Here is a 144,179-nt window from a genome sequence, read left to right on the forward strand (position 1 = left end):
ATCAGCAGGAGTAGTGGCTTATGTTGCCATTATAGTTTTAGGATTTCTCAGCTTATGCTTTCTTTAAAATTTCATATTTTAGTTGTTAGTTGAAGTTTATTTTCTATCATTTGCTTTTGTTATTTGAATTCCTAGATTTAGGCTAGTTAGGATTTCTAGCTTTCTATCTTTTATTTTGAGAAAATTGGTGTAAGTATATGTACTCAGTTCTTAATTATAATGAAACGGCTTTGACACATATACTTGTCTCCTAATTGTGAAATTTTTATTATTTTTTGTCTTTAAATTTTTTTATTTAAATCCTAATTCCCCACGTCATGGTTTGGTTGAGATTATAAGTTAAGGCAGAGCATCGCGCTCTGATACCAAGCTATAACACCCCACTTCCCGTAGACCCAACTTACCGTATAGGAATACCAGTGGTGTGAGTAAGACGCTTACCCGTCTTACGAACCTACCAGGATCTCTGATAGTAGCACCTTAATGATTCACAATCTCATGACATAAACCAACCAATAGCAGTGGAATCAGAGTATAAGAATGAAATCATGAAATCATAAATATAATGGGGAACATCTAGTGATAATATAAATATCCATAACCAAGTTATTCTATTACAATTATCCAAGACTTATAAATATTAAGTCCAAAGTATACCATCCACAGTTAGTATGGACCATGCGACACCGGTATGTCCATCGACCACAAAACCAGTCCATCTCCAAGTATAGTCGACCATGAAGTGTATCCATTTTCAAATGCAGTCCCAGAGTACACGATACTGGTAACACATCGGCCATAAAGTGTAACCCACAACTATAAATAACTCTAATGCACATAACCAATGCATAAATGTAATAAACATACGGTAATCACGGTACTGGTACCACCTTAGTCACATCAGATTCTGCCTCATGCATATAACAATCACGCGACAATCACAGTACCGGTACCACCTCGGCCACACCGGATCCCGCCACACACATCAATATACATCTCATGTCATTTTCGTCAAAATAATACATATGATAGAACATCATCATCATTTAAGCAATTTAAATAATCATGAAAGAATCTATACATGTGAGCAATTCTAAAAAAAAACTAAACATTCCCAAAAATAAACGTCAATCATCCCTCACCTTGTTTAAGTTTAAGTGGATCGGGTTCCAAGTTACAGCCACCGAGTGTTCAATTCAATTCCGATGTTGGGGTACATGCACTTCATTATCCTAAGCACAAAGGTAACCGTACGTCAATACATGTCGGGAACATCGAGAGGGGCCCATAAGGATCACCCCCAAAGGGTACAGATGAAGTCCCATAGTGACGGTACTGTTACCAAAAACAGGCACTGTCCATCATAAATATCAGACTTGTTTCCTATGGACATAACAGGGGTTCCTAGGATGAAAATGTTCACCAAAAATAGCCAGCAAAAACAAGCCCAGGCTATTTCTGGTGGTATATTTTCAGTGGCAATACAGAAACTGCCCGTGAGTTTTGGGGCTTTTCGGCTTGGGCCCGATTGCCGAGATTTGTTCCGTGGAGTTTGTGGGGGATGTTCCTAGCATCATTATAAGCCATTAAAATTGCAGTTTCACCAAGCTGTTTGGGAGATACATCGATCGAAAGATCAAAACCCTAGGTGGTCATTTAGTCAATCTTGTTGCTAGAGCTCACCAGACTTGGTTTGAGCTAGACAACAACACTGGGGAGGTGAAATATAAAATTTCTGAGCTCAAGAGGGTTTATGGGTTGAGATTCCTCTTATACCTAGCTTTCCCTAGCTTAAAATGAAAAGAGAGAGTGGTAGGAGAGGTAGCACTTACTTTCGACAGGGATTCCGGCAACTAGGCGGGCAGCCGGCAACAAGGTGAGTTCCCCTCCTCCATCTTCCTCTTTATCTTCATCCTTTCTCTTCTTCTTTCCCTCTCCCACTTTCTTTTACAAGTGAGAAATGAGGAAATGATTCCTCATTTCCACTTATATAGTAAGTTAGGCCTTAAGGCCTGTTTAGCTGACCTTAGTCTGGTCTAAGTAGGTTAATCCGACTTCCGAGGCACGTGGACCTAACTCCTTTGGTCCATAAGGTGCACATGTCATGAGGAATGTGGGGGAAAGTATTTGAGATCATCCAGGGTTGTCCAAGATGCGATTGGTGGGATCCACAGGCATCGGAACCTAACCAATAGCCTAATTGGTCAGTGAAAATAGACAGTGGAAACAGGCCCAGGCTGTTTCTGGTGTCATATTTTCGGTGGTCAAGACAGTAAATTGTCTTAATTGCTTGTTGTCCACTAGCTGGTCTCGCGTAGGTAGTTACCCTAGGCTGTGTTCATGGCCTTTCGATAATTTTGGTACATGTCGGGATTCAGGTGTGGGGTGTCGGGTCACTTACCATCTGGGATCGGAAGGTATGAATCCGCTCCAGTTGGATTGGCAAGCAATACATGAACATATAGGGTCTTCTCTCCCCCTTCTGCATTAGGCAGCTGTGAGCCAAAACCCGATGGTATTTCCCACCTCTGGTCTGAGATCTATCACAACAGTTCAAATTAGACCGGGTTAGGGCACGAGTGTAACAACCGGTACCGTGATTGCCGCATGATTGTTGTATATATGAGACAGAATCCGGTGTGGTCAAGGTGATACCGATACTATGATTTCCTAATGTATGTTGCATTCATGCATTGATTATGTGCATTAGAGTTAGTTGTAGTCACGGATTACACTTTGTGGCCGATGTGTTACCGGTATAGTGTACTCGAGGATTGCATTTGGAAATGAATACGCTTCGTGGCTATTGGGAATACTGATGTTGCATAGTTCATACTCAACTTCTTTGCATGTTAGATAGGTATATAGTCATGGGTTATACCTTGTGGCCAATATGCTCCCGGTATCGTGTACCCCGGGACTATACTTGGAAATGGACCCACTTCATGGCCAATGGTGATACCAGTGTCACGTGGTCCATACTAATTGTATCATTATGAAGGCATGTAGGATATTATGGTTAGGTGATATTCCCCATGCTACGTCCTCTTGCCAATAGGGGTAAGGTGTTGGATAACCCAATGGTGGTATATTCGATGAACCTTCCCGAAATGCCACACCTGTGGTATGAAATGATTGTTGTCGGAGGCAGGAACTTGTCCAGAGTGGCCGATGGACATACCAGTGCCATGACTGCCAGGAGGGGTTATTAGGTGTTTCCTTGGTGACCGATGGACGCATACCAGGATCGACATGCTCCTAATCATGGTTAGGGTTTGGATCGCTGTGTAGTCGATGGCTGTTACGAGACAAGGGATACAGCCTAATGTACCATAGTAGCATTTACCAGACTTAGTTATATTGCTAGGTAAATAATAAAATAAATGAATTCCATCATGAGCATCATGGACTATATGTTTAACTCTTGTTAGGGGTGTCAATTCCTAAATCGAACCGGTAAAACCGACCGTATCGAACCGATAACAACACGGACCGAACCGAATCGAAGCCTTATTGGTTTGATTTGGTTTGGAGTATTGCAACCCCAAAACCAAACCGAACCGCACCAAAAATCGGATGAACCCGAAACCAAATCGAAACCGGCTTAAAAACCGGACCGAAACTGAAACCAAACCGGTAAGAAACCGAAACAGTCCAAAATTCATTAAAAAAAATCAAAATTTGCATAGTTTTGTATACATTTGTATGGAAAGTCAAATCCAAACTGGATCAAAAACCAAAACCAACCCAGTTACAAATCGATTTAAGAAACCGAAGACAAACCGAAACCAAACCGTATCGAAACCGAAACCATACCAAAACCGGAATTTCCTTATTGGTTCGGTTTTGGTTTCAGCTTTCCCACACCGAAACCAACTCAACCCAGACCGAAACCGAGCCGGACCGACCGATTGACACCCCTAACTCCTGTAATCATGCATCATGAATTATTTATGCGATTGCTTTTGCTTGGTTGTGCATGAACCCCACCCCTTACTGAGCGAGTTGGAAAGCTCACCCCACTTATATGCCCCCTTTTAAATGATGATGCAAGTATGGTCGTGCCTATGGCTTGTGACTCTCTTTCCTCTGGAGCAACTGGTGGATACCAGAAGTAGGGGAGCATGACCAGGACTATGCTTGTGACTTCTATGCTTAAGCGGCACTCTGAGATGTGTGGCGTACCTTTCGCTATTTTGATACAGAACTGTGGATGGTATACTTTGGACTTATTACTTATAAGTCATGATTACTTGTAAACGGATAAACTTGGTTATGGATATTTACGTTTTCACTAGATAGATGTTCCCTATTTTACAATGATTCTGCTATTATACTCTGATTCTTCTGTTATTGGTTTGTTCGTGTGTGAGATTGTGAATCGCTAAGGTACTGCTATCAAAGATCTTGGTTGATTCGTAAGATGGGTAAGTGTCTTACTCACACCACTTGTATTCCTATACAGTAAGTTGGATCTATTGGGGGTGTGAAAAAACAGCCATCCGTGTTCACTTTTATCCAATTGTCCCAACAGAGCACACCAGAAAATTTCAAAGCTTCACGAGGCCGTCGATTTGTGATCTGAAGCCCAATCTCCTAGTGCATAGAAGGTCTGAGATAGATAAGTATGCCCCTAAAATGCAATAAGATTGAAAACTTATTTAATTCCAAATCTGCTCAAAGACTTGCTCAACTGATTGCTGGATCCCATCATGCAATCTTAAGTTTCTCTCCAACCAAACAAAAAAAGGAATTAGAATAAATCCTGACAGCCAAACCCTCTTGAAGGAAATTAATTTCCTATTCAACTTCCACTAAGACAACAAACGCTCCACATCCGAAAAACCAGGCAAATTCAAACCAAAGCAGTCGTAAAATTTCCTCCAAATAATAGAAGAGAAATGACATTGGAAAAAAATATGATGAAAAGTTTCCTCAGTTGCACCACATAAAGAGCATATGGAAGCAAGAGAAATACCATTCTTTTTAACCTTGTCATCAGTTGGAATTTTTTCTTTCATCAGTCTCCACCCAAAAAGAGCCTGGTGAGGCTGAATCTTCATCCTCCAAATAATCGAATGCCACCCAATAGAAGGGGAGGGCAAGTGAATCACCACCCAAGCCAACTTAATCGAGAAAATTCCTGAAGAAGACGAACACCAATGGCAAACATCATCATAATCTATAGGAAATATAGAATTTTTTGCCATAGCAAAACAATTTGAAAGGAATACAAAATCAACACTCAGAAAGTTCCATCTACCATTAGCAATAAAATCAACGACCCTTGAGGAAAACTCAAAAAATGAGTCCTCAACCATCCCCGATGACACCAATAGAGAGGAGTTTCCCAACCACTTATCGAACCAAAAATTGGTCTTCTTCCGATTTCCCACCGTCCATTGAATTTTATCAAAGATAATATTCCAAACTTTTTTTAGACCTGGCCAAATGGAGGACTTTTTATAACCACCCTTTAGAAATCCGTTCTTATTCAAAAAACGCCTTCTAAAAATTTTTGCCATTAAGGAATCATCAGTCCTGATTTGCCACACCAGCTTGCATAGGCATGCAACATTCACATCTCTTAATCTTCAAATCCCCAAACCACCCTCCTGCTTAGGTTTACACACATCCTCCCATTTAACAACAATTTAATTTTGTAGTTCCATGTCCCCTGACCAAATAAAATTACGGACCCACAATTCCACCAATTTCACAACTGATTCAAGCCACCAATATACTGCAAAGCTATGAACAGGAATACTAGAAATTACAGATTTCACCAACTCCACATGACCCGCCATAGATAAAAGCTTACCTTTCCACCCTGCCAGCCTATCCTTGATCTTATCAACCAAAGGGAGCATGTGAGACTTAGTAACCCGACCCGTAAAAATTTCCACCCCTAAGTATTTTTTTAGAAGAGAAGCAGCTTGAATACCCAGGCATTCACAGATAAATTGCTTCCTATGAGGGGCCACCTTCCCAAAGAAAACATTACTTTTGTCCAAGTTTATTTTTTTACTAGAGAAATCCTGATACTTAGAGAGGAAAGTATGTAGGTTTCTCACATATTGAGCTAATACATTCATGAAAATGAAAATATCATCAGCAAATAAGAGATGAGACAGGATAGAAATACCTCTTGGACTTGAGAGAGGTTTTAATTTTCTTTCAGACACAAGGCCCTTCAACCCCCTACAGAGCACTTCTTCAGCGACAATAAAAAGAAGAGGAGATATTGGGTCACCCTGCCTCAAACCTTGACTAGCACCAAAATATCCAATCGGACCACCATTAACCAGAACCGACATTCTGGAAGAGATTAGGAGCCGATGAATCTGCTATAGCCACTTAAAGGAGAAACCAAATGTATTGAGAGTCGTGAAAAGGAATTCCCATGGGAGAGAGTCATAAGCCTTCTGAATGTCCAACTTGACCCCCATACCACCTCCCCGCATAGCGTTAAACATCAAATTGGTGAGTTCAGAGGCCAAGCTGATGTTAGCAGAAATAATCTTCCCTCTCTGAAACACGCCTACTCTTCTGACACCAACCTAGGGAGAAAAATAGAAAGCTTGGATAGGACTTTACAAAAAAAATTTGCCATGCATATAGGCCGGAATTTATCCAGCGAGCAAGCCCCTGAAATTTTAGGAATCAAAGTAATGAAACAATTATTCACTGCATTAGGAATACAACCTTTTAAGAAAAAAATCTTGACTGCTCTGCAGAAATCCCATTCAATTATGTCCCAACACCGTCTGAAGAAACTCCCTGGGAAACAATAAGGACCAAGAGAGCTATCTGGGTCCAGCTCCCAAAATGCCCTCTTGATCTCCTCCATTGATGGAATTGCATTGAGAGTGGCATTATCCCTATCATCCAACACACTAGGAATATAGTCCAGCAACTCATTATGATCATAAACTGGCAAAGTACCATGGAAATTCTCATAGTACTCAGCAATATGGGCTGAAACTTCCTAAGGATCCGAAAGCCAAGAGCCATCCCCTCGCTTGATGGAGCTAATCTGATTTCTCACACGTCTCATCTTGATTGAGAGATGAGAAAATTTTGAGTTCCTATCTCCATTCTTCATCCATCGAATTTTTGCTTTCTCCACCCAAAGCTTCTCCTGCATCTAGGAAGCTTTTAAAAGAATTGTTTTTGCATCTGCTTCCTTATTAAAGAGGTCATCAGACATCCCCAAAGCCTTAATTTGAGATTGAATCATCCTCAAATTTTTAGAAGCTTTATCCACCTCTTCATTCAAATTTGGGAAAACTTCCTTTGCCCAGGCAGGTAACGCAGTCTTTAAAAACTTAAGCTTTTGAGATAAAATAAAAATAGGAGAGCCCCAAATGCCCTTACTCTAGGCCTTCTCTACCATAAAAATAAAACCTTTGTCCTCTATCCAAAAAGAATGAAATCGAAATGGAATATTTCTAGGATTTGGAATAGAATCCGACATCACCAACAATGGGGAATGATTAGAAGCAAAGCATAATAAATTTCTCTGCAAAATATTATGAAATAAATCCAGCCACTTCTCATTGCAAAAGCCTTATCCAGTGCCATAACCTCAGAGAAAGAGAGTGTAACATGTCCCCCTGAGATCTCCGTCACCAGCATACTATCCCACCACTATATCAACTAGGCATGTGGTTTGAGTAGAAACAACACCACGATGGCCACCTCTCATGCCCCTACCAATTTCTGCAGCGCCACCTATCTACGAGGACGTAGAGTGGAAGGCCTCCCCACATCAACATCGACCCCTTCATGCACACCTCCCTGGGCCAATCGACCCCTCTCAACCACGCTTAGCCCAACTTCCACATCATCCACAAGGTCGGGTCTGCCAGCTTCCATGTCCAACCCAATCAATCCATCCGACCCAGAAGATGACTCCACCTCAGAGTCCGCCTCATCCATAACTGTATTTCCCACCAAACTAGGAAACAATTCGACATGATTTGAATCCTTAGCATAGGAGGTGGAGTTTCCAATCTGAGCAGAATTGAGAGCAAAAGAGTCTAGTACAACCTCAATTTCTCCCTCCTTCTTAGTGCCTCGACTGGTTACCGTTGCCATATTTTTGGTAAGGGGATCATGAGGATTAGGTTCCATATTGGGCACCCTTCCTGGTTGTGAGTTGACTCACGGAGAGTCGACTCCGTCTTCCACATAGACAGCTCCTGGGATAGTAGCTGATCGATCCAGAGCAGATTGTTTCTCATCTGCCAATTTCTTTGATTTGCAATCACCCACTTTGTGATCCAGTTTCTTGTAATAACCGCACCGACTGATATCATCTTCATACAACACACGCTGCTTGAAACCGAAAACCCTCGAAGTGCCAGGTTCTAATCGTTCTACTTGAACCTCCTCCATTCGCGATGCCATTTCAGAGATGTCCATTTTAACAAGCACTCTGGTATAGTAGCCCATCAATCCTTGCTTGGTGTGTCAATCTAAAGAAACCAGTCTCCCGACCACTTTTGCAATTGAGAGAAGCACATTCTCGTGCCAGTACTCAAAGGGAAGATCAGGGAAACAAATCCTAATCAGTTTGGACCAGGTTTGCTTCACATGGATGTTAAAATTAGGTTTCCAGTGTTGGAAACGAATTAATTGAGAACCTATTTTCATAGGACTTCTTCTTCATACTGCTGCCTTATCCCCTTCACAGTGGAATTGGAAGATGACGTATCCCTTCCCCAGGGGGTGCGTAACAACACCTTGACTGAGGTTCCATTTTTCTGCAACTTCCTATAGCAGAGCATCCAAGGAAATCGATCTGAAATCAAATCTTCCAATTAGAGCCAAACGAAAGGTCTGCCTCTTGGATTCATAATCTTGTTGAGGGATTATAATCCTCCTAATATCGCCTGCCTGAATCGGTTCAGGGAGGGAATCGATTGCAGGCCATGAGTCGTTCCCAATAGCTTTTGCATAGGATCGTTTGGGTCTTTGCACACCCAAACCATCACCACCCACTACCTCAACAGCCTGCGGCATAGGCGCCCTGTCCATATCTTCCTGAGCCCTACCATCATCCTCTCCTTCATCACCGATCTCCCTACTTTCAGACAAAGCCTATGCACTAGCCATCGTTCACTCCCTCCCTCTCTACTATCCCCTCAGGTTCAATCCTCTTTGATGAATAGCTACTTTTTATCAACCCTACTTTGCCGTGTGAGACAATAATTTATTAACCTTTATACTATCAAGGTCAATTTTAATGGTTTGTCCTTTGACTCAGCAGGATTGGTAGGAATTGGTGGTGTTTTTCGTGATCACATTGGCTCCTTTATTTTTTGTTTTTCCGTGTATCAAATACTTTATATTATTCTGGAAAAATGATTATCACAACCTTATCATTGAAGGTGATTGTTATTTGATCATCATTTTTTAAGCATGTCGTTTCCATGAGATACCACAGTATATCAAACCTATAATTTGTCGATGCTTTCAGCTCACCTTGGGAATTTATAGAGTTGAGTTCATACATGCTTTAGGCAACAAAATCAATCTATTGATCTCTAGCTTCTTTTGGAGTGATAAGTTGTTTCTTTAACATTCGGGGATTCATGCCTCTACCTTTCTTATGCTATTATGTAAATGATGCTTATGACATTGCAATGCCACATACTATTTTTGTTAATCATCTTGTATCTTATTATGCTCCGGTTAATTAGAAAGAAAGGTAATAAGAAAAATATAGTTGGAAAAGTCGAAAAAAAACCACAATTGGGTTACACCAATTACATTTCAAAAATTCGTGAGTGAAGAATTGACCAAGTTAAAATTTTTGTACTCCAACTTTTAAGATTTCAAATATTTCAAATCTTAAGAAAAAAAAAAAAAAAACTATTTTGTTTTTATTTTTTGTGCGTGTTTTTCAAACTAATTAAAATACAATTGATATTGTTGCTAAATTATTGACAGATTTGTTCATCATTAGCCGATTGATCCAATATTTTTCATATACCTCCATTAAGGGGAGATTTTTTTTTTTTGGGGGGGGGGGGGGGGGGAGGGGGGTTAGATCTTTGTCTAGCAGCACTCTTATTTAAGGAAAAAAATCCCCCACCCACTCACCTCACCTCTTGTAACTATTTCTATGAAATTGTTACGAGAAAACAATTCATACGAAAAAACAAAAAATACTTACTCACACAACCCACAAAGGAAGGGTTTTTTGTACCATCAACCTAGTAATGAGTTACACATGAATTGACATCTTTGGATACATCATGCACAAAGTTTATAACCATTGCCTTACCAAAAAAAAAAAGAACTATATAACCATTGAAAGAGATATTGATAAATTGCTAAATTGAATTGTTAGCAAGCTTATCCACGATTGCTATACCTTTTTTATGCATGGTATAAAAAAATATGTATGACAATATTTTGCCTATTTTTGTGGATTGTTATTGGGGTCATACTTCTACTCAAAAAAAAAAAAAAAAATTCGGGGACATAACTGTTTTGACTTTCTACATCCATCCAGGCCATCAATTTTCAAGCCTTCCCTCATCAACACCACATATTTTCCCAAAACTATGAACATCATCATTTTCTCCTTTGATGGGTTTGGCTTTCCTGAAAATGACATTTAAGGACACCATATAACTGAAAAATCATTAACCTTAAACTAAAAAACTTTGAACCATGAATCTTAAACCCATGAAACCCTGAAGCGCTAAGCCATAAGAACTAGTTAGGCAAGAGAAAGAGATGCCAATTAGTTATATCCAATGTTGGGGATAACTAATTTGAAAGAACCCTCCTTTCTGTGTTCTTTCTTATTAGGTGCTGATACAAAGAAGGACAAATAATAAGCATGTGAACTAGATGGACATCAATTCAGGCCTTACTGAAATTTCCCTCCCAATTGGACCTGAGTATGCCCTCAAGTTCTGGTCACTTTCCCAATTCCTTGAGGTCAAGATGAACCATCAAAGCTTAGTTTCACTACTTTCTAGTGGTGTAGGAGACCATAAGTGTTCTCTAGCTACATTATTCTGTAAACAAATGCATACATTGATGGAACCTCCTTGAACAACTTGTTAGTCATCCCAATGAGCAACAACCCTTTGCCTTAATCCTTTCAAACAACATGATCTTCTGAAGAGTACACAATATTTCAAAACAATCAAGCATGAAGCATTCCTCCCATCCCAAAGGGTCCTCGACTAACTAGGAGAGTTGCCTTCCACATAGACCTTTTTTTTTAAGGAAAATATATTCCATAAAACTCCAAATTCTAACCTATATACCTAAAATAGATGTGAAGAAGCTTATTTGATATGATTAGTAAAATTTGGAATAATCTCAATCATGTATATAGGGTTAGGAAAGATATACTACCTAAAGTTATCTCAAATACATGGCATTTAAAGATTGAAGACTCATACCTGCCTTCTTGTAGTGAGAATTACTCCACTAGCTGAGGCAATATTGATGACAGAATTCATTCAATATTAAGATGGTAAACCTTGATGCAACGATAAGGTTGCTCCCTTGTGATCAAGTGGTCATGGGTTCAAGTCAGAAAACAAGCTCTCTACGAAGTAGGGGAGGGGTAAGGCTGAAAAAATCAGTTATAGCGTAAAGAAGAAAATCTATTTTTACAAAATACCCCACCATAATCTTACTAAAAGATGCATCATATCCAACCAAACACAAAAACCATATACTAAGGCCATTTATTCTTCCCATTCAATAAGGTAGAAGGCACCCAACCATTCCAGCCAAACTCCCTAGTCTACTCCACTCTGGAGGCATTGAAAAGGTAACACACAAAGAAAACATATCCTTCACAGCACACACATCACCTGCACAAAGAAACACTCATGGCATGATGGCCTTGTGTCCCTCTTAAGGTTGAGCTGAGGTGTGTAAAGTAAGAAATCTCCCCTTTGTTTTAAGGGCACTTTTGAAACTAAACCTTCCCTTTGTTTTAAGGGCACTTTTGAAACTCAATTACCTTCTAAGTCTCTTTCTTGCGTTCACTACTTCCTTGAACTGCCAAGAAAGAGGCCAAAGTAGCTTATAAAGACTTTCCGAATATTATATTAAAATAAATAAATAAATAAATAAATCGGGTTCCTTCCCATTCCCCCCTTCCCCTTCGCACGGCGGGAAACGGCTTATTTTGGGGAAAGCGTCCCTCCAAAAGCCCGTCTCTCTCTTCCTTGAAAACCCTAAGAAATAAAAACAAAAAATTTAATCGAAAACAAACACAAATCAAATCACAGATTCACCGATTGTTATTGATCTTTTGCTTTTGTTATGGTCTCCTTCTCTTCCATGGCGGTGCCGTTGCAGAAGTTCATGCATGAAGAAGAAGAGACCGAAACTGGAACTCCGATAAGGTACTTACCCCTCCACCACGTTTACTCTGCTACTTCTCCTTGCGTTAGCGCTAGTGGATCCTCGAACGTTATGTCGAAGAAGGTGAAAGCTCGAAAGCTTATCGATGAACCCCTCGGTGACCCTCCTGACGATTCAGGTAAAAAAGGATCGCAGTCGTACAAGCCACCTCTCATTCATGTCTACATCAGGAGGGCGAAGAGGCCCCGGCATTGCGCGGATAAGCTCCCATTCTTCGATTCTTTGATGAAACGTGTTAAATCAGAATCGAGGAGCTTTGATGGAATTGACCCGAGTGAAGATTTTGGAGGAAATCGGTTTGGGGGTAGCGATATTGACGACATTGGAGATGGTGATTTGGGGAAGAGTCGAGCTGGTGAATCGGATATTGGGTTCAACTCGGTCAGGAACAAGAAAATCGTTAAGCGTAATAGGAAAGTGGGCAAGTATGAGCTGCTCAAATTGGGTGTAGATTCGAATGTTTTTGGGGGTCTTAATGGGCATTGGTCTTTTGAGAAGAGAGATTCTAATGGTACAAGGAGACTCAGGATGTCAAAGGGAATGCAGAAACCTGATACGCAGAAGGGATCTGCTGGTTCATCTCGCTCAAAGAGATGGGTTGAGTAAGTTTCGTTTATTTATTTTTTTAATTTTGATAATTGATGCAAGCATTATTCTCTTTCCAACTGAAATTGAAAATTTCCACTCCACATGGTTAGCCTAATTTATAAGTAGTGCTATATCGTGAAAGTAATACTTTTAGTTAATGTTGCAGGCTAAGTTTTGGAGATGTTGAACCAAACATATTCATCGGCTTAGAATGCAAGGCAAGTAGTTGTGCTGGCCATATATGCTGTGCTTTGTTTATTTTTAGCTCCATGATGTGAGTGTAATATAGTAAACGGAATAAATTATAGTCTATATGATCTTACTTTCTAACTTACAAGTTGGTTGAATACAGGTCTACTGGCCATTGGACGATGAATGGTATTCCGGTTGCATTGTTGGGTACAATTCTGACATGAATCAGCATCGAGTATGGTTCTCACCTTCAACATTTAAATTTGGTCATCATATTGTTGTTCGGATTTTTTTTTTTTTTGACACTTTGATGTGCAAAAAGTTTGAATTTGGTTGTGAAGTCTTGGTCAACAGTTGTCAAGGTGTTGCCTATGTGACAAGGTAGGGCCCAGACATGTCTAAGGCAACTGGGAGCCCTATCTATCTAGGCACCCAGACCTGTTTTAGTCTAAAAATAGGGAAATAAGGGATGAAAGGGAGAGGTGGGAGGGGAAAAAGAGGAAGAAGAAGGAAAAAAAAAAGAAAGGAAGACAAGTAAAAAAGGATAGAATAAGAAATCACATCTTAGAACAAGAATCAGCACATGGAATGCGGAAAATTTTCCTCAAAAAAGGTGCTCGCCTTGGTGCCCTGGTCTCATCTGACTGTCACCTAGGCACCTAGCAACTGCCATGGTTCACCTTGGTGCCATGAAAGCTATAGTCTTGGTTAGAACTCCTAAGTTCTGTTATCATTGAACTATGCTGTGTCTATATTGTTCCAATTCTGATCCATGATGAACAAAGTGCAGGTTCAATATGTAGATGATGATGCCGAAAGTCTAATTCTCTCAGAAGAGAAGGTCAAATTTTATCTCTCTCGCGAGGAAATGCGGCGGTTGAATTTGAGATATAGTGTTAAGACTGTGGATATTAATGGCCTGGATTATGGTGAGATGGTTGTGCTTGCTGCTGGTTTTGAGGACTGTCAAGAGCTTGAACCTGGGGATATCATATGGGCAAAACTTACAGGTTTGTTAGCTATTCTTCCTTTCCTTTTTTGGGGTAAATTGCTTTATATAATTTGAGGAGTGTTATGCTCCCAATTTACATCTCGGGCCGGCTAAAAGTTGATTGTCGTTGATTCCTGAGTACAGTGTACTTTAAAAGGTAAAACTGTATAGAAGATTTCCACTGTGCTTTGTGGTTCCTATCACACAGTTTTTTCCCATATTCACGTTGGTGTGGCTAAAAGTTGATTGTCATAGTTTCCCTAGTAAACTGTATCTTAAAAGTTTAAACTGCATGTCAGAATTCCTTTATGATGTTGTTCTTCCTACCACATAATTTTTGGTGGCTAACATTTTTAATTTGAAGTGCAGTATCCTCAAAATCAAAATTATATTGGCTCATTTGATTTTCTTTTCGATACATGAGCTCATATGAATTTGTGAGGGATGGGAAAACCTTATAGGAGATTTCCTTATTCTTACATTACATATTATTTCAATTTAATTTCACATTTCATTAAGATAGAATGGTATACTTTTTCGCAATTGTTAGCTTCATATTATATGTAGGTCAATGCATTTTTTGAATGGATAGTGATAAGACAGTTATTAGAACATCATGTCAAATGGTATAAGTAGTGAAATGGTAATGTAAGAGTATTGATTGAACATAAACCCTCAAGAATAATACCAGAACTCCAATCAAATAAGTCCACCACAAGTAGGGGAAATCTGGAAACCAGATTTAGAACAAAACCCAAACAGGGCAGAAATAAGTGAAACCTGCAGTTGGCTGTAGAAAGCTCTGATGGGGCTCCAACTTGGATCGATTGAAGATCCTATTGAGGAGAACAAAACCCTGAAATTTCTTCAGATTCTGCTGATTGGTTTGAAAGATATGGAACGTCTTGATTTCAGGTCTCAAAATAAGGAAACTAGAACAGCACCTAGGAACTTTAGATGGCCCTGAAAACCTGGTCGAGTTCCCTCCTTGGTGTCCCCTACAAACCCCTAAAAGGGCTCCGAAAAGTGACTTCTAGGTTGAGAGTCCTTGGGGAAGTTGATTAGGGTCAAAACTCTGAATCTGGGAGAGATTGATTGGCTGTTTTGTGTTGGTCTGGTCTTCTATCAGTAGTTGATCTTCAAGTTGTTGGTAATTCTGACTCAAAACACTCACCACCAAAGGTAAAGTAGGAAAATAAAAAAGCTTAGAGGGTGAGAAGTGATTGGAGAAGAAAGGGGTTAGGGGAATGGCTATCTCAGCCTGCATCTCTCACTCTCAGCTCTCACAGCTGATGAATACTACCTGTCAGGAAAATCTTTGCAAAACAGCACGAGAAAATATCATTTAATCTATTGTATCTTGTGTTACAGCAATGCCTCTTCTATAGAAGAGGTTAAAGACTTCAAAACATAATAGAAAATAAATAAGGAAACCTACTTAACCTAGGTAATGTAGGACTAGATTGGACACCCAACTAGACCTAAAACTGCAGGAACTTTTAGATCAATGAACAACCAAACCCAGCAGCAAATATATAGCAGAAAATCAGACTTCAACAACAAACCAAAATTGACAATCAATCTCAATGAACAGTAACACAGAATCGAAATAAATCAGCAGCAGTCTTAGGACTAAACCAGGAATATTAATAGCAATATAACACCTCCAATAGGTTCAGATCAACAGATGCTAACAGTCCAGAAATTCATAGCAACACAGAACAGAAATCAGAACTCAAATCATGACAGCAGGTTCTGAAATCTGGTAATCGATCCTAACACTTCAGGAATTTCAACAGAGCAGTATTAAGGAACTTATAAACACCCCTAATTAATGAGTATAATTCCAGCCCATTGGAGAACAAAGGCAGTAGTCAATCTTCAACACAGATTTAAAAAACAGAAATCAAATTCTGGACAGAGAACCTCTCGGCCAGAATTGTAAAAACCTAGAAAAAAGACCAGAAAATGGTCTGATCAGCACCAAACCGGGATCGAGTTCCCTTCTAGTTCAGCCTAACACTTGATCAAAATCTTAGGACCATCAGGTGGTCAAAACTTCCCAAACAGAAGTGGCCGACAGTGAAGAACAAAGAATGCAACCTAGAATTTCTGCAGAATGTTTAGAGCACTTACCTGAACTGCTGGAGAAGAGAATCCAATAAGAAAACCAGATAACAAAGAGACCCACCCGGACTTCTCGCCGCAGAGTGTCGATCGGATCACACACCAATCCCTAACTCTTGATCAAACACAAAGGTACAACCATGGAGAAAACCCAGCGGCAGCAACACGAAGCCTTTTTTTTTAATTGTCAAAATCGTGGGCTACAGTAGCAGCCCTACTTTATTTATAATGATGGGGTGTTAGATTACAAAGAGTAGAAGGTCAAAGCTTCTAAATATTGACTGACTAAACTACTAACATGTAGTTACTAAAATTAGAAAATTGTAATATAAAGAAATTAGAAACTAGCTTAAACAGAAATTAGAAACTACCAATGACTTGAAATTAGAAACCAATTTAGGACTGAAAAATAGAAACTAAATAACTAATTAGTAACTCCATCAGCAGCCCAAATCGTGGGCTGACTTGGACCAGATCTTGGGTCGACCTTGGTCTACCCAGTCAGCCACTTGGGTCGACCTTGGTCTTGGTTCTTCTCTTGTAGACCCTTGTCGGTACTGCATCATTAGGATGTTAACTTTGTTCACTAACTAAAAACAAACATAATTGGGCTCTTATTTTGAATTTCTAAAAGACAACGTACGACTCCAACATGGAGTTGAGTTAAATAAAGCAACAGATCATATCAAGAGTAGGATTCTAACTAAACTAATGAAGTAAATCTCGTTTTCCTACTTTCTACCCATATTTAAGGCCCATTAAAGTGGCCTATTACAATCCCATGGGATCAAAGGCCCAACATCTACATAACCCAACCCAAGGCTTATTTCTAATAAAATAAACCCTTTAAGTGACTTATCTTCATCAAATGGGCCCCTTGAAAAGAAAATATAAAAAAAAAGTCAGGATTACATTGTATCTATACGAGGATACCCTTGTTACAGGGCTCTTTTGTTTATAGTGTCAGTTGGAGGATTTCAATCTCCATTTGTTGAGCTGGTCTGACTGCAGCCAAAATCTTATCCTCCTGATATGATAGTCTATATGCGTAGATAATTGATTGCTTCTAAGCTGCCTTCAATCAGCATACTTTAAGAATCATGAGAAATAGCTATATGTGCATGTTAGAGATTATGACTGATTCTGGAATTGCGGTTACAAACACATGCAATCAGTATTAAACTACTCATAATATATATTGCTTTGTAATTGTTTCTAGTTAGAGTTTTAGGCCAGATTCTTGAGCAGTGAAGAACTGGTTTAAATGATTCAAGGGATTTTTGTATTAATCGTGTACTGTGTACTTATTGCTTAGTTGAGTGTGGCAGAACCACGCCTTTAACCCAAGTCAATTCATGAGATTTTTTAAATCCACCAGTGAAATACACACAAATATGTGCAGGATCATCATTAGAACCATCGTGCTGCAAAACCTGAAGAAATAGACTGAGGAATGACCGGGTTAGAGCTGATTTGAGAGTTACCCTGGTTCAAGAAAAGCTCTGTGAATGTTGCTGAAGGTGGTTTGGACATGTCCAAAGGAGGCCTTTGGATGCTCCAGTACGAAGGAGTGATTAGATCCAAATGGATGGAGTTAAAAGGGCTTGGTGCAGGTCGAAAATGACCATTGATGAATTGGTATGGAAAGACATGCAGAAGCTTGGTCTTGACCCTAGTATGACATAAAAAAAACTGTTTGGAGGGCAAAGATCCGTATTGCCGATCATTCGTAGGTGGGATGTCCCAGAGGTGTTGATTTGCTTTGTTCCTTTTCTCTCTTCTCTTTTTCCTCTTCTTTTTCTTTTTCCTCTTGTAGATGACATGCAGAAGCTAGGTCTTGACCCTAGTATGACATAAAACAAAACTGTTTGGAGGGAAAAGATCTGTATTGCCAATCGTTCGTAGGTGGGATGTCCCAGAGGTGTTGATTTGCTTTGTTTCTTTTCTCTCTTTCTTCTCTTTTTCCTCTTCTTTTTCTTTTTCCTCTAGCAGATTCCTGTAGCCGACCCCATTAAGTGGATAAGGCTGAGCTGTGTTGTTGTTGTTGAGTCTACTGCTGTACTTGATAGAATGATGGGTCACCTATACCTGATTTGGGAAGAGAAATGGTTGATCTGTACTGAACCATGGACCGTGGGGGAATAGTTGTGTATTGTGATGTTGGTTTCAATCTTATTTTTTCTTGTGTTGACCATTGAGTGAATGCAAACATGCATTACTGGATAACTGATTAATTGTCCCAACACTCTGGGGCTTGGGGCGATACTTTGCTGCAACTATATTTGCTGGACAACAGGTATCTCTTGTGGTATATGTGTGTGTATGTGATGCATCTTTGTCTTTGTCATGCATGGTTTGGAATTTCGGTTGAAATGACTGAAATTTCACGGAATATTTATGTTTCAAGAAGCCTCGAAATGAAACAAGGGTCGACCCTACAGGCCTACCAGATTTCGATAATTTTTGGTCATTTCGGTGAAATTTCGACTCACTACGGCAGAATTTTGAGCTTTTGCCCCTTTTTGCCTGAGAACTCAACTTCTAGAAAACCTCATTTTTTTAAGCAGGGTCCTTCATTTTGCTACTGAATCAAGACTTGGTATTTGTATAGCTGATTTAGAAAGTTTTTTCCATGCCTTGAATACAACATCATCATCTGATGAGGTAAGCTAGCCTGAAGTAACAAACACTAGCAAACCTATGAGAAGCCATAATCAAAGTGAAACAGAAAATTGAGAATATGGCAGAAACTCAAAAGGACTAGAACTAGCAAACCATAAATATGATGGGGCTGAAACTAATATATAATAGAGGCCCTAATTGGGTGGGTATGTGGTTAAAATACCAAAGCCAATTGACTGTTAGATTAATATATATGAGCATGGACTGAAAATTGAAACTGAGAAAAATCAGAAAATAGCAAGTAAGGAGAACTTGAATAACTTTCGATCCATCTGTATGATGGTGCTCAAGTTTTGGTCGAATGGAGTCGAAGGGGAAGGGAATAACATATCCAAAATCCAGCCTAAGTCAATGGTTAGATGTTCTGAAATCACAGGCAAAGACTTCAGACTCATAGGTTAAGTAACCCTATTGCAGATATGAAACAGCACTTAAAATCAACAGAAGATAAAGAGAACTTGGAGAGCAATATTAAAGGATTAGGTAAACACAAAAGGACAAAAATCACCTAGTAGAAGGCCACAGTGGAGTGAGAAAGTTGCTGGAAAACCTGCAGAACACTGGAAAAAAAAGAGAGAAGAAAAGCAAAAAAGAATAGGAATAGATGTGGCTTGGCTTCACCACCAAAGTCTGCGGTTGGGCTTCATCTCCTTGGCTGTGACTGATTCACAACAGTGTACTCACTCACATAGAGCTAGTTTTCTAAAACATCCAAATTGTTGGGCTAGTGTGCCCATCTCCTTTATTTGTAATATCCAGTGGCCAGATTAACAATAATAGTAACTCTCCTTGCTACTTTGCTGCCAAGTAAATTCTAGTGTAGAAACTAGGATGGAATCCTTCTAGTTCTAGAGGATCGGTTGCTATTACGTGCAAATCAGAAAATAAAAAAATTAGAAACTTCTACTTAATATCTATCTTAACCACTAAGTGACTCATTACATGGAATTAGCAACAAAATATTTAGTTAACTACTAAGAGATACTTTGCAGTTCCAGATCTCCAACCCATACAAGCTGGCTTAATGGGACCCATGCCTGTCCTTGTAAACAGTACCATGTGAACATTACCACCAAACCTTCTTCTTCCTTGAGCTGCAGCAAAAGAGAAACAAATAACCAGTAGACATCAAGCTTGAAGAAGAGAGGGAGAGAAGAAAGAGAGAGAACCATTGGAAGAAGAAAGAACAACTGAAGCCCAGTAGATTCAGTGATGCAGTTGGTCATTGGGTTTAGGGATATCTTTTGATTTGATTCGTTTCTTTCTTTCCTTTTTAGAGTTAGAACTTAGTTTGGTGGTATTCTTATTCGAGTGAGATTTTATTTCTATTTTTAGACTTAGATGCAAGTTTAATTCCATTTCAGATTAGGAAGGTCAGTTTTTGAGTCTTTATATACGGTTGTGTAGTCCATTGTTGACAGATTTTTGGAACAGAATATTGATTTGATTGAATATTTCTTTGTTTGGAAACCATGGCCATGAGTGCGTACCTCTTACTTCCCTGCTCTTCTTCTCTTCTTTCCTGTATGTCTTCCTTGCTTTCCTGTTTTCTGTCTTCCCTGTTACTGTTCCAGGCGGTACTTGCAGCCACTGAAGGTGGTTCGATCTGCTTTGATTCTGCTGCTTCCAGTCTGAAATTTTGGGCATAAGCTTTCCTCCCTGGGGCGATTTAAACCCTAAGTTCCATCCCAAGCTCCTGTGAGTCAGTGGACAGCATATCTGAAACCAGAACTCAGATTTGAGTTTTCCACCAGGTTCTGGTCACAGGACTCTTCCCGAGATTGTTGTTGTGTCTTCTTCTGATCTGATATTGGATACAATCAAGAGTGATTTGATGATCGATCTCTCTTCCAATATTTTGGTTCGATTGAATTCCTTCTGGGTGAGTTCTATTAGTCGAAACCAGCAAGGTTCCGCCATAGCTGGATTCGTGAGGTTGATGGTAACCAAGTATTGAACCCCATTTAGTCCTCGTTTGATTCTTGTTTTACCCCTAAGCCCCTGTCCCTTGTTTTACAGTAAAACCCTTGCATTTAAAACTTTATTTCAGTTAACCCCATCACCATATTAATTTCCCGAACTAAAATTTTCTTTTGGGATTAATTCCAGCTCTATCCCCATTTAGTTATTTCACTTTAAGAGGGTTTTAAATTATACCAGAAGTTACAAGATTGCCACTGGTTTGCTTAGGTTGAATTGTTTGTTCTTTTGTGGGACCATAAGTGAGATTCCGACTTTGGAATCTGGATCCGCATCATTCAGTACGTTACTATCATGGTCCACCCCCAGTACTTATAATATTAGGTCATGTACTCTTAGTAGGAAACCTTAAGTCTAATTACAAGGAATGAAAATAATTAAAGACAAAACAACTCTGACTTGACGTAAACCATGACAGGGACAGTCCCCTTATTGTGATAAAAAACAACTAAACAGAGTACCGCAGGGTCTGCCAATAATACCCCTGCAGTACATATCTCAAAAATCATCATTGAAATTCATTATTTATCAAAAAAGAAGAACTGATTTCTACTACCACTCGTTAGGGGTGTCAAAATCCAACCCAAATCGGTTGGACTGACCGACCGAATGGCCCAACTGAAACCGGAAGCTGAACCCGGAAGCAAACTGATAGGAAACAGAAAAAAGGAAAAAATTATGTTGTATTACTGTTTTTTGAAATACTTGTATGTAGCACCGAAACTGGTATTGGATTGATAATAATTCGAGAAGAGGAAAAACCGATAAAAACCTAGACCAAAATTGACTGAAATCAAACTTCAGCTTAATGGTTTGGTTTCGGTTTGGCTCAGTACTATACCGAAATTGGGTCGGCGGCTTCAGCCCAACTGAAACCAGTCTGAACCGACCGATTGATACCCTTACTAGTTACTTTTGTAAAGTACATGTCCATCACTCTTATTGTTTGTGTTGTAGAAGCACCTCAATGTTTGCCATTTTTGTGCAGGTCATGCTATGTGGCCAGCAATAGTTATGAATGAGGCAGATATTAGTGCTCGTAAAGGTTTAAAGCCAACTTCAGCAGAGAGATCAATTCCGGTGCAATTTTTTGGAACCCATGATTTTGCCAGGTTTGTAGGTACTTTGATGTATGAAGAGATTTTTAGAATTTGACTGTGTCCTTGCAATTATGCGGTGTAAAACTTCTTTATGCTTCGTGCTGATATTGAGGATGCAAATGGTGGGCTTTGGTTTTTACTCAATTGTTCTAAATAGACCACACTTTTTTGGTTTGCCCTTGTGGTGATTGCCAGGATCAATATGAAGCACGTCATCTCATTTCTCAAAGGCCTTCTTTCTTCTTTCCATCTGAAGTGCAAGCAGACAAGCTTCCGTCGAAGCTTAGAAGAGGCCAAAATGTAAGGCTATTTATGAGAATCAATTTCCTTTTAGTAGCTTATGTCACCATATTTTTACTGCAGGGTCATGTATTCAGGAAGAAGGCCCTTAGTTATTTGCTGAAATATTTTGACGTGATATAATGAAGAGATTTCCCTATTTCGGGTGTTTTTATTGCATCGTTTTAGCATAGCCAGAGATTACATTTGCATCCATCGGAGTATGTGACACTGTGACTGTACGATGCCTTTGCTGTCTACACAGTTGATAATATCTGCCAGTCTCCAAGGATTTCCTTCTCATCCATCTTTCCAATAGCATCTGTCAGGGTCTCTTTCCACCTCCAGGTTAATGAATACTTATCTTTTTAAGGGCTTGGGGAACAAATTTGGTATATGCTTATCTAGATTAATCTGGACGAAGTGCAACTAAAATCACCTTCTCCTTTTGATCAATTTCGGAACACCCTCTTCCCACACCCCCCCCACCCCCCAAAAAAAAAAAAAAAAAAAAAAAATTCTGGCTTGCCTTGTATATCAAATAGTATGATCATTGAAGTCAGTTTTTCACCAATCTGTCCTCTGGTTCTCAATGTCTCATCTGTGAACAATCCAAGGCTCAGATTCTGAGCTGTAAGAAAATCCTACTGAGGTTAGGACATTCAAGTACAGTGCCATAGAATTGGAAATCAGTCTCAGAGAACAACCAGAACAGATGTTTTAAAGAGATATATATGCTGGAATATCAGTAACAGCAGCATAAACAAGTAATTGAAATCAGAATTCAAAGAATTAAAGTTAGAAATCAAAGACATGAAACAATATCAGAAACAGATAATCAGTAAACAAGAGAAAGTAGAACCAGATACATTGGGACAGAATACTCCACCGTGAGCCCTATATTATAATTATTTGACTTGAAAACAGTATATGGACAAGTATGCCTTTGACATAACCACATTACATATAAGGGTTAAATCACACAACAACAACAACAAAATAGAATAGAATAAACAGAACCTGTGAAGAAGAGAATTGAGAGAGAGAGAGGTGATATCCGACCTATCAACAGTTATATACTTTGAGTAGGATTCTAAATACATAATATGAGGACACTAAAGCCTAATAGGAAAGTCTAACTAACAAAAGATAACTGGTAACAACTACCATCCTATGTTATGGAGGTCTATGGACACCCATAGATCTCCAACCGACACATACTCTAATACTCCCCCTCGGTAACAGAAAGTTCCAGCTTGGACCAACAACAATTCCAACAAGAGCAGAGAGAACTCCAATCAATAATCATAAAACCAACAACAATATTAGCTCAAACACATCATACATCAGTAGGTAAAGAAAATGTCATGTCGAATAAACCAAGAAAAACCACCAGCAAGGAACAACAGCAACACCAAAGTCCTTCCCAAAGAAGGCACTCCAACAAAAGTGTAGCATCCAATAACTACATCACAAGTCCTTCCCAAAGAAGGCATTCCAACAAAAGAGTAGCATCCAACAGCTACATCAAAAGACCTTCACAAAGAAGGCACTCCAACAAAACTATAACAGCCAATAATTGCATCAAAATCACTCATGAGCCTCAAAAGAGGTGTCCCTAAACCAAGTAGCAGCATCAGGTGGCTGTACATACCAAACAGCATTAGGTTGCATAATATAACCATCTTCAAAAGATAAATAGTTGCTGAGGGCACGAACAAATAAACAGTTATAATCGTCATTGAAATAATCTTGGGCAGATATGAATCTCCACTGATGACTGATTTGATCAGATAATAACAATAATCTCCCCCCTTACGTGTAACATTATAAGTGGACAAATAATTCCAATAATCGGCATCTCAATGGATGAGCAGCATAAGTAATCCCATAATCATGAGCATAAAAATAATTTCCAATCTCCCTCGCACGGTATCAAATATGAATAAATAATCTCCAACCGCTACGTCAGGACAGATGAGCATCAAATAAAATGTCCAACCAAAAGCAATCGCGACCAATATCCTCCAATAATAGCAATTAGACCACCATTTCATGCAAGTACCCATTTTCCAAGAAAAAGCTATCAACCCCAATGATGCGATCTAGGGAAATATACAAACCAATGGTAATTCTATAAATTCTGGCAATACATGAGCATCCAAACAAATATACCAAACAATGCAATTTGGTGTTCCAAGATCTGATACCAATTGATGCGGATCCGGGGTTCCAAAACCCTACTCGAATCGCTTATGTGACCATAAGAATGGTAGATAGCGTAGATTAAGAGTTTGGGTGGCAAATCCGTAATATCCGAAGCAAAACATGCCTTAAAAGTAAGTAAATAGAAGCTGGGGTAGTTATGGAATTCAAACTTTAAAAGAATGAACTGTTCTGGAAATTAAAGGAGAATGGATGTAAATAGTAAAAGTAATCGGCCCCTTACTTGTAAATCCATGAAATCTTCCTTCTTCAACCTTAGACTAGAACTCTGAAACCAGGGACAACGAAAATCCTCAAATTGATCTAGTGCCTCATTATGGACTCCAAATCGCAAGAGGAAAACAATGGCAAGTTTGTATTCCCCAACTCTATTGAACGCTGATGGATGGATTCCAGATCTAAAAGGTTGAAGCAATCAAATTCTGCAAGTTGTTTCTGGCAATAGAAATTCTAGGGTTTGAGTTGCTTGGAGACCAACTTCCTTCGATCAAAAGCACGTGACCAACAGAACCCTATCGAAGGAGATCGAACCACCTTTGCTGGCTGCAAGTGTCGAGATGGATCGTAGCTTGCGATCTAAGTGGTAATAGGGGGCACGCAGCAATATAGGTTTTTTTCTTCCTTCGACAATCGTACAACGAAAATACTTCAGCGTGTAGGCGGAAATCAGGCAGAACCCCTTCTACCAGCGACATTAAATCAGAGGAACCCTACTACAGTCGAAGCACTTAAACTGAAGGTGAAGCACATAGCATCAAACAAAAAATCAATCAACACCAGCGGCAATTAGCAAAAGCTCCAGATTTGAAACCAAAACCAGCAACAATTTGTAAGAAACCCTTGTAGCAGAAGCAACTATAAACTTCGATCAGCATTAAAACATTAACCAACCAGCAGTACTGGCAAGGTGTCAAACATCCTTCAAATACTCCATAGGCAATGATAGCATCAACAGACGAACTTCCACAAACGAGGAACAGGAATAAGCAAATGATAATCGAATTTTTTTTACCAACAGTAGACAAACACAGAATACTTTTTCTTCTTCTTCTTCATGGCTCCAATACCATGTGAAGAAACTAAACTAGAACCTGTGAAGAAGAGGATTGAGAGAGAAAGAGATTGCTGGAGGAAGGCTTGTGCGATAGGTGATATCCGACCTATCACCAGCCAATCTCTTTATATTAAATCTGAAAACAATTACATACTCTGAGTAGGACTCTAAAGACATAATATCAGTAGGACTCTAAAGACTAATAGGAACATCTAACTAACAAAGATAACTTGTACCAAATACCATACCATGGTATGGAGGTCTATGGACACCCATAGACCTCCAATCAACACATACACTCTAACAAACATGAACTTAACAAAGTATGCTAGAACTAGGAAACGTATGAATTCAATGTAACGGTAAGAATCTGAAACAAAAAATTAAACAGAATCCTGCAGTGGCAGCAGAACTAGAACCTGATGGTAGAACTCAAGAACAGACCAGAACTTGAAGTTTAGCAGAGGTTGATCTTAGGTTGGAGTCCTGAAATCAAACCTGAAAACAGAATCTAGGACTGAAACTAAATTAAAATGGAGAATATTAATAAGGAGAAAAACAAAGAAAAGATTAGAAAAGATATGATCAGCAATCTCCACCTAATCTGTAGGCTGGAATCCCCACCAGTGCCCCAATCTTGGAATCACCACCGGGGAGCAAATTGAATCACCACGGTAGGGAGCATTACCACAGAACCAAAGGGCTGAAAGCCAAATTCATTATTCAAATTCGTGTGCAGGGTTGTAGCCACTTACAAACTTATATAAAAGACTCAAAAGAAATTAAACTAACCCTGAAACTCCTCCAGCCAATAGCTTATATTGTAGGTAGTCTACTGCTACTAAAACTTTTCCTAACATTATGGCAAGTAGCTTAAACAAGGCTAGACTCATAGAGACCTAATTAGACTAACTAGTAAAGTAAATCACGTTGTCATCTCTCCTACACATATTTTAAGTCCATTAATGTTCCCTCAATAATAACAACACAACTCAGCCTTATGCCAATTAAATGGGGTCAGGTACATGGATCTGATTTAGAACGAAGGAAAAGAAAAAGAAAGAAGAGTAGATAAAGGAGAAAAGAGAGAAAGAGAAAGAAAGGGGAGCGAATAAACGAAGTACCGCAACCCCTCTGGGACATCCCACTTACTCACCATCGGCAACTTGGATATTTTCCTTCCAAGCAGCTCTGTTAGATGCCATACTAGGGTCAAAACCTAGCTTTTGCATGTCTCTCCTTACCAACTAGCAAATTGTCATTTTTGGCTTGCCTCGAGCCCTTTTGGCTCCATCCATTTGGATCTGATCACTGCTCCGTGTTGGAGCATCCTCCTTTGAACATGTTCAAACCATCTTAATTGACATTCTCTGAGCTTATCCTGAATCGGGGCAACTCCCAAGTCAGCTCTTACCCTATCATTCCTCACCCTATCTCTCAAAGTTTTGCCACACATCCATCTCAACATCCTCATCTTTGACTCACCCAACTTATCTATGTTACGCTTCTTGAGTGCCCAGCATTTCGTGCCATACATCCTTGGCTATTACAATAAAAAACCATTGGACCAAAGGCCCAATATGTATAGAAACAAACCCAAAGGCTTATTTCCACTAAAATAAGCTCACTTCTGCTGATTTATTCGCATCAATTCTTCCTGGCTTAAACAAACTTGTGGATGAATTTTGAAGCAACGCCAAATCCAATCCGCACAATCATCTTTCAATATGAAGTTGAGTTTTGACTTTCCTCAAACATTCAGAAGGAAATCAGCAACCCTCTGTAGTCCTTCCATGGTTTCCGATTCAAAGTGGACCTCAGAGTTTTTCTCCTCATATTTCACTAAGATATTGAGCAAAATCCACAGAATCCATATTGTGTTACGTAGCTTCAGCAGTGAGAACATGAGAAAAATTGATGTGATAATTCTGCTAATTTGTGAACTTCTGTCTTCCATCTCAGAATCATTGGGGAGACACACTCAATGTCTCCCTCTAAGTCTAGAAAGACCCAAACACCTCCAAGAGAAAGCATCCACCATTCTATCTGAGATAAACTATGTTATATGATCCCTATCAAAATTCAAGGCTGTAAAGATCTTTAATGCCTTAGATGACAATGTTTTGTTGTTAAGATTCCAAAGGTCAAGGCTTTGAGTTTTAATTGTTACTCTGATTAATGTATGTACGCTAAGGGTGTCAAATCGGAACCAAATCGAAAACCGAATCCAATTCCGGACCGAATACCTTGAACCGAATCAAACCGATTACAATTTGGTTACATCCTGGATCTGAAATGAGTGTTTATGATTCGGTTCGGTTTGGACTTGGATCTATGTTAAGAACAAGCGGTTTCTAATTGAAACCGAACCGAATAACTTGATGTAACTTTTTCCTCTTCTTAAAAACTAAACATTTGACATAACTTAAGTAGAAACCTGAAGTAATTAATCACTTAAATTGTCTTATAGAGTTATAGTTATAGTCTAAGTTCAAAACACTCTTTTGTTGGGGAAGACCAACAATCTAGTGAATGAGCATTTGTTTTTTGTCTTCTACATAGCATCACCGAATTTAAAACTGGATACTGGAACCAAATAAGAACCGAATACAAAACCCTTTATGCTTCCTTTGTGGTCTGAGCCTGAAGACATTGACCACCTCTTCTTTGCTTGTCCTGTCTCCTCCTCTATATGGAAACTTGTTCTCTCCAAATGCTGGCCAGTTAACCGAAGAATTCTCCCCCTTCAAAGAGAGTGGACATGGATGGATATGACTTTTCAAGGAAAGACCATTTGTGACTATGTGGGCAAGCTTGCCTTCTGTGCAACGATCAATCAGATTTGGATGGAGAGAAATCATAGGAAATTGACCTCCAACTCTCAGCCGCTTGGCAAGATTTGGAATTCCATATTCTTTGATGTCAACACTAAGGCTTCTAAAGTCTCCTACACTTGTTCCCTTTCCCCCAGAAATTGTCACATTGTTACTTCCTGGGAGCTTCCAAGCTCTGTGCTCAGGAATTTTGTTCCCCTTGAGGGCTTGCTTTCTCTCTTCCCCCTCCCCTCTTTATAGGGGCTGTTTGTATCTTTTCCTTCCTCTTTGTTTATAAAATTTTCATTCACCCAAAAAAAGAACCGAATACAAAACCCAAATAGGAACCGGAACCGCACCAGAACCGGATAGGTTCGTACGAGTACTGATTTTCAAAACCGAGACTGGACCTGGTCCGGTTCTGGATCACACTAACAATCCTTGAAGCCGAGACCGGAACTGGGCCGAATGCTTGGTTCCGGACCGATTGACACCCTCAATGTATGCCTTGTGCCACAGAAAACTTGTTTCCTGTTTGTCCTTCATTTCTGGGTTTAAGTTCAACTAACAATTGTTTCCATGATTATTGAATTTGGCTAAATTATGAGTAGTTCAACAATTGCAGGATTCAGGAGCTAAAATTTATAGATAATGTTCCCTTCTGAAATTGTAAATGTTTATAGGTGTAGTCATTGCACAGAATCGGTTGATCAATTTCATTCAGCTTAGTATGTTTTCATTTGAAAGACTTCTCATCTGTGCACAAATTGTTGTAAAAATAAACTAAAATATTTTAGTTTTGACATGGCAGTAAGCCATTAGTTAAATTCATGGCTTAAAAAACTTGCTCAAATTTAAGAAATTTCGGTGATTTCAAAGGCCCGAGACGAAACGCCTGGCAAATTGAGGGATAAGCTGAAATTTCGAACTCATACATTGTTTCGGAAATACGTCTTTTGGGGGTATTATTTATACCCTGTTTCGAGCCTGTCTGATTGAAATTTTGACCAGACTCATCTGTTTCGCCTGTGGGAAGCAGAAAACCCACTTTTCTTGCTAATTTTTGCCACCTTACCTCTACACACTGGTGGAATACGGTGCTGGGGGGTTGCCACGTCACTCCAACGACATAATTTCCTGCATATTGGTGTAGAATAGGCAATATCACAGGACGTATGTAGGGTTTGGCATATATTGTCATCAAGAGTGCAAATTCAAACCAACTTTGTGCGACTTTTCTTGCAATATAGAAGTTTACAACTTTACATACGTTAATATAGGCTAAAATAAAGTTTCCCTGGAGTAACGGAGCTTAATATGGACGTTTGCTCCCCAAAATGGCCAACCGAGACATACTGGCAAAAATTGCACTGTTTCGGTGAAATTTCAGCCATTTTGGCATATTTCGGTCATTTCGGTCAGGCTGAAGCGAGACGGATATCCACGTTTTTAAATCTTGTTTAGGTTGACCACTTCATAGTATAGACTTTCAATCCTTCCTTTACTGGTACACTCATTGTTTAAGTGTTTGATTAGATTATTATCTCTGCCATATGCATCTTTGGAACTTAGATGGGATGAAGTTTTGTACCACAAACAACTCATTAGAAAAAAAAAGGGGGAAAAAGGTACTAAACATTCCAGAAATCCCAAGGGGGTGGTTCAGTTGGTAAAGACCAACTCTTCACAATAAAGAGGTCGAGAGTTCAACTCTCCTTGGGGCCTACCAAAGAAATTCAAGAAACAGTATTTATGTAGTGAACTTGGGCCTGAGGATTTGTTGAGTTGATTTGAGATTGGATCTTGATTTTATGAGAGCATTTTATTATCACTTGAACAATTAGCAAACATCAGAGTCTGAAATGATGTTCCATTAAATCATACTTGAGATGTCGCCAAGGATTAAAGTATCGGTATCGGTCGCCGTATCGGTCGGCCAAAATTAAGATACGTATCGGAGAGTATCGTATCGTATCGGAGATACACTAAGATACGCTTAAGATACACACATAAATGGATATGAAACATTTTTTTAAACACTTTTGCATAAAGAGTTATTAAAAAAAGCTATTGATAACATGTATTATGCATAAACACTAAATTGAGGGTATCGTACTAAGAATTCAAAGTTTGTAGTTGTCCCATAAATGTAAAATCCTTATTCCCAACTTTGATTTCCACTTTAGTTAGAGAGAAATATGGCTGACAGCAACTTTGGAACAAAAACTCTTCAAAAAATCGTGTTTTTCTGAAAAATTACCCATCTTGGCCATTATATAACCGATACGTACCGATATATATCGATACTCATCGATACGTGCCAATATATACCGATACGTACCGATCGATACATACCGCTCGATACATACCGATACTCACCGATACGTACCAATACATACCGAAACGTATATTTTACCTCAATTTTATAATTTTCATAGTCGTATCGAGGCATATCTATCGTATCGATGTGTATTGGTGGTGTATTGATGCATATCGGTATGTATTGTAGGATATATATCAATACGAAAGGATTTTAAAAATTTCATGTATCGTATCGATGTGTATCGTATCGGTCGGTTAAATTTAAGATACGTATCGGAGGGTATCGTATCGGTATCGGAGATACTTAAAACCATGGATGTCGCAAATCCCATTCTTCAGCCTTTTACCATATTATGATTCTCCCAATACCTATTTGATTGTGATTTCATAGTTCATAAGGTCAAGGGATTAGAGATGTACAGTGCAAATTCACTTTGAATTTTGTATTTATCTTACCACCACCCCTCTCCTTCCCTCCAAAAAATGAAGAAAAAGGAATACCCCTTATGCTGTGTATGAAAATATGATACTAGTTTTTAACATAATATAACTTCTAGCTTCATACAAAACTTCAAAGTTGCAATTTGGGCATGCACACTTTTATAGCAGCATTTTGTGGTGCTTCCTTCTACTTGGAGGTGTTTTATTAGTGCATCAGATTAGGCGTAGTTGTTTTTTGCCTTCTATATTGTAAAGAAATATGGATTTCCACAACTCCTTATCTACTTTTTTCCTTTTAATGAATAACTGAGTATTGAAAAGCAAGAGCACATGGTTTGATGAGTTCCATGTACAAATGAACATCGATCTTCTTATTAATGGTTGCCATGCAGTGTCTGAAAACAGTTTTTTTTTACCAGGTACCTGAGTGAACAAAAGCTCCCAAAAAGAATGTTGAGGCTGCGAAATAACATCAGCACTGATGATTGTCGGAATGCCAGTGCTGAGGAGGGAAGTAGCGATTCTGATGCTGTAGGAGATGAAGGGTCACATAAAACACTGGAAGACACACAAACTTGTCCACTTGAATTAGGGGATCTCCGTGTTATAAGCTTAGGTGATTTTTAATATTTTGGATTTTCCCATCTATTGATAAAGATTTTAATTTGCGCGATAGACCATTACACTGCAATACTGATGTTTCATGTGCATTACATTGAGTATCATGTCATCATCAATGAATAAGTAGTTAATTGCATTATCCTGATTGAAAATAATTGAGAGGGACTGGGGATTACTCATTCTTCTTTGTCTGCACATAATTATGTTGCAGGAAAGATTGTCAGGGACTCGGATCATTTTCAAAATGATCGGTACATCTGGCCTGAAGGTTATATAGCTCAGAGGAAGTTTACTTCCATGTCAGGTGAAGTATTTTATCTGATGCTAAATAAGTTTCACTTGTATTTTTTTTTTTGGGTAGCATTCCAGTGTGTTATTTCCTTGTTGCTTTCATTTGTTAGCTGTTTCATCATTTTAGGAGGTCTTTATTGTTTATATTATTTTTTTGTTTTTAATCAGATCCAAGTGTAAGTACCTTCTATAAGATGGAAGTGCTGAGAGACCCTGAATCAACATTTCGACCTCTGTTCAGAGTTACAGCAGATTCTGGAGAACAGGTTAGTTGTTTCATATGTATTTCCTTTTTCTTTCTTTTAGAGTTTGGCACTCTTTGCTGATGCCTGAAACATATTATTGCATTTCTTTTGTGATTTTAAGGGAAATGTGGTCTTGTTCTTAGAATTCCAATTTTCTGAAGTGGGGTTTCTTTATTCTATACATTATTCCTTCTTGCAGTTTCTATTTGACTGTATTCTATGTACTCCGACCTCATTAGAATCGTGATGGGAAAACTGGCAATCTTATGTCCATGGCTAGCACAGTTAGAATGTCAAGGAAACAACATATAGATGCCTCTTGGTTGCATAGGAGATAATGGGTCTGGGTAGACTTGCTGCCATTGCATAATGTTTTTGGTCAATTAGACTCTGAAACTTGTTATTGGGGAAATGGCCTAGATATACTAGATAAGATAATAAATTTCAAAAACAGTAGGGTTGACATTGTTTCACATATAGTTGTCATGGCGTCAAATCGATCCAAGGCGGTGGAGGGGTGGCTAATCGATTTGGCCATGAATTGCCCGTTATGGCGTTGCCATGGCGGTCAAATCGCCTATGTGTAATTTTTTATTTTCCCTATTTTCTAAAGTTATTTAGTATGCTATTTTTTTATTTCCCCTATTTTCTAAAGTTATTTAGCATGCTACAAGCCTACAATATATACCCTATAACATATAAAACCAACATTAAGCAACATTAAATCATCAAAAATCAACATAGCCCTATCAAAATCACCCTACATTTTACAAAAAGTTGACCGCCTAGTGAATCAAGCGTGACCTGGCGTCCATGGCGGTGCCATAGCGACGCCTATCAGCCAATGACGACCATCATTTGTGAGTCACGTAAATCGTACCACTGCCATGAACTTCTTTTTCTGCCAGGACGCCAAATCGCCGCCTTGGCGACGCCTAGGCGACACCATGACACTATGGTTTCACACCTACTTTTCTTGTAAACCTACTTGTTTTGTAATTATTGTTTTAATCTAGTAGATCTAGGAAATTTTCTCATTGTAATTTTTTCAGCTAGTATATTATTTGATGTAAAGGGGTGGCAGAACAGAACCCCCTTTGGAATGGTGTATAAATTCAACTTATGTGTTCTAATGGATAAGCATTCACATCTGTTTTTTGTTATTGTAAATATATATATTTTTTCAGCCTAACAAATGTTACATACTCAATTTTCTGTTCATTGCATGGATTTGAGTGTGTTAATAAATCATGTGAGATGTATGCCAGGGTCTAGACTTAGATCTCTGGCTTAACTGGGCTAATGGTGGGTGTGGGATCAACTCCTGCCATTGCTACAGGAATACTCTGTCGACGCCCAATAAGGATGCTGGATACAATGTTTAGCTTATGTATTATTGACATGTGTATCTCTGTCGGTATATTTTCACCGTCCTGATTTGGGTTGTTACTGAGTTTTCTTTGTGGTGTTGGCTATGTGAGATTCCAATTTGCTAATGGTGGCATTGTTCATGAGGTAGGGGTAGAAAATATGTCAGACGACGGGATCCACATTGCATTTGTTTATTTCTAGTGTCACAATTTCCTGATCTGATATAATTTCATTTTGATGAGTACATTTCTATTTGCAGTTCAAAGGAGCTACTCCATCTGCTTGCTGGAACAAAATTTACAGGAGGATAAGAAAGATACAGGACAATTTATCTAATGTTGTTAGTGCCAGAGATGGAGTGCAGATGGCTAAAAAATATGGTTCTTACATGTTTGGGTTCTCGAACCCTAAAGTTTTTGATCTTATACAGGTATTTATTTTTTATTTTTTAATTTATTGTTTCGTGTATAAGTGATATTAATGAACCACTATGGTGGTTTCTGTTTCATGATGTATTATCATCTGATCAACCTTTGCCATGGTATGATCTACTGTCTTTCATAAGTGGGCTAGATCCTCTTCTATAATTTTACCCGAGTTTGTTTTCATATTTGATCACCATAGCTTATTATTCTGAAGTTTATCTCCTGATTATATTTTGATTTGCTTATATTGATTGATTACGATTTTATAACATAAGATGCCTTCAACATGGATTGTGTTTAATTTGGGTTTAAGTTTATTCTTCTTCATGTATGTAGTTAGAAAATTGGAATTAAATACATTGAAAAGATTATTGCTCATGTAATGAGTGCTTTGAGCACAAAAGGTGGGTATTCCCTGGGTGGATCTTTGATAGATGGATAAATAAAATCATTAGAGCCATTCATTGAAGGCTTCCCCCGAGGGGGGGGGGTTTGTATATTCAGAAGATATGTTGGAGCTATTTTGGTTATCATATTCTGTGCCCGCATGGAAGAATTGAAAGCTGTTTTTGGGTTGCATTAATGGATATTGTCTGGGGTATTTGGGAATTGGGAAGAGTTATTCTAGAACTTTTTAAGGTTAATCTTTAAAAAAAAAAAAAAAAAAAAAAAAAGCTGAAAAAAAGATCTATATCAAAAACTTTTTATATGATTGATTTAATGAACTTATATGAAAGCTCTTTCTTGAATTCTTAGAAGGCATTTACTCCTGTCTCAATTTGACTGTCCTCTTTGAAAAATTCCAATCTTTTTGGGAATGGTGGTTGAAGCTAAAAATGCTAAATACCCATATTATTTCCAATATTTCATACTTCTTTATTTCCATGTAGAAATTCGTTTCCCTCTTATTTTTTAAATACTGAAATGTGTTGATAAATGAAAGGGTAGCATAGCGAACTTATGGGGGATCTATTATTTGTTTAATACAGTGAACAAACAGTTTGGGATAGGAGGGGAAAAAAAAGAAGAAAGGAAAAGAGTGCAGCATCTGTCAGACAAAGAGTTTCATTTTTACATGGTTCTGACTGATTTAAAATCGAGTGAACTACTGGCATTATTTGTACGTGGTGGAAGCTAGCATTTGGAAGCATTTTCACTCACTCACATAAACTATTCGAAGTGTCAGTCCTGATTTAAATTATTGACACCTGGCTATGAAAACATAATTGATTGTTTATGTCACCTTTGACTCTTGGCAAATATTTCCTGGTTAATCCTTCATATATTTTTTGGTGGGTAAATTCTTGCTGTTCTCTAGTTAATGATTGGGTAGTTTATTATCTTGTTCACTTGATGCAGATGCCTTGGCTTGGTTGGACTGAACTAACCCACTATGGAGGCCTAAGCCAAGACACAACCAACCCAAACCGATTTTCTGGTCTGGCAAGGGTTGATAGTTGATAATAGGGGAAGCAATCTTAGTTTATTTGATTTTCTAAATTGTTTTAGAAGTAGATAGGTAGGGTTTCCTTTGCATTTAGTCAGTTTCTATTTTTCAATTGCTTTCCAATTTTATGTAATGAGTTCTTCTTTAAATTGCTGTAACACGATCATGGAGAGGAGCTTTAGTAATTAAAAGAAAGTTTCGAGTGGAGTTCTACCCTGGTGGGTGTGGCTGGGCCTGCTGGCCTTGTGTGTCTCCCTTCTTCTTCTTCTTCTTCTTCTTATTATTCTTTTCTGATTTTCTTCTCGGTTTCCCAGTTAGTCAAGTGTAGCAGCCCAACGAGTTAGTTTGAGATTTGGATAGAGGTAACAAACCCTAAGTCGATTCAGGTGGTTGAATCTGAGGTCGAATTCTTTCCTGATTTTTGAGTTTCATAGGAGATTTTGGGTAGTTTCCTGCAGAAACTGACGAAACCTGCGAAAAGGAACTTTTGACCTTTTACGTTTGAAACCATGGTTTTATTACTAAAGCTGTAAAATAAGAGAGAGAGGGGCTGCCCACTTCTATTCTTTATAGAGAGCTCAAATCAGCTATTACAAGTATTACTGCAAGTAAAATATAAGTCCTACTAGGAATAGGAATCCAAAACATAAAAGGAGTCTGTGGCTTCGCACCACGCCTCCTCCCCTTTTCATCATGGACTTCTAACACTTCCCCGCAAGCTGGAGCATAGATGTTAATCATGCCAACTTGTTACAAATATAGTCCACTCTACCACTCCCCAAAGAAGTTACATATATAGGCCTCTCCCCAAAGATGTTACAATTATAGGCCACTCTAGTACTCTACCACTCCCCAATGACTTAGTGAAAACATCGACAAGTTGTTCTCTTGTGCAAACATGACTCGTAGAATTACTCAGACTTTGCACTAGACCTAGCCACCATAGCTTGCTTTTTGCTCTTCCAAGACACATGATTACCACCAAGAAAATACAATACCCAAAGTTGATCGCATATCAGTGTAAAGCAAACCACGACCTGGAGCCTTTTTGAGATATTGTAGAATACGAATAGCAGCATCATGAGATGTTCGTGGAGAAGAAAGAAATTGATTCACAACACTGACATGAAAGGCAATATCAGGCCTAGTCACCATCAAATAGTTCTGCTTTCTCACCAATCTTCGATATTTCTTAGGATCATCTAGCAAGTCACCACTTTCAATTGTAAGCTTCACATTTGGATCCATAGGAGAATCCAAAGGCTTAAACTCTAACATTCCAGTCTCTGTCAGCAAATCCAGAACATATTTCCTCTGAGAGAGGGAAATACATTTTTTTGACTGAGCAACCTCAATGCCCAAGAAATACTTCAACCGTCCTAGATCCTTGGCCTGAAACTTCTGTTGTAGATGTGTTTTCAGACTTTTGATCCCTTCAATATCGTCTCCAGTGATGACAATATCATCAGCATAAACAACAAAAAATATCCTTCTTGTGCCAGATCTCTGATAGAACGCTGAATGATCATTGTCACACCTTGATAGACCAAACTAACGAACCACATCAGTGAACCTGCCAAACTATGCTTGAGGAGACTGCTTCAAACCATACAGCGATTTCTTTAGTTTGCACACCATATCAGACTTCCCCTGAGCAACAAACTTGGTGGTTGCTCCATATAAACCTCTTCATGTAAATCACCATTAAGAAAAATATTCTTCACATTGAGCTGATCCCAAGTATGATTGTATCCAAAGCCAATAACTCCTCTTCCATAGCTGTTCTCCAGCCAGGACTAGACAATGCCTCTGCAACGGACTTAGGAATAGGATGATAAGATAAAGTGGAAAGACAAGTATGAAAAGAGTAAGACAGAACATAATAAGAAAAAAAATTAGAAATTGGATGTTGGGTACAGCTCTGAACACTCTTACGCTGTGCAATGGGAACATCAATATCAGAAATGGAAATTCTTGGATCAGGGACCATAGATGAAGATGACGAGGTAGGAATTGTAGAAACAGGGAGGTGCAGAATCTGTATAAGGACGAAGAGTGTAGATGATCGTACCGACGGGTGGTGGAGGCATAACTGTGGAAGGTGGTGGCACCACTGGTGGAGGTGGTGGTGGCACCACTGTATCTGCAGTATCCTGTGGAGAATAATTTGAATAACATATAAGGGAAGATCATCATCCATTCCACCAGTGGTGGCACCACTGTATCTGTAGTATCCTGTGGAGAATAATTTGAATAACATATAGGGGAAGATCATCATCCATGTTAGATACAACAACGGAGCCATCAGGATAAGAAACAGACTCAAAGAAGGATTCATCAGCAGTAACAAAATATTTTTGAAGTGTAGGGCAATAACAACGATAACCTTTTTGAGTGTGTGAGTAACCCAAAAAGATACACTTAAGAGCACGTGGATCCAACTTTGACAAACTGGGACGATGATCACGAATAAAACAAACACAAAAAAAAATACGAGGAGGAAGAATAAATAAAGGGTCAAAATGAAATAGCAGAGAATGGGGAATAGCACCCTGTAATAATGATGAGGGAATCCGATTTATAAGATAACAAGCTGTTAAGACTACATCTGACTAGAACAGTTTGGACACTTTCATCTCTAACAAAAGAGACCGAGCAGCCTCCATTAAATGCCTATTCTTCCGCTCAACAACATTATTTTATTGGGGTGTGTCTAAGGAGGAAGATTGGTGTATCATACCCCATTCACCTACAAACTGAGATAAGTATTCCTTGGCATTATCACTTTGTAAAACCTTGATAGTGATATTAAACTGATTCTGAATTTTGACAACGAAGGCACAAAAAATAGGAAATAACTCTGAACGATGCTTCATCAAGTAAACCCAGGTAACTTTAGAATAGTCATCAACAAAAATAACAAAATATCGAAGTCCTAATTTGGAAGTAATGGGACAAGGACCCCATACACCCAAATGAACCAAAGAAAAATGGTGTGCAGACCATTTATTGACTCTAGGTGGATAGCTAACACGGTGAAGCTTCCCAAACTGACACGACTCACTATCTAAAGTGGAAATAGAATGGAAATGAGGATCAAAGTTTTGTAAACTCTACAAAGACGGATGTGCTAGTCAACAATGGATTTGATGGGGGATGAGGATACTTGAACATGCAAATAGAATGCTAGTCAACAATGGATTTGATGGGGGATGAGGATACTTGAACATGCAAATAGAAGTAGAATTGTCTTCAAACAGATAAAGCCCCCAACTCTATGACCACTACCAATCGTATTCTTTGGCTTAAGATCCTAAAAAACACATGAATCAGGAGAAAAAGTTATGGAACAGTTATAAGCTCGAGTAAACTTACTCATAGTTAAAAGGTTAAACGGATTGGTAATAGAAGAATAAATGACAACGACAAAGAAGAGTTAAGACGAATATTTCTAGTGCCTTTAACTTTGACAACGATACCATTAGCCAATGTGACAGTAGCATAAGACTCTTGAAAGGAGGAAAATATACCTGACATACCAGACATATGATCTGATGCGCCTGAATCAATTATCCAGGGTCGAGAAGATGAAGAAAAACATGCAGTAGCATTACCTGTCTGGACAAAAGTAGCAGTGGAATGTTGATGAGACAGAGTTTGAAATTGAGTATACTATGCAAATTCTTCATCTGTCATCTTGACCATTTTTCCTTTAGATTTTCTAGGCTGAGAAGATCCAATAACTGCTGCTGAATGTAAATTGTTTCTGAGGAGGTTCACCATGAAGTTTTCAAAAAAAGTGCTACATATGTCCTGGTTTACCATAATGGTGGCATGTTCATGCTGCCCCTGAACCATATGAAGTGTTGGAAATATCAGAAGGTTGACCCTTATTACTTCCATTGCTAGTATTACGAACCCCACCTCGATTATTATTCGGAGACACAAGAGTGGAGCTCTCCACTATTGTAGGTGCAGGATCATGAGAATTCTGTCGAGCTACTCGTAAGATTCGAGAGAAAATATCTGCAAGAGAGGCCACTTTATCACCTCCAACCGGATAGCATTACACTCTGGTCCAAGTTCACCCAAGAAACCCATAACTGCGAGCTATTCCCGTTGGTTCTACATCTTCTTAACATCACTACTAATAGGAAGTAAATAGTTCAACTTATACATTCTCTTGAAATCAGTAAAGTATTGAGTCAGAGGTTGATCCTTCCAATCAACCCTATAAAAATCCTGAGAAAGCTTATAAATACGGGAAGGTTGTTCTGTCCAGAATACAAAACGTTCAGATAATCCAGTAACTCCTTCACAATATCGATGTGAGTAACAATATCAATGATATAGTTATCCATCGAGTTCAACAGTTGGCCCAAAATACTTGCATTAATAATGTCCCACATATCATCTTCAGCAGGTTTCCCCTTTGTAAGATGATCTTGCTGTTCACGGCCAGTTAACATCAATTGTACAATTTTCTTCCATTGTTGAAAATTGGCAGCTCCTACAAGTTTCTTCTTTGTAATTCTAGGAGTGGATGAGGATATCACCTCAGTAATAACAATTTATGGTTTAGTGTTAGCCATTAAAGCAAAAGAGAATTACCAGAGAACAGAGAATCAGAAAACAAATCACACAATCGATTGATCTTATGTAACTGATCAATCCTAATAGAAGAACAATTGAATTGTAGACAAAAATTCACAAAATCACCAAATCAGGAAGAATTAGCTCAAATTGCAAAACTCTATTTCAGGTGAATCTATGGATACCTATAGTTTGGGATGTAGGCTTTGATGGAACTAAAAAATGGATCGAGTGTTGCTGGGTAGGTGGGGAAGAAAACCTCCAAAGGGTTCTTCACTTTGAGCTTCGAGCAGAGAGATATGACCAAAATCGATTTTGGTATAGTGCCAAAACCCTGACAACTTTCATTGATTTTTCCACCTATTGAATACTTCAATCTTCAATCCATAAAACCAAACCAGCAATCACTGCAATTTCTTAGAGCTAATCCTTCACACTATATGATTGGTTGCAGCTTAATCAATTCCTTTATTCAAAAATCCAGCCAACTAGGGGATGAAACCACCCGCTCTAAAAATCGTGGAGCCTAGGGAGAACTAGTAACAACTTGTGATGGAGAGAGGTTGCTACTGATGGGAGAAGAAAGAGCTTTGATCGATTTTTGCTTGAGGATGAAGGCTCTGATAGCTTGTAAAATGGGAGAGTGCAAGTCCTGTGATTTGTGCAAAGGAGTACCAATAGTTAGATTGGAGCTGCCCACTTCTATTCTTTATATAGAGCTCAAATCAGCTATTGCAAGTCCTATTACAAGTAAGATAAAAGTCCTACTAGGAATAGGAGTCCAAAACATAGAAAACTAACATAGGCTTACTTGCTTCTAATTTAGACATCAGTCCTAGTTGAACTAGGACAATCCTAGTTGTACTAGGAAAGCACCAAGGGAGGAGCCTGCAGCTTGTGCAGGACTCCTCCTCTCCTTTTCATGATGGACTTTTAACAAAAGAAATGTAATGCTTTCACCGAAAAAAAATATTGGACCGCAATTTTGACTGAAATCTGGACATTTCCCTGTATTGCATAGCATTTCGTTGAAACTGAAATAATTTGTGAAATTTCACGAAATCTTGAACTATACCATCTGATGACAGTGTGTTCTTTGAAACTTTATAGTCCTTATATTGAACTTAGGCAATTTTCACATGCCTCAAAAGCACTACTTATGTCTATTAGCTTTCTACTTTTTCATATTTGATTTGCTCTACCTTCTATTACGGTGACAATCTCTTGGTGCTGTAGCAGGAGTTGTCAAATTCTAGAGTGTCCTCAAAGTACTCTGGATGTAAGTTTCCCTCTGAAGGTTATGGGGACCTTCCGGTTGGTTACAGACCCGTTCATATTGACTGGAAAGATCTTGATAAATGCAACGTCTGTCACATGGATGAGGTGACATTTTTCTTCCATTCCTTTGTTGACAAGCTTTCTCTTTTTCTATAGCTACTTTTGCTTATTTTCTTTGTAAACTGCCATTTATTTTGTTCGCTTGGCCTTTTTTCCTTTCAAATTTTATATTTAATTTTCTTTTAAGTTTTTAATTTCATATGGATGGAATTGGCTTATCATGAATTCTTTTTCCCCCAGGAATATGAAGACAACTTGTTTCTGCAGTGTGATAAATGCCGAATGATGGTATAACTTTCTCATGTGATCTTAGGTTTGCACACATTTAAATGGAATACTTGTATATTGAAAGCAAACATATTGTCTGTCTTGATTTTTCTGTTTTCCGGTTTCTAAGTTTTTTATTTTATTTTTTATGTATATATGTATAATGTGTGTGTGTGTGTGTGTGTGTGTGTGTGTGTGTGTCTGTGTATATATATATATCTATCTATGTATATATATTTATTATGTACTCAGAATCTCTTAAAATTTTCTGGAATAAGGAATTATCTTTAGGGAGGGGGTTCTCTGAGCTAATGGTAAGGAGAACCCACCAATCAGGGGCCGGGTTATGGTTCGTCAGGGCAGGAAGAGAAATACTTTTTCCTCATCTTCATATTTAATGATTGATCAGGTCCATGCAAGATGTTATGGTGAATTAGAACCTGTTGACGGGGTTGTATGGTTGTGCAACCTATGTCGACCAACGATGGCCAAACATCCTCCGCCTTGCTGTCTTTGTCCTGTCGTAGGTATATTAATGTTTGAAAGTTTTTTCAGTTGTACTTTATAAATTTTCCATCACTAAATCTGGTAATTGGATTTCTTTTAGGAGGTGCCATGAAGCCTACAACCGATGGACGCTGGGCTCATCTAGCTTGTGCTATATGGATACCTGGTTCGTCAGCTTGCATCAGAGAATCTGGTTGTTTGTTTAGAATTACAAGTCATATACTCTGCTTGTTTTCTGACTCACCCCAGTATTCTGCAGAGACTTGCCTATCAGATGTCAAGAGAATGGAGCCTATAGATGGGCTTAACAGAATCAATAAGGTAATTAGTTATTTATTTTCCGTGTCATGGCCACCATTTTGAGTCATGTCCATGTGGACAGTTAGTTTTGTTTAGCTGACTTGTGGATTAGCTACTTGCATAGTTGTCATGGTGACCCAAGGCATTGGCAGGCGCCTGGACATCAAGGCAACACCAACAAGGCGCCTTGACAACTATGGGTACAATATGTCAAAATTTTTATTTAAATTCAATTAAATACCATCCCATGTATGTCCATGAATCCTTGAGCTTTTCAACCGTTTTGTGTATGCTCATTCACCTTACCGTAGTACCTAGATTTTCAAAGCTTTATTTTTCCACTTGATAAACTTCATTTTTGCTGAAACTTGACATGTTGGCAGTAGACGTTGGGGTTTTCCCTTCCACAAAATTTGGGCCCCATCTGATTTTCCATGTGAAAGAAATTTGGACTGTTTTGGAAGGGCTTCCAATATGGGCCATGCTTGTGATCTGCCATATTTTTGGAATGTTGTCAACTTGTCCCCTTTAGAGGCACTCCAGTTCCTTTATTAAGTTTCAATACGTGAATTACAGGAGTCAATGATTTCTGATTGTTTTTGAGTGGTTTTAAAACCTTCATGTCCTGAAATTCACAGGATCGCTGGAAACTTTTATGCAGCATCTGTGGTGTTTCATATGGAGCTTGTATCCAGGTATGAATTAACCGTTTTAATCACTACAAAACTACGTACCGGAAACCTGCTTTTCATTGATGGTTTCATAGTATTGCCGTTGCCCGTTGGCGCTCTCAGTGATTTTAGTTTTTATTTATTTGCCTGTTCTGCACATATCCCACTACAGTAAATGTTGTCACTTGAGAGTTGAGACTTCTAATAGTATATATCTGGATTTCAAGACAACATGATTCACCAGTTCTTTTGGTGTGTTCTCCATTAAGCTTCTTGAATTTAATTCAAAGCTGGTTTTGAGGGGATGGTATGCTTCAAACTTATTCAACTGATTGATCTTGCCATCTCTGTTAAATCTTGAAGCTTGAGTATATCCATGACTTCTCATATGTTATTCATAACATGTGTAATCTGAGTTTGTTAAGATATTATCATTTGTAGTATCTAGCCAGTCCATATTATATTTTTTTTTACAATCTGGTTCACACATGAGACTGAATTGGCTTGAACATGTTTGGGAGGTTTTTTCTCATGGAAAAAAAGGAGGAAAACTTGATAGAAATAATCTCAGTTGAAGTGTTCTTCGGTTCTAAAGATTGATTTGCTAACTTCTTTGGGATCTAAGCCTTCCATTAGATCAAAGGAGAACTCTCTTCAAGATTAGTTGACCACAAATTTCCTATGCCCTGGTACATATGCCGTCTCTGGAGGTATCAAAGGAGTGGAAGCAGATGAAGCAAAAGCAAATTTGAGGAAAGTTGTTCAACGTTCGGATGACTATGACTTGCTGTTGCGGGGGCTTTCCACATTAGTCTCACTGAACTAGCCCTGTCAAGAAAGGAAGCCACACTGGGATCTATAGAAATCTAAACCTCAAATTTATTTTTAAATAGTGGCTTTAGGAAAACATTAGATGATTAAGGCACTAGCTTTCATTTGGAAATGAGGTGCTCGTTTCTAAATGTATTATAGATTCTCCAATGTCATTTCCTCCTTGTGTGCATATTGTGCTAATTGATTTGTACCTTGAATACACTAGTTAGAGGTATGATGTTATAGGAAATATGACTGGCCACTGGACAATTGTGGATTCTGATCCTCTAATTGTTACTACATCTTCCGATTAGCTGGGATGCCCACCTGCTCACATTATGAGCTTTTGGGGTTTGTTTAATAGAAAATTATCGCCTCTAATTTATTTATATTGATATGCAGTTTTACTATTTTATTATTTTCCCATTTTGTTATGAATTCCTTGTAACTGGCAAATTTTTGCAGTGTTCAAATAATATTTGTCGTGTAGCATACCATCCACTATGTGCACGTGCTGCTGGCCTTTGTGTAGAGGTACTTTGTTCTTTCATCATGTACTTCTTGTTTTTGTGATTTTCTTGCTCACATGTTTTGCTGTATTGCTGCTCATATTTTCCTGTAAATGTTTGGCATCTGAATTATGAATTATGTTATATGTTAATCTATATGTATTTAGCCTGAGGATGAGGACAGGCTGCATCTCATGTCTATGGATGAGGATGAAGATAATCAATGTATTCCTCTACTTTCGTTCTGCAAGAGGCATAGGCAGCCATCTAATGAGCGTTGTTCGCCCGCTGATGAGAAAACTGGGCAAATTACCAGGCATTGTTCCAACTACAATCCTCCATGTAATCCATCTGGCTGTGCTCGTACTGGTATGTTGGTCATTGGTTTTCTTGTATTTATTTGCTGTCATCTAGCCATCAGTCAATCTCACACTTAGTGAGTATTCTTTTCCTTTCTGTGCCATGTTCCATCACTTCATGCTTGAAAGGTGTTTTTAGATGGGGAATTACTTTTGAATGTTTTAGTAATAGTATTACGTTTACATTAGCAATTGCAAAGTTTTCTTCTTCTAGTTCTGATGCACAGGGAGTCAATTGCACCCTGTTCTTAACTGCGACAAGTATTATATTAAAATGTTGTATGGTTGTGCTGGTTAAATTGGATTTACATCCTCTTCTGATTGCTCTCATTCTTACTTTTCTGTTATGTTTCAGAACCTTTTGATTTTCGCAGGAGGAGGGGAAGGAAAGAACCCGAAGCCCTTGCTGCTGCATCCTTGAAGCGATTATATGTAGAGAATAGGCCATACTTGGTTACTGGTTACTGTCAAAATGGATCCTTGGGAAATGTTCCTTCATCCAATCAACTCATGGCCCCAAGATTCTCTTCTAGCTTTAAAAGTTCGAGAACCTCTCAGCACGAGACCCCTAAGAATATCCTTTCTGTAGCTGAAAAGTATGAATACATGAAAGTAACCTTCAAAAAGAGACTAGCATTTGGTGAGCATCAATGCCCTTGTACATAAGAAGTTAAACCTGGGTATTAGTAATTTCTGATGTGGGTTAGTTGAGTAAAGCTTGATCATCCTTAAGGATGAGGAGAAGAGGCTTAGCCTTAATCTTGGTCAAATCTTCAAAATGAGAAGTTCCAACTGTTTGGCCTTCTTTGGAAAATGCGCAGGCATATTTTATGTGTGGATAAAAATAACAAAAAATTTCTTAAATACATAAATGTTAATTTTTTTTTTAATGTTCTTGTGTGGATAAAATATAACAAATAAATTCTTAAAAACATGAATTTTTTTTTTCTTTATTGTTCTTGTGAATTTTAATCCATTTTACGTTAAGTTTTGAAGGCATTCTTGTAATTAAAATTCACCATATGTGGGGTGGTTGGGAAGAGTGGGGGGGGGGAAAGCAAGCGAGTTTTCATTGTTTCCTGTTTTGTCATTAAGGAAGAGTTGGAAAAAGGTCTTTTCAACTTGGAGCAAGCATTATAGAGGGAAACGGAAGAGAGTTTCCATGTCTTAGGGTTGTCTTTAAAGAAGAGACAGAAAGCTAGGTCTTGTTGCATATTAGGAAATGAGTAGAAGTCCTACAAATTAGTGGCACATTCTCATACTTTACCCTCTTTATTGTGGTCCGTGGTTTTAAATTTAATGACTCGTTGAATGTGATGAGTCGCAGATCATACACAATCCTGCTCTGTAATATAATAACCATGGTTTTGACATATATCTTTTTTCGGGGAGGGAAAGAGATGGCTTTGTTTACTAAGGATGGCACTTATGATTTATTGCAACTAATTGCTCCTGTTCCATTCTTGGTTATCTGTCTTTGTAGGGAAAGAGGGGTGGGGGGGGGGGGAATCAAAATCCTACTTCAACTCTGTAAGACGTTGAACAGAAGATTAGCCACATTCGTATTCATTTTTGTCCTGCCTGTGTTGTATAGTTTTAAGAGAGATTGTACATTGCTACTTCCATTTATACTTTAAACTATCATTGAAATGAAGATATCTGGTGTACACTGCATGCCACAAGGTGTATTCCCCCTTGTTTTTATTGAATCTGGACTTGTAAGCTAATAGATTGTTAATTTATTATTATTTCTATTTGCTGAAGGGAAATCTGGAATCCATGGATTTGGCATATTTGCAAAACAACCACATAGAGCGGGAGACATGGTAAACTGGTTTGATTGTTTATGTTGTAGACTTTGTAGTTCTTTGTTTGGTTTCATATTGCATGTGATACATGTGCCTATCTTTAATGTCCTTGCAGGTGATTGAATATACGGGTGAACTTGTCAGACCCCCAATTGCTGATCGAAGGGAACATTTCATATACAACTCCTTAGTGGTTAGTTTATTAAATTTACCTCCTCCCACACGAGAATACCAAAAGTATTCTTTTATGAGATCTTATGAATGCATTTTTAGGCCTGTGTTCTTGATTAAAGTTCGAAAAGGTGTAGGATATGGAACAACTAAAATACGAAGGACATGAGCATTAAATGCTCATTTGTGTCATACAGGGCTGCAATCCTCTGTGAAAGTGGGGGCTTCACCCATGTAAGAATGTTATAAAGGCTGAAACCTAGCCATCAGTGTCACAAACGGATTTAATGCCTGTCACAAAGGAGCATTTAATGCTGGTGTTGCTATGACTCTACATGAAACAAAGGTGGCATAACGCTGGTGTATCTGTTATATTGAATTTTGTTGCTCTTTGAACCATAATTGTCAAGGCGCCTTGGTCGCTTTGTTTTTGGACCCTCTCCAACGCCTTGGGTTGCCTAGACGCAACGACACCTATGCTTTGAACCTGCTTTGTATTGCTGGAAAGAGTTGACATTCTCTAAAATAGTAAGCTGTTTAGATATTTTCTGGTTTTCTTGAAATTATATTAATAAGTTACAGTGTATGCTTGCAAGTTGACTTATTTTAACAGTGATCTCCCCCACTGCTAGTCTATCTGTAATATTGAATTGCATTGCTCTTTGTACCTGCTTTGTATCATAGAATAAATATTGCCTAAGCTAGAACTTGTCCAGATATATGTTCTGATTTTCTTGATGCTATGGAGTTGACCTGAAATTGGGTTGTGTTTGTATTATACTGTTACTCTGACATTTAAATTTTCCTGGTTAGATTTAGATTCCAAATTCAATCATCCTCAACCTCTTAGTAAGCATTTCTATGTGGCATAGTTGTCAAGGCGACTAGATGACCCAAGTGGCTACGTGTGTCCTTGGCATGTAATATATGTAATATATCTGTGATAATTTTATATAAATATGCTTATATGCAACATAGAAGCTATATCAATGTAATATGATATAATAGTTGAGAAGAAGGGTTTGAGAGAATGGATTGGGTTGTCAGAGATGACAGAGGCCTGCTGGTGGAGGGCCCATAGAGAAAATGAAACAATCGCTAAGATGTCACAGAGTTATAGGGAAGGGAGAGGAATCGCACAAAAAAAAGAAGGTGGGGGGGGGGTGGAAGAATAGCACACACACATCCGTAGACTTCACAAACACTCAACTCAATTCATCTTTTCTATTCTCTTATTTGTCCAATTGAGAGGCTGATAGGTGATGGGGATGAATTTTTTTATCAGGCCAGAGGAGAGGGGGAGGGGGAGGGGGAGGGGGAGGGGGAGAGGGGGGTTTGAAGAGATTGGAGAAGAAGTCTTTGGCTTCATTTTTTATCTCTTCGGGATTGAGAAGAATGGAACCATCTCCAGCAATGAGCTTAGGAATGAAGTTGAGATTGGTTCTAGCTTTGAGGGATCTATGAAAATTGGTAGTGTTAGAGTCGCCAATCTCAAGCCATTTGATATGGGGCTTTCGCTTAAGGAAGCTTTCCTCATGAGAAGAGGGAATTGAGAAGATTAGATTGAAGATTTTGGATTGGATGGAGATCAACTTAGATCTGCAGTCAGAGTCCTGGGAAGAAATGTTTCTGAAAGGGGAGGAGTTCCAGGATTTGAGAGCTGATTTCCCGTTCTTAAGCCGATTGGTGAAGGCAATGAAGGGGGAGGAGAAGGAAGGACCGGGATACACTTGGCTTCTTTGACAAGTGGAAGGAAGTCATGGTGCTGGATCCACATGTCTTAAAATTAGAAAGGCTTAGGGCCAAAGGAGACGTAGGGGAAGATGAGAAGGGAAATGGGAGAGTGATCAGAGATGCTCGGAGACCAAAGGTAGCGTGGGAGGAAGGAAACTGGGATAACCAATGGTCATTAACGAGAATATGATCCAACTTATAAGCTGTTCTATCAATACCACTCCTTTGGTTATGCCAAAAGAGTTTGGTACTAGACCATCTGAGATCATGCATGCCGTTATCCTCTAAACAGAATTAAAGACATCAATGGTAGGGAGATTAAGTGAAGAACCACCACTTTTTCGTAGGCAGCTCTAACAATATTAAAGTGCCCTCCTATTCCCCGGGAAGGGGGCCCACTTGATGGGGAAGGAGGAGAAGGTCATGACAAAACTGAATGCAATCAATGGCTCTATTGAGGGCATAAATCACAGGGAGGGCAAGTGTGGAGGCTAAGGAAGGGATGGAGATGTTGAGGTGCATGAATTGAGGGGAAAAGGGAGAGGGTGACCTGAATTTTGGAGGGATTCCAGAGGATCCAGATGCGGCCAAGGGGGTGGAACTGTGGTAGGAATAGTTTGAAATAAAGGTCTAGGAGGGGGCAATGAGGGAGGGAATCTGGGAGGATTTGGCTTCAGGGACCCTGGTCTCCTGGAGGCAGCAAAGGTCAAAATGGGAGGACTTGAGGTGGGATTTAACTTCACCTTGCTTTGACAAGGAGTTAACCCCATGGATATTCCAAATGCACCAATTGATTATTTTGAAAGATTAAGGGGGGGGGGGGGGGGGGGGGGGAAGAGCTATTAGCAGCTAGTTATACCTGAGGCCTGAGAGGAAACAGAGCTTCTTTTGGATTTCCTTCTGCGGTATTCCAGCAGAGGAGACATACTATTGGGAACATTGTGCTGACTGCAGTTGGACCCAGTGGAGGTCATCTTCTTGGAGGTCTTGGAAGAATTCTTCTGTTTAGACTTCGGTTTAGGGTCGTTTAGCTTTGGCCCCAGCAAGAGGGATAAGGGTAGAGGAGGTGAGGAGAAGCTCTTCGACTAGGACATGAGCCAAGATGGATGAAGACGTAGCAGGGGCTGCAGCACCAGAGGGAGACTTGGTGGGGCAACCAAGGGGAGAGGACGTGGCAAGAGAGGTCACAACGGAGACCCAGTAGGAATGTCCAGAAGTAGGCGATGAGGCCAAAGAGGATGGAGACATGGTAGTGATGATGCCTTAAGGAGGTGAGGGAACACAGAAAGAGGATGGAGGCATGGTAGAGCAATTAGGGGAAGGGGATGTGGCCGAGCTAACGGCGAGAGAGGTAACATCAAATTCTAGGCAGTTAACAGGCGCAGAGGGAGTCATGGCAGTGGCAGCAGCACCAGGGGTGGAAGACGTTATCCATACCAGAGGGAGATGTGGTAGAGCAGTAGTAAGGAGCGATCACCGCAGGAACCAACGGAGGATCAGCAGGAGACCTATCGATGACAAGTGAAGGGCCTTTGTAGGAGGAAGCAAAGGAAGGGAGAGGCAAGAAGCGGGCAGAGAAGAAGGAGCCCGAAGGCCAAGTATGGGTTAAGAGGGTCTGATAAGGGAGGGTTAGGAGACAGGTTAGGATCAGAGGATGGAAGAATAGGTTCGGTTAAGCAGTGGGTCAATGGGTGCAGGTTAAAAAAGGAGGTGATCTGAGAAAGGGAAATGAGGGGGTTAGTAATAGGCCTGGCTAAAGGAGATGGGCTGTTAAAAGTAATGGGCCTGGATAAGGCCAGACTAGGTAGGGGCAAAAGGGGGGGAAGGAGGTTATAGTTAAGAGTAGGAAATGGGGTATAAGATAACGTAAAAGGAGAGGAAGGGACAGAAGGAGAAAGAGCAAGGGAGGAGAAGGAGGACGGACATGATGAGCGATAGAGGAGTGGATGGCAGAGGTCGAAGGTTGAGATTGGATGGAAGAGTGGACAGGTCGAGATGGAGAGACATTGAGGGGGGTGTCTCTGACAAGGAGTGAAAAGGAGCAGGGCAGACAGAGGGGAGGTCGCATCCATACGATATTCAGGAGATCCCAGAGCAGCAAAGCGGTTGCGACTAATGGAAAAACCAGCATGGACCGAGGGACCAAGGCTCGACTTGGCACTTCCACATGAAGGGCTTCGAGAAGTGGTAGCAGGGGTTGGCGGAGGGGGAGTTCTTGAGTGGTTTCGACTACAACCCCGTCCATGCTAGGGTTTCTGGAGACAGAAGAATGGAAGGGATCTGAGGGGGAGGGTAGATGTGTCTACTATTGGTAGCAGCGATGGAGGTGGCAGGGATACTACTTTCATAGACAAGAGGATCAACAGTGACTTGAGGGCCTTCCTTATAAAGGATTGTAGGGGCTTCTATAGAGGTCTGACAATCTTTTGTAGGATGACCGAAAACTTTACAGATGAGGCACTGTGGAGCAATCCTTTCATAGAACACTTGTTGGAGGAAGGGATGGCCTTCTTCATCCATAACCAATATTGCATGGGGAGGAGTGGCATCTGCTGAGACATCGATGCAGATCCTCGCGAAGGAGAGACGATTCTGTTTCCTAGTTCTTTCATTAGAGAACAAGGGGGTACCAATAACAGATCCGACAATGCTTAGACCGTGAGCACCCCAGAAATGCAGAGGGAGGTTGGGGAAGGTGATCCAAATAGGGATAGATTGAAAATCCAACTTGTTAAGGTGCATGAACTGATTCCGCTGCCGGAGAAATATAAGTTTCTTACCCACCGGACCTGTTGCCAGAATCCTTCTCTTGTCTTCTTCAAGCGAGAAATTGAATAGGAGCAACCTATTGCCAAGGAGAAAAAAGTTCATCAATCCTCTGAGCTTCCACTATCTACCAAAGGAAACTTTAACTACAGAAAAAAGGTGGGGGGGTGGCTACCAAGGAATTGACCCACCAGACGGTGTCTCCATTTTGAGGCCTCAGGAGCAAGGGGGTGGAAGGACATATCCCTACCTTTTATTGAAGGTGGCAGGAGGGACAAAATGAAGGGAGAGGCATTCAGGGGAAGGAGGAGTGGCAGAGGAGGGAAAATGAGAAACCCAAGATTGGGGTTCGGACAAGGAATGTTCAGGGGGAAGGGAGAGGGGGATAATTGGGGATGGAGGGGAAGAGGAAGAGGAGGAGAGGAGAAGGGAACACATGAGGGAGGAGGGAATGAGGGGGAAGGCTGGGTTCCGTTGGGAAGGCACACCAGAGGGATGTCGGACATGGGAGGGAAGGCTAAGGGGATGGTTGAGAAGAGATATTTGTTATCCCAGAGTCAAAGAGTCTCAGAAATCCTCCCTTAAAATTGGAGTTATTTCATACTTACTTTTCCTCTGGAGGAGTATGCTTTCCTCATTATCAACTTGGAACGGTCTTCATGGATTGTGCAATTGGGGAGTTGATTTTATTTTTAACATTGGCTAGCTTTTCTGTAAATTTCCTGTTTGTGATACTGCTTCTAAGTGTGATTTGCACTGGTGAGTGGTGACATAATGTTCAATATTTTCTCCCATGCTTGTTGAGGCTTGAGCAACGTCTGTGTGTGAATTTGGAAAATAGTTTTGCTTTCTTTATTTCTTTTGTACGGATCATTCTGTGTCCAGTCCTTAATTTGATATTTCTTAGTGGGCATACTGCTATATTGAAATTTTGTTTGTTGTTTGATTAAATACCCTCGTTTTATTGCATTTAAATGAAGTCTTTAGTGTTAAAAAAAATATCTTCACCAGCAAGAGAAAAACATCTAATAAGGCTAAAACCTTCCAGGGTAGACTCAGACCAGAGCAGTAAATGAAAAGGTTGTTAAAATTATTTATTTCGGTTGCTTCTTTTCTTGTGCAGGGTGCTGGGACCTATATGTTCCGAATTGATGATGAACATGTCATTGATGCCACCAGGGCAGGAAGCATTGCTCATTTGATTAACCACTCATGTGAAGTATGTATCACTTTGAAAACTCTTAGGCTTTGTTAATTTGGTTGATCACTCATGTGGTAATATCACAGTTGACAGTTCTAGGATTCTATCAGAATCAGCCCCTGCAAGCCCGATTCAAGGCGGATCTGGATCGGGTTATTAAGTTGTGTTTTTTTTTTTTTCTTTTGATGATCCCGATTCATAGTTGATTCAGTTCCCGAATTGGATTGGAATTGGCAGCGACCAATTCCAGTGCTGATTCTGTGTACTTGAACCTTGGGTAGTTTGTGGATTTGATCAGAATCAGCCCCTGCAATCTCGATTCAAGGCGGATCTGGATCGGGTTTTATTATTTTATTTTATTTTATTTTTTCTGATCCCGATTCATAGCTGATTCAGTTCCCAACTTGGATTGGAATTGGCAGCAACCAATTCCAGTGCAGATTCTGATTACTCGAACTTTGGGTAGTTTGTATTGCATTTATGTCCTTCATATATGGTTAGATATTTAAATACATTATCCCATCCTTCCAGACTTATGATTCAGATGCCTCATATGCTCCAAGAGAAATTTATGAATTAATCTATTCTAGTCTTTATCTGCATCTTCCTTCTTGATGAGCTATGCACTTTTAACCCCCCCTGAACTGTTAGGGTCTTTTGTTTGCTTATTATTGTCTGAAGTAGAATGTTAAATGATTACTTTGGAAATGTGATCCTTGTAGCTGTCGTCCATTGTATATAATGATTTCCTAACAATATGCACTTGGATCTTGGAATTTAAAAGAAAAAAGTGTATACTATTTCAACTAATTTCTGATTATGACCTGGTGATAGCCTACTGGACGAATATATCTGCGTTTGGTTTTTTTCTATGCTTGAATTGTTGTGGTATTAGGGGAATAAACTTAAACCGGCATGTTGTTTTTTTCCTGTGTACTTAATTTTATTGTTATACTATTTTTTGTGCAGCCAAACTGTTATTCAAGAGTAATAAGCGTTCACGGAGATGAACATATAATTATATTTGCGAAAAGAGATATTAGCCAATGGGAAGAACTGACTTATGACTACAGGTTCCTTTCAAGTCTTACTGCTCCATGTATTTCTTCTAGTCTTCAGATCATCCATGGGTTCTTGAATGCCATCTTTTGAATTCTGTGTGCAGATTCTTTTCAATTGATGAACAACTAGCATGCTATTGTGGCTTCCCCAGATGTCGGGGTGTAGTTAATGATACTGAAGCAGAGGAGCGAATGGCAAAGTTGTGTGTACCTCGTAGTGAACTGATTTACTGGAGAGGAGAATAAGAAGTAAGAAGAATTGTATATCTAAGCTTTTTACTGTTCTCTTGATTGCAGTGGCTCACACAGCTGAACTGTTGTCTTCGTTGAGATTAGTAATCCTTTTTCCTGTCCTGTTGATAGGGGTATTTTGTGGTGTGGTTTCTTTATGTTTAAGGTTGTAGGGGTAGTATAGTCCTGATTTCTACCAAAGGAGGGTATACTTGTCTTTGTAATTTTGTTTCCTATTTTATATATTAAGGATGCTGCTCACCTTAGAAGCGTATTCTAATCTACTGTGAGCTCTAGTTTACCCTCTCACGTTAGACTGACTTCTTCTCTTCTTCTGTCCACCTCTCTATTGCTTGTTTATTGTTTTGATACTGTTAGATGGTATCAGAGCTCTAAGCATGCAATAGCATTGATCCTTACCTTCTTTTTGAAGGTCTTTTTAAGTTATTTTTCCTTATGGTTCACAGCAACTTATGCTGTCCTTGCTTTGTCTGAAATCCTGGTTTATAATACGTGACAACTAGGGTTTCCCTTGGTGTTGACGAATCCTGCAAGAATGGCACTTCTACTCAGATGGAAGAACATTATTTTCTGCTGATTTCTGTAAGGGGCAGTCCCGCTGTTTTTTACCCTTCTTTGTTGCATTCTTGGATTGAAGATCTCTCCACATATAACCTTTAGCCGATTGAGAATTTTTGGGGTTCATTCATATGGCCAGAGACATCATATCGCTCTGAAGTTGAGCTGATCCAACAAGCAGTTGGAATCTTGAAGATCTATAAATTCTGCAATTTTGAAAGTTCTGTTTTGGTGTATCTACTTATTCTCCACATCAAGCCATTGTTGCCCTAATATTTTGGGCTTATTTTCTGCTACATCTAAGCCCTACTCAATCTGGTTCTTGGCTTCATTTGAGGCCCTGATTTTCTGCTACATGTTTTCTCTTGGGCTGCTTCTTGGCTATCTTCTGTGGTATTGGCCCTATGTGGTGATTTTATTTTCTCTTTCAATAGATCATTAGTTTATGATCTTAAGGTGATGAGTTGCTGCTGGTTTATGTGGATTGTGACTTCTTCACTTGTTATTGATTACCTACATCCATTTGTGAACCTATCAGAGTTCCTATATTGGTACTTGGTTGGTTCCTGTCATAGTGTTGCTACTGAACTTGTTGCTTTGTCATTATGGGTGACTCTAAACCTCCTACAGACAGTGTTATTGTCCACATTACTACCATGAAGCTCAATGGAGCTCCTAATTCCTTACTTTGGGCTCAAGCTGTTTAGGTGTATATCAATGGTATAGGGAAGTTGGAGTATTTACTTCCTTTCCTACAACCACCACTTGCACAAAGTAAAAAATTGGATGTGTAAAAATGACACACTTCTAATGTGATTATGGAATTATATGGGACCAACTATTGGATGTGTAAAAATGACACACTATAACTAAGGGAGTGTGGGATTATTTGAAGGAAATCTTCTCCCAAGACAAGAATGTGGCTCGTGTATGATTTGTCTGACAGAATCTTCACCTTCAAAGGAGATAAGTCTGTTGGTGAATGTTACGGTGCCCTTAGGGGGATGTGGGAGGAACTCAATGTTTGACAACCTCTCACCACCAATTTAAAGTTGTTGAAGATACAAATGGCTGAGTTTTAAGTTGCAAAGTTCTTGTCTGGGTTGAATTCATATTTACAACCAGTTAAAGGTCAGCTTTTTTCTGGTGAAAGGGTAGCTTCTATGAATGAGGCGTTCTACTGTATTCATTGTATCGTTTCTCCTTTCATTCCAGATTGACTCATCGTCTTCTTCGAGGGAAAGTACTGCATTTGTTACTAGTAATGGTGGCCGTGGCCATGGTTGTAGTTTTCCTAGTAGAGGTCATGCCTCAGGGGGAGGACAAGAACATGGCATAAGTGGTCGTGGTGGCCAATAGACTGATCAACTTGTCCAACAGTGCAAACATTGTGGCAAGTTTAATCATACCGTAGATAAATGTTGGGCCAAGTATGGAAAACTGCAGTGGGCACAACAAATGGCCACTGCATCTGTCTGATGGGAATTCTGACATGGTAGCATCTACTGACTCTAAAATTTGTATCTCATCTAGTTTTGGAGTGAATTCATCAGTATCTTTGTCTTATGATGTTCTGGTCAAGCGTGTCAAGCAGCTCGAGTCATCCACTTTCGTCTCTATTGCCACACTTTCCCATTTAGGTAACATTACACCTTTTATTTTATTTATTTATTTTTTATTTTTTTTACCTCATCTCCTTCATCTTGGATTACTGAATTTGGTGCCTCAAATTATGTGAATGATAAGTCTAACTCATTTTCCTCCCTTTAAAAAACTTATCATCCTTCACATGTTATTTTTACTAATAGCAGAGATGAGGATGTTAAGATGGATGTGCGGAAAAACTAGGAAGGATAAAGTATGGAATGAAAGTATTAGAGCTGATTTTGGAGTTGCACCGATCAACAATAAGTTTTGAGAAAGTCGTTTGAGATGATATGGTCATGTTTAGCGGAGGCCCTGGGACGCTCCACTAAAGAGGACTGGAGGAGTGACATGATTCTGATTAACGGAGCTAAAGAGCTAGGGGCAGGACTAAAATGACCATAGGAGAAGTTGTAAGGAATGACATGCATAGTTTGGGTCTTGTACCAAGTGTGGTCACTGATAGAGCCTATTGGAGAGCCCTTCCATGTAGTTGACCCTATTTAGCTAAGATTCTTCTGGCTTGCTGGGCTGTACTCTTACCTCTTCCTTTCATCTTGCATTCTTCATTTATTTATTTATTTTTTTATTATTTTTCAGCCTCCTCTTCTGTTTAGGCCCCTGTTCTTACATACTTTATTTGGTCTAGACCCATGTAGCCAACTCCATTAGTTGGGATAAGGCTGAGTTTGTTGTTGTTGTTGTTGGGTCTTCTACCCAAGTGATTGGTCAGAGTCTTGTTCCTCTCTTCTTCATTGTCCTTAATGTTTTTCCTTCATGTTCCCTGTTTACCTTGAATTTATTATATGTTAGTCAATTTACTAAAAGGCTAAACTCCCTTTTTTTTTTTTTTTTTTTTTTTACCTTCTACCCTTCCTATTGTGTTTTCCAGGATCTTCAGAAAAAGAAGACGATTGGTGGAGGGCGTGAGAAGGATGGCGTATACTATCACAATAGTGATCCCTTGTCTATGGGTTGATGTTTCATATTTTAGTAGTGTCTCCTCTTCAGTGGCATCATCTTTTAGGTCCTTTGTCGTTGTCTAAACTTCAGCACGTTTTATTGAGTTGCAAGTCTATGCCCCGTCTTGAATATGAAGTTTTGTGAGCTCAGAAAGCGTTGCCATTCTTCTTTTCCTCCTCGTAGTGAGTCTAGAAGTCAGTCCCTATTTTCTTTAGTTTACTCAGATATAAGGGGTCCTTGTCGTGTCAAAAATAGGTTAGGTTTTTTTTTTTTTTTTTTTACCGGTGTGGACAATCATTCTTGTTCAACATGGTTATATCTATTGAAGGACCGTCCTGAGTTTTTATTTATTTCTAATTCATTTTACAATGAAATAAATACTAAGTTTGATGTTTCTATAAAAAAAATTCGATCTAATAATGTACTTGAGCAAACTTAGATTCAAATTTCCACCTTTTGTTTCGACTTTGGTCTGATTTATCAAACAAGTTGTTCGTATACTCAACAAAATAGAGTAGCTGAAAGGAAAAGTTGACATTTATTGTAGGTTGCCCGGTCATAAGCCTTTCATATGAATGTGCCTCTTAGTTTTTGGTGCGAGTCTATTTTAACTGCTTGCTATTTAATTAATCGCATGCCTTCTTCAGCTCTTAATAATCAATCTCCTTTATTTGTTGTATTTTTAGTTCTTTGTTTTCCTTGTCACCTCGTATATTTGGATGCACTTGCTTTTTTCACAATTCGTACCTGACTATTGAGAAGTTGTTTCCTATGACTTTCTGATGTGTTTTTCTTGGTTCTTCTCAGTTTAAAACAGGGTACCATTGTTATGACCCTATTATTCATTGGCATTTTGTTAGTGCTGATGTTATATTTTTTTGGAAATACTCAATATTTTTCTGCTACAAGCCGTGATTTAGCCACTGCGATAGTTTTCCACATATTCATTCACTGCTTACACATTGATTTTGTATCCAGTCCTCGTGAAGCTCCACTACTAGTGTATCAACACCGTCCCAAGCAATTGCATACTATTCTTAGTACTCCTCTAGGGTCCTCCATTCAGTTTGATTCGTTGCATGTAGTTCTTGCTCCTTTTTTTAACGACTTCCTAATGGCTTTCCATTGAAAGACTGCTATGGATATGGATATGGACACCTTGCTTTCTTTCCAAATTTGGATATGATAGATTTACTTTCAGGTAAGGACCTAGAAAGGTTTTGTTGGGTGTATACTACTACGTATAGCCCTGATGGGTTTATTGTATGACTTGAAGGTAGTTTGGTTGCCAAGGGATACAGACAGACCTATGGTGCATATTCTTTTGAAACTATTTCACTTGTTGGTCGTCTCAATTCCGTGTGTGTCTCTCTTTGGCTTTTAATTTTACTCTGCCATTTATCAATTAGATATCAAAAATGCATTTTTATGTGGTGCTTTGGTTGAGGAAGTGATGTGAAGCAACCTCCTGGGTTTGTTGCTCAGGGGGAGGATGCTAGTAAAGTTTACCAACTTCTCATAAGGAAATTTATAGGTTGAAACAATCACTTAAGAGTTAGTTTGGTAAGTCAACCTCCATTGTTACCAAGGGTGAGTTTGCGTAGTGTTGTTTTAATCACTTAGTTTTTGTTCATCAATGGAACTCCAGAGTAATTGTATTGATTTTTTATGTTGACAATATTATTATATCTAGTAATGATGATTATATAGGTGAAATCCTATTTACATCAACATTTTTAAATGAAAGACCTGGGGCTTCTCAGGTATTTTCTTGGTATTGAAGTTTGTTAGTAGTAAGAAAGGAATCGGTCTCTCTCAAAGAAAATATGTGTTTGACATTTTGATTGGGATTGGTACATTGGCATCCAAGCCCGTTGATATGCCAAGGGATCGACATAAAAGATTTGGGGCTAATGATGGTGAAGAGCTTGTTGACAAGCACCAATACAAGAGTTTAATGGCAAGCCTTTTAACTTACTGTTAACAAGACAGACATATCCTTTGATGTGGTTGTTATTAGTCAGTTTATGCAATCACCCAAGAAGGCTCATTGGGACTCGTCCTACTGAGTTCTGAGGAATCTTAAGGGTGCTCTAGGAAAGGGTCTTTTTTATAGACCTAATAATCGTATTGAGTTGGTTGTCTAATCAGATGCATATTGGGTAGGTGCTAAAGGTGATAGGGGGTCAACTATTGGATATTGCACGTTTGTGGGTAACGGAGGAGCAAAAAGAAAACTATTGTGGCAAGGTCAAGTGTTGAGGTTGAGTGCAGAGCTATGTTTCATACTACAACTCAGTTGATGTGGTTGAAATCACTTCTTCAGGATCTTGGCGTTTAGGCGGTTTGCCTGGGGTCTAGGCAATGGTTGCCTTATTGCACTGCATGTCGCCTTATGGCACTTGTTTATGCCAAATATCATTTTATGTAATTTTTTTACATTTACTTAAAATATTATTCATAAATAAGCAAACACCCCCTATTTTAATCCAATAGAAATAGTTTAAAAATAAAATTCGAAAAGGATTAAAAGTCAACCCCTTGTCCAAGAACAAAAACTAGATTTTTGGTTATAGAAGCGATTTTCAACCTTCAAATGTTGGGGGTTTTCTCAATTCTGAAAATTTTATAAATCTTATCACGGTAAAACATTGCTAAAAATCAAAAGTCCGGTAAAATAATTTATTATTTTGATGTCCATAAAATTATTTTCATTCATGCGATTTTTACAACATTCATGCACTTTAAAATAAGTTTGACCGGAACATAACTTTGTTATTATAATTCACAAATTTAAGTAATCTTAGATTTGTTGAAAAGTTGGTTTTGTTATATCTAATACAAAAAGTCTCATGTAAAAATTAAATTATTTGACCAGTCAAACTTATTATAGAACAAGGGCATTTCTCTAAATGTTGAATTTTTATGACTTAAAATGTGACTTAATGTTGATTTTTTATGATTTGATGTGGCTTAATGTTGATTTTTGATGACTTGATGTGGCTTATTGTTGATTTTTTATGATACAAGGCATATGTAGCATAATAAATAATGTTTGAAAAGAGAGAAAATAAAAAATAACACCTGCCGCCTTGTTCTCCCTTGGTGGGCGCCTTGTCGCCTAATGCTTAGGCAGCCCTTCAATGTCTTGGTTCGCCTTGGCACTGTGACAACCATGGTTACTAGTGCACATTGTGAAGGCAAATTATATAAATCTTGTGCAGATAAAAAGTAAAAAATCATATGCTTGTTTGCATGAAATATCTTGGGAAACTGAAACTTCTGTTATAATCATCGACTCTTCTGGATATGGTCATGGATTCATGGTGTTAATAAATATTTTACTTTTGAACACCAAGCGGGCAGCCATGTTATTATCTTTTGAAGGTTTTTTTTGTCTGAAGAAATGACTAACCACCTTGTTAGATTTGTGAAAAATTTGATTGAAAGAATTTTCATCTAGTGTTCATATAGTGGCGCAACAGTTAAGTCGCACTATTGTAACATAGGTTCAAAACTTGGAAACAGCCTCTCCTACAATTTAGGGGGTAAGGCTACGTACACAATGCCCCTCCCAGACCTCGTTGTAATGAGAGCCTTGTGCACTGTGTATGACCTCTTTTGTTTATGTAGTTCGAAAAGTATGAAGCTGGATGGTATCATAAGAATCCAATGATTGGAAGCTCCATCATGGTAGGTTTGTAAATTTCTTCTAATAAGAAGTTTGATATTTTTTTATCTAAAGAGATTAGTTAAGATTCTCGGTTTTAGCATTTGAAGGATGAAGTCTCCTGAGGTTAAATTGTTATGTTCTCTTTTGAACCCATAATGGGTTAAGCTGAATTGAGGTTGAATGGTTTATAATGTCTCTGTATCTGAATAGTTCTATTTCAGCTCAGTGAAATTGTGATTGGATGTCTAGATGCCTTCTATGTCATTGATTTGATATAAATATACATTTTTGTTTTATGTATCTCTGCTCAGTAAGCCCAATATAATCATGGTTTGAGATTTCAAATGAAATGTCAAAATTTCAGCAACCTATTTCGGTTTTGACATTGGTTGAAATGATGTGGCATTTGATGGGTCTTTGTTTCGATTTTTCACCAGAATGAACCATATTTTGGTGCCATTTCAGCCATTTCATTGGCATATTTTGTTTTCAAATAGGGTTGAAATCTTAGTTGAAATCGAAATCTTGAACCTTGATTGTAATGGATCCTTGATATCAGAACATTTGCCTTGTGGAGACTCGGAAATGGTCATGTATTGAGATCATCCTTTAACCAACTGGGCCATGCAGCTTTGTTTCACACTTTTATCAGTTTGAAACTAGACCCCATTCCCTACTATTTTCTCCTATTGATGCCAAGGCCATTGTGCACCAAAATGGCCTCAACTGCCTCTTCCTCTTTGTCTATGGTCCTGCTGTTTCTGTTCTCATATATGTGCATTGTATCTTCATTCTTTTGCAAGAATGCTGGTGAAAGAAAAGGAGGATATGGTGTGGAAATAGCAATTCAGCAATGTGAAACTTGAGCCGTTCAACTTCTGTTGTTGACTTACTTTCCCACAGATGCAGAGTCTACATGCTAAGGAGAAACCACATATTAAATTTCCCAGCATGTTCTATTAGAGTATAATAAGCAACCTGATTAGGCCATGCTGGTTTCAAAACTTATCCAGCCCTTCTAAGCTGTCTGATTTACTGTAGTTCTTAGACCCCTGGCCTCTCCCATAGCCACATTCAGCATGATGATCATGACCAAGACTAATAGAATCAGGTAGCCATTTTGAATTACCCCAAATGCACAAAGATCTATCTGTTAATAATAGATGGTGATCAGGAATAACCAATATATGAATATGTGTACAGGTTTATTAGGAGATTTGAGAATTTGCTTACAATACTTGATCTTACCCAGCTGAACCTGTTTGACCTAATATGGGCTGGTAGCAAGCTGGAGAGAATGGCCTTATAATTGATTACTCCTGGGATCAGTCTCTTAGCAAATTAGCTTACTCCCTTGCTTAGTCTCGACCCAACCAAACCCCGCCGAACTAATTGCTCACCTGAACTTGACCTGTTGCCTGATTAACACTTTTCTCAGTTAATATGCTTTATTACATGTAAGAGTAAGACTTCATATTCATCATTTCAGGTGTGGCCAAAGCCACCCCATTATAAATGGGCTGGCTGGCCTGCTCAACCTGCCTAACCCACATGATTGAGACCCTTACAGGCGACTATCAATTGCCTGGATTTGACATTGGACATGCTCATACATAAGAATCAGTCCAAAAAGAATTGTGCCACCTAGAACTCCTCTTGTTGCCTCGTTTGGGTATCAAGGACATTCGAGCCTCATTTGTGCATCAAGGGCATGAGAGGGATTCATTTGTCTTGGTACTCTATAGAAGCTTCCGCCACTAGGTTGAACAGAAATGTACTCTTGTCAACTGATGAAGGTGGGATATATTCTTTTACATGGAATGTGTTTCCTGTTCATTGTGCCTTCTCTAACTGTATTGGGAAGCATCAAATAAGTATTTATACTTTGCCAAATGATTGTTGTCACTGGTCTTTTTTTGCCAAATGATTTACCACAAAGAAAAACTTTCATTGCTTGTCCCCCAAGTAGAAAAGTTTCATGATGCAACTTTAATATGGTGAGTTATGTCCCAACACGATCTGCTGCTCTGGTAATGGGATTCTAGTCTAATTTTGCAAATTCTAAAATTACTACACTGATAAATTCAGCCATGTATATATATATATATATATATATATTTTTTTTCCGGAGTTGGGTTGGGGGGAGGAAGAGGTTAATCTGCAGAACAATTTGTATGATCCTAAATAAAATGAATTCCTTGACAGAAAGAATGAAAGTTTCAGTATCTGCAAGTCAGTTTTAGAAGATGCATGGTGGATTTTGATGGAATGCATGCATGCATGCACTTGAATATTGAAACGTTAAATACTCAAATACTGTAGGATTAGTTCTAATGTTTTTTTAGGTGAAATACATGTTCTAATGCTTGGATGACTAAGAATATACATAAAACTGCTTCAGCTGTATATTAGGACCATAGTTCGAAATCTTGCTGGCGAAATTTCGGTATTTCGGTGTTTTTTTCTTGTCGAAATGAAATAAGGCACGAATCAATGTGTACCATATTTTGGTCGAAATTTCAGTATCGTTTCGGTGTCTCGCTGAAACGATACTTTCCATCCCTTATAAATACAACATTTCGTTGAGACAGAGTCGAATGTCTCGGTGGTTTCGGTTCCATTTGCATATTTTGAAGGAAAAACACTCCAACAAGTCTCTCTAATTAGCCACATCATTACACATTTTGACTTCTATTGGACTCCTACAAGAAGATTTACATACTCAGCTTAAGAAAGGTAAAGTTCTTTCTCCAAAGCCATCTTTTTTTCTTTTTAAATAGTGCAAAAATACATATTGGATGCTTATTTTTTATATGTTAGACACTAGAGGCTGATCTATGACCTCATGGAGTCGAAATTTTTTTTTAGTAGATAAATATATATTTTTTTATTTTTATGGTTTAAAAATTCATTTTACTTTTTATAATAAATATTGCTTTGATGGATGTCAACTATATATATGTTAGTCACCAATGGCTGTTCTATGACTCCATCGGAGTGTGATTTTTTTCCAGTAGGTAATTATTTTTTTTTCCAGAACAGTTCGATGGTTGCTGCCAAACAAAGGTGCAACTCTAAAACAATGTCATGTTCTAAAATTGTTGTATTTTTATGTTCTAAGCTTGTTTATTAACCTTAAAATAAGCTACACACCAAGTTTCAGGTCAAAATATGACAATTTGACCACCGAAACAGTCAACCGAAAAAAAAAATACACCATCTCGGCGTAATCTTGCCGAAATTTCGGTATTTCGGTGTTTCTAAGCCTACCAAAACGAAATGAAATTTCGAACCCTGATTTAGGACAACACTGCGTTGAGTATACGAAACATTGATATGAAGTTGATTTCCTTATCAGTTATGAGCCGTTTAATTTCTTATTTTTTCCACTTTTGGATAATGGGAAGCAATTGAAAGTATACAAACATACATTAATAATATGGACATGTATTATTTTGAATTTGGGGACATAATGTTAAAGAAGGGAGGTGAAATAAAAGTAAGGATAGTTAGATAAAAAAGTTGCAATAATAGATGCTTTAAGCAAGATTGGAATTTGAATATAACTGTTTTTCTCGAGACCCTGGACTTATGGAAATTTTTTGGGGATTTTTTTCACTGGAAGGCTTATGAGTAATGATTTTGTCAAAATTGGGAACCCGTAGAGAAAATGTTAATAATTTTAATTCAGTAGTGGGAATATTGAAAACATGCATGATTCATGATTATGAGCCAAAAAGTACAAAATATCTATAACTACAACAACAACAATAAACTCAATCTTATGCCAAAAAAAAAAAAGCAATTTAGTCTCTATTTAATGGGGTGGGTCGGCTATATGGATTCTTGCCCTCCAAACAACTCTATCTGAGGTCATACTTGGGACAAGACCTAGACTATGTATGTCATTCCTCACAATTTCCCTTATGGTCATTTTAGGCTTGCCCCTAGCTCTTTCAATCTGAATTAGATCAAACTCCTCCTTATTGGAGCATCCCGAGGCCTCCGTTGAACATGACCATAACACTTCAAACAACTTTCTTGAAGCTTATCATTGATCAGGGAAAATCCCAAATCAGCTCAAATATGTTCATTCATTTCTTTATCCTTCATAGTTTTGCCTCAACCATCTTAACATCCTCATTTCTGTTACACATAACTTATCTATATGACACTTCTTAACTACTCAACATTCTTTCCCATACATCATAGCTAGTCGTATAACAGTTTTATAAAATTTTCTTTTAAGCTTTAAAGGAAGACTTCTGTCACACAACACTTCAGTTGCACCTCTCCACTTAATCCATCCCACTTTAATTCTCTATGAAATGTCACTCTATGTCACTTTCTTTATATATGGTTGACCCTAGATATATAAAGTAGTCACTTATATGTATCTCTCTCTCCTCAATTTTCACCATATCATTATCATTATCTATCATAGTGCGACTAAAGTTACACATCATATAAAGGAAGAAAAACAATTTCTATCAATCGAAAAAATAAAATAAAATAAAATAAAATAAAACAAATTTAGAACCAAAAGCCCAATGAGTAAGGTACCAGCCACTTTTTTAGTTTGATATTTTATTACGGTCAAGAACACTTATTCCATAGTATCATCTTGTGATGTTAGGATTTTCACTTTCTGACACTGTTGATATTCATATCAGTTGGTTTCATAGACACACCATCATTACTACAAACTTCTTATGCCTTTTGGTTTTGATGTGGTTGTACATTTGTATGTGCATTACCCAGTCCAAATGATATTACCTCTGGTGATTCTGCTGTATGACAGTATGATGTGGTGATACTGAAAGTTGGATAGAAAGGAAAAGGAATGGATTGCTCATGTGTCAAATTTCAGACTCAAATCAAATCAAATACGCTCCCATGTATGCCCATGCACTAATGTATTTTTGAGCCATCCATGTCTTAGGCATGCACCCTCCCGTTGTCATGAATTTACGAGTTTTTATTTTTCCACTTGGTCAACTCCATTTAGTTTGAAACATGACGTGTGCGGGAGACCGTTAAGCCTACCTATTCATAAAATTTGAACTTGCTACATGGTTGATATTTACGTTTCAAAAAGGACCAGCCAGATATACCTCTCATAGTAGAGTAGTGATGGTGGTAATTTTAATGATGATGATGGTGGTTGTATGAAATGCTTGCTGACCTCGAAATTGAATGCTACTAAAAAAGTGGCAAGGCCTTGTGTAAACAGCAATTTAACCCAATATTCCTATGTTTCAAGTGCTTATAGTTCAAAGCTTTTGACTATATTCTTCATAATTTGTCTTCCAGACTGCTAGAAGCTCAGTGGCCAATTTTTCTTTGACAAATGTATGGCATCCTTGCAACTGGTAGGTTATTCAAGTGGGGTTTTTTTTCTCTCTACCTATAATATTTATTTTGTTATTTACTTTTGTCGGTCTCAGCAACCTTTAGGTTTGTTAATTGGATTTCCATTTGGATTACACACTCAGGTCCTCTACTTGCATGGCTGGACTGTAATTTCATCATCTTGGTGCATTTGGGAGCTTTGTCAGAAAAGATATTGTACGGACTGTGTCCACTTCTTTCCCCTTAATCTACAGAATGGAGTTGTCTACTAGTTCTGTGAATCACAATGAGGAAGACAAGAATTCAACTATGAGAATAGAAAATAGAAGTAGTTGAGCTGATGTATACTGTACAGTTTGGATATTATAATACTTGTATTTATTTGAACATCCACAAGCCGAATTGGCACCTGTAAGATGATTTTTCCCAATTCAATATACCAGAAATGAACCTCATTATTTATCCTTATTCATGTTTTATTGTATCCTTTCTTCTCATTTGTCCGTCATATTTGGCATCATCTGTTGCACCCAACCATCTGCAACACAAACATACCTAATTAAATATATCTGGATGATTATCATCATATTTTCTTGTTCATCTTCACTTATTTTTTCCTTTTTTACCTTTCCTCTCTTTGATATCATCTTGTACCACATATACAACTGTCACAGATACACCACATTAGGTCCTTAACATTTAAATCTTGGATAAGTCCTTGCAACATTTAAATCTTGGATAATGGAGCTGAAATATTCCAATGATGGGGTGAAGCAAATGATAACGACTCTTGACAGACTGAATAGAAGAGGTGGATCGCCCCCCCTCCCCCCTTTGATCATGATAGATGTCTGTTGGTCAGTTTTTTGAGATGTTGTTTGGTGTGGTTTGGGTGTCATAGGAAACAAGGTATGTGTTCATAGCATGGCATCCAAAACCCTTAGTAGAAAAAGGAAGAACATTATGCATCTTGCTACATTCTGTGTTTAGAGAATAGGGGAAGAATGATATCAAAATTTTTTTTTGCGGATGTGACCAAAGAAAATTACCAAGAATTTGGGCAGTCAGGGAAAAGAAAAAGGCTCTAAGCGCTCATCAGTACAGCGGTATTGATTAGTTTTGGGTTCAACTCCTGCAGAGCCTTTCACATGCAATCAAGTCTAAACGACTCATTGCATTTGATTGAAGATTGAAAACAACTAAAAATAATGTTTCAGTGATATGGAATCAACTAAGTCAAGATTGACTGGCGGCTAACCCTATTTATTTGGTTGGGGTATATTTTTTAAGTTTGAATCTTCCACAAATATGGGTTGTACCCATTAATTTTTTTGCACTTTTAAGGGAATTCAGAGATTTGGATTTTACATCTTTGCTATGTGGATGCAATTTCCTTTATGTAGTATTTCCAGATCTCTCCTCTTTCTTGGAAAACCTCAATTGGATTATGAATGTAATCTCTCATTGTTAGTGGATCTTCTAGGCTAACAAATTTTCTATGTTTGTGGAGGAAAAAGAAGTTGAAGAATGGTAGTAGAAGAAAGGAAGGTAAAATAGGTAGAAAATGCTCATTAGCCTCCGAAGTTGCAATTTGAGATGGAATTGGTGTGTATCTGATAAAGCTGCGATTCGAAATTTTGAATAGTTATTCAGGAAGAACCACTAAAAATTCAATGAAAGGACTGCCTTTAAACTTGCTACTCCATGGCTGTAATGGATCTGTGCAAGAGCAAGACACAACTGTAAACATCTAAACATAGAATCCTGTAAAAAATGAGATTCAGGAAGCAAGAATTTGAGGTGACAGGATGGTAAAGAACACATTGGAAAAAGAACCAATCTACTCTTGCTCAAGTATGATTTCCAAGTTTTCAATCTCACACATGATGAGTTGAGATAATGAAAGCAGGATTCTCATCAAAGGTGAGTGGCCAAGAGTGATGAATAAAAATTTCATTTGCCATTAGGGTTTAATCGCAATACCTCTGTTGCCAAGAACCAACCAAGGTATAAGTGATTTCAGTAGCAGATATGGCATAGTATGAACTGAAATCCTGATCAATGTTAACTAGAGAAGAAAATTGCCCATTGTCAGGGTTCAGTAGAGGATAATAATAACAGTACTTTTGGGATTAATTCAATGGTTAACTACTTTGTTTATTCAAATAATTGCTCTATGTGAATGTGATTAACCCCTATGAGGTATTTAAATTATTTGTAAATGTTGGTCATAAGTTTTTGGTTTCTCCATATTTAATAAATTTCGGATATATCGTACTTTGATTTACATGGTTTTTGTTTATTATATATTGAGATCTGATCGTGTAATCAGTTTTCTTAACTTGGAGCTTTAGTGAAACCTTCAATGTGTTTCCCAAGTTCAATGCGTAGTAGTTTCTATTACGCCTGTTCTGCACAAATATACTACCTTTTGCGCTTTATAGATGACATTCTTCCTTGTTTCCTCTTAATAAAAAATAAATAAGGGATCTCATAAAAATAAATAACAGAGGAGGAACCTTGCTGGTCTGGCGTAGAGAATGTCCAGACATAGCCCCTGCACCCTGTTTTCAGGGGCTATGTCTGGGCGTTATCTACACCAGACTGGCAGGATTCTTTTTCTCAATAAATAAATAAACAAATAAAATAAATGGTATTCCCCATGTGTCTTCCAATAGCCATAAAACCTACACACTAGTGGAAATTTCCATTTCAGAAGCGTGAAAGGTTAGCCAAACAATTTACTTTGGTTTTTTATGTTTGAGAAATTAGAATAGTTTATATTTTTAGTAATTTAGTACTAATTTCTTGCAAATCTAGAGTTGCACACCCAAATTAGAGAACCGCGACAGAATTTATAACTAAGGGAGAAGAGAGCATGGAAAGAAGTCAGGCAGTTGAAATACATTCGGACCATATGACCCTACTTTGGCCTAGTTCTAGGGGGCTGCACTTTGTGGTGATGGTAAAACACTTGGATTGTAAGAATGAAGACATTGTTTGAGTTTGAGGGGGGCCACTTCATGCAAAAAATGCTGAATGTTAGGACAAACTGCATTCCATCTCTCGCAGGATGGATTTAGTTCCTCTCCAGTCGCACTGGGTGCCCAGTGCACATCCAATGGTTGGGAGTCTCTTGGTTGCGTGTCCGGGATGCTCTCAGCTGTCAGATATGGCTGGACACCCAAAGCGACTGGAGAGGATCAGAATCCAGTGTGTCATACCCGTTCACTCTGGCTCTGTACCCTTCTTTAATGTCGGGGTCATTTTGTGTAGGGAAATTCTTAAGTCTACCTAGCAATGTTGGTAATTCTCCAATTTCCCAAATCTACAAACCATTGCCTTGGCTATTTTATTTCCTTAAACATTTGAAATTAACATATCTGAAGTAAAACACTTAATTGACAGTTCATTTAGCTAAAGAGCATGCAGATGAGCAAGCAAAGCTGTCCACATTTGGACCAAAACTTAATTTCTACGAGTATGTTTCTTTTTTTGCTGCAAAACCGGAGTTCCAACACATGGCATGTGGTTGCATGCAGTATTTCAGCCAAGAGTTCATTATGTATGTTCTTTATGCATTTATTGTGTCTTCTTTTTTTTTTTTCGGTTTTTTTTTTGGGGGGGGGGGGTGGTTGGTTTAGGATGTCTTTGTCTTATATGATGGTCCTTCATATTGATCAAGGTGATTGCATATTTCATGTAAGAATAAAGCATCTTGATCTGAGGTTTCACAAGAAAGTGAGCTTGTGTCAAAGAGCAGTAGTCATTTGGAAAAAAATAATACTAATAGCAATTTTACAGATATTCTTACCAAGCCGATTAATATAGAGAAGTTCAAGTCCTATTTGAATTTGATCAATGTTACTCGCTATCAAAGGTGAGGGATGCACCAGATGGGTGAGGATTCGTAACTTGATGGAGATACGAGAATGAAGGGATCTGCAAGTTATCTTCACATGATGTTTGATAGAATTCAAGCCAAGGTAGAGATTGTTGGGCTTATGATATTTTGTATTCCATTGCTTGCATTTGTGGGCTGATCGAAGGATCGTTAAGAGGCCCGAAGGAATTGGCCCATCACCTTGTGCATTATTTTCGTTACTAGGATGGGAGCTTGGGTCAAATGGCAGTAGTCATTTGGAAAAAAATGATACTAATAGAAATTTTACAGATATTCTTACCAAGCCGGTTAATATAAAGAAGTTCGAGTCCTGTTTGAATTTGATCACTGTTACTCGCTATTGAAGGTGAGGGATACACCAGATGGGTGAGGATTCGTAAGTTGATGGAGATACGAGGATGAAGGCATTTATAAGTTATCTTCACATGATGTTCGATAGAATTCATGCAAGGTGGAGATTGTTGGGCTTATGATATTTTGTATTCCATTGCTTGCATTTGTGGGCTGGTCGAAGGAATGTTAAGAGGCCCGGAGGAATTGGCCCATCTTGCACATTATTTTCGTTACTAGGATGGGAACTTGTGTCAAATGGCAGTAGTCATTTGAAAAAAAAATCATACTAATAGCAATTTTATAGATATTCTTACCAACCCGATTAATATAGAGAAGTTCAAATTCTGTTTGAATTTGATCAATGTCACTCGCTATTGAAGGTGAGGGATGCACTAGATGGGTGCAGATTCGTAAGTTGATGGAGATACGAGGATGAAGGCATCTACAAGTTATCTTCACATGATGTTCGATAGAATTCAAACCAAGGTGGAGATTGTTGGGGTTATGATATTTTGTATCCATTGCTTGCATTTGTGGGCTGATCGAAGGACCATTAAGAGACCCTAAGGAATTGACCCACCTTATGCATTATTTTCGTTAATAGGGCCAAGACAAACTGGTAGGTCCATGGTATGGGTTTGAGGGTGGCAGCCTCCCGAGGAATTTCTTTGTATGTCTACATGGTTATTTCAGTAATGTGCCTGTGTAAGGTTTCACCATATATTTGTAGAGAGATAGTTTTCTCTGTACTCTGAGAGAGCTGTGAAGACGAGTGGTTGTAACCCTATTCTCTATTGATAGTGAGGTAGATCTCATCTTGCTGTGAATGCATGCAATGTTGCTGAACCACATAAATCTTTATCTTGCATTATGTGATTGCTTGTTTGCGATTTCCATTCGTTTCTTGCATCATTTTAGCTTTTATGTTTCTACATGTCTACACTTCCATTCATTTTATCTGATCAGATTCCTAAGGTGATTAATGGATCTGGATCATAGTCAACAATGAATGTATGATGTTCTTGAGTCCTGTAGAAGCTATAACTCGACTGTTACAGAAACAAAGATACAGCCTTAACCAAGGTATGGAGTTTTTAAATTCATCTATGGAGAGCTCTTTAGCACCACCATCAAATTTTCTAACAATATCTCTTTTGTCTCACCAACAACCATGCCTTCTATCGATGGAGGAAAAGGAAAAGAACCTCTAAATCTTACAAAAAAATGGTGGTTAAGGGGTCCTCTTCCAACTGTAAATCCTGGGCTGACGAGATGGAGGAGTTAGATATCGATGTAGCAGAAGTGGAGTTGAATGAATCTTTTGGCACCATAATTATACAAACATTAAAGCAAAAATATAACAATTAATGAAGCACACTACCATTTATTGTTTGTGTTCTTTCTTTCTATTCAAGTTCTTGTGGGATTTTACTTGTGGCATTTAAGATTTCATCAGCATAAGTAGTGGCCTTCTTTGGTTTTAGCAAATAGTTTGTTGATTGGGTTTCTCAATTGGATGAAGATCCCTGCCTGTTTCAAAGTGAAATTTTCTGTTTGGTATTTACAAACTTCTTAGAATATCAGTCCAGTAAAAGAGCTAAGCATACTTGCTTAAAATCCATGTCCCATCTCTTTCTTTGGTCTTTTGACTTTCCAAAGAGCTAGAGGCTTCATTTAAATTGTAGTTGGAGGGGCACTCCTCTATTGTCAACAGATGTGCGCAGAAGGATGCTGGACTGTGGGACTGGTTTTGCATCATGTTTGCCATGGTTGTTTATCGCGATCTTTTATGAAATAAAGATCCGCTAAGGAGATTGCATATGATGTTGCTGTTGTCTTTGGTTTGTTTCCTCAGTTGTCATTGGGGAAAAAAGGCTCCTAAATTGAATCAAGCAAGTATGTGATGTGGTTCTCTCTAACTAGTTAAGTTTCTTCAGTTCTTCTCTTTGAATAGGCAACATGCTGCAAATGAAGAGTCCAGGAACTGGCATGAAGTATTCTTAAGTTATGATTCAAACACTGCAATTTTCAATGGGTTGATCCAAGACACGCTAAAGATGGTGAGTATAAGTAATCGAATCTGACCTTTAGCATCAAAAAACAACATGTACTCACAACCTCCAATGCTTTGTGAGGGGAATATTAGACATCCAGAAATAACATTCTTCAGGTTTACATATTATGTCTATTGAGTGGGGAATCTGTTTGATTTATGGGCTAAATTAATTATTCGGGTTGATTAAATGGGTGAGAGTCAAATTACATGAACCGGTTCGGTCCACTCTCAAGTTTAGGGACATGCTGGCCCAACCCATTGTGGTTTAGGGTTTTGGATGCAGGACAGTATTATAAATACTAGGTTTTGGGTCCCTATAGCTATTATTCACTCTTCCCCACTTTACCACTAAAGTGAGAGAACTAAAGAGGTTTAAGGGGCTGTAGAAGATCCATAGCCAAGCCAAGAGAGCGAAAGTGGGAGTGACCAATATCAATCTTCTTTAGCATACTTGGTGAAAGGTATAATTAGATCATCTATAATTTTATTTGATTCGTGTTCTTGTTTCTCTGTGTGGTTTTTTCAATTGGAGTTTTGAATTCGAACCCCATAGGGAGATCTAACAGAATTTGTAAGATCTTTTTGTTTAAAGGAGTTTTGAAATCCCCCTTGAGGTTCACAACCAATTCTCTACCTGATGGCTAAGTCAAGGATTACTAGGAAATCTTGGAATTTTGGGCACTTATCCCTATCCCTTGTTGGGTGGTGATTGTGGTTGTGGTTGTGGTGGTGGTGGTGTCAACTCTCTTTGGACAAAGAACCCGTTGGATTGTCAACATGCCTCCAACCATTCTATCTGCTGCATAGAAGAGCAGATATATAGAATGGAGATTTGTGGGGGATCTAATGGAGAAAAATTCTGAGCTGCTATACCACAAATCTAAATTTAAATCCAATTAGCATATTCACTATGCCAAATTCAGATCTACTAAATGTTTCAAATCTTAATGCTCAAATCTCAGTTTTTCTTCCATTAATTCTAATCATTTCAGTGAAATTTCTGAAAGTTGAAGTGGCAAAATTATCAATAACATCAAATTTTTGACCTGTAACCAACCATGACCTCATCATCTCATTGAAACTACTCCAAACTCCGCTGAGTTGTTCAATCTGAGCTGAGTCAAAAAAATTTGTTTTCGGTTGGAAGGGTACTTATCTTCTTGGGTCTCTAGGATATGAGTAATCAAATTGAGCCAGGTAGGTAGGGAGTCAAGCCAAGTCGGTGGGCAGGTGAACAACTAGAAGCTGAGAATATTGTTCTGTAGTCACCAAACTTATACCTTGAGACTTTTATTGCACTTCCATATAAGAACTCACTGGTTTTATGACTAATGAGTGAATACGTTTTCAGATACCATGACAGAGAGCAAATCTTGCAATGACTTAATTCATCATCCCTCATTATATCTTGTGGCATGAAAAACAGTAGATGATTATGGATGGGATGAATGCTTCACTTTTCTTCTCATGCAATTGTAACATGTGAACTACTTACTTGGTTGAAACTTTACCTTGGCTAGAATGCAGGTATTATCAGTATTTAGTATACAAGGGTAGCCAATACTTACTGATATGTTAGTCCATGGTTGTTTATGAGTAATGTCAGCTTGGAGTGCATATATGTCAAAAGCATTACTTGCTAATAACCAACTACTGCATCTTCACTGATAAATACATCTGGCATTGCAGCCCATGGAGTGTGGGAAATATACTTCATGTTTAAATTTTTTTTTGGTTTTTTCTTTTTTTTGGGGGGGGGGGGGGGGGTGGCATTGTCAATAGAACACATCAGTCCTTGGCTACATCCAAGATAGAGAAATCTGTGGAAGATATGTTAGATCTTAATTAGGGTTTCATAATAGACTCTAATCGGTTCCCATATAGATAACTAGAATATGACATAAATTAAAACATGAATAATTGGATTAAATCGTAGATGATTGAAATTGTACCTTTCACCTAGTATGTTGAAGACGATTGATGTTGGTCACTCTCACTTTCGCTCTCTTGCCTTGGCTATGGATCTTCTACAGCCCCTTAAACCTCCTTGGCTCTCTCACTTTAGTGGTAAAGTGGAGAAGAGTGAATAATGACTATAGGGATCCAAAACTCAGTATTTATAATACTGTGCTGCACCCAAAACCCTAATCCACAATGGGTTGGACCAGCATATCCCTAAACTTGAGAGTGGACCGAATCGGTTCATACAATTCGATTCTCACCCATTTAATCAACCTGAATAATTAATTTAGCCTATAAATCCAACAATCTCCCACTTGGACCACATTAATTATAAGGATGTTGTTTAAATTGGTGTGGCCATAGAATCTCATTACATTAACCACTCTTACTGTGATTCAGCTGAAAAATCACTTACATCGAACAACAACAGAAGATACACCTCAATATACGACATACAACTCTCTATCATTACAAACATAAGTAAGTTTCTCAATATGAATCTATATAGGATACTATCACGGAAACATTGACATATCTTCAAATTACACTCTTGTCATTCCATGTAGGTCCTTAACTGTGATATTAACCTTCACTGTGGCAAATCGCCTTTGATCTGTGGTTAATATCTAAATGTGACTTTCCGCCTATAAACTGTGAAAAATCTTACATTTTGAACTGTGACAAAATATTGCCTATAACTAAGACAATTACTGCCTATAAAAACATTATCAAATGAAACCATAAACCAAATAATAAAAGAAATAACTATGCATAATGTAAATGCTAAAACTTAACCATAATTCATCAAACTGTGCCCCAAAACATATGGGCTAAGGTTCAAAACATAAACAAGTACTAAACAAAAACAGAGCTCCCACTAATCAAGCGTTTTAAATAACTGAATATAAAGAAATCCTAACTACTTGATGAGACCAATTTTTACTTATTCTCAATTGCTGGTGATCAGTCTACCTCACCCTTTATTGGCATCATCCTGCTTATCAGCCTCGGAATTCTTCCTCTTCTTTAATCATTTCTTAAAAATAAAACAATCCATCTTCACATGTCCTTTCTTATGGCATCAGAAATACTCTATGTTGTTGATCTTCTCTTCATCCTGAGCCTTTTGAGATGTGTCAAGTTCTTGAGAGCTCTCAGTCTTGTCATATGGCTTGAAGCTTCCATTGTTGAAAAAATTCTTGTTCCTTCTGCTTGGTCCACCAGAAGATCCCTTGTGGAAAGTTGCATGTGTACTCTCAAACCTGGTTTGTTTCAATTTTTCTTCCTCTTGAGTGCAAATGAATAAGCTCATTTAAGCTCCAATCATCCTTCAGTGCAATGTAGGTAGACTGGATAACCTTATACTGACTAGGGAGGGTATTCAGTGCAATGTGAACAATATATTCTTCATCGATCTGTATTCCAAGATCCTTAAGTTTACCAGCATCAGTAGCTACATTTAAAATGTATTCTCTAACACTCCCATATCCATCATACCTTGTATTCATTAGCTTGGTCATTAATGTGATTTTCTCAGCTTTCTTGTTGTGTTGAAACCTTGCTTTAATAGCATCCAGAAATTCTTTTGCAGTGTTTTTGATCTCTATGTTCCCACGTATAATTTTAGGAACTGCATTTTTCAAAACCAATATGCATTTTCTATTTGCTTTAGTCCATTTCTTAAACTTAGTCCTTTTAGCACTTCTGCTTGAGTCTGTGAGAGGATTAGGTTTAGGCTCCCTAAGTGCCAAGTCTAAGTCAAGAAGACCTAAATGCAATTCTAATTCCTCCACCCATTTTTGATAGTTGTTACCAATGAGTATTGGGATGAAAGATACATAACTTGAGAGAATGACCATCCTACTAGAGTAATAACAACAACACAATACATGCCAAATTTCAAAATATAAATCGTAATATAAAAGCATGTAATACCATTAATATATTTTAAATAAGAATTACAACTAAAACTGTATCCCTATCCTTTGGGACAGGAATTAACTGATGCTCTTATATTCTTCTTTTAACTGTGAAAATAACACTAATTTCATAATTCAATCACCTTTGGGCAAAAGAACTCCTAATTCAATGTCCTTTTCTAAAATGCGGATAATTATCCTCAAACCTTGATGACATAACCTTTGGGAAAGTATCACCTTTACTGTTGGGGAAGATACAATCGAACTGAATGTAGCGCTTTGGTGGGTTTCACTTAGTTCTATCATATCTTTTCCATTGGAGATGTATATCTTTATGTTCAAAACATATATTACAATAACCATACAAGAGTCACAACCGTTACTACATTCCTATCCTTTGGGCTAAGAATGCACTGGTCCTCTTGTAAATCCATATTTACTGTGAAAAGAACAATAACTTTTGAAATCCCCTCACCTTTGGGCTTAAAAACCTCTAGGTTATTGTCATTTTCTTAACTTTGTTGACATCACCTTTGGGTAAATGTCATCCACATTGCTGCCTTGTGAAAAACCATGGAATAATAAGATGTACCACTTTGGTGGATTCTACCTCATCCTTTAATAGTTTCCTAAAAAATTATTTTACAGCTAAGAATGAGTGGAAGCTTACACCCTTTTCCATATTAACATATATCAATTTAAAAACCTTTCCCAATCTCATGGTAACCAATAACATGTGCGTTTTTCAAAACATTGATTTATGCCCTCTTGTTACAATGATTAAAAATAAATATGACAAAATTTTAAATAAATATGTCATATATCAAATTAGATCATTAAATGTGGCTCAAAACAAGGCATCCAATGCAAAAAAAAAAAAAAAAAAAAAAAAAAAGAAGATTTCAATTTGGCCTTAAAACGATAGTTAGGTATTTAAAGTAGTTTAAATGAATCCCACTCTAATTTGGTTCATTAAACCCGATTTGTTTTGGTTCAATTTATCATATTTTAAAATATACCTATGAGCTTGAACCCATTATACTTAAATAAATATGGGCTTGGTCCATTAACATTAAGTTAAGTGATACCAACCTAGAACAAACTTCTATAAAACAATCATGGGCTCAGCCCATTAGTAGGTTTCTTTAAACAAAAGAAAATAAAGAAAATATCATAAATCCAGCCCAAAACACATAAGCCCAAATCAAACCTTAATAATTCAATTATGATTTAAGGGTAAAGGTGTAAAAACACTCTCATGGTGGAAAACCTACCACCATCTTCTTCATCCTTTTGGTAAACTAACTCCTAGTCGCCGCTAGTTGCTATAGACGGTTTTGTTTTGTTTTGTTTTGTTTTTTTTTTTTTTTTTTTTATTAAATCAAAAAGCCCTAATCCTTTTCTCTACAAAAAAAAAAAAAGCCATCGACCTTCATTACTGCTGGAGTTGGCCAATACTTTCACCGTTGAAATTTGAATCGATTTTTGACCATAAGCTTGGCTTTTGCCACAAGTTTGGTAGATTATTATTATTATTATTTATTATTATTAACATTAAGTAACAATAAAAAACTTTACACTAATTCCAATCCCAAACAAAAAATCAAATCCATAATGTTTCGATTCCAATATCAATGGATCAATAGAATTTTAAATTCAAAACCAATCGATTCTAGCTCCGTATGGGTCGCTCTGATACCACTTGTTAAATCTTAATTAGGGTTTCATAATAGACTCTAATCGGTTCTTATATAGACAACTAGAATACGATATAAATTAAAACATGAATAATTGGATCAAATCGTAGAGGATTGAAAGTGTACCTTTCACCTAGTATGCTGAAGACGATTGATGTTGGTCACTCCCACTTTCGCTCTATTGGTTTGGCTATGGATCTTCGACAGCCCCTTAAACCTCTTTAGTTCTCTCACTTTAGTGGTAAAGTGGGGAAGAGTGAATAATGGTTGTAGGGACCCAAAACCTAGTATTTATAATACTGTCCTGCACCCAAAACCCTAATCCACAATGGATTGGGCCAACATATCCCTAAACTTGAGAGTGGACCGAACCGATTCATACAACTCGATTCTCACCCATTTAATCAACCCGAATAATTAATTTAGCCCATAAATCCAACAAGGCATGTTACTGTCTTACAATAATAATGAGAGATACCTATGCACCCAATGTAAAGTAATAAATTAAATGTTACTCTTACACATGCAATGCCAGACCATCAAAAGAGTGTAGACACAAGAGTAGTTGTTTAAGATGGATGAAAATTCAGGTTGTAACTAATATATTCATCTCTTCTCTGTGGTTCAAACTAAATGTTTTCATCTATTATGTGAAGCCAAATTGTGGGAAGTTTGATGATGAGATACAAGCATCTGCTTCAAAAAATGAGCTAGTATTGGAAGTCAAGAATGAAAGTTCCCTGTAGAGAGCAACCCAGAGGTCTCAGTCATGTTGGATATTCCTAATGAATAAAATATGACCATTTAAAAAAGATTAGAGATGAACTGAACTTGTAAGGGGTCAAAGCGTTGGAAAATAATAAACTAACTGGGAGCTAAAAATCGGGAAGATCGGGTGCTGGGGATGTTCTTTGCGACCATGAGGGTAGAGGTATATCCTCCTTCATGAGATACTTAGACATTAAAACAAACTATGCTGCTGAACTTGTAGCTCTCATGGACGACATCCAGCGAGCAAAAGAGGTTGGGGTTTTAGCCTTGTAGATTGAACATGATTCAGCGACAGTGGCATCCTTAGTGCAACATAAGATGATTCCATCGCTTGCATTACAGGAATGGGTGGTTTTGAGCCATTTTCTAAACTTGATTTCCTGGAAAATCAGGAATTGTTATAGAGAGGCTAATCCAATTGTGGATTTTCTTACAAATTCAGCAGTGAAATCTGGAAATTATGTGGATATGGTTGATCTTTCTCTGCACATTCATCGGCATTTATTTTTTACAGATTTGCAGAATTAATGCCCCTAGTTGAGCACCTATATTGCTTCTGGTTGGCATTTTGTCTTCCTCGAGCCATCACGATTTTTTCTTTATAGAGTCCCATCAGGCGTGCCAAAAATTGTTGGCTACAATAAGTTTGGCAACGGATACACGACAGAATAATGAGATGCGTAGGCGTGCTAGAATCACAAGGATTCAATGAAATATAATGAAATAAAATTGACTTATGACCAAGGAAAGTGAGATCTTTCCAGTGCTTCAAAAAGATCTAAGGACTTTAAAAGAAAAGTAAATCATAAAATTCTTCCAAGAACACAATCCATTACAATCAATCATGGCAAAACAAGGGTTTGCCATGAATGAAAACTGAGAAACTTTGACGAAACACGGGCTCTCATGATCTTGGTTAAGAAACAAAACTAATCTATTACAAAAATACAAAGAAAATAATAATCTTATAAGGAAACATAAAAACAAAGATAAAAATGGCTAATTTCCTAAGGAAGGATAAAAATGAAGACTAAAACTAGTTTATTGAAAAGAAAAGATAAATGATGCATTGTGCTGTTGTCTGATCTGTTGAAGATGTCTTTCCTTTTCTATTGAAGCCCTTTTTATAGCCATATTTCCATAACTTAAATAGTTATAACTCCACCTTGGTTTACTTCGTTCGTTGGTCAGTCATCCAGACCGTATTAGGTCAAGCCTAATTGGTTGGTAATACGGCTAGCTTACTCGATCAACCTGATTGGTTGGTCTGACCATATTCAATCAGCCTGGTCGATCAACCTGATTGTTCATTTTGACCAATCAACTCCTTAATACAGGGTCATCATTTTTTGTTCGACTTTATTATCGATTATATTAATCAGACAACTCCTTAACACAATTTGTCAATAGATCAATAATAGATTGATTACTCCCTTAGTACATGTTTTTCATGTAGGCCGGATTTGCTAAAATGGGATGAGGTACCACCATATATTAAGGAGTTAACTGTAGATGCAACCTCTTTTCCAAGAATTTTTTTTTTTGAATGAATAAATAATTCATTACTAAGAAAGAAAGAGAGAATATACAAGGGAAAGGAGGGGGGGGGAGGGAAGGCTTAAGCCAACAAGGAGAAGCCAACCCAAGGGGAGCAAAACAAAAACAAAACAACTCAAAACCTTACAAAACTCAAGGACCAAAAGGGGAGAGGGAGAGGGGAGGGGGGGGGGCGCCTGCAAGTAGTCAGGGGGGATGAAAAAGGTCAACTTGAAGGTTCCAAAAGGAAATGATATGGGAATTTTTGGGGGAGCTAGGGACGGGCCGGTTGTGCCGAGAAAGGAGGGCTTGGGCTTTTGAAGCAACATCAAAAGAGATAGATTTCTAAATCTTATCAGGGGATCAAGATTTGGCAGTCCATCTCCAAATGTTGTGCTCCATCCATAGGTGTTTTATAGTAGCACAAAAGACCAATTTACCAATAGTGTCACAAATGGTCGATCTAGAGAAGGACATATGTACCCAAATACATTCTCCGTCAAAAGGGAGGATCGATCTTTTGGAAGGCCAACATTTGGAAAGGACTAACTTTTATACAAGGCAGGAGAGAGGGCAAGAGAAGAAGAGGTGAGGAATATCCTCGATACCCGAGGGGCATAAGTTGCAGGAAGGATTAGTAGGAATATGGCGGAGCATAAGGAAGGATTGGGTAGGAAGGCAGTTGGATAGGCAACACCAGAGAGTAAAACTTTAACGGGGAATGTGACCTTTGAACAAGACCAAATTATGCCAGGGAACTATCAGAGAAGGGGAACAAACAAGGGACCAAGCAGAGGCAAAAGAGAATATCCCATTGGAAGAGGGGAGCCAAATACAATGATCTTCTCTTCCTTGATGCCCAGGGGGAAGAGGGGGAAGGGAAGGCTAGAGGTCAAACAGAGGAGGGGGGGAGGAGGGAGGCGACCAACCATTAGAAGAAAGAATAGAGGAGACCCAAGCATTGGCATGAAGACCGGAGGAATAGATGACTCTGGGGGAAACTAGTTGGGATAGAATGCCCAAAGGGTGCCAAGGGTCCTTCCACAAGGAGGTAGACTGACCATTTCCTATCCCTATGGCAATGAGAGCCCGGGGCCTATAATGTAGGATTTTCCTCCAAATCCAAGAGGCATAACAAATGGAAGGGGCAGTCCATAGAGAGTTGTGTTTAAGAAAGCCAGAGAGGATCCAATCTACCTAGATGCTTTTCTGTTTGGAAACAATCTTCCAGATGAGTTTAAGGGCTCCCAAAGTAATGGCATATTTGATTCTTTTGATTCTTAGACCTCCTTCAGATTTAGGGAGGTAGACCTTCTCTCAGCTAAGAGGTCTGAGGAGTCAAAACCTTTTCAAAGGAAGGAACACAGAAGACCTTCGAAAGATTTGATGACAGAGGCAGGGAGGACGAAGGTGCCAGACCAATAGAGATGCATGGATTGGAGGACCGAACTAATCAAGGTTAAGCGACCAGCGAAGGACAAAAGCTTTCCCTTCCAAAGCTGAAGCTTTTTCCTAAGATGGTCAAGCAGAGGAGTACAATGATGGGAGGAGAACTTAGTGGTAATGAGAGGAAGACCCAAATATCTAACAGGTAGGGAACCTAACGGGATACCAGAGATACTAGAGAGAATCTCCTGGGTCTCAAGGGAGATACTAGAGAGTATCTCCTCAAAAAGGAAGATGTTGGGTTTGAGGAGAATAATTTTGAGACCCAAAAGGGATTCGAAGGAATGAAGGGTGATATGATATTAGAGATGAAAATGGTATCAGCTTTGGAGAATATCATGATATCATCCACGAAAGCAAGGTGAGAGGTAAGGGTGGAAGTTTGGCCCTGACAGTCCAAACCCACCCTTCACCCGCCTTGATCCCGAACAAGTACCGACCCAAATTTTTTGGCCCTAAGGGCCTGCCCAACCTTGAAAGGGTGGGTAAGGGTTGATGCCTTTGGCCCGCCTTGAACCTGACCCTGATTTTTTTACCCAGAATTTAGGCCTTGGTTTTGGCCCTACCCTGCCCTTGTTTTTGTCCCTGATGTTGACTTTGGTTTTTTTGTTTTTTTAGGATGCCACCTCTTTGTTTAACATGATAAGGGTTTTGAGATCTTTGGATTGTTTGCCTTATTAGGATGATCATGAAATCCTCTTTGTTTACCATAATAGTTGGAGTTATTTATATTGTTTGAATGTTTGCTTTAGGATGTTCTCTTCATGACAAGTAATTTGTGACTTTGTGTTTTTTATTTCCTCTTTATTATGAATATTTTTTATTTTTTAGTTATTTCATATTTTACAGGGTCAGGGTCAGGGTATACCCAGCCCTTGATGGCAAACCAGGGTCAGGGCCAATCAGGGTCATCCCGGCCCGACCCAGAAAAATCAGGGCTAATCAGGACGGGTAAGGGTTGGGTTGAACCCGGAAGGGTTGGGCCTGGGTTAAAGTTTTACAGCCCTGAGTCAGGGCCAGGGTGGGTTTGGGCCCAGTTAAGGGGACTCAGGGTTAGGCTAGGGTATTAAGAAGCCTAGCCCAATCCGGCCCTGTTGTTTGCAGTGAATATACACCCAAAATTCAAAATAAACAAATCCCAACCTTAGCTAAAGGTAAGGGCTATACCAATATGGAGCAAAGATAATTCCTCTTATAAGGGACCCACACACTTGAACTTTTATTACCTCATATCAATTCCAGGCACTAGCATATTTCTTAATTTGGAACTCACCTCGTCTCTTCCAAAAAATCCTTATCTTAAGGCAAAACCACTTGTGAAGAAATAGGGAACCATGGACAAAGGCATTGGAGTGTTTTTAACCAAACATGTTACCAAGCATTAATGACATTTGCACATTTTTTTTCACTAAATAAACTCTATTCTACTCCACTACTTTTGGCGTGAATGACATGGTGGAGCAAACACCAGACACCCAAGTTACTATGTAGCTTTGTTTTTTGCATATGCCCACATAGACGTATCTTCCTGAGGCGCAATGCTCTGTCTAGTTCCAATGGAATTAACTCTTATTCTTCTTTATACGACATTTTACACTTCGTTTAAAATTGTGCATTTGTCAACTCATGCCAAATTAAAAATAAGGTCTCAACTCCAAATCAAGAGTACAAGAAAACCAAAGGCTTGCATATGGTCCAACACCATAAAACAGGGGTCTCTTATTTTCCAAAAGAAAGCCCCATCTCAAGACACATGCTTGTTTCTTTCTTCTCAACAGGGTTTTTATACGTTCAAAATGGGTACCATAATCAAAACTTTTATTTTCATACATCAAGCAACTGAATGGTATGATCATTAGCCAAAAGCCAAAGTAGAACTTCATCCTTAGCAAGCTCAAAAAAAAAAAAAAAAAAAAAAAAAAAAAAAAAAAAAAAAACAACAAACAAAAAAAAGTGGAAAAGCAAAAACGGGTTTCTCTCCCCCACACTTAAGTCAAGCAATGTCCTCAATGCATGAAAATAATTAAAAGCGAAGACAATGCAAGGGGGTCATACCTGATTAAAAGTTAGTCATCAGTGTAAAGAGGTTCATGGAGATCCATGACCTCTTCACTACCAGTAGTAGGAAACTCGAGGAACGGTTCCTAATGTGACCATTAACCTTCGAAATTACCCCTGGTCCTGGATTCAGAATCTCTACAGCCCCATAGGGATATATATTATGGATAATAAACAGGCCATCCCATTGGGATCTAAGCTTACTAGGGAAAAGATGCAATCAAGAGTTGTACAATAAAACCTTATCACCAATTGCAAAAGATTTACATAGAATGTGCTTGTTATGGAAGGCTTTGTCATTTTTCTTGTAAATCCTAAAACTTTCATAGACATCATTCCTAAGTTCCTCCAACTCAGATAGTTAGAGCCTACGATGAATTCCAGCATTAGACAAATTAAAGTTAAGCTTCTTAACGGCCCAAAAGGCCTTATGACCAACTCAACTGGTAAGTGACAAGCTTCCCCATACACCAAACGGTAGGGACACTGACCAAGGTCGGTCTTGAATGTAGTCTGATGGGCCTACAAGGCATCAATGAGCCTAAGGGACCAATCCTTACAGTTGGGATTAACAGTTTTCTCTAATATTTGTTTAATCTGCCTATCAGACATCTCCACTTGGTCACTAGTTTGGGGGTGATAAGGGGTAGATAACTTATGGGTGATCCCATACTTTTTCATTAAGGCCTTAAAAAGGTAATTACAAAAATGAGTACCCTTATCACTAATTATTGCACGTGGTGCACCAAAGCGAGAAAAACTGTTCTCTTTGAGAAACTGGACCACCACTTTATGGTCGTTAGATTTACAAGGTATGATCTCTATCCATTTAGAAACATAATCAATGGCTAAAAGTATATACAAATTCTTAAAGAAATTAGGAAATGGTCCCATGAAATCGATGCCTCATACATCAAAGATCTCAACTACCAAAATAGGGTTGAGGTGCATCATGTTCCTCTTATTAATACGGCCAAAAGACTGGTAGGCGGGATAAGCCTTGTAAAAATCAAAAGTATCTCTAAAAAGAGTGGGCCAATAAAATCCGCATTGGAGAACCTTTGTGACATTCTTCTTAGGTCCAAAGTGTTCACCACATGCATGATCATGGCAAAAAGAAAGAATGAAATGTTGCTCATGATCAGGAGCACATCGTCGGATAATCTGATCCAGACATATCTTAAACAAATAAAAATCATCCCAGAAAAAGTACTTAACTTGGGAATGAAACATATACTTATCTTGGGTGGACCAGTGATTTGGAGTTACACCTGAAACTAAGAAGTTGACAATGTCAGTAAACCATAGTTTACTGGACACTGTAAATAACTGTTCATCTGGAAAGTTCTCATTGACTAGAGAATCGACAGTCAAGGAATTGGGAAGCCAAGATAAATAGTTTGCAATTAGGTTTTCAACTCCTTTCTTATCCCTAATTTTCAAATCAAACTCTTACAAAAATAAAACCCACCTAATGAGACGGGCTTTGACATCCTTCTTCTGAACTAAGTATCTAAGAACAGAATGATCAGTATGCACCACCACATGTGAACCAACTAAATAAGGCCGAAACTTTTCTAATACAAACACAACAGCTAAAAATTCTTTTTCAGTTGTTGTATAATTGAGTTGTGCATCATTTAGGGTCCTACTAGCATAGTAAATGACAGTAGGAAACTTATTAATTCTTTGACCCAAAACTGCTCCTATGTTAAAATCTGAAGCATCACACATCAGTTCAAAATGTTCAGTCCAAACAGGTGGTTGAACAATAGGTGCATTGGTCAACTCCTTCTTAAGTTACTTGAAGGATTCTAGGCACTCTTTAGAAAACTCAAAAGTTTGATCTTTGGTAAGTAATGAAGTGAGAGGTTGGGCTAACTGACTAAAGTTCTTAATAAATCTTCTATAGAAGACCGCATGCCCTAGAAAAGACCGGACGTCCTTAACAGGTTGAGGATGTGGTAAATTATCAATTTGTAGATACCAAATTTTGTCTCCCCTTGGCAATGATGAATTATGGGTAATGAGGAGACATATATTCTCTCTTTCAAAAAGAAGTCAAATTTTTGACACAAATCCAGACTATCCCAGAACTTGTGATCAGTCAAAATTTAAATGATATGGGAAAGGTGACTGGTAGTGATTACTAGTACCTTTTGCTAGAATATGACAATCAAGCCTAGCATGTGCTCGATTACCATATCATTGGAAAGTACTCGAAAATACGGTTCCTTCTATATCTTATCTGAAAAAAATGGATACCCAGGTGTGTCGTAATACCTACCTGAACTTTAACCCAATTAAATCAGGATAAACAAAACCCTAAATCAAACCAGACCAAACCAAACCAAACCCTGAACCAAACCAAAACCTGAACAAAACCAAACCCTAAACTAAACCAAACCCTAAATCGGACCAAACCCTAAACCAAACCAAACCAAACTGTAAACTAAGCCAGACCAGACCCTAAGCCAAAGTAAACCCTGAACCAGACCAAACCCTAAACTAAACTAAACCAAACCAAACCCTAAACCAGACCAAACTCTAAGCCAAACCAAACCCTAAACCAAACCAAACTAAAACCTAAACCAAACTAGACCAAACCCTGAACCAGACCAAACCATGAACTAGACCAAACCCTAAACCAAACCAGAGCAAACCCTAAACCAAACCAGCCTAAACCAAACCAGACCAAACCCTGAACCAAACCAAAACCCCTGACCTAAATTAAACCCTAAACCAAATCCTAAACCAGAACCAAAACCCTAAACCAAATCCTAAACCTGAACCAAAACCCCTAACCTAAATTAAACTCTAAACCAAATCCTAAGCCGTAACCAAAACCCTAAACCAAATCCTAAACCTGAACCAAAACCCCTAACCTAAATTAAACTCTAAACCAAATCCTAAACCCAAACCAAAACCTTAACCTAAATTAAACCCTATACCAAACCCTATACCCGAACCAAAACCCTTAACCTAAATTAAACCCTAAACCAAATCCTAAATCCGAACCAAAACCATAACCTAAATTAAACCCTAAACCAAATTCTAAATCCAAACCAAAACCATAACCTAAATTAAACCCTAAAATAAACCCTAAACCCGAACCAAAACCCCTAGCCTAAATTGAACCCTAAATCAAATCCTAAACCTAAACCTGAACCAAACCAAATCCTATCTTGCCAAACCCTATCTTGCCGACCAACCTACGTGATAAGATTTCCACCAAAGGCTACTGCCTCCCAGGCTAAGGAGTAGCCACCCAGTCTAGGGGAGTTTTTGGAGGTGTAAGAGGGTGCCATAGGGTATTTCAAAGCCTCACGGGGTGCCACGTACTTTTTCAATGTGTAACGGGGTGACACGTATCTTTTTCACCACACAACAGGATGACATAGGGGGGATCCGTGTAAGGCCTTACACAGATTTGTAAGGACTTACCAAATCCGTGTAAGCCCTTACAAGGATTTAAGAGGGGCATACACGGATTTGGCTTACTTTTAGGCTTTTTACACCACTACCCCTCCTCCCCTTTATATATAGTGACCCCGGGTCACTATAAAACCAGAGGAAAAAATTGAGGGGAATCCCTGAAAAAGAAAAATGTTCTAGAGGCCTTAAAAAAGAGAGAGAGAAAGAGAGAGAGAAAGAAAAAGAAAGTTTGAAAGAAAGAGAGAAAGAGAGAAAGAAGAAAGAAAAAGGAAGTCTAAGTCTGTAGGAACTCTGAGCCGAGTTTCTGGAAGTCCACATTGCCCATACCAAGTTAGTACGAAACTTTTGTTTAAGAACTTTTTATTTAATTTCAATACTTTTATTGCGGCGTGAAAGCCCTGCCCAAATTTTCAGAGCTGATTTCGACCCTAAGAATATTGCACAGCCCTACCCAAATTTCCAGAGTTGATTCCAACCCTATAAATATGACACGGAAGCTCTGCCCAAACATCTTGAGCTGATTCCAACCCTAGAAATAAGGCACAAAAGCTCTGCCCAAAATTCTTGACCTGATTCCAACTCTAGAATAACGGCATGGAAGCTCTGCCAAAAATTCTCGAGCTGATTCTAGCCCTAGAAATATGACGCAGAAGCTCTGCCCAAAATTCCCGAGCTGATTCCAATTCTAGAAATATGGCGCGGAAGTTCTGCCCAAATTTCTTGAGCTAATTCCAACCCTAGAAATATGACGCAGATGCTCGGCCCCAAATTCTTGAGTTGATTCCGACCCTAGGAACACGACGCGGAAGCCCTGCCCAATTTTCAGAGTTGATTCCAACTCTAGGAATGTGACACGAAAGCCATGCCCAAATTTCTAGAGCTGATTCTGATTCTGATTCTAGTATGGAAGCCTTATTCAGATTCTCGGAAACTAGAATCCGTAGTCACACCCTAGCAAAGAAGCCCTGTCAACTTTCTTACCCAGGTGTCGGAAGTTTTTAATTTTCCCAAGAAAGAGAGAAGAAAATTGAACCATTTCCCCTGAGTCGAGGAAAATTATCAAAAAATTCACTATTTTCATCAGTTATTATCATGTAGATACTATAGTGTAATTTCATTTGCCTCGTTTCTGTATATATTATTTTATGTGTTTATCGTATAAAATAATGATTTACTGTTATAGTTTCATGTATTAATTTTAGTATCTGTTCATTAAATATAATTCATTTCATCATTTCATATGTTACTGCATGTGTTCCTCACATGAAATAATGATTGTGATTTTCTTGTCATAGAGCATTACATGTGTATATAGATAAGATAATTGCATTTTTCATTATTTTATGTAAATTTTATTATTTCATGTGGAATTCTTTCAAGCAAGTTTATGTATATATGTTTGCGTTATTTCATGTAATAGGACTTCTGTGCTAGCTTAGACTATTAAAATTCTCGGGGGAGAATATTCGAAATCCAAGCTTCTGATAGAAAGACCAGAAATTCTTGGCGAGGTGGGTGCCTAACACCTTCCCACACTCATAACCTGACATGGGCCCCTATCTCTGGAATAGACCAAAGTATGAAGTTAAATTCGGGGTTCCTTCCTTTTATAGGAATCCAACCCCTTATTTGAGCTCGATCCCTCGATCGAAATTGGGCTCCACCATAGGGTTCTAGGCCCTAAATCCTAGATGGCGACTCCAAACATCACGCTTCCCCCATCCCTGCAATAGTCGTCAGACCATGTTTTGGAGACCATTTAATCCATTCACCCCTTGCAAGGCATATTAGATGTGAGGAGGAAAAGAGCGGAAAAAGAGAGAGAGAGAGAAAAAAGGTATTTTCCCTTATAGTGGTGACTCCACTGGGGACTGTCAAACTTTCTATACCAGAAGCTTACAATGAACGTTAGAATTTTTCCCCCTCATCATTATTGTGTGTAAACATGTCTGTATATTGCTTGCTAACTACATCATGCATTGTGTTCGAAGTGAAATCAGTTGATAAGGGTACTCCCTGTCGTGCCCGCACCCTCAGGGAGGTTAGTGCACGATATACTAAGTACTCTGAGATCAAAAGATGCCCACTTCCTACATAAGAGTGCTCGAAGTGAAATTGGTTGACAAGGATGGTCGATATTTCGAAACCCTTAGGGTGGTAGAACATGTCGGGCTATTCTGAGATTAACTAATGGCCACTTTTTGCACTACACTTGTCCACACACTCACTCACGGATACACCTACCCCTGTGGTTAGCTAAATGAACACATGTAATGTCATGGACAATCACCGGTGAAGTCACACCCCTTGATAAAGTATCATTTGGTATATCAAAGGAACCACATACCCATGATTCACTTTCAGCGATAGGTATATCCGTTCTGTCAAGGGTAGCCTTGTTCTGTCCTACAGCCTTACCCATTGCATCACATCATATAGGAACTAGACCATTAAACAACTAGGGTATGCCACAAACTAACTCAGTAATTGTTTGTGATTACTCAATAATTGTTTATGGTTCAAGTTAGAACCCTTCTAGCTTGTTTCATCTAGGGTGAGATTTTTCCTATACATGTTTAAACCTGGTGTGTTCTTTGACAATTGGGAATTGGGAGATGCAACTATGTTGATTTTGGTTCACGCAACCGTGCTTGTGGGGTGATTCCCGCGTCACCACATTATATTAGCACATGTTCTAAACTGATAATGTTCCATAGAACTAATCCCAGAGTTAGGAATAATTAGGTATTTCCATGCTACGGGGAGAAAAAAAATACCTATGTGAAATCAGCTACGAAGTTGTTCTTGCGTGGACCAACTTGTTTATTTTCCCACACCATAATTTGTGTCTAAATTGGGCCTTAAAAAAAAAGTGTGAATACCAACTAAATATTGGGCCAAAGTTAGACACTTATTATTGAGGGGAAGCAATTTTATGTGTGCATCATAAAAAAAAAATCAAAAAAAGTAAAAAAATCAAAAAAAGTAAAAAATAAAAAATCAAAATAAAAGTAAAAATCTAAAATTTAAATTTCTTGGTTTAGGTCAGGCACGATTCCGCATTAAAAAAATTCCCCATTGTCTATGTGGACCCACCAAGATAATTGTTTGATCCGAGTCAGCCCTGAGAAGTCCTTACCAACAGTGGAACTTATTGTTCAACTCACACCGCCAAGTTCAACTAGCTCAACATCGTCTGAACAGTTGGAGAATTTGGATCTGGATAGTGGAAGTCAACCAAATGCCCAAGAGAAAAGGAGAGTGGATATGATGCAGTTAGAGTTGGAAGAGTTACGTCATTTATTCAACTAGTTTACTAGTGCCAAACAGCCTCTGCAACAAACTGAACCTATTTTAACCCCAGGAGAACAGGAATGGACCAAGATGGGGTCCAATGCACCTCGTACCATATCGAGGCTTGTGGTTGAAGATGATGAAGAGGAAATCCGACCAGATCTTCTAACTAAACCCCCTGAAACTGAAAGGGAAAGAAAGATGAGGGAACAATTAGAAAGACTTGAAAAGTTACTGCAGAAGGGGAAGGCCATAGATGCTCAAGCCACAGAAACTGATGAGATGGTCCTCTTTCCCGGAGCTCGCATTTTAGAGAAATTTAAATGGAACACTGAGAAGTTTGATGGAAAAGGTGACTCGAGGGCACACTTGAAGGTCTTCATTAATATTTCTAGATTATGGGGATTTACTGAAGAACAAATAGGACAAGCATTTTTTCTTACTCTTTCAGGCCCAGCTCTTCGTTGGTTAACTCAGTTGGAACTTTCCCAAACTCAGAATTGGTCAATGATTATGAAAGCATTCACTAAGCAGTATTCTTATAACACTGAACTAGATATAACTCAACGAGAGTCAGAAACTGTTTGACAAGCTCTAGGTGAGGGTTTCATTGAGTTTCTCCTAAGGTTTTGAGATAAGGCAGGCATGATGACATCTCGACCTGCTAAAAAAAAAAAGTTGAAATGATCCTAGATGACTTGGCAAATCCATATTATGATGTGTTATATAGTCAATACATTAAGACATTCTTAGTGTTGCTAGCAATTGGAAAGAGGGTTGAAAACTGTATATTCAGAAAATCACAACATCGTGGAACTTCTCAAAGTCATCATGAATAAGGAAAAATCCCAAGGCCAGACTAGTACCAAGGTCAAGGGCTAAATTTGGTGGGCTAGAATCAGCAACCTAGCATAGCTCAAGTCACAACATCTCCTCCAACTATGACACAACCCAGCTTGTCATTAGGATAGGCTTTGAAGCCTTAACGGCAATTCACCGATTTGGGCATAGCTAGATCTCTAGTTTATGCTGAATTGAAGAAGGAAGGAATTTTAGGCACAGTTCGTTCCCGACTAGTTAAAAGTCCCTTGCCAGAGTGGTATGATTAAAATCAAATTTGTGACTATCACACCCAAGAAGGGCACCCAACTGATGAGTGCATCGCACTTGGGTATGCGATACAGGATCTTTTGGAAGATGGAAGGCTTGAACTGAACAATTGAGCAATGACCAGATGTGGTAATGATGTTTGAATAGCTGAAAGAGGAAGAAGAGCATAAGATGCACATTAAAAACATGAATAAAAGAATGCTAGGTTTAGAGAGAGACCACTATTGAGAGAGATTTTTCTTTCTTTCCAATGTAGGAATCTTGTTTATATCAATAAAGTTCTACTTTCATTTCAACTTTATTTCTGTCTTCTTTCACTCTTTTATAATGATCAAGAGTGTCAAAGACTTCATGATAAAGTTCTTGAGCTTTCCCATACATCTGATCCCTTTCCAACGAGCACAGAGCCTAGATGGAATCCTTATCTTGGTAAGTCTACCAAGGGAGGCCATCTTTGGCCACCAGTTATCCAAAAAGAAAAAAAAACCAAGACAACATACTTCGCTAGTCTCCCTGTTGAGCCTTAGCTTTTTCTTTGAAAAGCCTAACTCAGCCCACCTATAACTCATCATCCTGAAACTCTTTTATTTCGTACATGTCCCTTATCTTCTAGGGCATGATCATGAAATATCATGTCACTAGGGCACCACAGAACAGTTTCTCAGAAAAAGAAAAGGAAATCTAGAATTCCAAGTTGGAATAATGCCCAAATTTGGGCCATCTCGAAAGTAAGAGTTCAAAAAGAAGAAAAAAAAAAAAAAAAAAAAGGGAATGTATGATAGCCCAAAGTTGGGGCTTTACCAAATTGAGACAAAAAAAATTGATTTTAGGAATCAAAATCTAGTGATCTAAGAAAACTTAGAAGCTGTGGGTAAAATTGTCATTTACCTACTTGACATATAAAAGAATTCATCAAAGATCAGGTTAGGCCTTGGAAGCATTTTGAGCTTTTTCCATCCTTTGGAACCTGGTTCTAAACCCCATTACAACCTACTGAAGTCCTCTTGGACTGACTGTTGATAATGATTCTCATCGACATCTTCGAGCTCATCCGGCTATGATGGAACTTAATTATCGGGCTTTGGCATCAAGTCATTAGTCCGAACTATGATAGGTTTGATCCTCATTTGAGGTACGTAGGCAACTTAGCCACAAAAATGCTAAAGTGCGACCACCCATTACCTAACATTCAATGTTCACAACTTTGTTTAAATCCTAAACTATGTTTGACCTGATCCCTACTTTGGGGTACGTAGGCATCTTGATGAAATAATAATCAAGTTCGGTCCTCTCACTCTCACAGTTTTTCAAATTATATCCATTATATATTTCTCTATGTCAATAACTCTCTTTACATTGGTCTCTCAGAAGAACCAATGATGCAAGAAATAACGGAAAGAAGTTCATGATCAAAGAAATTTATTGCTCATGACAGTATAATCATGTTAACTGCTCACTTCTGTGGATATCAAAAAAAAAAAAAAAAAAAAAAAAAAAAATGAAAAAGAAGAAAAGGAAAAAAAGTCTTCTACCAGGGGCATTTCTATTCTGAAAAATGAGGGAGGAAGATTTGTTGTCAGTGGGGCAATTTGCTGATTTAGGGGCACATGATCTGTGAGGATTGACTTCTGAACATTGGAAGTTCCTAGCCTGAGAAGTGGAGCAATTATTGTAAAGTGAAAAGGCCAATACAGCTGGGGGCAAATGCCATGGCTATTGCCTTACAAGTGTATCCTTGAGAGAATGACCCGGTCATCCCTTTTGTTTAGAACCAAGCTTAGTCATTAGCCCACATCATGCAATACCACTTATACCCATTTAATTTTGGTTCACCAGAAATACTTGTTAAGTCCACACAGATGACGGAGATATGGATAATGCGGAATTTTTCCTTGCCAAGTTAAAATGTGAATAATCACAAATTTTCAAATAAAAATTTCAAAATTGCATAAGCATTCATTTCCTGACCTTGAAGGACAATTGATCATAAGTCATAATCATCCTTTCTTCACCAAAGGTTGATGGCAACAACATCACACTTGAAGTTATCATGCATAGATATTCAATTGTGTGCTAACCATTTTATAACATTATATGTTGTACAAGTGCAAAAGCAGGAATATGGAGAATCTCTAGAGAAAAATTTTAAATTTTACATAAGATTTTATTCAACCCTCTCATGTGCATAGGATTATGTTTACCTAAGCATTTGATTTCATCCTGATCTCGTGATCACCATCATACCCATGTACTTCCAATCATTCTGATCTCGTGATCACCATCGTACCCGTGTACTTCCAATCATTCTGATCTCGTGATCACAATCATATCCATGACTTCCAATAATCTTGTGATCACCATAGTACACGTGTACTTCCAATCATTCTGATCTCGTGATCATAATCGTATCCATGACTTCTAATAATTATGATCTCGTGATCACCATTGTATCCATGTACTTCCAATCATTCTGATCTCGTGATCACAATCATATCCATATACTTTCAATAATTCTGACCTCGTGATCACCATCGTACCCCTATACTTTCAATAATTCTGATCTCGTGATCACCATTGTACCCATATACATTCAATAATTCTGATCTCGTGATCACCATCGTATCCATGTACTTTCAATCTATTGTACCTGTGTACTTTCAATCATTCTGATCTCATGATCACCATCGTACCATGTACTTTCAATTATCCTGATCTTGTGATCACCATTGTATTCGTGTACTCTTAATCATCTCAATCTCCTAATCATCATTGTACTCTTGTACTCCCGATCACTCCAAACTCTTAATTTCTCATGAGCCTATGCAATCATTAATCTCACGATCATTTAAACTTCGGGATGCATGTGCCTCAGCTTTGTACTTGCAATCCCACAAAAAATTGTTATGTTCACAAGAGAAGAATTATGGAGAAACCGTTTTCCCATAAATTCTTAGTGAAGGTTGAGATGCCATTATAAGAATGTCATTTCTACAACAGTGCTAGAAAGTGCCAGTTCCAATGCCGAGATGCTATTACAAGAATGACATTTTTGCAATAGCACCAGAAAGTGCCGATTTCAATGTCGAGATACTATTACAAAAATGACATTCCCACAACAATGCCAGAAAGTGCCAATTTCAATGCCAAAATGCTATTACAAGAATGACATTTCTCCGACAGTGCCATAAGTATAACTTCAGTATTAAAATACCATGAAAAGAGTGTCATTTCTACAACAATGCCCAAAAGTGCCGATTGCATTGTAAAGATGATATAGTAAGAATGTCATCTCTATAACAGCGCTAGAAAGAGCCAATTCCATTTTAAGATGCCATTATAAGAATGACATTTCCTCAACAGTGCCATAAGTGTACTTTCAGTGTGAAAGTACTACGAAAAGAGCAACATTTCTACAACTGTGCCAGAAAGTCCCAATTGCATTATAAAGATGATATAACAAGAATATTATCTCTATACCCACGCCAGAAAGCGTCAATTCCATTCCAAGATGCCATTATAAGAATGACGTAGTGCCAAGATGCCTATGAAAATTCTTTTTCCGCAGCAGTGCTAGAAAATGCCGATTGCATTGATCAGATGATATAATAAGAAAATATCATCTCCACAACAACGCCAGAAAGTGCCAATTTCATCCTCGTTTTTATAATAATATTGGAAAATATTAATCACAATGCCAATTTTCATGTTAAGATATCAGTAAGATCGGAAGTATCAAGAAATGTTACAAAGAGGTCAATCTGATTAGAAGGGCTGAGGTACGTTATAAGAACGATATCCTTACAATTTCTCCAGTGAGTTAACTCTCAGGTATGTATTCCCTTCCTCATTAGAAATGATTGTACTTTGAGATAATTCCCTCATACTTGCCTTCTTGGCCAAGTCTGGGACATTTCATGTATGATCCAGTTCTAGTAGTATGATATACCGATACTAGTTAGTTGGATATACTGTCATATTAATTTCTTGTTTTCATCAAATTTTACCATCAGAGTTTAATTGCTCGCCTTTTGCATTGCACCTCCGCTATCCTTGAGCAGGATATTGGCAGTACATGCTCTAGGGTGATAAAATTTTGTTGTTCTATTCTTTGCCCTTCGATTGTTGCACAGTCTTGGCCAAAGAGGGGTATTCTATAGACTCCAAATTTTGTCCCCCCTCGGCAATGATGAATTATGGGAAATAATGAGGCATATATTCTTTCTTTCGGAAAGAAGTCGAATTTTCGGCATAAATCCAGATTATCCTAGAACTTGTGATCGGTTAAAATTTAAATGATGCAGGGAAGGTGACCGGAAGTGGTCACTAATACCTTTTGCTAGAATACGACAATCAAGCCTAGCATTTGCTCGATTCCCGTATCATTGGAATGTACTCGAAAATATGGTTCCATCGATATCTTGTATGAAAAAAATAGATACCCAGGTGTGTCGTAATACTGACCTAAAATTTGAACCAATTAAACCAAAATAAACCAAACCCTAAACCAAACTAGACCAAACCAAACCAAACTCTGAACCAAACCAAAGCCTGAACCAAACCAAACCCTAAACCGGACCAAACCCTAAACCAAACCAAACCAAACCAAACTGTAAACCAAACCAGACCAAACCCTAAGCTAGACCAAACCCTAAGCCAGAACAAACCCTAAACTAGACCAAACCCTAAACTAGAACAAACCCTAAACCAAACCAAACCAAACTGTAAACCAAACCAAACCAAACCTTAAACCAGACCAAACTCTAAGCCAGACCAAACCCTAAACCAAACCAGACCAAACCCTAAACCAGACCAAACCTTGAACCAGACCAAACCATGAACCAGACCAAACCCTAAACCAAACAAGCCTAAACCAAACAAGACCAGACCAGACCAAACCAAACCCTGAACCAAAGCAAACCCTAAACCTGTACCAAAACCCCTAACCTAAATTAAACCCTAAACCAAATTCTAAACCCAAACCAAAACCCTAAACCAAATCCTAAACCCGAACCAAAACCCCTAACCTAAATTAAACCCTAAACCAGAACCAAAACCCTTAACCTAAATTAAACCCTAAACCAAATCCTAAATCCAAACCAAAACCATAGCCTAAATTAAACCCTAAACTGAACCCTAAACTCGAACCAAAACCCCTAACCTAAATTGAACCCTAAATCAAATCCTAAACCTAACCTAAACCTAAACCTGAACCAAACCAAACCACCCTAAACCAAACCCTATCTTGTCGAACCCTATCTTGCCGACCAACCTACGTGATAAGATTTCCACCAAAGGCTACTGCCGCCCAGGTGTTTGAGATTTTAAAATGTAACCGCAAGCGTACGGATCAGTGTAGCTACGGGTCGAACACAGGGAGAGCAACCACTTTATTTTTTTGCTTCTTTTAATAATGCGAAAGTGAACCGATTAATAGTTGTGATCTAATTCTAACTACCGTCCTAAACATATATATCTAAAATAAAGTCCTAACCATTCGTCATCTAAGAATTTAAATACCCAAGCCACGTAATTAAAATTAAATAAATAAATAACTGAAAACAAACACCCCACGCAATAAAAAAAATAATGAAGGAAAAAAATGCTGAAATAAAAATAAAGTAAAAGAAAAGGGATAAAGCTAGAGAGAGACTCACAAGTAGGTTTCTCTACTTAGCCCAAGAGATGCATCATAATATGAGCTTCCCTACTTGACCAGAGAGTCACTCTTATAAGGGTTACTCTACTTGGCTTTAGGGAAATGGGGGCAATTAAATAGCTAGGAGGGGCGAAACCAACACATACACTAGCCATGAACCTTGGGAGAAAGAGAAAGCAATAATGTAATGATTGAAATTAAAATTCTAAATTAAGAAAGAAAGGATAGTCAGAAGAGGGAATGAGAGGGGGGGTGAAAAGACTACTAAAGAAACCTACTTACTTGAACTTCAACCCTTGAACTGAAAACTTGATCGATTTGAGATACTACCAGTACTAAAAACTAGATCTGGAATAATCCAAATCTGAAATTTCTAGTACTAGAGAAAACAAATCTAAAGAAAAAAATTGAACTTGAAAGACATGCTCCATAGCTTGTTCTTGTCACTTAGAACTAAGCCTAGAAGTAGAACTTGAAAATTACAACTCCAATTGCTTAAACAATAAAAATAAAAGACTGAATCAAAAACAAAAGTGCTTGCATTAATTGAATAAAAAAAACTTACAAAAGTGTTTAAAGCATAAACCTAGAATTAGAGCTAGAGAAAGAGAAAACTAGAGAAAGAGATAGAGCAACTAAGAAAAAAAACCCTAGAAGAAGAATGAAGTGGATCCTTCCCTTGTGTTAATTCTATTATATAGAGAATGGGGGAGGGAAGCTAATGATTTTAGCTTCTAAAAAATTTTTTTTTTATCTTGTTGATGAGGTGGAGGAGAGAGAAGAGAGAAAATGTGTGGAGAGAGATCTCCCATGATTTTTGTTGCCTTTTTTTTTCTATTTTTCTCTCTTCTTGCGCAAGAAACCCCCCTTGGCCGATTTTTCTTGCTTGGATTTGGATAATATTCTATTTTAATGGAAAATTCCATCCATGCCCTTGTCCTTTTTTTTTTCTTCTTTCCTATTTTTTTCTTTATTTTCTATCTCTCTTCTTCAAACTTGCGTACAACCATCTTGGCTGACCTCCTTTAAGTGATGAGTAGGAGAGAGAAAATCTTGCACACCACAACTCACCAACTATGCTAGGTAGTTGTTGTTACCAAAAACTAATCTTCAATCACTTAAGGGTGTGATCCATCGATCCTTGTTGGCATTTGAAATAGTCTTTATAACCTTGGGAGAACTACAGATGGGCTGGTTCTACATCTCGGTTCAGTTCTGATCCATTATTCTTTTTCTAGCCCGAAAAGAACAATCACTTGTACAGTTGATCAAATAAATGTGTACATTTAATTGACCAAATCCATCTTGCTCAGAATTTCATCATCTTCATAGCCATGAAAAGAAATAGGACATCTTTATGAGTAAAATTGGAGATATAGCACCCGATAGTCCTTAAGGCCTTGAAAATATAAAACTTGCAAAAAAAGAGTAAAACCCAAGGTAGCTCCATTCTAAATATGTAAAATGCATATTTTACTACCCTAGATTTCACACATAAATGTGCTCATCAGAATTCCCCCACACTTAGACTTTTCTAGTCCTGAGCAAAACAAAAAGAAAAAAAATAAAAATAGAAAACCTAACTCACTTTCGTAGGAATCACGGTTGCACTTAGCATGTGCAATAAGCGTTTAAACCCCTAGGTCACCCCTAGTGGATGAGTTATGTCTCGTGGGTGTTTGTAGTGAATATACACCCAAAATTCAAAATAAACAAATCCCAACCTTGGCTAAAGGTAAGGGCCATACCGATCCGAAGCAAAGATAATTCCTCTTACAAGGGACCCCCACACTTAAACTTTTATTACTCTTTATCAATTCCAGGCACTAGCATATTTCTTAATTTGGAACTCACCTTGTCTCTTCCAAAACATCCTTATCTTAAGGCAAAACCACTTGTGAAGAAATAGGGAACCAATGACTAAGGCGTTGGAGTGTTTTTGACCAAACATGTTACCAAGCATTAATGACATTTGCACATTTTTTTCTCATTTTTTGCTTAATAAACTCTTATCTACTCCACTACTTTTGGCCTGAATGACATGGTAGAGCAAACACCAGACACCCAAGTTACTATGTAGGTTCACTTTTTGCATATGCCCACAAAGACAGTGATGCTAGACTTCTTTCAGAAGTTTCCTCCCTACGAATTTCGATCAAGCCACCACGCTTCTTGAGGCGCAATGCCCTGTCTAGTTCTATGGGAATCAACTCTTATTCTTCTTTATACCACATTTCACACTTCATTTAAAATTGTGCATTTGTCAACTCATGCCAAATTAAAAAGAAGGTCTCAACTCCAAATTAAAAGTACAAGGATCCCACAGACTTATATATGGTCCAACACCATAAAACAGGGGTCTCTTATTTTTCAAAAGAAAGTCCCATCTCAAGACACAGGATTTTTTCTTTCTTCTCAACAGGATTTTTATACGTTCAAAATGGGTACCTTAATCAAAACTTTATTTTCATACATCAAGCAACTGAATGGTAAAATCATTAGCTAAAAGCCAAAGTAGGACTTCATCCTTAACAAGCTCAAAACAAAAAGAAAAACAACCAAAACAAAGTGAAAAAAGCAAAAACTAGTTTGCCTCCCCCACACTTATGTCATGCAATGTCCACAATGCATGAAAAGAATTAAAAGCGAAGACAATGCAAGAAGGTCATACCTGATTAAAAGTTAGTCATCGGTGTAAAGAGGTTCATGGAGATCTATGACCTCTTCACTATCAGTATTAGGAAACTTGAGGAACGGTTCCAAACGCTGACCATTAACCTTTGAAATTACCCCTGTTCCTAGATTCAGAATCTCTACAGCCCCATGGGGATATACATTATGGACAATAAATGGGTCATCCCATCGGGATCTAAGCTTGCCAGGGAAAAGATGCAATCAAGAGTTATACAATAAGAGCTTATCACCAATTGCAAAAGACTTGTGCAGAATGTGCTTATCATGGAAAGCTTTGGTCTTTTCCTTGTAAATCATAGAACTTTCATAGGCATCATTCCTAAGTTCCTCCAACTCAGATAGTTGGAGCCTACGATGAATTCCCGCATCAGACAAATCAAAGTTGAGCTTCTTGATGGCCCAAAAGGCCTTATGCTCCAACTCAACTGGTAAGTGACAAGCTTTCTCATACACCCAACGGTAGGGAGACTGACCAAGGTCGATCTTGAAAGCAGTCTGATGGGCCCACAAAGCATCAATGAACCTAAGGGACCAATCCTTACGGTTGGGATTAACAGTTTTCTCCAAGATTTGTTTGATCTGCCTATTAGACAGCTCCCCTTGGCCACTAGTTTGGGGTGATAAGGGGTCGATAACTTATTGGTGATCCCATACCTTTTCATTAAGACCTCAAAATGTTAATTATAAAAATGAGTACCCCTATCACTAATTATTGTACGTGGTGCACCAAAGTGGGAAAAAATGTTCTCTTTGAGAAACTGAACCACCACTTTGTGGTCATTAGATTTACAAGGTATAGCCTCTATCCCTTTAGAAATGTAATCAACAGCCAAAAGTATGTACAAATTCCCAATGGAATTAGGGAATGGTCCATGAAATTGATGCCCCATATATCAAAGATCTCAACTACCAAAATAGGGTTGAGGGGGATCATGTTCCTCTTATTGACATGGCCAAAAGACTAACAGGTGGGATAAGCCTTGGAAAAATCAAAAGCATCTCTAAAAAGAGTGAGCCAATAAAATCCGTATTGAAAAACCTTTGTGGCAGTCTTCTTTGGTCCAAAGTGTCCACCACATGTATGATCATGGTAAAAAGAAAGAATGGAATGTTGCTCATGATCAAGAACGCATCATCGGATAATCTGATCTGGACATATCTTAAACAAATAAGGATCATCCCAGAAAATGTACTTAACTTGGGAATGAAATCTATACTTATCTTGGGTGGACTAGTGTTCTGGAGTCACACCTGAAACTAAGAAGTTGACAATGTCAGCAAACCATAGTTTATTGGACATTGCAAATAACTGTTCATCTAGAAAGTTCTCGTTGACTGAAAAATTGACAGTCAAGGAATTGGAAAGTCAGAATAAATGGTTTGCAACTAGGTTTTCAACTCTTTTCTTATCTCTAATTTCTAAATCAAACTCTTGCAAAAGTAAAACCCACCTAATGAGATGGACTTTGGCATCCTTCTTCTGAACTAGGTATTTAAGAGCAGAATGATCAGTATACACCACCACATGTGAACTAACTAAGTGAGACTGAAACTTTTCTAATGCAAACACAACAGCCAAAAATTCTTTTTCAGTGGTTGTATAGTTGAGTTGTGCATCATTTAAGGTCCTACTAGCATAGTAAATGACAGTGGACAACTTATTAATGCTTTGACCCAAAACCGCTCCTATGGAAAAATCCGAAGCATCGCACATCAGTTCAAAAAGTTCAGTCCAAACAGGTGGTTGAACAATGGGTGTATTGGTCAACTCCTTCTTAAGTTGTTTGAAGGATTCTAGGCACTCTTTAGAAAACTCAAAAGTTTGATCTTTGACAATTAATGCAGTGAGTGGTCAGGCTAACTGACTAAAGTTCTTAATAAACCTTCTGTAGAAGCCCGCATGCCCTAGAAAAGACAAGACGTCCTTAACAGATTGAGGAGGTGATAAATTATCAATTAAATCCACTTTGGCTCTATCTACTTTAATTCCCTTATTGGATATTACATGGCCTAAAACAATATCAGATTTAACCATAAAATGGCATTTCTCCCAATTCAAAACCAAATTCTTAGATGTGCACCTTTTCAAAACTAAAGAAAGATGATGAAGACATTCAGAATAGGAATTCCCATGAATTGAAAAGTCATCCATAACTACTTCTAAGAATTTTTTGGCCATGTCAGAAAAGATGCTCATCGTGCATCGTTGGAACGTAGTAGGGGCATTGCAAAGCCTAAAGGGCATACGCCTGTAAGCAAATGTTCCATATGGGTATATAAAAGTGGTCTTATGTTGGTCCTCTAAAGCAATTGGGATCTGGTTATAGCCGGAATATCCATCAAGAAAACAATAGTATTTGTCACACCCCAATCCCAGTAGACCCAATTTACCATTAGGAATACCGGTGGTGTGAGTAAGACACATACCTGTCTTACAACCTACCAGGATCTCTGATAGCAGTACCTTAAAATTTTCAAAATCTCACAACACAAACCAACATAAGCAGCGGAATCAGAGTATAGTAGCAAAATTATAAGTAAAATACGAAAAACATTTAATGGTAATATAATAGCAATAATCAAGTTATTCCATTACATTCATCCATGACATATAATATAATCTCAAGAAAATATACAGTCCACAACTATATCCAAAAGTATCGAAATATGATGTACAATCTCATGGTATGGCGTAAGCACAGTGATCGTAAGCATAATCCTGATCGTGCTCCTCTGTTTCTGGCATCCACCAGTCGCTCACACCATACTCTGACCCAGAAGATACTGGGTCACCCGCCATTAGCACCACGGTACCTACATCATCATCTAAAAAGGGGTGTATACGTGGGGTGAGCTTTCCAACTCGCTCAGTGAGGGGTATGGCAAGCACATCCAAGCAAGATAATAGCAGTAATAATTTGTGATGCATGATCGTAAAAATTAAACACATAGTCTATGATGCTTATGATGCAGTTCATTTGTTTATTATCCACTTAACAATACAAATTCTTAACAATACAAACTAAGTCTGGTGAATGCTACTACGGTGCATTAGGTTGTATCCCTCATCTCAGAAACGATATTGACTACGTAGCGATACAAATCCTAGCAGTGATTAGAAGCCTGCCGGTCCCCGTATGCATCCATGGGTCACCTAACAAACCCCTGATAACCCCCTCCTGGAAGTCACGACACCATTAACACATCGGCCACGCCAGACAAGTTCCCGCCTCTGACAATAATCACATCGTAAAGTGGGAGTGGCACTTCAGAAAAACACATCAAACATACCACAATGGGTTATCCAACACCTCAATCCATGTTGGCAAGGGTGCGTAGCATAGGGAGTGATACCTAGCCATATGTATACTATATGCCTTCATAATGATACAGTTGGTATGGATTACATGATACCAGAGAGACCTCGGCCACAAAGTGTAATCCATCTCCAAATACAATCCCAGGTATACTATACCAGAGAGACCTTGGCCATAAAGTGCAACCTGAGACTGTTTACCTAATCTGGCATACATGTTACAGTTGAGTATGGACTAAGCAACACTGGCAAGACCTCGGCCACGAAGCATATCCATTTTCAAATGTAGTCCCAGGGCACACGATACCAGCGAGACCTTGGCCACAAAGTGTAACCCCAAATACAACTAACTCTAATGCACATAATCAATGCATGAATGCAACATACATACGATAATCACGGCACCGGTACCACCTCAGCCACGCTAGATTCCATCTCACACACACACACACATCCAAACACATGGCTATCATGGTACCGGTACTACCTTAGCCACATCGGATCCCATCATACATTTTCATACAACTCATATCAAAATCGTAAAATGATAATGTAGCATATCATAATCATATTTGAATAATTACAATTAAACATACAATTTTAAACATGTGAGCAATTTAATGATAATAAACATTTTAGAGATAAACACAGTCCATCCCTCACCTTGTTGATCTTTGTTTGGTTTAGGGTTCAAGTAAGGCCACCGATCAATCAAATCAATTTTGACTTCGGGGCACGTGCACGTCACTATCCTAGACATAAAGGAAATCATACATCAGTACGCGTTAGGAACATCGGAAGGGACCTACACAACTCACCCCAAAAATGTATAGACACTGTCTCCCAATGACAGTAATGTTACTGAAAACAACCACTGAAAACAGGGCATTTCCATCAAAAATATCAGACCTGTTTCAGGTGGAGGTGACAGAGAGCACATAAGGCTCCATGTCCACTGAAAATATGCCACCGAAAATAGACCCAGTGGATCCGATGGGGTGTTTTCGGTGGTGGCACAGGGCAGTCCAACAATTTGGGGCTTTTTAGCTCGGGCCCGATTGTCGGGATTTGTTCCATGGAGTTTGTAGGGGATGTTCCTAGCATCATTCTAAGCCAAAAAATTCTAATTCCACTAAGCCTTTTCGGACATATGTCGATTGAACGATCAAAACCCTAGTTGGTCTTTTGGCATTACATGTTACTGGAGCTCACCGGGCTTGGTTCGAGCTCGACAAAAACACCGGGAGGGTAGAACACGCATCCTACAACCTTAACATGGTGTGTACACTAAGATTATATCCATACCTAGCTTTTTCTAGGTCAAAGTGAAGAGACAGAGTGGCATGGGAGGTTTTACTTACCTCTGACAGCGATTTTGGCAACAAGGTGGCAGTTGGCACCAAAGTAGGCCTCCAATCCCCTCCTTCTTCCTCTTCTTCTTCCTTCCTCTCCTCTTTATCTCCTCTTCTATGTTGGGCACAAGGGAAATGAGGAAATGAATCCCAAACTTATAACTTAAGTTGGCCTTAAGGGTCTGTTTGGTTTGGATATATTTTGAACCAATCAAGTTAAATTGACTTTTGGGGCACGAGAACCAGCACATTTAGGTCCATAAGGTGCCCACATCAAGAGGAAAATGTGAAGGATGATTTGGGATCATCCGGAACAATTTACAATACGAGTGGTGGGAACCACGGGCATCGGAACCTCGACAACAACCTATCAACCCTCTGGAAACAGGCACTGGATTCAGGCCCAGGTTGCTTCCAGTGGCTTGTTTTCAGTGGCCAAGATAGCTTGTTGTGCCATGGTTAGCCTCGCATGGGTGGCTGCCCTTGAACATGCTCAAGGCCTTTCAACGATTATGATGGGTGCCAGAAATCAAGTGTGGGGAGTCGGGTCACTTATCGTCCGGGATCAGAAGGTATGAATCCCCTCCAGTTGGATAGGCATGCAATGCATGAACATGTGGGGTCATCTCTACCCCTTCGGCAATGTGTAGTCGTGAGCCAAAACCCAGTCATACTTTCGATCTCCGATCCAAGGCATGTCACAACAGTTTCAAATTAGACCGGATTAGGGCACGGGGGTAACATCCCCCCACCTTACAAGAATTTCATCCTCGAAATTGAACAACCTGGAAAATCAAACAATCCATGATACTGCTTCATAATTTCATCTTCTCACTCCCAGGATGCTTCCTGTTCGGGGTGGTTCTTCCATTTCACCTTGACGAAGGAAACGGTGCTATTGCGAAGAACATGATCCTTCTGATCAACAATCTTCTCCAGATACTCCACATAGGTAAAGTCCTCATCCAACTCACGGGGTATGTAAGTCAAGACATGAGTCTGGTAAGAAATGTACTTCCTCAAAAGAGATACATGGAAGACATCATGTGTACCTTCCAACTTTGGTGGCAAGGCTATCCGGAAAGCTACCAGTCTGATCCTCTCCAGTACATCATACGGTCCCATAAACCTTAGACTAAGCTTTCCCTTCTTGTCGAACCACATCACCCCTTTAGCTGGGGAGATCCGCAAGAACACCTTGTCTCCACCACCGAACTCTAGATGCTTCCTCCTAATATCAGCATAGCTTTTCTGTCTATACTGAGCTGCCTTGATCCTTTCTCTGATCACATTCACCTTCTCACTAGTAGCCTATACCAAGTTTGGATCCAAAATGTGCCACTCACCAACCTCATCCCAATAGAGTGGAGTTCGGCACTTCTTGCTATATTTTACCTTGAATGGGGACATTCTGATGGTGGCATGATAACTGTTGTTGTAGGAGAACTCAATAAGGAAAATGTACTGGTCCCAACTATAACTTATATCCAAGGCACATGCTCGGAGTAGGTCCTCCAATGTTTGAATAGTCCTCTCTAATTGACCATCGGTCTTAGTGTGAAAAGCAGTGCGGAAAGCCAACTGTGTGCCCATGGCCTTCTACACACAGGTCCAGAACTTAGAAGTGAACTTGGGATCTTGATTAGAGATGATACTTACTAGTACACCATGCAACCTGATGATGTTATCAACATACAACTTGGCCAAGTTATCCATAGAAAATGTAATCTTGATTGGGATAAGTGAGCTGCTTTGGTTAAGCGGTCCACAACTACCCAAATGGCATCCATACCCTTCTGTGTATGGGGTAGGCCTGTGATGAAGTCCATGGTAATATTCTCCTATTTCCACTCCGGAATAGGTAGGGACTACAATAACCCATGAGGCCTCTGTCTCTTAGCCTTGACTTGCTAGCATGTGAGGCATCTGGACACATGTGTGGTCACATCATTCTTCATTCCTTTCCACTAGTAACAACCTTTGAAGTCCTTATACATTTTAGTACTGCCGGGGTGAATGGAGTATGGAGAGCTATGTGCCTCTCTAAAAACTATGTCTCTCAAATCACCATCACTAGGCACACACAACCTCCCTTTGAACTTGAGAATCCCGCTTTCAATCACAGAGAAATCTGGGTCCTTTTGGGTTCCTTCCTAGCATTCTGCTATCAGTTTCTGCAACTCTACATCAGTATCCTGAGCTGTAGTGATCCTATCCGCCATACTAGGTTGTACCACCAATGCCGATAGTGACAAGGTGACACCCTCTACTAATAGCTTCAAGTCTAGTTTCCAGGCCTCCTCTAGGAGATACTCATTGGTGCTCAGTGATGGAAGAGTTAGTGACTGGGATTTCTGACTAAGTGCATCAGCTACCATATTGGCCTTTCCTGGGTGATAGTGGATAGTACAATCATAATCCTTCACCAACTCTAACCAATGCCTCTGTCTCATGTTGTGTTCTTTTTGGGTGAAGAAGTACTTGAGGCTTTTATGGTCACTGAAGATCTCACTCTTCTCACCATACAGGTAGTGTCTCCAGATTTTCAATGCAAAAATCATGGCTGCCAACTCCAAATCATGGGTTGGGTAGTTCTTCTCATAATCCTTCAACTGACGGGATGCATAAGCAATGACTTTCCTGTGCTGCATTAATACACAACCCAATCACAATTTGGAGGCATTACTATAAACAACCATATCACCAGTACCAGTCGGGTTAGTCAAAACTGGAGCTGATACCAACTTTTGTCTTAGCTCCTTGAAGCTCCTCTCACAAGCATCAGACCACTCAAATTTTATACCCTTCCATGTGAGTCGGGTCATCGGAGTAGCAATGCGGGAGAAGTTCTTGATAAACCTCCTATAGTATCTGGCCAATCCCAAAAAACTACATATGTCTGCCACACTCTTGGGAGTCTCCTATTCTAGAACTACCTTCACTTTGCTTGGTCAACCTCTATACCTTTGGCTGAAACAATGTGGCCTAGGAATGCCACTTGTGACAACCAAAACTCGCACTTGCTGAATTTGGCATAGAGTTGCTTCTCTCTCAGTCATTGTAGTACTAACCTCAGGTGAACAACATGTTCCTCTTCACTCCTGGAGTAGACCAAAATGTCATCAATGAATACTAATACAAACTTATCTAAGACATCATGGAATACCCGGTTCATCAAATCCATAAATGCAGCCTATGAATTGGTCAACCCAAATGACATTACCAAGAATTTGTAATGTCCATACCTTGATCTGAAGGCGGTCTTACTGACATCACTATCCTTGATCCTGAGTTGGTGGTAGCTTGATCTAAGGTCGATCTTGGAGAACATCCTGGCACCTTGTAACTGATCAAACAAATCATCTATCCTTGGCAAAGGATACCAGTTCTTAATGGTTAGCTTATTAAGCTCCTGGTAGTCTATACACAATCTCATACATCTGTCTTTCTTCTTAATGAACAATACCGATGCTCCCCATGGAGACACACTAGGTCTAACGAATCCATTCTTCAGAAGATCATGAAGTTGCACTTGTAATTCTTACAGCTCTGTGGGGGCCATGAGGTAAGGGGCCTTTGACACTGGTGCCAAGCCGGGGAGTAGGTCTATAGCAAATTCCATCTCTCAGTCCGGTGGCAAACTTTTCAAGTCATCCGGGAATACATCGGGAAATTCCCTCACCACATCTAACTCGGTCAATGGCCTAATCTCTACCTCAGTATCCATCATAGATGCTAAGTAGCCTTGACATCCCTTATCCAGTAGCTTCTTCATCTGGAGTGCAGATATGATAACTTTCTTGGGTTTCTTAGGTTTATCCCCTTGGAACACAAACTCATCATCATCACGAGGTCTGAAAATGACAGCCTTCTCTGCACATAGCACACTGGCTCTGTATGCGGATAACCAGTCCATTCTTAAAGTCACATTGAAGTTGGTCATATCCAACTCGATCAAGTGAGCATTCAACTCATGATCACCTATGGTCACTGGGCAAGGCTCATAAACACAGTTCAAACCCACTACACTTCCTGTAGGGGTGCTCACAGCCAAAAATTGAGTCAGTCCCTTTGGTGGAATTTTCATCTTCTTCGTAAATGCCAATGACACAAACGAATGTGAGGCTCTTGAGTCAAATAATACATGTGCAGGAAATAATGATATCAATAATGTACATGTCACTGCACCGGGTGCAGCCTCAGCATCTTCTGCAGTCATAGCAAACACTCTGTCCTGTGGTCTCTGGCTCTGTAGAAGCTGTGCTGGTCTAGGGGCTGAATATATTTGCTAGGGCCTAGGTGGCATAGTGTAGGATGCATCACCTGGCCTTCGGTGGGGGCATGTCCTCACCATGTGGCCCAGCTAATCATAATGAAAGCATCTCGTTCTCGATCCCAAAGACTGAGATACAGCACTAGACCAAGAGGGCTGGGAAGTCTGACTAGTATTAGGCCTCCTAAATTGCACTGGAGTTGGGTTAACATAAGGCACTTGGAAAGGTTTGCTGCCTCCCCTAGAATCAGTAGATCCCATTGGCCTCTTTTTATCGTTCCTTGCTGAGCAGTATAGTTATCCCTATACCGGTCTTCAATAGACTTGGCCACCTGGACCACCTCAGCATAGGTTTGTAGTTTCAACCCCATAATGGTTGACCCAATACCTAGATTCAACTCTTTCTCAAACTTCTTCGCTTTAGCCTTATCACCTCTGAGGTGCTCAGGAGCAATTTCCAAAATTTGCACACATGGTATAGCTTCCGTGTCCAGGTATGCTTTACAACCCTTACCTTACATCTTCTTCATCTATGGTGCTGCATCACTATCCTTTTTAGCTCTCTTCACCTTACTTTCTTAGGTAGTAAGTCCGTACATCACACAGACTCTATAGATAGATAGCCATTCCATCTCTAATTTGCTTAATTGGGTTACGTCCAAGTATATGGATGGAACATGGTAACTTTTATCCTCACTAGTAGGATATCGTCCATCAACTTGAGCCAGACTCTTTAACTTATGTAGTTTAGCAACTTGCATTAATGATACAACAAAGTGATGCATCACATTCCAATAATGCATAGTAGAGTGTTAAATAAATTGGATGCATCAGGTATTCAGTAATGCAGAGGAAAATTTTATCTATACCTACAACATACCTATGATCACTTCAAACGTAGTCTTGGCTCAGTCTGCTATCATTTGTGAATGCCTCTCCCTTCATGCATTCTGATACTTTGTTGCATCTGAACTAGTGGATGAATTGTTGATGTTGAGGGGTTCATATATGAGTCTTCTGGCATTTCTTGAGGGCACCATTTGGCCATATGCCCAATCTATTTACATACAAAACACAGCTTCTTCTGGGGACATGAACTAGCTATATGCCCAATTTGGTTACACCGATAACACTGAAGTGAACCCACTTGTTGAGGTACCACTACTACTGACCTTGGCTGTTCTGGTACTTGGCCAACTTTTGATCTGCTGAACTATGGTACAGTTGGAGTGGTGTAAAGTCCTCTGACTATCCCGGTGAAATCTCTGTTACCAGATGTTGTGTTTATTCTTCTTTTTTTTTTTAGCTTGATAATTTTCTCTCTATTTCTCCTCTATAGACTTGGCTGTTTGAACCACCTCCGCATAGGTTTGCAATTGATGTGCAACCAATAATGCACCAATCCCAATCCCCAGCCTTAGACCTTTTTCAAACTTCTTGGCCTTGGCTCTATCTGATTTCACATGCTCTGGTGCAAAATAGTATAGTTCTTCAAACTTTTGTTGATATTCAAGAACAGATCTTTGCCCTTGAGTTAGAGCCATGAACTTTGCCTCCTTTCTGTCTCTCACATTCTCTGGGAAATAGTTTCCATAAAAAGCCTAACAAATTGCTCCCAATTTGAATTGGGGTGTGTAGCTGTCAATATAGGGTTTGTAGCTTTCTATCACATATAGGCTTCATCCTGCAACTGGTAAGTAGCACAGATTATCTTTTGTCTGTCAGTGCAACCCAGAATTATAATTGCTTTCTCCACACCTTTAATCCATTTAGCTGGTGCCAATGGATCTTGGGTCAAACCACTAAAGTAGGGAGGCCTGTACTTCTGAAATTTCTCCATTAACTTAGAAATATCTGTCTACACTAGTGCAACTGGCTGTGTGTCTAGTGTATGCTACCCAGGTGGTGTCACTTGTACTGATATTGCCTGAGATGACTGACCATTGGCTGGTGGTGTAGTAATCGAAACTCCTGGCACGTCGGGTAGTGTAGGAGCAGGAGTAAATAGTGTAGGCTACTCAGTAGGTGTTGTATTATAGGTACCCTAGCACGGATAGTTGTGACTCTCTCAGTCATCATGTCCCTAAGTTGTTGTTGAAGGCTTTCTTGGATGCATTGCAACACATTACTGACCATGGTAACCACATCCTAAGTTGTTATCACAGATGGTGTAGAAGGTGGCATAGATGATCAATTGTTGTCTCATCCTCACCCTCATACTCAGCTTCATGTGAAGGGTAAAGATTTTCCCTCATGGTGCAATTGTGCCTTCACAGTTGTGGGTCATCTTGGGGATGGATACGCTTTGGCATTTGGGAATTTCTTGTGAAATAAATAGACCAATTAATTTTTCAAATGATTAAGACATACCACATGACCACACAACATACATTACAGTTCATATAGAAAATTGAAGCTCTGGCAGATGGTATCAATCCACATCGTCCTAATTCTCAAATCCTAACTTGCAATACAGTTATACTTTTAATGTTCCAATTATTATCTTGTTACATTTTATTTGTTCAACTACATTTATGATTTTATGCTCTTCAAATTATTGTCAGTGAATAGCTTGGCACTTAGGCTAGTCTCCTAAGGTGTGTAGTAAATCTTATGCAATTATCTTGAAGTTTTTAAATTTAATCCTAATCATCACCAGTATACCCTAAGACCTTATGCATTTGTGAATTAAGACAGAGCATCACTTTCTAATACCATCTTGTCACACCCTGCCTCAATATAGGCCAAGGTATGTGACACTGGATTCCCAACCCAGTTAGCCTACTATACCCAGGATCACAAATGTAGTACCTTAATTTCAAAAATGCCGCCAAGATCACGACTACAATCAGAGTATGCTAATAGAGTCATATAAACAACACTGGTGACGTAATAGAGTAACAAATTACAAATATACAAGATTCAGTTGTTAATAACCCACAGGTGTAATATTTACATCTTATATATTTCACCAATATATACATTAAAAGAAATAATTCAAATATCAGAAGTGATGTCCATCAGCATCTTGGTGTCTTGTAGACATGAACCTCATAACTGCCACTGAAATCCAATCTTGCCTCAGCATCAGTTCCACCATCTAAAAATAAAAATCAACGAGGGGTGAGCTTCACAAGCCCAGTGAGGGGTGTGCATGCAAGCACACACAACAAAGGATGCAATGCAAAGCACATACAGATATACTTAAACGGGCCGGGCCGGTCTCGGTTAGGCCTAATGGGGCCTGGCGGTGTGAAATCCTTACACCGTGAATGCCCATGTACTTAAACAGGCCTAGGTTTAGGGGGTATGGTACGGTTTGTAATCGGGTCAGTCGGTGTCGGGCTTTAATCGGGCTACCTTAAACGGGCCTTAAACGATCTTTAAACGGGCTACAGACCTACTTAAGTCTAAATGGGCTCTAAACAAGCTCCCCTTAAATTCCTTTATTAAGTGGATTAAATGTCCTGAAATCTTCCATTTGAACATAGTAAATGTCACCCAAAAACTCTCCACAGTTAAATCATATATGAGATCATGGTTGTTTCTTACAAAAAAGAAGAGAGATTATGACAAGTACCAAAGTGATCGTTTTCCACAAGAATTGTTTGCCCATCATTCACTCTCTATTAAAACATCTCAAAAGACCATATTTTATTTTATTACAAAGGTATATGTAATACTGTGTTCAACATCATTTATCATAGATTTTTTATTACAAAGTCTTTACTATTAATTTGTATTAGTAGTGGTAAAATAGGTATTTAGGCAGTTTTAAAGGGCTCAGGTTAGTCGGGCTTAATGGCTCGGTTCAAACGGGTTTCTTAAATGAGTTGGGCCGATTGGGCACCCAACGGGCTAGTAGCCTGCACCATAAACGCCCGTTTAATAAACATGTCGGGCCTAAGCGCCGGTTCAAGTCGGGGCTCATCGGGCCTGTCGGTGTGGGCTCAAGATTGACACCCCTAGATATAATGCATATGAATCCATTTATTTATTACTTCCCTATTCCATTACTCGGTCCATCATTTGGCATACCCTCCCCAGTACGACGGGCTCTAGGGATATAAGCTCACTGTAACAAAAGTCTACAGGTCTCGGAATCCTACACAATCAATCACCTAGTAAACCTCCAAAGGTAACCCCAAACAGACAGCTATGGTCCTAGAATCCTACACCTCAGTCACCTATGCTGTGGACAACCACGGTCCTAGAATCCTAGACAATCGGTCACCCGTGTTGTATCCACCTCTAAGTACAATACATCATACTCTTAATAACATACTCTCTATTGGGTTTAGCCAGTACCTAAACCCTTGTTGGCAAGGGGTGTAGCACCAGGGTCTGTGAATCCTAATCATATGCATTCTACATGCATCCATAGCAATCAATCATACATCGATGGCCATCACTATAATACCGACTTCTGAGCCCATGGTACCGAAATTGAACATTTTCCACACCGTGCCTCAGACCGTTGATGTTACAATCATTATCACTCATCTATAACTACGCATCCAGAAAACCTTGATCACACAACAGTATCCGTTAAACCATACCATATGTGCTATATATATATAATTGTTATATGAAAATACATCCAAAACATGGAATTCAACCATAGTACACATGAGCATGAATAAAGAAAAATGTAAAAGAAACACTTCGTAAAAGAAATCAAATACCAACTCACCTCAAAACCCGAATCTAATAGTTACTGTTGAATTCCCATCCCCGCATATCCTCGCCGGGTACTTTAGGTTCCTATGTGAATTGCATGCATCATATTAAATATTATAAGTCCTAAGATAACTTAGTATAGGTTCTATACAGAACCCAAAACAATTCCTAACATCCCACATACTAACCCAATTAAAGTCTCGGAAATGCCCCCGAACTACACTTTCTCATAGGGCTAATTTGGGTAAACAAGGTAGGGAACATAACCCACAAGGGTAGGGTACTGTCCAGAAAAATTGGGGCTGATTTGGGCATAATACACCCAACCGGTGGGAGACAACCGGCTGGCCGCTTACCCAACCAATGGGAGAGAATCTGTAGAAATTTCTGCACTTCCATATAGAGTTTTGCCAATTTCTCTGGCTTGGGCTGCTCATGGCCGATGGGTATTGACTATGGCAGCATGGGGAAGGTTCCTTAAGGCTTCTAGGTCCTTTTACAACCCCCAAAACTCTAAATTACATGAATTAAAATTCTGCCCTATTGATTTTCCCTAATTTTCTTTCCTGGGACAGCAGATTCAAGTTTGGGGACCCATTCCTGAACCTATGGAGCTCGAACCCAATTTATGGGTGGTAGTACGGTTATGCCACAGGTCTGAAAACTACCAATGCAAAATTTCAGCATAGGGAAATTCTGCAGAATTTAATATACATAGTCCCAAAGCTCACCTAATTAGCAAAACCCAATTTCAGGTTACTAACTTCCACTTTGGGATAAAACCCCTTGCATACAAGGTCTGAACCCAAATTCTGGGAGGTTATAGAAAACCTAAAAGGTCTGTACACCATTCTAATTCCAATTTCAGCAAGTATATTATATATATATGGGTGCTACAGCTGGGTTTTCATCTCTAGGATGATGAATTCCATGCATGCAGCCCAAAACCCAGTTGTCCATGCCTATGGAGACCACATACAACCTGTATATTACCTAAATTTTACAGGTGCAGCATGCATGACTGAGTTATTCAGTCACTGTATCTAAATTCCACTCAAATCCCATGCATGCAGTCCATGGTTGCTCACTTTAGGTGGCTGCATGCTTGGGAACCTAGCTGAATTTTGTTCCTACATAATAGAAGTACTGTACAACAATTAAGGTAGAGAAGAATTTTACCTTCTAATATGTGTACAACAACAATTACATAACCGCAGGGCAGTAGCAGGACAGCAGCCTTGTGTAGCAGAAGCCTTCTTCTTCTTCTTCTTCTTTTGCTGCTCACCGAATTGTGCAGCAAGAAAATGAGTGGAACAACCGCCTCTCACGCATATATCCAGCCAAAACAGGCCTTAGGGTCTGTTTGGCTGAAAAACTAATTTCTAAAGTAATTTCCTAAAACGAATTTCTAAATATAAAACTATTTAAAATTTATTTCCCATAAATGCACCCCACTAAACAATGGCCTATTTAGTGCAAATTTATCATTAGTAGAACCCCTACATACCTGGTAAGTACGAGGCTCAAGGGTATATGCATGTGGGCCCCACATAGAAAAACAGATTTTCCTATATTCTGTTACCCGAACTGGCTGGCGGGTTGGCTAGAGGCTCTCCATCCAGTTAGGCCCTTTTTGGTCCTCTGTTGCCCAATCTTCTGGCTAAGGTACCCCACCTTCTGTGGGACCCTTCCCCACTTATGTAGGAATCCTTAAAGCTATCCATACCTTGTAATAAGATATCCTTTTCCCTTCTAGTCAACTGATTATAAGTCATTTCCACCATGTACCCTTCTCCAAAATTTTCTATTTCTAAGGCTGGGGTTTAAAATCAGGGTGTTACACTTAGAACATAAGATCTTGAGGTGTCGAGCTGAGGCTTGGGTTTGTGTGCCTTAGAACGTAAGCTTTGCTGAGCTGAGGCTTGGGTTTGTGTGCCTTAGAATGTAAGGTTTTGAGGTGCCGAGCTGAGGCTGGACTTGCGTGCCTTAGAACATAAGGTCTTGAGGTGACGAGCTGAGGCTTGGGCTTGCTCGAATCTGATATGGAAGAGTATATGCTAAAGACATGAGTGATCGTCTTTATAAGAGTGCCTTTGGAAATCATACTACAAATATTGAATGAAACTTTAACTAGTTGGATTAAACTTAAAAGTTTGTAAATTGACAAGAAACTAAGACTTTGAAAGTAAAATAAATCCTAAAGTGAAGCCGTTGCGACCATAAATTGCTCTTTGTGATGAGGTGTTCAGCTTAAGAAATTACTAATTGAGGTTTTTTGCATTCCATGCTCTGAGTATGGCCTTACTCCCTGAGTCTACAAGTGGTATTGCCGGGCTGGATCGCCTTGGAGACTATCTATGGTCCCTCCCAGTTTGGGCTCAACTTACCAGTGCTTCTTGGGTCAGATGCAGCTGCCTTCCTCAGGTTGAAGTTTTCAACCACAAATGTCCATCATCTGATCCTTGTGTTGTAGAACTTGGATGTTCACTGCTTGTACTCTTCATTCTACATCAAGGCCTTTTCTCTTACCTCTTCAATGAAGTCCAAATTGGTGCATAGCCCTTTTTCATTTTTCTCTTCGTCAAACACTATGGCCTTGAAGGATGTTCTTATCCACCGGGGCGAAGGCTTCTGTTCCATATGCTAGTCTAAATGGGTTTTCCCCTATTGGACTCCGAGCCAAGGTCCTGTAGGACTATAGTTTGCTCATTAACTCATCTGTCCAGCCTTCCTTTGCTCTATCCAATCATTTATTGATGCCCTCCAACAATGATTGATTCACTCTTTTTGCTTACCCAGTCGACTGAGGGTGAGCTACTGAAGTGTTGCGGAAGTCAATATGGTATTTCCCATGGAACCTTTTGAAAGCGGGTTGTCAAATTGCTTTGTATTGTCTATTAGCAAGATTTTGGGACCCCAAACGGGTAGATGATATCATCACATACAAACTTTTTGACATTGAACTCATTAATTCTTGTTAGGGGTCGTGCCTCTACCCACTTGGTGAAGTAGTCAATGGCTATGATAAAAAACTTGACCTTTCCCTTACAAGTTTTAAACTGACCTAAGATGTCCATTCCTCACATTGTGAAAGGAATGGGACACAAAATGGAGCTTAGCTTAGTGGTTGGAGTATGAGAAATTGGTGAGTATATCTGACACTTGAGCACTGACAGATGAACTTCATCGCATTGTGAAAGGGGTGGTTTTCGAAGCCTGCCGCTCGACTCAATCCTGGGAGTTGCCGCACCACCGCATCCTCGCTCGAAGACATGTGGGGGGCCTATTTTGCAAGGCTTTCTGCCTCAGGTATATTCCAATGAAGATAATTGAACATTTGGAGTCACCACCTAGGGTTAGGATCTAGGACCCGGGATGTGGGTCTAGTCCATCGGGATGGACCCAAGATTGATTCGATCTAGTCCAGAGATTAGGGCAAGTGCTAGGTTACAAAGTTAGGAAGGTGTTAGGCACCCACTTCGCCTGGTTGAACCGATCTTCCTAGTAGATGCTAGTTTTTGAATATTACCCTTCTATATCCTAACCCACATGTATGACTATGTTATACTATATTATACATGCCATATTAATATAAGATCTACATTACGACTACTCTGTTTAGAAAATATACCTGACCTTGACCCCTATTCTGGGTCAAGAGGGGATTGGCTTAGCTGATGCTTCAGCGGCTCTGGTGTGGATCCCTGGCTTAGACAGGACTGATATTGGCTACTTATTCCACTCCTTCGAGGAATCTAGGCCTTCGGTAGCTCTCCAAGCTTTGGTGTGCTTCTCAAGGGGGGAGGTGGAGGAATTCCTTCACCTCACTCTTTCTCACTTCCTTCACTCTTCTCTCTCTTTCTTTTTTTTCTCTCTCTTTTCTCTTTTTTTTTTTTCTTCCTTAGCTATGCCTTAGAATTTTTCTCCGTCTCTTGGAATTTTTCTTCGTGTCTTTAATGTGGGAGAAGGAGACCCTATTTATAGTTTTCAACCCTCACCCCTCTATGGTTCTCAAAATGAATCCATGGGCTAGCAAACAAGCCTCCATGGGCATGTAGATGTTGACCTTCCAAAAAAAAGGCTTAGTCACATTTTAAAAGCATGCATCTCCAAAACTTTCCCAAAGAAGTAAATTATTTTTTATGAAATCATTTTTTGTAATTTTTATTTATTTTCTCATTTATTTATTTCCTTTTTTGGAAAATCCTTCATAGGATCCTATGGAACCCATACAGCACCGTTTGGGATTCCAAAAAATATTTATATATATATTTATTATTATTTTTTCTTTCTTTTTCTCTTTTTTTCCTTCCTTTTTTGGTGAAAAGGTCACAAAACCGTATGGTGCCTATATGGGTCCGCATGGTTCCCAGTGCGGGTCTGAGTCAATTTGGTTCAACATCGGTCTTATTGATCCCTGTCTCGGCTTCTGGGGCTGATTCCGAAAGATCTGGTGGTCTGATTTGTGTGCAATATACCGTTAGAATCGTATTTTTGAGAACTATCCAATGGTATGGGTTTCGAGCTCCTTGCTTGCTTGAAAAAGATTAAGAATAGCAAAGAAGGGGCTTTGCCATTTGCCAGTTGGGGGTCCGGCAATCCTTGTTCATACCGTTCCCACACCATTGGAGAACTTCGAACCAATTCATCAAATATATAACATGCTAGATTGAGTGCCACAAGATCAGGCCTGAAATTGGCTCCCCAGGGCCAGACTAGGGCTTCGGCCCATATTAGGTCTTTGGGCCACTTCTGGGTTTGAGATTAGATTAGGGTTTTGGGTTGATTCTCGAGTTACTACCATCATCTGGATCATCACCAGAGGCCTAGATTCCCTTCCAATGTGAAGCACGAACCCTGGTCATTCCCTGTATATCATCAAGGCCTAGGTGGGTGACAAAATTGGGTGTCTACACGCATCGTCTTGCATCCTTGGCTAGTAGAACCCTTGGCCTAGGACCTTGTTAGATAAGGCCTGCCTCCCATATGTCTCCTATAGATTTGCTTATGAACCTCCATAAGGGCCTGCTCGACCCTTTTTGGGCCGAGACAAGTCAATAGTGGCCCAGAGACTAACCGTTTGGATAATACACCTCCTTGTAGCATGTAGTTTGTTGCTCTTCTCTTCACTATCTTGGCCTCGCCTCAGTCTTCTAGTAACTCTTCATCTCTAAGGTACTTCGTTATGGGGTCCATCCATCTCAACCCATCCTCCTCAACCTCGGTGTAGCACAACTTTTCTTTCAGATATGTTGGCCTAGGTAAGAATTCAATGTAAAATGTAGTTTCCAAGTCACCACAATCAGCAGTGGATAATCTTGAGAGGGAATCGGCTGAGGTGTTCTCCATCTTTGGCACTTGTTTTATCTTGAAGTGCTCAAAGTAGGTGATGAGGCCTTTGACTTCTTGGATTTAGCTAACCATCCTTTCCTTTATTGCTTCATATTTCCCATTAACTTGGTTGATAATTAGCTACAAATCATTATGAGCTATCAATTCCTTAGCCAGCACTGATTTAGCTAGCTTCAAACCAGCTATCAAGGCTTCATAACTCAGCCTCATTGTTAGTTGATGTGAATTCAAAGTTGAGGAAAAACTAGATCTGAACACTTCAGGGATGGTGATATAAGACTATTCTGCTTCCTAACGATCTACATGAACCGTTGACAAACAATGTCCATCTTCTGCTTGGCTTGTTAATTTCTTCAACTTCTTCTTCTTGGCGCACTATGATCTACCATGAAATCATCCAGGGCTTGACCTTTGATCACCGTTCTAGGTCGGTATTCAATCTCATGCTCTCCCACTTCCGTCGACAGCTGACTAGCCGACCCGAGGTGCTTGGCTTATGGAGAACTTTCTTTAGTGATTGTTCGATGAGTATTGTCACTGGATGTGCTGGATATAGGGCCTCAATTTCCGTGCTTCCAAAACTAACATGAGTTGTCACACCCCAATTCCAGTAGACCCAACTTACCATTAGGAATATCGGCAGTGTGAGTAAGACACATACATGCCTTACAAACCTATCAGGATCTCTGATAGCAGTACCTTAATATTTTCACAATCTCACATAACAAACCCACATAAGCAGCGGAATCAGAGTATAGTAGCGGAATCATAAATAAAATGAGGAAACATCTAATACTAATACAATAGCAATAACCGAGTTATTCTATTACATTCATCCATGGCATATAATATAATCTCAAAAAAATATACAATCCACAGTTATACCCAAAAATATCAAAGTATGATATACAGTCTTATGGTGCAGAGTAAGCATAGTGCACGCAAGCACAGTCTTGATCGTGCTCGCTCGCTTCTGGCATCCACCAGTTGCTCACACCATACTCTGACCCAGAAGATACTGGATCAGCCACCATCGGCACCACAGTACCTGCATCATAGTCTAAAAAAAAAGGTGTATGCATGGGGTGAGCTTTCCAACAGGCTCAGTGAAGGGTGGGGTCAAGCACATCCAAGCAAGACAATAGCAATAATAATTTATGATGCATGATTGCAAAACTTAAACACATAGTCCATGATGCTTGAGATGCAGTTCATTTATTTGTTATCCATCTAACAATACAAATTAAGTCTAGTAAATGCTACAACGGTGCATTAGGTTGTATCCTTCGTCTCGGAACTGCCATCGATTACTCAAGGATACAAACCCTAGCCGTGAATTGAAGCCTGTTGGTCCTCGTATGCATCCATGGGTCACCCAGCAAACCCCTGATAACCCCATCCTAGCAGTCATGGCATCGGTACATCATCGGCCACACTGGACAGGTTCCTGGATCTGACAACAATCACATTGTATCGTGGGTGTGGCAATCCAGAAAGGCACATTGAACATACCACAATGGGTTATCCAACACCTCAACCCTTGTTGGCAAGGTTTTGTAGCATATGGAGTGATACCTAATCACATATATGCTACATGCCTTTATAGTGATACAGTTAGTATGAATTACATGATACCGGCAAGACCTCGGCCACAAAGTGTAATCCATTGCCAAATACAGTCCCATATACACGATACCAGTGAGACCTTGGCCACAAAGTGAAACTTGAGACCATTTACCTAATCTAGCATACATATCGCATTTGAGTATGGACTACATGACACTAGTACCAATTATCGTCCAAGAAGCACATCTATTTCCAAATGCAGTCCCGGGGTACACGATACCAGCGAGACCTTGGCCACAAAGTGTAATCCGCGACTACAACTAACTCTAATGCACATAATCAATGCATGAATGCAACATACATACGGAAATCATGGCACCGGTACCACCTTGGCCACGTTGGATTCCGTCTCACACACACAACCAATCACACGGTGATCACGGAACCGGTACCACCTCGGCCACATCGGATCCCGTCATACATCTCCATACAATTCATATCATAATCGTAAAATGACAAATGTAACATATCATCATCGTATTTGAGAAATTACAATTAAACATATAATTCTAAGCATGTGAGCAATTTAATAATAGTAAACATTCCAAAAATAAACACAGTCGATCCCTCACCTGGTTTTTATTCAAGTGTGTTAGGGATTAAGTATGACAACCGATCGACTAACTCAATTTCGATTTCTGGATTCGTGTGCATCACTGTCCTAGACATAGGAAACCGAACATCAATACGTGTCAGGAATATTGGGAGGGACCCACTTGGATCACCCCAAAAAGGTACAGTCATGGTTTCCTAGTGATAGTAATGTCACCGAAAATAGGATATTTTCACTGAAAATATCAATGCTATTTCCAGTGGTGGTGACAGAGAACTAACAAACCTCTATGATCCACCACAAATATGCCATCGGAAGCAAACCCAGTGGATCCTATGGGCAGTTTCTGGTAGTGGTTCAGAAAAGTCCACCCATTTTAGGGCTTTTCGGCTTGGCCCCAATCGTCGGGATTTATTCTGTGGAGTTTGTATTGGATGTTCCTAGCATCATTCTAAGCCAATAAAGTCTCGATTCTATCGAGATGTTTGGGAGATATGTTGATCAAACGATCGAAACCCTAGTTGGTCATTTGGCAATACTTGTTGTCAGAGCTCATCAGGCTTGGTTCGAGCTCAGCAACAACACCGAGAGGGTAGAACACCATTCTACGACCTCAGCATGGTTTGTACACTAAGATTCCATCCATATCTAGCTTTGTCTAGGTCAAAATGAAGAGAGAGAGTGGTATGGGAGGTTGTACTTACCTCCGACAATGATTTCGGTGACTAGGCGGCAGCTGGCACCAAGGTAAAACCCCTTCCTCTTCCTCTTCTGCTTCTTCTTCTTCTCTTCTTCTTCTTCTTCTTCTTCTTCTTCTTCTTCTTCTTCTTCCTTCCTCTCCTCTCTTATGTTTGGGAAAAGAAGAAATGAGGAAATGAATTCCTCATTTCTAACTTATGAGTTAAAGTGGACCCTAGGGTCCATTTGGTTGGACCCTATTAAGATCGATCGGGTAAATAAGACTTTTGGAGCCCGAGAACCCGACCATTTAGGTCCAAAATGCGTTCACGTCATGAGAAAAATGTGAGGGATGATTTGGATCATTTGTGATTAATTGCGACGTGAGTGGCAGGACCCACAAGCATCGACACCATGACAGTAGCCTGTTATACTCACTGGAAATAGCCCACAAGATTCAGGCCTAGTGGATCCGGTGGCATATTTTCGGTGGTCAAGACAGCTTGCTGTCCCATAGGTGGTCTTGCATGGGTGGTTGCCTCGGCCATGCTCAAGGCCTTTCAGTAACACCGATACGTGCCAGGATTCATATTTGAGGGGTCGGGTCACTCACCATCTAGGATTAGAAGGTACGAATCCCATCCAATTAGATTGACACGTGATGCACGAACACTTGGGGTCATCTCTCCCCTTTGGCAATGGGCAGCCGCGAGCCAAAACCCAGTTGTGCTTCCGATCTCTATTCCTAGACCTATCACAACATTTCAAATTAGACCGAGTTAGGGCACGGGTGTAACATTCCCCCCACCTTACAAGAATTTCATTCTCGAAATTAAACCTACCTAGAAAATCAAACAATCTAGGATATTGCTTCAACATCTTATCTTCTCACTCCCAAGATGGTTCTTGTTCGGGGTGATTCATCCATTTCACCTTGACAAAGGAAACGGTGTTGTTGTAGAGAAAATTCTCTTTCCGATCAACAATCTTCTCAAGATACTTCACATATGTAAAATCCTCATCCAACTCATGGGGTATGTAAGTCAAGACATGAGTAGGGTCGGGAATGTACTTCCTCAACATAGATACATGGAAGACATCATGTGTACCCTCCAACTGTGATGGTAGAGCTATCCAGTAAGCTACCAGTCTGATCCTCTCCAGTACATCATACGGTCCCATAAACCTTGGACTAAGTTTTTCCTTCTTGTCGAACCGCATCACCTCTTTAACTGGGGAGATCCATAAAAACACCTTGTCTCCAACACCAAACTCTAGATGTTTCCTCCTAACATTCGCGTAGCTTTTCTACCTAGACTAAGCTGCCTTGATCCTTTCTCTGATCACATTCACTTTCTCACTAGTAGCCTATATCAAGTCTGGACCCAAAATGTGCCGCTCACTAACCTCATCCTAATAGAGTGGAGTTCGACACTTTTTTCCATACTGAGCCTCGCATGGGGACTGTAATACCCTACTTCTTAAACCCGATCTGATTTCGCGGTTGATCCGGTTTAACCATGCAGGAACCAAACCAGAGGGAGTTAGAGCAGACTCCTTATGGACTATGATGGCAAGGGTGACCTTAAACATCGGCTGGCCCGACAAGTCCGAGCCAGTGCCAGAAGAGACGGGAGTGCCCAAGCCGTGTACATGCACCTACCATAAGGCCATGTACGGATAAAGAAGGTATTATAGCCGTATTTTAAGGTATATATGTATGCTACATCGTATGCCAGGGGTGGGGTTCGCGCCGAGGCCCGAACCCTATCAAAATCCTAAGTTTTGGCCCTCAGGTGGGCGGACAGGTGGGTGCACCGACCCACCCACCTGAGTGACCCATCCATGTGCACTGTTCACTTAATGAGGAATTATATATATAGCTTTATGATTTTATTTTCTTTCATTTATGACACCCGTACGTTGGTGAGAAGAGTAAAGAGGAGAGAGAAAAGAAAGGGAAGAAGAAAGGAAGAGAAGGAAGAGGAAGAAAAGAGGGATTTTAGCGGCACCGAAGCTCGATCTTCCCATTCCGGCGCCGGGAGAGTGATCTTCAACTTAAGATCTACAGTTAGAGGTAAGCAAAGTTGGGTTCATTGAACATTCACCATACCCAAGCTTTAAACCCTTGATTCGAGTAGGATTTCTTGAGATCTTGTAAATCCCCTTTGAAATGATGAATCTAAGGTTTAATAGATGATTTATGTGTTGATCTTGAAGGATTTGAAGAGGTATTGACAAGGTGGAAGAAGCATTGTAGGTTTGAAGTGATTTGGAGGGTTTGAAGTTGTTCTTGAGCAAAGAAGGTAAGATGGTTTCCCATCCCTTGAATCTAACCTAGATCTAGGTTAGAACCATCCTATAAGACCTTGAAGGTGTGAAGAATGGGTGGGGAGAAGCCCCCATTTGAATGCCCAAAGAATAGAGGAAGTTGGCAAGAAACGGTAGTTTTCCCACCAAGACCGGTGGGTGCAACCGATGGGCCCCTACCCGCCTGTGGTCACCCACCTGAGAGGGCAGGGGGGCTTCGGGCACAATCGGCGGGCCCAACCGGCGGGCCACCCTACCCGCCGGTCCTAGCAGGGGCCCCTGGCCCAATCGATGGGTGGAACCGCTGGGCCTTACCGGTGGGCCCCTACCCGGCGGTCCAAATCGGTGGGTAGGACAGGTGGGCCAGACAACCCACCTGTTTGACCCACCCGTGTGGCCCCGAAGGTAATTCTTACGTCCGATTCAACCCAAATCGGATGTGCGACCTTGTTTTAACGTTCTAAACATGATTTTGTCATTGGATCATGTTAATTTTGATTCTAAAATGGTGAAGTACTAACTCCGCTCAATTATGTTAGGTTCACCAAATCCTACCCGATTCGCACCGGATCTCACCCGTACCGAACGGGAATCCTTGTACGCTACAGGTAAGTGGGGAGAGGACGTTTGGCCTTGTTTCAAGGCATTGTTTGGCATTCATTTAATTATATCTAGTCTAGTCATGCCATTATGAATATGCTATGTAGATTAGTCATTCCTCTCATTGTTATGCATATGTGCTATGTTTACTTTCTAAATGCCAATTGAATGAGGTGTTTATATGTTGAATGTGGATATCATGGTGCATGATGCATTGATAGACTAGTTGCTGTAGTTGGCTTGGAAACGAGTGCATTGGTGGCCCGTGAAATGGGACACAGAGGCACTGTGCAATCGTACTATTGTCATATAGGAGCATGCGGTATTAGGATTTTCACCATCCCGTGCTACGACCCTTCCCAACAGGGGTTAAGGTATTGGGTTATCATTTGGGGGGAAGCAGTGGTCGCGGTCATCGGGTCACTGTGTCGGTTAGACATAACGCCCGGCGGGTCATGTAGGACAGCAGGTAACCCCGGTGGTACATTCAAGAGGGCCAATCGTATTGCTTTTAAATTACTGGAGTCAACACCTTTATTTTCAGTCATTTACATTTCTGTTGGGAGCCGGTGGACGGCATTGTCTTTACTTTTTCGCGTACTCACGGTGGGCCTTCTCCGACAGCCCTATGGGCATATCATGGGAGGGAGTTTACGGCTCGTACCCTGAGTATATGCGCACTGTGACTGTAGTAGCACTAAAACCAAGGACTTAGTAATGTTGCTTAGGTGGATGTGATTTAAAATGTATAGCATGGCATGTAGTGCATATGATTGTGTTTTGATGTGTGGACTGTTGTGTGGTCCATCTTACCACTTACTGAGCTAGTGAGTTCATCCCACGTGTGCACCCCTTTTTAGATGATTTTGCAGGTCATACATCTGAGGAGCATGGGGTGGGTCCCACAGTCGAGTTTCCTGAAGAGGACTGGTGGACCCCTGAGGAGTTAGAGCACGGCACTGACTGCTCGTGCGAGAGTTGTGCTATGGGACAACAGTTCTGTGGCCGAGTTGAGCTCCACCTTTGAGGCCGTGCTGAGCTCCACTTCTGAGGCCGAGCTGAGATCTTCTATGTGATGCCGAGCTGGGCTCAACCCTTGATGCCGAGCTGAGCTCTAGCCTTGTTACCGAGCCGAGTTGTGTACTTTGATTATTTTGATGATTTCCTTTATATACTTGATATATGAATTATACTTTTATTGTGTAATTATCATGCCTTTGGGCCCACATATATATAATTATTGTATCACAATTCGGGTATCAAGTATATGGGATTATTCACAGGTAAAACTTAGTCTTCCGCTGATCTGATGAGCTTATATTAGTTGTATGTATGCTGTGGTGGAATACAGTATCTGATGATCCTGGCAGGTTTGGGTTAATCGGTGTCAACCCGGTCACTGGCCCGGTTCTGTGAGAACGGGGTGTGACAACGGTGGTATTAGAGACTGATGCTTTGCTCCACTCACAGCATACCATTAGAATCCCGTAGACTCTATAATAAGGAAATGGGGTTGGGTTAATATAAAAGCTTTAAAGAGTAAAAGCCAAAGAATGGAGTATTAAAAAGGGTTGCATTATATGTTGCATTCATGGCATGCATTAGTATAGATAAAAGGTAATTAGGTTGGTGATATAACCTATAGAGTACTATTTTTACGAAAATTCGGCAGCATAACAGCGTAAAATGGGATTTTCAAAAATTTATACACAAACACCTGATAAACAACAGATAACATGATATAACAAAGATCACAAATAACAAAATACACCACAACTAAACTACACAAGTATTCCACATCTGAATTCATCACAAAAATTCACTATCCAAAAATATATTATTCCATAAATGAATCCAGTAACAGCGCAAATACAAGGAATGATAAGAAATGAAATATACAAGGTCTATAAAAAGGGAGAACAGATAAACAGCTGGTGTGGGCGAGCCAAACCCTCACTGGTCATCGTCGTCATCATCGATGATCACCACGTTCGCCGGAGGCCTAGAGTTGACGTTGAGGCGGTGGTCGTAATAGTCAAACCTCACGTTCACCAGCCGTACCACCCTCCGTAGTCGGCCAAAGTCAGCGGACATGGCGTTAGCCGTGGTGCTCAAGTCCTGGCCCAGCTGGAGAAAGGAGTTCTCCAAAGTGGCCTGCCTCTCCAGGATGCGTTCCTCCCTGGAGGCACTCTCGTCCAGCTGTCTCAGTAGCTGAACCTGGCCATCCTGCAAGCCTCGCATGGAGGACATCATGCCCTCGAAGTCGTATGCACCACTCCCAGGTGGTGGGGCTCTATGTGGTGAGGCTGCAGCTCTGGAAGAACTAGGACCGGGACCTCTCGACTCCTGAGGCGCCTCCTCAGGGATGCCGTCACCCACCAGATCATCCCCCTCATCCTGAGGAACGTAGTCCTCATCCTCCTCACTGGACTTCTCCTCCATGAGGACATCCTCCATAGGGGCAGCCCTCCTACCCCTACCTCTCTGAGCTCCTGCTCTCGGGGGTGAATCCATGAGGGTATGCAGACCCATCCTCAGGAGGTTACTCCTGTCGAACCTATCAGCCGGAGTTTTCCCCTCCTCGCCGCTCAAGTCCACCCCGAAGAACTCGAAGATCCTAGTGAGGATCCTGCCGTAGGGGAATCCTCCATCCTCAGGGTGGGAAGTGTGGTGCTTCATCGTCCTGAGAATGATGTACGGGAGGCATAAGTGCTCGCCGCCTCCCTCTGCGGCCGTGAAGATGCAGAAAGTGATGAAAGCCGCCATGAAACCCACCTGGTTCCGATGACCTCCTCTAGGGAGCAGGTTGAACTGGACCAACTGGGCAAATAGATGAACCTCGGGGTAGAAGGACGTCTCGGACTCCGGACGGGTGTTGCTGCCCTAGATAGTCTCGTAAATGAAGTCCGGCGTCTCCAAACTCATGAATGGTCCCAGAGGCTTACTCCTGGGAGGACTGTAGTATCGGTGCCCGGCCGCCGATATACCCAAGATGCTGGCCAAGGTACCCACCATCAGCTGGATGTCTACCCCCTTCACCAAGCTGCTTATGGTGAACTCCCCGTATGGATAAGACACCTCCAAGTTGCAGTAGAACCGGCAGACTAGCTGCTCATAGCATAGTCGGTCTACGTGAAGGATAGAATCCCAGCCCAGTGCTGAGAACCTCTCTTGAAGCCTAGCCTTGTGGAAGTCGTCAACTACCACGGTTTTCTCCATCATCACTGACCTCTTCAGGAAAATAGGCCAATTGGCTGCTGCCTCTGCACTAAGGAAGTGCTCCTCATCATAGTCGATAGGGTTAGACCGGGCAGGTCTGGATCTCCCTGTGCGAGGGGTTGAAGAGGTGGTCTCCGCACTCTTCCGCTTAGAAGCGGTCGTCTTACGTCAAACGCCAGAGGAAGATGGTCCCTTGCCGGTGCGAGATGACATCCTGGTAAGAAGAAAAGAAGGTGGGGTAAGTAAAGAAGAGGAAAATGACAACAGAAAAAGAAGGGAAACCCAAAACCCAAATTCTCACAAAAAATGAAAACGGCGACAAGCTAGAAATGATAGAAAACTAATGGATATGATGCACGGTAGGTGACAAAGAGGGGAAACATGCCAAAACAGTAAAATGACAGCAAAGAGCATATTAACATGAGAGGATTCAATTGCAATGCGCAAACTCATTCACAAGGGAGTAAAAGCTTGAAACCCTAGATCTATAACAAAATGCCATGGTAGTGGGATCATGTAAGTACAAAAATATACCCAAATAGACTAGGGGGGTCCATAGATACAAGTATGGGATAAAAATCAAGGAAACCAATACAAAAAGAGGGATTTTCATGGAAATACATGGGGATTCCAAGTATAATGGACAATTCATGAAATCTATAGTGTGCTAATCATAAAGCAAGTGTAGTGCATCACAAAGGAACCATCAATTGGAGAAAAGGATCGAAAATTTAAGAAATCCCCAAATTTGGAAACCTAGGGCACGATTTGGGGTTTTCTCCAAATGAAGGGATAAAATCCTAATAAACTACAAATGACCATAGTAGAAACATCACAATCAAATGGAAATGCTATTCTATGGAGAAAAATATGGAAAGAAAACCTAAAGTAAAGCTTACACATGCATTTCTACCCCAAGTGGAAATTCTGGAAAAGAGGAGAAGAAGAAACTTACTTGAAGGAGGGAGAGTTAAACCTTCTCAAAAGCACCGAGTTGATGAGTAGACTCGCGAGTAGAAGCGCCGAGGAGACCTCCAAGATCGCCCAAGGAAGAGAGGAAGAAAGAGAAAGGAGTTGGGGAAAGAGACAAGACAAAACAGGGTCTGTAGGGCCCTGTTCGTGTTTTTACATGGGCAGGACCGGCGGGTCTGACCGGCGGGCCCCTACCCGCCGGTGCAGCCCACCGGTTGTAAAAATTGGGAAATTTTGAAGATTTTTTTTCCTTCTCTCCTCCTAGCATATTACATTGATTCTCATTATTGATATTATTCCTATATTAATGTGTTATGGTCAAGTGGGACCATTGACGTACCTGTTGGGGCATTGACCCTGTATCTTGGAAATTAAGTTACGATTTGTTGTGGACTATCATACACTACAATACCTTATGTGATGGCATATAATTGTGTGCCGAAATCAATTCTCCGGTGTTTAACCAATATGGTGTGTGATATGTTCTAGGTACAGGGATACGATGGTACGTACTAGATCCGATAGTAATGCCCGAGGTACCTCGCGGGGTCCTCGTCCAGTCGGTCGACCACAAAACCCCAGGAGGTCCCGCTCTGTGGGGCAAACCTCACCTCCACTACCTCCAGAGACCCTTGGTCAGGGTGGGGCACATGGTGACCCACCTATGACTGCACTCCCGGACCCTCCACCGGTCATTACACCGGGAGATGTTGCTACTATAATTCAGCAGTCCCAACAGGCTTTTAGCAACAAATGCTTCAGCAACAGCAAGCATTTATGACTGCTATCCAACAACAGTTGGACTTTTCTCAACCGGGTCAACCTCCCCGGGTACTCACTCCACAGGACTCGCCTGTAGGGTCGGGAATGGGACCACAAGTGGGGGGTACACCTCCAATTCCACCATTTGGTGTTCCTCAGTATGGGATGCCTCCTCCATACTCCTACTATCCGGCTTATGCTCCTAACTTCCCGCCGACGAATAATACGTCAAAGGTAGTGGAGTCATTCAAGAGGAACTTACCACCTGTATTCTCTAAGGTGGGGAGTGATCCTTTGGAATCGGACCAATGGATCCAAGAATTAGAGAAGATATTTGAGGTGCTTGAGTGCACGGATGCACAGAAACTCATTTGTGCTGGGTTGCAACTCAAGAAAGAGGCAAATTCTTGGTGGCAAGCCTCGAAGCCCATATTGATGGCTGCCCATCCAGAACCCACTTGGGAGCAGTTCAAGGAGTTGTTCTTGGACAACCATTATCTGTGCAGCTTCAGAGACCGAAAGGAGACTGAGTTCATGGCCTTAGCTCAAGGGGGTAAGACTGTCCTTGAGTACCAACAACAATTCGAGAGTTCGTTCCATTTTGCCCCAAGGCATATGAGGACAGCTGAAGAGAAGGCAGGGAGGTTCCTAAAAGGCCTAAAAGCATCTATTGGGTCTGTACTTGAGGTCTTGGATTTGACCGAATATGGCCAGATTGTGCAGAAGGCCAAGACCATGAAGGATAAGCAAAAGGGTGAACAGTCCCTCACTCCTGGACTGTGGAAGAGATCAAACCCATTTCCAGATATGGGAAACTCCTCCAAGGCATACCGCGGATCATACAGTTCTGGGCCTATGTATAGGCAGCCTTATAGGCCATTTGGCTACCCTCCTAAACCAGTTGGTGGTTCGGGTTCCACCTCTTTTCGCCCGAACACTAGTGGGGCACCTACAGCTCCAAGGCCACCTTGACCTCCATCTGCAATGGGTCAAGTGCAGAGGGGCCCCGCCCCAGTTTCGATGTCTCAGATTCGTTGCTTCAACTGCCATTCATATGGGCATTATGCAAAAGACTGTCGGGCCAGACCAACCTTGCCCTCCAGTCAGCCCTCTGCGTACCGACCTCCCTTAGCTCGGGGAAATCAACCGCAGGGAAGGATGTATGCTCTGTCAGCTGAGGAAGCTGAGGCCAGTACAGAAGTAGTGGCAGGTACATTTTAAATTAAGAAATTCATTATGATTAATATTGATAACCTACTGAAGTAATATGCATTGTTATACTAGGTATCCTACCCATATCAGGCGTACCAGCCTATGTTTTATTCGATTCAGGAGCTACTCATTCATTCGCATCTAAGAGATTTGTAGAGAAACTTGGGATATCACCTAGAATCCTAGATCGCGGAATGATTGTTAGTATGCCTACTGGCAAAGTTACACAATTGAAGGAAGTGTATGGGCCGTGCCCAGTGGAAATTAGTGGGAAGAACCTTGATGCACAACTCATTAAGCTTAATATGCAGAATTTTGATGTTATATTGGGTATGGATTGGTTGTCGGCTCATCAAGCTAGTGTGATGTGTGCGGAAAAGCTGATTAGGGTGATAGATGACGAAGGGAAAGAATTGGTATACCGAGCAGATACAATGAAACGAGTGAAGAAGGTCCTTGTCTCTGCTCTTCAAGCGGTAAAGTTGCTAGAAAGTGGATGTCAGGGTTACTTAGCATCGGTACTTGATGTTGATGCAAGGATTACACCTCTAGAAGAGGTAAAGGTGGTTAAAGAGTTTCCCGACGTTTTCCCAGATGATCTGATACACTTACCACCTGATAGAGAGTTGGAGTTTGCCATAGATTTTACTCCTGGAGCAGCTCCAGTATCTAAGGCTCCATACAGGATGGCACCAGCTGAATTGAAGGAGTTGCAGATGCAGTTGCAGGAACAATTGGAAAAGGGGTTTATTCACCCAAGTGTTTCGCCTTGGGGTGCCCCAGTGTTGTTTGTCAAGAAGAAAGATGGCAGCTTGCGTATGTGCATAGATTACCGGGAGTTAAATAAGCTAACCATTAAGAACCGGTATCCATTGCCACGCATTGATGATTTATTTGATCAGTTGTAGGGAGCCAGGGTATTTTCAAAGATAGACCTTCGGTCCGGCTATTATCAGCTCAAGATAAAGAGCAGTGATATACCCAAAACAGTATTTAGGACTCGATACGGTCACTATGAGTTCCTAGTGTTGTCTTTCGGGCTAACCAATGCACCGGCAGCATTCATGGATCTAATGAATCGAGTATTTCAGGATGTGCTCGACAAATGGGTAATTGTTTTTATTGACGATATCTTGATCTACTCCAAGACCGAAGAGGAGCACACTCAACACTTGAGGATGATGTTACAAAGGTTGAGAGATCAACAGTTGTTTGCCAAGTATAGCAAGTGCGAATTCTGGCTTGAACAAGTTGGATTCCTGGGGCACATAGTGTCTAAAGCCAGAATCGAAGTAGATCCTGCTAAGGTGAAAGCAGTAGTGGAATGGGAAAGCCCCAAGAATGTTACTGAAATTAGAAGCTTCTTGGGTTTGGCTGGATACTACTAGCGCTTCATCGAGAATTTTGCTCGGATCTCAGCACCAATGACCAAGTTGACTAAAAAGGGTGTGAAATTCGACTGGGTAGAGGAATGTGAGGAGAGCTTCCAGGAATTAAAAGATAGGTTGGTGACTGCCCCTGTGCTGACTATTCCTGAAGGCACAGGTAGAATGACGGTCTATACCGATGCTTCCAAGGTTGGTTTGGGTTGTGTTCTCATACTACGCGGTAAGGTAATAGCGTATGCATCCCGACAACTAAAGGAGTATGAGAAGAACTACCCCACTCATGATTTAGAACTAGCTGCAGTCATTTTTGCCCTTAAGATCTGGCGACATTATTAGTATGGGGAGAAGTGTGAGATATACAGTGATCACAAAAGCCTGAAGTACTTCTTCACCCAGAAGGATCTGAACATGAGACAGAGGAGATGGCTTGAACTCATGAAGGATTATGACTGCGACATTCAGTATCATCCCGGCAAGGCTAATGTAGTGGCAGATGCATTGAGTCGGAAGACACAGACTGTGTCGCTCTCATACTTAGCAGTCAACCCACCACTCGTGCAAGAGGCGATGCTAATGGATGAAACCCTCTTATATGAAGTGGCAACCTTAGAGCTTGAACCTCAACCAGAAAACCTTAAATGGTTGACTGTATCCTTGACGGCTCTACAGGTGCATTAGGCAATTAGGCAAGAGGTAATAATGAAGCAACCTTTGGATCCTGAATTGCAGCGGATCAAAGTTAAGGTTCAAGATCAAACAATGAACGACCCAGATTTTGCTCTAGCCAGTGATGGGGCATTGATGTTTCGAGACAGATTGTGTGTACCCGATGATTTGGATATACAAGACAAGATAGTGCGAGAAGCACATAGCTCTGAGCACTCACTTCACCCAGGAAGTACCAAGATGTACAAAGACCTCAAATAAAGTTACTGGTGGCCAAGCATGAAAGTCACCATAGCTCTGTATGTGGCGACTTGTCTTACCTGCGAGAAGGTAAAAGCTAAGAGGCATCGACCTTATGGTACTCTTCAGCCACTCCCAGTACCAGAATGGAAGTCGGAAAGGATTACAATGGACTTCGTCACCGGACTACCAAGTACACCTAAGGGAATGGACGCGATATGGGTGATCATGGATCGGCTTACCAAGACTTCTCATTTCATTCCCATCAAGACCAAGTTCTCTATGGCCAAACTAGCACAACTTTACATGGACAACATAGTGCGCTTACATGGAGTGCCAGTGAGCATTGTTTTAGATAGGGACCCAAGGTTCACTTCCAGATTTTGAAAAAGCTTACAGCGTGCCTTGGGATCATAGCTGAATTTGAGTACGTCTTTTCACCCACAGACAGATGGTCAGTCGGAGCGAACCATACAGTATTAGAGGACATGCTCAGGGCATGTACAATGGAGATGAGTGGCAGTTGGGAAGAATATATACCTCTTACGGAGTTTACATACAACAACAGTTACCAAGCTACAATTGGGATGGCTCCGTATGAGGCGTTATATGGCAGAAAGTGCAGAACTCCTTTGTATTGGGATAAGGTAGGTGAACGTCGAATGTTAGGACCTGAGATGATACAGATGACTTGTTACAAAGTCGACGTTATTAGAGAACGGATTAAAGCAGCTCAGTCCCGTTAAAAGAGCTATGCGGATACCCGCAAAAAATATATTGAATTTCAGCCAGGAGAAAAGGTATTTCTCAAGATCTCTCCTACTAAAGGGTCGCAAAGGTTTCACAGAAAGGGGAAGTTGAGCCCAAGATACATTGGACCATTTGAGATCTTATCCCGAGTTGGCTCAGTAGCCTACATGCTTGCTCTGCCACCTTCACTTGGGGATGTTCACAATGTATTCCATGTATCCATGCTGAAGAGATACGTGCATGATCCATCTCATGTACTACCCGTGGAACCAGAGTACCTAGAAGCTGATATGACCTATATAGAGCAGCCAGCTGAAATTTTGGACCGGAAGGTGAAAACCCTTCGCAACCGCTCCATCTCCTATGTAAAGGTACGATGGGCTGATCATTCATTGGAAGAAGCATCTTGGGAGGTAGAGGATGAAATGCAAGCCCATTACCCTCATCTTTTTGATCAACCAGGTACGCAATTTCGAGGACAAAATTTTTCAGAAGGGGGGGTAATGTAATACCCCGCTTCTTAAACCCGGTCTGATTTCGTGGTTGACCCGGTTTAACCGTGCAGGAACCAAACCAGAGGGAGTTAGAGCGGGCTCCTTATGGACTATGATGGCAAGGGTGACCTTAAACACCGGCTGGCTCAACAAGTCTGAGCCAGCGCTAGAAGAGACGGGAGTGCCCAAGCCGTGTACATGCACCTACCATAAGGCCATGTACGGATAAAGCAGGTATTATAGCCGTATTTTAAGGTATATACGTATGCTACATCGTATGCCAGGGGCGGGGTTCTCGCCGAGGCCCGAACCCTGTCAAAATCCCAAGTTTTGGCCCTCAGGTGGGCGGACAGGTGGGTGCACCCACCCATCTGAGTGACCCATCCATGTGCACTGTTCACTTAATGAGGAATTATATATATAGCTTTATGATTTTCTTTTCTTTCATTTATGACACCCGTACGTTGGTGAGAAGAGTAAAGAGAAGAGAGAAAAGAAAGGGAAGAAGAAAGGAAGAGAAGGAAGAGGAAGAAAAGAGGGATTTCAGCGGCGTCGAAGCTTGATCTTCCCATTCCGGCGGCGAGAGAGTGATCTTCAACTCAAGATCTACAGTTAGAGGTAAGCAAAGTTGGGTTCTTTGAACATTCACCATACCCAAGCTTTAAACCCTTGATTCGAGTAGGGTTTCTTGAGATCTTGTAAATCCCCTTTGAAATGATGAATCTAAGGTTTAATAGATGATTTATGTGTTGATCTTGAAGGATTTGAAAAGGTATTGACAAGGTGGAAGAAGCATTGTAGGTTTGAAGTGATTTGGAGGGTTTGAAGTTGTTCTTGAGCAAAGAAGGTAAGATGGTTTCCCATCCCTTGAATCTAACCTAGATCTAGGTTAGAACCATCCTATAAGACCTTGAAGGTGTGAAGAATGGGTGGGGAGAAGCCCCCATTTGAATCCCCAAAGAATGGAGGAAGTTGGAAAAAAATGGTAGTTTTCCCGCCAAGACTGGTGGGTGCAACCGGTGGGCCCCTACCCGCCTGTGGGCACCCACCTGAGAGGGCAGGGGGCTTTGGGCACAACCGGTGGGTAGGACCGGTGGGCCAGACAGCCCACCTGTCTGACCCACCCGTGTGGCCCCGAAGGTGATTCTTACGTCCGATTGAACCCAAATCGGACGTGCGACCTTCTTTTAACATTCTAAACATGATTTTGTCATCGGATCATGTTAATTTTGATTCTAAAATGGTGAAGTACTAACCCCGCTCAATTATGTTAGGTTCACCAAATCCTACCCGATTCGCACCGGATCTCACCCGTACCGAATGGGAATCCTTGTACGCTATAGGTAAGTGGGGAGAGGACGTTTGGCCTTGTTTGGCATTCATTTAATTATATCTAGTCTAGTCATGCCATCATGAATATGCTATGTAGATTAGTCATTCCTCTCATTGTTATGCATATGTGCTATGTTTACTTTCTAAATGCCAATTGCATGAGGTGTTTATATGTTGAATGTGGACATCATGGTGCATGATGCATTGATAGACTAGTTGCCGTAGTTGGCTTGGAAACGAGTGCATTGGTGGCCCGTGGAATGGGACACAGAGGCACTATGCAATCGTACTATTGTCATATAGGAGCATGCGGTATTAGGATTTTCACCATCCCATGCTACGACCCTTCCCAACAGGGGTTAAGGTGTTGGGTTATCATTTGGGGGGAAGCAGTGGTCGCGGTCATCGGTTCACTGTGGCGGTTAGACATAATGCCCGGTGGGTCATGTAGGACAGTCGGCAACCCCGGTGGTACATTCAAGAGGGCCAATCGTACTGCTTTTAAATTGCTGGAGTCAGCACCTTTATTTTCAGTCATTTATATTTCTGTTCAGAGCCGGTGGACGGCATTGTCTTTAATTTTTTGGGTACTCACGGTGGGCCTTCTCCGACAGCCCTATGGGCGTATCGCGGGAGGGAGTTCACGGCTCGTACCTGGAGTATACGCGCACTGTGGCTGTAGTAGCACTAAAACCAAGGACTTAGTGATGTTGCTTAGGTGGATGTGATTTAAAATGTATAGCATGGCATGTAGTGCATATGATTGTGTTTTGATGTGTGGACTGCTGTGTGGTCCATCTTACCACTTACTGAGCTAGTGAGCTCATCCCACGTGTGCACCCCTTTTTAGATGATTTTACAGGTCATACATCTGAGGAGCATGGGGTGGGTCCCACATTCGAGTTTCCTGAAGAGAACTGGCGGACCCCTGAGGAGTTAGAGCACGAAACTGACTGCTCGTGCGAGAGTTTAGCTACGGGACAGCAGTTCTGAGGCTGAGCTGAGCTCCACCTTTGAGGCCGTGTTGAGCTCCACTTCTGAGGCCGAGCTGAGCTCTTCTATGCGATGCCGAGCTGGGCTCAACCCTTGATGCCGAGCTGAGCTCTAGCCTTGTTACCGAGCCGAGCTGTGTACTTTGATTATTTTGATGATTTCCTTTATATACTTGATATATGAATTATACTTTTATTGTGTAATTATCATGCCTTCGGGCCCACATGTATATAATTATTGTATCACAATTCGGGTATCAAGTATATGGGATTATTCACAGGTAAAACTTAGTCTTCCACTGATCTGATGAGCTTATATTTGTTGTGTGTATGCTGTGGTGGAATACAGTATCTGATGATCCTGGCAGGTTTGGGTTAACCGGTGTTAACCCGGTGACTGGCCCGGTTCTGTGAGAACGGGGTGTCACAGGGAAATTCCGATGGTGGCCTGATAATTGTTATTGTAGGAGAACTCAATAAGGGAAATATGCTCATCCCAACTGTAACTCATATCCAGGGCATATGCTCGGAGTAGGTCCTCCAATGTCTAGATAGTCCTTTCTGACTGACCATCGGTTTGAGGGTGAAAGCCTGTGTTGAAATTCAACTATGTGCCCATAGCCTTCTGCACACATAACCAGAACTTAGAGGTGAACTTGGGATCTCGATCAGAGATGATACTAACCGGCACACAATGCAATTTGATGATGTTATCAATATACAACTTGGCTAACTTGTCCATAGAAAATGTGATCTTGATTGGGATAAAGTGAGCTACCTTGGTCAAGCGGTTGACAATTACCCAAATGGCATTTATACCCTTCTATGTGCATTGCAATAACCTATGGGGCCTTTATCTTTCAGCCTTGACTTGCTGGCATATGAGGCATATAGACACATGCCTGGCCACATCATTTTTCATTCCTTTCCACTGGTAGGAGCCTTTGAGGTCCTTATACATTTAGTGCTGCTGGGGTTAACGGAGTATGGAGAGCTATGTGCCTCTCTCAAAACTGTATCTCTCAAATCACTATCACTAGGCACACATAACCTCCCTTTGAACTTGAGAATCCCATTTTCAGTTATAGAGAAATCCGAGTTCTTTTAGGTTCCTTCTTGGCATTTTGCTACCAGCGTCTGCAACTCCGCATCAGTAACCTGAGCTGCAGTGATCCCATCCACCAACCAGATTAGGTTGTACCTCCAATGCCTATAGTGACAAAGTGACACCTTCTACCAATAGCTCCAAGTCTATTTTCCTAGCCTCCTCTATGAGATGCTCACTGGTGGTCAGTGATGCAAGAGTCAGTGACAGAGATTTTTGGCTAAGTGCATCAGCTACCACATTGGCCTTTCCTGAATGATAGTGGATAGTACAATCATAGTCCTTTATCGATTCTAGCTAATGCCACTAACTCATGTTGAGCTCCTTTTGGGTGAAAAAGTACTTGAGGCTCTTATGGTCACTGAAGATCTTACTCTTCTCACCATACAAGTACTGTCTCCAGATTTTCAGTGCAAAAATCACAGCTGCCAACTCCAAATCATGGGTGGGGTAGTTCTTCTCATAATTCTTCAGCTAACGGGATGCATAAGCAATGACCTTCCCATGCTGCATCAGTACACAACCCAATCCCAACATGGAGGTATCACTATACACAACCATACCACCTGTACCGATCAGAATATTCAAAACTGGAGCTGATACCAACCTTTGCCTTAGTTCCTTGAAACTCTTCTCATAACCATCGGACCACTCAAACTTTACACCCTTTCGTGTGAGTCGGGTCATTGGGGTAGCAATGTGGGAGAAGTTCTCGATAAACCTCCTATAGTAGTTGGCCAATCCTAGAAAACTACGTTTGTATGCTACACTCTTGGGAGTCTCCCATTCTAGAACTGCTTTCACATTTCCTGGGTCAACTTCTTTACCCTTGTTTGAAAAATGTGGCTGAGAAATGCTATCTGTGACAACCAAAACTCGCACTTGCTGAATTTGGTAGCTTCTCCCTCAGCCGTTGCAGTATTAACCTCCGGTGAGCAGCATGTTCCTCTGCACTCTTAGAGTTGACCAAAATGTCATCAATAAATACAATCAAAAACTTATCTAAGACATCCTAGAATACCCGGTTCATCAAATCCATAAATGCAATCGGTGCATTAGTCAACCCAAATGACATCACTAAGAACTTATAATATCCATACCTTGATCTGAAGGCTATCTTACTGACATCACGATCCTTGATCCTGAGTTGGTGGTAGCCCGATCTAAGGTCGATCTTGGAGAATACCTTAACACCCTGCAACTGATCAAATAAATCATCTATCCTTGGCAAAGGATATCGGTTCTTGATGGTTAGCTTATTAAGCTCCCGGTAATCGATGCACAATCTCATACTTCCGTCTTTCTTCTTGACGATCAACACCGGTGCTCCCCATGGAGACACCCTAGGTCTAATGAATCCTTTCTTTAGAAGGTTTTGAAGTTGCATCCGTAATTCCTTTAACTCTATGAGGGCCATGCGGTAAGGAGCTTTTGACACTGGTGCCGTGCCGGGGAGTAGGTCTATAGCAAACTCTATCTCTCGATCTGGGGGTAAACATGTCAAATCATCAAAGAATACATTGAGAAATTTCTCCATCACATCAAGCTCGGTCAAGGGCCTAATCTCTATCTTAGTATCCATCACAGATGGTAAGTAGCCTTGACATCCCTTATCTAGTAGCTTCTTCATCTGGAGCACAGATAAGATAACCTTCTTGGGTTTCTTGGGCTTATCCCCTTGGAATACAAACTCATCATCATCTCGAAGTCTGAAAATGATAGTCTTCTTTGCACATAGCACACTGGCTCTATACGTGGACAACTAGTCCATTCCTAAAATCACATCGAAGTCAGTCATATCCAACTCGATCAAGTGAGCATTCAACTCATGTTCACCTATGGTCACTAGACAAGGCTCATCCACATAGTTCAGACCTACTACACTTCCTGTAGGGGTGCTCACAGCCAAACACTTAGTCAGTCCCTTGGGTAAAATTCTCATCTTCTTCGTAAATGCCGGTGACACAAATGAATGCGAGGCTCCTGAGTCAAATAACACATGTGTAGGAAATAATGATATCAATAATGTACTTGTCACTGCACTAGGTGCAGCCTCAGCATCCTTTGTGGTCATAGTAAATACTCTGCCCTATGGTCTCTGGCCCTGTGGGGGCTGTGCTGGTCTAGGGGCTGCATATGTCTGCTGGGGCCTAGGTGGCATAGTGTATGGTGCATCACCTGGCCTTCGGTGGGGGCATGTCCTCACCATATGGCCCAGTTGATCATAATGAAAGCACATCGGGCTCGATCTCGAAGACTGAGACACAACACTAGATTGGGAGGACTGGGAAGTTTGACTAGCTTCAGGCTCCCTGAATTGCACTGAAGTTGGGTTGATATAAGGCACTCAAAAAGGCTTGCTACCTTCCCTGGAATTAGTGGATCCACTGGCCTCTTTTCCATTCCTGCTGGGCTATGAAATTATCTCTTTGCCTGTCTTCAATAGACTTGGCCACTTAGACCACCTCAGCATAGGTCTACAGTTTCAACCCAACAATGGTTGATCCAATACCTGGCCTCAACCCTTTCTTAAACTTCTTTGCTTTGGCTCTATCACCTCTGAGATGCTCAGGAGTAAAATAGAATAGCTCCTCAAAACATTGCTGATACTCGAGCACAGACCGGGAACCTTAAACCAATTGAGAGAACTCACTCTCTCTCCGATCCCAGAAGCTTTCCAAAAATAGTTCTCAAAGAAGGCCCCTTTGAAGTCTACCCAACTAGGGTTTAGGTTATTAGCCCTTAGAATAGGCTCAGTGGCACTCCACCAATTATCTGCTTCATTTTATAACTGATAGCCTGCACACAAAATTTTCTGTTCATCAGTGCAGCCCATCAGTTTAAAAAATTTCTCCATTCCACCAATCCATCTTGATGGATACAACGGGTCTTGGTCCACTTTTGAGAAGCATGGGGGCCTAAGCCATTGAAACTTCTCCATTATTTTCATCAAGTCTGTCTAGCCCTCTACATGGGCTCGGGCTTGATTTGGCATTGGGTCTTACACATGCTCATACACATTCTGATGCCCTTACGTATGCACTTGTGCCCCACCAGATGTTTGAAGGGTAGTCGATCCAACGGGTATTGGAATGGGTGCTGGTAGAGTAGGAGGTGTGGGCGGTACATTACGGGCTTCCATTGCCGCTTGGATCCTATTATCGATCCCCGCCATAAACTGGTATTGTCTTTCCTCAACTTCCCGCATCATGTTATCCATGATGGATGCCACATCCTGGGCTATAAGTACCGATGGAGCCGGGGGTGCATTACAAGGTCTACCCCGATTCCGTGTAGGGCAAGTGGGAGGTGATGGGCATGATTGGGATCGGGGTCAGGTGTTCCAGTGTGACATGACTCCTATTTAGGAATCCAATTAATGTACATGCGTGTACAAGGTTGCATGTAATTGGAACACATGCATACATAGTGGGTCCCACAAGTATATGACAGACAAAAATTAGGGTTAGGGCATGCAAAAGTGGGGTCCATACATATTAGGATCTGGTTGTGCACGTATCCCAAAGGAGCACACCATTAAAGTAACAAAATAAAAACTAGATTTGAAAAAATAAAATAATTTATCTTCCAAATTAGTCCATCGGAAACAGGGGGACTTTTCACCAGAAATATGGTTTAATCCACCAAAAATATCAATGTTATTTCTAGTGGATAAAACAAAGAGCAAAATGGGACTTTTTATTTCACTGGAAACAGGCACTGGAAGCAAGTCCAGTGTTTCCAGTGGTTCCAAAACGGCAATAAATAGGATCAGGTTTGGGTTTCGTTGTACAAAACCCTATTCTAATTTATGGAAAAGGTGTGGAAATGGCCAAGGAGGACTTTTCAACCCATTCCCTACCTTCCTCTGGCTATTTCATGATCAATCGGTGCCACATTCGCACCAAAGGTATGTTTCTCCTCTATGTAACATATTTTTGTGATTTTCTTCTCCGTGAGCTTTACTTCAGCCATTGAACTAGGTTTTTATTCTTAAATCCTTAGGAATCATATTGCAACAATGTCTGGACGCTGTGTACGTACCCAACATGCCATTGAATAAGAGAAGTAAGACACTGCCGCTCAGTTCAACCCAATCTTATTCCACTCTGTGGCTGAGCGAAACCATTGGGAACTCTTCGAGCACCGCAATGTGGACCCGGGAGTCTATGTGAGGACAAATTACTTCCATACATTTTGTCTCTGCCAACGATTTGACAAAGTCGGGTGGTACCGCATCTTGAAACCCAACAAGTACTACCACCCTACACTGGTCAGGGTATTCTACTCCAACCTGGAATGCGTGAATCGGGGTACTGAAGAGATGTAGATCACCTCCTATATGAAGGGGGTGGAGATCTCCTTTGACATGGGGCAGTTGGCCAATATCTTGATGGTTAGCAATGTCGGTGACCTAGTGTACTGGCCGCCTCGGACTCTAGCATATAAATTCCAGAGTCCCGATACCTTTCAGGAGATAAACAACATGCTGACTAAGGAGGCCAAGGGATGGAACCATTCAGTCAACTATTTTGCTACTCCAAAGGTTGTCTGTCGTGCGGTTCAGTTGAATGTCCTTCCCACTTGTGGACACTATGATGAGGTATCAACACTACAAGCCTATGTGACCTACTGTGTGTACATGGCGGCGCAGATACATCTTCCTTACCTCCTGATATGGACCATGCTAATTTGGTATGATGGGGTAGATTGTTGAGTGGGGAGCCTGTGCTAACGGAAGATATTGACTAATATCTTTCGCCGCTTTGGGGTGGACTTGGAGGGAGAGGCACGCTTGGGTGAAGAGGTCACAGACTTCAACTAAGATTCTCTGAGGAAAATGACTATATATATGAGGGAGGTGACACCTGATCCAGAGGCAGTTGTGCAGCCTATGGAGGCAAAGGGTGGTGGTGCCGGTGATGTTGGTGAAGGTGTTGGTGGTGCAGGAGGAGAAGTTGCTAGGGTTGGTGGGGTTCCACTACCTGATCCCCAAGCTATGGGTTCTATGGCTGCTTCTACTTCTCGGGGCACTATGGGTACGAGGCCTTACGGTCTCAATGATGTTATAGGCCACCTAGATACCACCAGATCACTGATGAGGAGCATATATGGCCACCTCAACAGCATAAATAGGACCTATTGTCTAATGGACAATAAAGTGGCCTCCCTATAGGCACAGATGCAGGCGATGGTTTTCCATCTTGGTATTCCCCTGCCTCCTCCAGGAACGCATGGTACGAACAAAGCTTAGGGCCAAGGACAGAACCAGTAGCAACAACAACAAGAGTAGTAGGAGTAGTGGCATTTTACCACTATAGTTTTTAGGATTTCCCTTTCCATGTTTTATTTAAGTTTGATGTTTTAGGTTTAGTTGAACTTTTATTTTATTTCATTTGCTTCTGTCATTTACATTCCTAGTCTTCAAGCTAGTTTGGCTTTCCTGCTTTCCATACTTTAATTTTTATAAAAGTGTAAGCTGTGTAATCAAGTTCTCTAGTATAATGAAACGACTTTAACACCTATATTTAATTGTGTAATTTCTATTATTTTTGTCTTGAGATTTTTATTTAATCCTAATTTTCCCAAGCCATGGTTCGGTCGAGATTATGAGTTTAGGTAGAGCTTCACGCTCTGATACCAAGTTGTCATACCCCAATTCCAGTAGACCAAACTTACTATTAAGAATATCGACGGTGTGAGTAAGACACATACCTGTCTTACAAACCTACCAAGATCTCTGATAGCAGTACCTTAATATTTTCACAATCTCACATCACAAACCCACATAAGTAGTGAAATCAGAGTATAGTAGCGGAATCATAAATAAAATGGGGAAACGTCTAATGGTAATATAATAGCAATAACAGAGTTATTCTATTACATTCATCTATGACATATAATATAATCTCAAAAAAATATACAATCCATAGTTATACCCAAAAATATCAAAGTATGATGTACAATCTCACGGTGCGGCGTAAGCACAGTGGTCACAAGCACAGTCCTAATCGTGCTCTCTTGCTTCTGACATCCACTAGTCACTCACACCATACTCTGACCTAGAAGATACTGGGTCACCCGCCATCAGCATCACAGTACCTGTATCATCGTATAAAAAAAGGTGTATGCATGGGTTTAGCTTTCCAACACGCTCAGTGAGGGGTGGCATCAAGCACATCCAAGCAAGACAATAGCAGTAATAATTTATGACGCATAATTGTAGAAATTAAACACATTGTCCATGATGCTCATAATACAGTTCATTTATTTATTATCCACCTAATAAT

At 40.0% G+C, this 144,179-nt stretch overlaps 1 protein-coding gene across 3 annotated transcripts; it reads left to right on the forward strand.

Moving 5' to 3' along the window:
• The first annotated feature begins 12,119 nt into the window (after positions 1–12,119).
• On the forward strand, positions 12,120–66,614 carry LOC122061091 (histone H3-lysine(4) N-trimethyltransferase ATX1-like). 3 transcript variants are annotated; one of them, XR_006134559.1, is made up of 26 exons: positions 12,121–13,013; positions 13,166–13,217; positions 13,352–13,426; positions 13,982–14,201; positions 21,960–22,083; positions 22,267–22,371; positions 31,626–31,822; positions 32,039–32,131; positions 32,287–32,384; positions 33,994–34,164; positions 41,436–41,582; positions 41,778–41,825; positions 42,214–42,331; positions 42,412–42,477; positions 42,571–42,632; positions 43,250–43,306; positions 44,561–44,629; positions 44,772–44,973; positions 45,319–45,603; positions 46,728–46,789; positions 46,887–46,964; positions 52,566–52,661; positions 53,613–53,716; positions 53,809–53,953; positions 66,108–66,166; positions 66,290–66,614. XR_006134559.1 is itself a non-coding variant. In XM_042624277.1 (25 exons), exons 1-24 carry the CDS (start codon positions 12,310–12,312, stop codon positions 53,948–53,950), a joined length of 3,375 nt encoding a protein of 1,124 aa, XP_042480211.1. In that variant the 5' UTR covers positions 12,120–12,309; the 3' UTR covers positions 53,951–53,953; positions 57,051–60,015. The 3 variants fall into 3 exon arrangements, 1 of the variants encoding a protein (XP_042480211.1); XR_006134560.1 differs by having other exon boundaries at positions 12,122–13,013; positions 41,439–41,582; XM_042624277.1 differs by lacking the exons at positions 66,108–66,166; positions 66,290–66,614 and adding an exon at positions 57,051–60,015 and having other exon boundaries at positions 12,120–13,013.
• The last annotated feature ends 77,565 nt before the right edge of the window (positions 66,615–144,179 follow it).

Source organism: Macadamia integrifolia, chromosome 14 (genome assembly GCF_013358625.1).
Source record: "Macadamia integrifolia cultivar HAES 741 chromosome 14, SCU_Mint_v3, whole genome shotgun sequence".
NCBI classification, from domain to species: Eukaryota; Viridiplantae; Streptophyta; class Magnoliopsida; order Proteales; family Proteaceae; genus Macadamia; species Macadamia integrifolia.

Coding starts and splice junctions, on each gene's coding strand:
- LOC122061091 (XM_042624277.1), top strand. CDS start 12,310: ATGGTCTCCTTCTCTTCCATGGCGGTGCCGTTGCAGAAGTTCATGCAT. Junction 13,218..13,351: donor TCATCGGCTTAGAATGCAAG/GCAAGTAGTTGT, acceptor GGTTGAATACAG/GTCTACTGGCCATTGGACGA. Junction 42,633..43,249: donor GGCTTAACAGAATCAATAAG/GTAATTAGTTAT, acceptor TGAAATTCACAG/GATCGCTGGAAACTTTTATG.